The sequence below is a fragment of the Sciurus carolinensis genome, chromosome 7 (genome assembly GCF_902686445.1).
Source record: "Sciurus carolinensis chromosome 7, mSciCar1.2, whole genome shotgun sequence".
NCBI classification, from domain to species: Eukaryota; Metazoa; Chordata; class Mammalia; order Rodentia; family Sciuridae; genus Sciurus; species Sciurus carolinensis.
Genome location: NC_062219.1, coordinates 20548765 through 20692943, shown reverse-complemented (window position 1 = coordinate 20692943; position 144179 = coordinate 20548765).

Genomic DNA, 144179 nt, shown 5'->3' with positions numbered 1-144179 from the left:
GAAAGTACACAGGCCTCTGCACACAGGTCTCATTCATACCTAGTCTGACATGGAGACTCGTGGTACTACAAGTAGATGAATGCCAAGTCTGCATTCTGTTCTGAAACAATGCCATTGGGTGACACCAATCTTGTCACCTCATTGAGGAAACCTGACCTTACAAGCCAACTTTGCGTATCTCCTCAGAGCTCACAGATGGCCTATGCATCCCTCATTCACCCCATCTTATTGATGTCAGCTCTTTATTCATTTGTCCTCCTCTTGTTGACTTGGACTTTTGAGGATGAGACTGGCTCTTACTTAGAGCTGTTTGCATACAGCCCAGCATAGGGGCTGACGGGAAACCTAGAATAAATATGTGGTGAACGTGGTGGTTGATTAAGTTGATGTGATTATGTTGTTCAGACTGCAGCTTTATTGGTGCATGAGAAGCAGATCGCAAGTGAGAAGACGTCACAAACCATCTCTGATGTGGCTGCCATAGCTCTTCAAATGTACTTAAGTTCTACAAGGACCAAAAGAGATTAAGCAACCACTGAGGGGGTCAACTGAGGGCAGCTTGAGGAGCCTGAATTGAAAAGTTGTTTTTGTTCCTTTTTGAGCAACAACCTCCAAAGCCGGGTTTGAGTGCCTTGTTTTGGTGATATAATATTAATATCTATGTTTTAAATGTTGCCAGTTCTTTATTCATGGTGTTGATTTGATGGCTTCTTTGTTGTTTGCTTTTAAAGGCCACAGGATGGAGCCAAATCATGATACCTTTATTTGCTCTGGAGGTATTAAAGAATCCAATTTTGATTTCATCAAAGTAAATAAAAATAAAATATATGCACTTATATGAAACGTCAAGTAAAACTAATAGCAATCTATTTCTCTTTGAATGTGAGCTGGACCTAAACCATCAATTAGCAGAAAGCTTGTCAAAATGCACAAGACAGAGGTTGCTAGGTGCTTCATCATAATTTTATTTGCTCAGAGCATTTGAATAAATGAGGTGAAATATTGCCTTAGGCCTCTGAATCTTTGATAGATAATTTCTGGACCTCCTGCTGAAATACTGTTGGCTAATTTCCTGTAGTAAATTTTCCCAGTGATTGTCACAGCCTGTAGTAATAAATGACTTTTCCTCCCATATGTTACTGTGCCTGAGTGTAGAAGGAAGCCACACAGACTGTGTGTTTGTCTGTGAGAATACTGCTGTGTATGCATTTTATTTTTTATGAAGAGAAATAGCTTGCTCTGGAGATTTTGCTGCAAATTCCATTCCTCCTCCCAAATAACAGGCAGTCAATAAATATTCATTGTGTTGTATTCCATTTTGCGCTAGCTTTTGGCATTCCTTCCATCTGCAGGATTGGGGGAACAGAGCAGAAGAGGTGATGAAGATAGAAAGAAAAGTCTAATATGGTACCACACCAATGTCATTACAATCAGAGCTCTGAATTGGCATTTGGAGGTACAATGTGCAAATCAACTTTACTGCTACATTTCCTTGGTTTTCTAGAAGGGCAGGGGTTCCAAAAGGTACAGCATCATCCCGCAGTGTCCCAGCAGTGACCCAGGTACACTGCTCTTGTTGCCTCCCCTCCAGCCCCAGGCATGTGCAGCTGCCGAGAACAGGAGCCAAGTTTTCCATATATCTTTTATACTGTCTAGTCACATAAGTCCAAGGCCAGCCAACTCTCAGCTCCCACAGCCCAAGTGTAGTTTTATAGATCAAGCATAAATACAGCAAAGCAGATGCAACATTCCAAATGTATCTTAGCACTGCAAGGATGCAGTGCTGTGGGGAGGGAGACTGCACTGCTGCTTTAGTCCAAGGGTGGGGAAAATTTGGGCACACGTATTAAGTTCCACATCACTTGAATTGCAAAACAGACACAAAAAGTGATTTTAGAAAAATTCTATCTTCCACTGCCTTTCATTATCTTGTTGGTGAGAGTACATGGGAGAAAACCTTCCTTTAGAGTGGAGTGAAAATTTCATGGAGTAAAGGCTTAGGATGTGATCAGTCTATAGGAAGAATGGTTTGTCTTTGTCCCCAACAGACCAGATCCATCAAATGGTTGAATTAAAACCCAAGGAGTTCCCTCCTTACTGTACTTTTCAATGCTTTCCCTTGGTTCTGAATACCTGAATATCTCACTACGTCAGAGAAATGTCTGTTCTCCTTTGGAATCCACTTATCTGTATTTATCTTTCCTAATGTTGCACTTCTTGCTTAGAAAAAGAGCATCTAAAGACATGTGAGTAGGGATTGAAGATGGGATTGAAAATCTCTGAAGTGCATGACTTCATTAAAAAATTGTATTCTACTTTATTGATTACATCAATTCAAGGTTCCTAGTTCAACTTACCCAAGCTGGATGTGAGTGGAGGTCTTTCAGTTCATTGGAAGGAAAGGCATTCTATAAATATTGTGACAATAAATCCAAGTTCTACTTAAAAATAAATCAACCTGATAATTAAGCTTAACATTTTTCCCAGACTGAGAATTCTCTATCACTCACATTCTGATAATTGGAACAAATATTAGTTTCAAAGATGAGTCTGGGACTTCACCCCAACAAAGGGAAAGATTATATTTTATACCATTCTATGTAGATATCTCCCTTGACAGTAAAGTAGAAGTTCATCTTGCTGGACTACCTGGTTTCTTTGTTCATCACTTCAAGTGGAAAATAACTTAAATACAGCTACCTTTGTGGAAAAAGTCACTTTTGGAAAATGTGTACCTCAAGAAAACTTAATGAGAAATAAGAAAATAAATGTAATATTCGTGTATGTCAAAGTTTAAGACATAAAAATAATGAATAAAAATGATTGAAATTATTTGAAAAATATCTCAGCACTGTGTTCAATTTATATGGTTCATATTTTTATACAGTTTATATACGGAAATCCCTAGTGGACTTCAGTAATTACTATTATGATTAACTTTCAATGAATTTTAGTAATTATTATGACTAACTTTCAATAAAAGTTCAATTTTGGTGCTATATATATGTACATACACATATGTGTATATATATTTCATAAATTTAGTGTGACATTTTTGCTTAATCTTTTAATAAATTAATTGTTTTGTTTGGCACATAGATCAAATGAATCTGTTGTTTTGGCATTATCAGTGTGGTGATGTGTTTATGTGTCACCTTAACCGCATTCAGGAACACCTAGAGAGGTAGAGCAGCGTTCTGGGTGTGTCTGTGAGGATGCTTCCAGAGGAGACCTGTATGTGAGTCTGAGGGGCTTAGTGGAGAAGACATGCCCTTGATTGGGTAGGCCCCATCCAACCAGCTGTGGCCTGGGTACACCAGAAACACAGGGAGGATGACTCGGTCTCTCCCTCCTGGAGCTGGGAGGGACTCTTCTTCTGCCCTGGACATCAGAATTCCAGACTCTCTGACCTTTGAACTTGAGGATTCATACCTGCAGCCCCCTATTCTGGTTCTCAGGCCTCATGCCTCAGACTGAGAGTCATGCCCATGATTTCCCTGACTCTGGGGTTTTTGAGCATGGACTGAGCTATGCTGTCAGTATTCTAGGGTAACTTTATACAGCTCTCCATGGTACTTTTCTGCCTCCACAATTATATGAGCCAATTCCCATAATAAATTCCCTCTCATCTGTCTGCTATCTCCCTGAAGAACCCTGACTAATAATCGACAAAGTCTCAAAAATTCACTATACTTGCCTCAAGGCAGGAAAGCACAGTGCATTTTTAAAGTCACAGGAGAATAATGATTAGGAGCAGGATGCCTTCAAACAGGACCACAGTCAAATTCTTGCCAAAGCCACCACGAATCACCCTAGTGACCTCTCTCTCGAATGGAGAATGAAACTCCTCCTCGAGGAGACACTGTGTTCCAGGATAATTCATTAGCATTCTTGATACCACAAGATGCACTCTCTTTGACACCCTGCCATTTCTATCTGAATGAATCAAGAAGTTCCCAAAGACTTCCAATTTTAGTTGACTTATAAGAGAGGGATACATACTGGCTATTATATCCCCAGTTTTGGACAGGAGAGATAGATGGGAATGAAAAATTTATGTTTCAGAAGCCATTGGCTTCAAGCATACATTGTATATTCATAAGCATTTCTCCCTTAACCAGCAGATTACAATTTAGGTCATATCTCCTATACTGACCTTTATCACTTGAGAGGCTCTGACTCATCCAGTTTGTGGAGGAGAGATACAATTTTTAGGTGCCAAATTTTGTTGCAGTTAATTTGTTAATATGTATGGCTTCAATCCACAAGATGAGTTATGTGAGCAACCCAGCAATTTCCAGTAGGACATTTATGAGAGGGTGAGATCTGAAACAGCAAAAGATAGTATGGAGAAGAGAATCACAGAAAGAAAAAAATTAGGATACTTTAAGTGATTCTAAAGTAATATGATGGTTATTTTGCATAACAAAAATTAAAAATACACAAACACATCTATTTTATTCAGATACTAATAAATATTTCTTACCCTCTTAGGTCACTTTACAATGACACAAGAAATTTCTAGATACCCAATATACATGATTTTATACTATTATTTAAATTAAGATACTAAAAAGAAAATGTTTATTTCTATACAATATATCAATATATACTTTTTTTTTTTTTTTTTTTTTGTACCAGGAATTGAACTCAGGGGCACAACCACTGAGCCATGTTCCCAGCCCTTTTTAATATTTTATTTAGAGACAGGGTTGTGCTGAGTTGCTTAGTGCCTTGCTAAATTACTGAGGCTGGCTTTGCACTTGGTATCCTCCTACCTCAGCCTCATTAGGCACTGGAATTACAGGCACTGTTCCAGTCTATATTCTTTAACTTGGTCATCCAGGAGAATTGCTTGTTCCATATGAAAAAATTCTGTGCATCACTAGCTATTGCAGTATTGCCCTGAAAGGCTGAAATAATAACAGTGTAATAAAACATGCATTCAATACAAATAATAATTACATATACATTTATAATAAAGCTATTAGAAATCTTCTGATAACACAGATTTTGCAATGCTATGAGTTAAATCATGTGTCTCTTGTGATGAATAGTGTATGTTTTAAAATACAACATCAAAAATGTATAAAATGAGTGTAATCCTTGTTCTGTGACATTGTTTTTTTAATATTTGTTTAGTGGTCAATGGACCTTTATTTTTTTATGTATTTATATGTGGTGCTGAGAATTGAACCCAGTGCCCCTCCCACATGCTAGGCAAGCGCTCTGCCACTGAGCCACAACCCCAGCCCTGTGGCATTGTTTTGTAGTAGCATTTATATGTCTGTGGCTGTGTAATTTCATCTTTGGTCAAGTTTAATAAAAGTGAACTTATTGATTAAAAAAATTTAAAAAAAAAAACCTGTTTTGTCAATGAAAACAGAAAACTAGAGTTCTGTCATTGACTTTTAAATCAAAAGAGACTAAGTCTCATTTCAAGGTTACGTGACATTATTTATTAAAAAGTAAGAAATAAGCCAGATACCAGCTTTGTGGTATACAGACACAATACCAAAGACTAACAGGAACTTGTCATGAAATTTCCTTTCTAGAAACAAAAATGATTATTTAAAGGGGGAAAATTACACACTTTTTCCCTCATAACCAGTATCTGAAATGTGCTTCAATTTATCATTAAATGAATAATGAAAATTCACTTCTTCTACTTTGCATAAAAATAAACTGTATACAACATTTTTCTTCAAAGTGATGTATATTTAAAATTGCATGAGGAAAATATTTGTGGCCCCCATCCCGATATTCCTATTTTGTTGTCCTCTGGAAAGGTAATACTATAGTTATCAACATAGCAAAAATTGTCATGATTTTGTAATCCACATTTAATTTTCTGGCTCTCTGTACACTATAGTACTGGGAACAGCAGATCCTTACAGGGTACAGGAAAGATCTATTTTCATCAGATGTACTACACACACACACACACACACCATATATATATATATATATATATATATATATATATATATATATACAGTATATTATATACACACTAGATATACTATCTATACAACATATACTATAAATATTATATCTCTTCCTCTGCCTGGATCTGATTAATAAATGTGACACTTATGTAAATCCAATCACAAATATTTTCAGCCTAATTTTACTGATATATTTGGAAAGATGTTCACCAGATAGAAAAGACATATCAGATCCACAGTATTTTGATGGCGCTGAGCCTGACCACGTGAAGGGAGGAGGAGGTAATATCAGCAGATGAAAGCTATTTCCGGTACTTGTGGTCAGGTCTGGCTATCCTCCTGGACTGTTTCTGGTGGGAAATTCAGCGCAATTCTGTCCTCTCTAGCCAGTTAATTCTTCTGCATCTGCTGGCTGAATATTTACATTTCACTGAACTTCCATGAGAAATGGGTTTAGAACAGTATTTCACACCTGAAATACTTTTACACTTAGAATCATTGAATTTTAGATGGGGAACCAAAGAGAACATTTACTCCAACCCATTATTTGACAGATGAAAGCAATCAAACTCAAAAGGTTAAGTGGTGTCCCTGAATCCATGGGTTTTGTTTGCTTTGCTTTGCTTTCTTGGTGACAGACAGACACTCTCAATGTTTTGAGTTCTTTCATTTCTACTTCAGGATAATTCTTTTTTAAAAATAGCTTACTGCTCTAGACTTTCTATGTAGACTTTTTTTTTTTTAAGTTTTAGCTTTGGAGAGTTTATTTTATTAATATAAATTATCCATTGAAAGATATAATGCAGATAAATGTGAAGGGCTTCAAATAGATTAATGGAATTGACATTTCAGAGATTAAGTATTAGAAATCAATTATGTGTAATCAAAAAAAAAAAAAAAAACCTGGTAATGTTTCCGTATGGTTGTAATTGAAAAGAAAGTAGGAAAGTTCTCTCCTTATTCCTGTGCCTAACAACTTATCCAGCACATAGTAGATACTTGATATATCTGTTGAGTAATCAAAGGAAACACTTTGGTGGTGAATAGTTAGAAGGAATTAAAAGCATGTTCTTACTGAAGGCTTAAAACCATTCTCTGACAAAGAACTATGATGATAGATTCCTGGAAGTTCATATACCTCAGGGACACATCATCAAAGAACAAATTCAGAATGAAGCAAAGCTGGCAAATGGGTGAAAGAAAGATTTTATATTTAGAATATCCAGGGAACTTTAAGTATAATTGCAACCCAGAGAATCTAAGAAAAGAAGCAGAAGTTCCACAGTAGGAGGAAATGGAGTTAAAGCAGACAAAGAACAGAAAGGACTGGAAACTCTAAGATGTGATGTTGGTGGCATTTGCCAGGACTGCAACGAAATCTGAAAAAGACAGCTGACAACTATGAGTTACAGGAATAATGCACTCTTGGGAAAAAGTGAAGATCAGTAAGAGTGAGTAAACCCTTGCACTCTAGGGCACAATTCTGCTGTGCTCAATTTCTGCTTCACCTTTATTTTTAAGGGGTTAATTAAGCAAAATAGTTTCTCCTTTCAATTACTTTCACAGAAAAGTATATTTTTCTGGCAAATGGAACTGGACCCAAAGCTACCTGAAAAGTAATGAGGTTCACAGTGAAGAGAACAATCACTTTTGAAGAAGTCTTAAGATAGGAATGAGATTAAGCATCCATGTGGCATGCAAGCAAGGTAAACTTTTTAAAATGTCGAAGTTACAGCCATATCATCCAGGTATATTAGAGCAAGAAGAGGTGGTAATAATGACAAATATAAGCAGTTTCTCATTCCTTGAACATGGAGAATGATAAAGGAAGCAATGGGGCATGTGGGGCCCTTACTCAGCCTCCTGGCTACTTGGAGGATAAACATGTTCCCAGTGCTCCTACTGGTTGCTTGACCTAGAGTTAAAAGGAAAAATGAACCAGAGTTAAGTGGAAGCATTTGTAGTTGCCAGGGAGCCGGAAAGAAGATTTTGGAGGTTTGGGCGTCTGTGCCTTGGGAAGTTCACCTCTGAGCCTCTGGCCGGAGCATGCAGTACCCCTCTTGGTCAATGAGTCTCTTATGCAGCCAACGGTATAAGGGCTTTCTCATTTAGCACTTGCTATTAGGATAACTCTTAGAAATTAGAGAAAACTTACATTTCATCTCGATTTATCTTCCTAGGACAGATTATTGTTGATATAAAAAATTTTCTGAAACCCCCAGGGAAATGTTCTGAGACTGTCTGAAGTCCATGAAACAAAAGCTTTACTCCGTGTTTAGGTATGGAGTGTAAAGCCTAAGCTCAATGTTTGAGATTGCCATGAAATGTAACCTCAGAAAGCTGTGAAATGCTCCAGAAGTCTTTGAGACCCGGCATGAGATAAAATGCTAAAAATATATTGGAACTAAATTAAAAGGAAGGTCAGGACATAGCCATGTCTGAATGGGAGATATAAAGCACAGTGAATACAAATTGATAATGCTGAGGTGAGAGATCATTTATTGCACTTCCATTTTTCTTTTAGGGAACAAGCAATAAAATTGAAATGAATGAGCCAATTTTAGACCTAATTTTCATATAGCATCATTTCTCCTGAAGGTTCACCAAAGATAGAAGCCAAAGAGAAAAATAAAGAGAAAACCAATTTACTTCATCTCTAAGTCATTTCATCGAGCGGGGAGGGCTCAATATCTTGTTAGTGGGACACTATTTTAAAATACAAATTCTGAACTACAAAAGGATTTTTATTCCTATACACATATGTTCTTAACCAGTATTAATACAGAACCCTTTATTCATAAACACACATGAATACCCACACATACCTGTATATACTCAAACACCCAAATAGAAACTTGATCTTCTGTAATCTATTTATAGCCTATAATCTATTTGTACCCGTAATCTATTTATAGCCTATCTTCATTTAGTTATTTAAAATATGATCTTGGTTTGGCACTTGATAGCTTTTTTTCTTCTTATGCTTGTATATATATATATATATTTTTTAATAGACAAACATGTCTGCGCTCATTATCTCCTAGTGGATAAAAAGTTGTTGCTTTGAGAAAGTTTATAAAGAGACTCTATGCGATTCTCTTTTTAGAAGGTGCAGACTATCAAGAACCATGAAAGGTCTGACATTTTACCCTTCTTGCCAGCTACAAAGGCAGCAGCCTGCCAGGTTCATGGATGCCAACAGAAGACATGAGACTCGGGAATCAGAGACAAAGGACTTTATTACTCACAGCACAGCAAGCCTTATAGGCTTTGTGTTCCTATTGGTTCCTTTTGTCCCCTGTTCCCAAGAGAACTGATGCAGAGCAGCCTAGGCTGCTTTATAGAGTAACTTTGTGATCCTGATGAACCTGGGCAGAGGAAACAAAAGTTTTTAGCAAACTTGTTCAACCTTTGCCCCAGAGAGACTTTTTATTATCTCGGACAGCAGGAAAAGTCTGTCCTTCTCTGCAGAAGGAGACACCCTCTCTATCTTCCAAAACTGTTTGCTTTATAAACATCCTTGAAAAGACAGTCCAGAACAAAAGACTCAGTGCCTTTCAGCACAAATCCGAGAGAACTGTTGAGAATGTCTCCCAGTAGAGACTTGTTTTGGTAACTCTGAGCACATAAGCTCCTGGGTGTTCAGTTTATTAACAGCTCAAGAGATAAATACTGAGTCTGCCTGTCAGTTTTCACAAAGCTGTCTTGTCAGACAATGAGCTCTATTTTTTCTTTTCTTTTTTTTTTTTCCCCAGTGAGTTCTAGTTTAGAGGCATCAGTCTCTTGCTTCTGTGTTCTGTCTTTAACAGTCTCCATTGTTTCTAACACATGTGCCCTTATCAGCACCATTTCCTTCTTTCTTTCTGTTTTCTTAGGTTGCAAGTCTGTGGTGTTTGGCTGAACGTTCTAGCTCTAGCTTCTCTTCATTGCCACACCTGCATCAACTTCTCCTTCACCTGTGTTTCCGATGAGATCTGAGTAGATGGGGCATCAGCACCATCTGCCTACTCCATCCTTGGGTTTTACACATTATGTACTGTTCAGTCTTTTTCTTTCAAGATTTCTGACTATACATTCCTTAATCACATGTTATTTAGTCACTGACAAACACTAAAACATGGAAAATCAATGTTCCAAGTACCTGTGAAAAACAGGTTTAAGTCCAGCCTCCTAAATTTGAGAAAGAAGAGATTTTTTTTTCTTTTATGCCATAGTGAGGAAATACTTTCTGTAAGGAAATGAAAAAGATAACAAACATACCCCAACTTTTGTACTGAAAGAAGTTTCAGCCCCTTCAAAATAAACTCCTTGAAGTCATAGACTTATCTCAGTTTTCTGCATTTGTTCAGAATGTCTTTGGAGTTATCTTTAAAATCTAATAGACATGGTTTGGATTTCTACTACAATATCCACACATTATCCTTTAGTTTTGGAAATAACTAAAGTTATTTAGAACCCAATAAAAAGTAGATAAAGAAGTAGGATAAGAAAAAATATGTGAATATGCACAATGAAACAGATATCCTTATGTGGTTGATAAATGGGCCTTGAACACAATTTTGATAAAGGAATTTGAAGTGTTCCAGATATTCATAGCTTTGGGGGAAAAGTAGCTCAAATCCCTATAAGTACTGCGAGCTCTTTCATGAAAAGTGTGAATGATAAAAGTTCATAAAAGTGTACTCTTTTCTGTGTTGTTTCCTTAACAGAATGATTTTTAAGTCAAAGAAAATATATCAAAGTAGAGGAAATTTGTCTGTGGACATCATCTGCACAGGCCAGAGCTCATGAAATCACTTAAAGAATTGCCTGTATTGACAACAATACGACTATTAATTTCCCCTACTTTTATATAATTCCCATCTTTCTTTGCTTTATCTTGTTTTTTAAAGATACTGTGTTTGCTCAGAAATAATGGACATCTGTGAATCAGTCTTCACAATTCACATGAAAATGAGAAAAATTTAGGAAAGTTACTTAATCAGTAAGCCTAAGTTTACTCATCTCTAACAATGGAAATATTAATACCTGGTTTACAGTATGGTTTTTAGATTAATGAGATGATATGCTTCAAGGTAAATTGTGGAATTGAAAAAGAATCAGTGCTTAACAATTCTCTTTCTTTTCCCTATCCTGTTCACAATTGTATTTTACATATCTTTTTAGTTTTTCCCCTAGAATAGAGGTTTCAATCTCTAGATTTGTGGTGACTGAACTGTCAGGTTCAAATTTATTCTCAAAATGCTTACCTACTTGCCAAGTGCTGAAGTGCACACCTGCAATCCCAGCTGCTCAGGAGGCTGAGACAGGAGGATCCTGAATTCAAAGCCAGCCTCAGCAATGGGGAAGTGATAAGCAACTCAGTGAGACGCTGTCTCTAAATAAAACACAAAATAGGACTGGGGATGTGGCTCAGTGGTTGAGTGCCCCTGAGCTCAATCCCCGGTGCCCACCCACCAAAATGCATGTCTACTCAAGATAAACAGGCAAGGTAAAAAAGGGGCTCATTCTTGCTAACACCTTTCCAGGGTGAAGTGCAGACAGATGGATGTAACTTGACGGGTACTGAACCCACTCCAAACTACTTAACTGGACTTTAATCCTGTAATGTTAGCCACAGAAACTGTTTGAAATGGTTTCACCCAATATGAAACCCTTTCAGTGAGAGAAGCATCAGGTAAAAGGTAAGGCTCTCTTCAACGGGGTAAAAGGAGGTCCTTAAGGAGGGGCCTCTCATGGAAGAATAAAAAGTAAGTCCTCAGGCTGTGGTTGTGACTCAGTGGTAAAGCACTTGCCTAGCATATATGAGGCACTGGGTTTGATCCTCAGCACCACATAAAAAGAAATGAATAAAATAAAGGTGTAAAAATACAATAACATTTTTAAAAATTAAGCTGTCTTTCTCCACATGTACATTCTTGCTTCTCCACTTAGGTGGCAACTGGGGATTTCGTGTCTGAGAGGAGTGGGGCTTTCAACTCAGTAGAATGTTGGGGATTGAAGGATGTGGAAGATGGAAAGGAGTGAAGCCCTGCGATAAGAATTCTGAAGTTTTGCAGAATTTTTATCAGTCTATCGAAAATACATGAGGCTCTTGTGAAGTCTGACTAGCATTGCATCAAGTGTCCTGTTGACTGGGGCTTTTTTGGAATACTACCTCCCGGGAATCTAGGAGACACTGCTGGAAGGCTGAATCCAACAGAGGAAAGAAAGCAGCATCCTAACAATTGAAAACCCTGGATGTGTTCTTTCCTTAGTGATTATCCATTTCTACTCTTGAACTTTCTATTTTCAGCTACAGGTGGGAATGGGGAGTTTCACTGCGGGTTTAAAGATTTAGTTCTTCATCGACTCGTCGCTGTGGAGAAGGAAAAGATACTTGGGGTGCCATTTTTGACCTTGTCACTGTTGTTCTATTCATGCTCTGTTCTTTCATTCTGAGACTGGTCAGCTGTGGAGCTTCCACCTGACTGGAGCAATTCTGAAGGTCTAAGTGGAATGAGAAAAACTGGGATAGGGAAAGGAAAAGGCAAGCTGGGGGATCCAGGAGGTGACCTGCATCGAGTCGCCTAGGATCCTTGGAAATTGCCTTTGAAAGTTTCAAGACTGAGAATCTGTGTCCATCACAATTATAAATAACATTTTCTGCTGGCAGAAGTGAGTACACATCCAAGAAAGGGATCCTACTACTTTCTTACTGATAAGGCTCCTGCTGAACTGTCAAAACAAGAGCCTGTAACTGAAGTTGAGCTAAAAAACAAAAGTTCAGGTGGATGCTATAGGGACTTTCCTTTTAAAAAGATTTAAGGAACACACAAAATGAAGAAATTAGTAGGAGAATCTGGAGGAAAGAGGGAGGCTCTAGTTGTTGTTATCATACTGTGATGGGCTGACAGGTCTGGCTCCATGAGAATGGTATAGGCCAGACTCTAAGGGAAATGACTAAACAGACTCCATTTTGCTCTGAGACTCCATGTTATGTAGGAAATAAGCTTCTCCCATGGGAACACCCCACCTCTGTACCCATCATCAGTTACTTAGCATGACATGTTTAATAACATACAATGGCAACTCCTATGTAGTAAAAATTGCTCTCCTTTGACCTCTATTGTTCTTAACCAATGTACCATGTAAATGGTAATATTGAGGATGTTAGCAACCATTCTTTAGTTTGTACCTAGGTAAGGATCAATTTGACCCACTTCCCCCTGTGTTGATGATCTCATGATGTTAGTTTGTAATTTTGAATCATAGCAACAGACACTTATGATTGATGTGATTTTTGGTATAAGAACCCCTACAACCCTGTGGTCGGGGCTGTTCTCCCAATAACCATTTTTTGGGGCATTGTGTGAGACAGTCAGCTGGTCAGCTTAATAAAGACTCTCACATTTGGACTTCTCAGTGGTGATCAGTCTGTTCTTAAGTTGTGCCCCATAACAATACATATTTGTAATTATAAATACAGTCACACACAGCATGACCACACGTCACATATGCAAACTGCAGATACCAGTAGTCCCTTAAGATTACAACAAAGCTGAAAAATTCCTAACAGCTAGGGACATGGTGGCTGCTGTGAAGTGGTACAAACATTACTCACATTTGTGGTGAGGCTGCCAGTCATAGATAAGCGGAGTGCATGTGATCATGTACAGCACATGATATTTAATAATGATAATAAATGACCACACTACTAGCTTATGCATTTACTATAATTTTCATTGTTACTTTAGAATGTACTCCTTTTATTTAAAAAAAAAGTTTACTGTAAAATTGTCTGCCACGTTATCAGCAGCAGCTTGGGGCATGATTGCATCAGGAGGCTACATGGAGTGTCTGACCTATCCCTTCCAGGTTTGTGTAAGTGAGCTCCATGATGTGCATGGAATGATGCAATCACTTAGCAACCCACTTCTCACAATGCAGCCCTATTATTAAGCAACACATTAACTGTAAATGTGACTTTCAAGACAAACTGTGTTGATTATTTTGCCTGTTATGGTTGGACTGTAATGAGGTGATCAAGTTGGTAATGAACATGCCCTTCTATCTCAGAATAGTAGAAATGAGAATCAGAGGTAGAGGTGAATGCGTAGTCTACAATTCTTGAGACCCATTATTTTCTGTCTGAGACTTCCAGGTGCTCTGCTAATTTAGCCTCACGGCAGACCTATGGTGGTGTGTTACCTGGTTACCTGGGGGCTGCTGCTTTATACCCTCTGTCTGCTCCTCGTGTTTGCGGTGAGTCTCATCTGCATGGGAGAGCTGTGAGGAATTTTTAATGCTTTATTCCCATCGCCACCGAGGGCTGTAAATCATCTTTTCAGTCCTTGGCTTCCCTGGCTTTCTGGCCTGCTTGGCTGCGGTATGAAGGAAAGAGGCATATAGGGAAGAAGGATATAATTGGTTTGCAGGTGGTTTCTGAAACTCAGAACATCTTTGGGGCTTTCTTCTACCTTTACAATTTTAAATGTAGCATTTTAGATGACTAGGATACCAGTGAGCAACTCTTGATGTATGTTACTAAATAATGTGGAAAATCAATATCCAGTTTCAGGGGAGTGCTTTATTTGTAAGATTTTCTTACTGGCTGCTCACAGTTCCTTCTTAGGGTTTTTATTTTCCATAAAACTCAGGAAAACCAATAACACTTTGTTGCCTTTTAAAAATTATATCAATGTAACTTCAATGGCTTGTCAGAGCTTTTCTTAACCAATGGTTAACATTTTAACCAACAAAAGTGTCTGAGATAGGTCTTGAATTTGGAGACTCAGTTTCATTCTATCCAATGCAACCACAGTTCGTTGGCATTCACCATGTGTTATGTACGCATCCACCTAGGTGCACGACTAGAACCTGAGAGACAGGCCACCCTCTCGTCCCCAAATCTAACACTTCAGCAAGGTCATTCTAAATCTATGTCTGTACCAGTCAGGATTATTCAGCTGATACCTATACCCTGTTCATTTTCCATATACCTGAAAGAAGAGAGAGAGAGGAAGAGATGTAGTTTAAAGAATTGACTCACATGATGGTGGGTCCTGTCAAGTTCAAAATCCACAGGGGAGATCAGGAGGCTGGAATTCCAGGCAGGATTTCTGTGTTACAGTCTTGAGGCAGAGTCCCTTCTTCTCTGGGAAGCCCCATATATTTCCTCTGTAAACCTTTAACTGACTGCCTGGGGCACACCTATATCATTCAGGGTAATATGCTTTATTTAAGCCAGTGTGTTATTGATGTTAATTACATTTACAAATACTGTCACAGTAAAATCCAGATAAATATCTATTCAAACGACTGGGCACCGTAGTCTAGCCAAGTTGTCATAACATTAACCATCACAATATGCAACTACCTCAGGTCTCTCCACTCCTCTTTATCTTTACTGTTACTGGAAGTATTTAAGCAACCAGTTTCTCTCACCTGGACAAATGCAGAAGTCTTCTGACTACTCTGCTTCCATCAGGATACTCCAATTTATGCTGTAGTAACAAGCAATCCCTAAATGTCAGTGACTTACATTGGTAGGAGTGTGGTGTTTGCACAAGTTACAAGTTGACTGTGGCTCTGTTTCATGTTTCTTTATTTAAGGACCTAGGTTGGACGAGCAGGTCATCTTTGGGATGTATTTCTCTTAACAAAGGAAAAAAATACAGGCATGACTGCCTGATGATATTTTGCACTTCCACACTGGAGTGGCGGAAGATGTTCTGCTCATGCTTATTCATCAGGGAGAGTCACAGACCAAGGTCGATGTCAATTCACAGGCTGTTCATCCTTTTACATGAAGGCCAAGGAATATTAAGAACAATAGTGTACTTACCACAACCTCCCTCTGCCTACTACTCTTTGCCATGAAATCAGAGATAATCTTAAAATAAAATGGAATTGTATTCATCCTCTGCTTTAAAAAACCTTCAAGTATTCAATTCCGTTTTAGTCATTTGTTCTCCAGAGAAACAGAGTCAAAGAGACACACACACACTCACTTACATACACATACACACATTCACACACACACACACACACATACAAGATTTGTTGTAAGGTATTGACTCTCATGATTATGGAGTCTGGCAAGTCTCAAGATCATCAGAGTGAATCACAAAACTGGAGACACAGGTGAGTCCATGCTTTAGTTTCAATCTGAGTTGAAGATGTAAGAACCAGAGAGGTGAGAGTACAGTTCTGGTCTGAAGTCCTGCAGGATTGGGACCCAGAGAAAGCCATGCTTCAGTTCAAGTCTGAAGTCAGGGATCAAGTCTATGTCCGAATTCCAATGCAGGCAGGAAAGAAGAATCCTGTTCTACTTTAGGAAAGAGCCAGTCCTTTTATTCTATTCAGGACTCCAACTATTGAATGAGGCCCACCTACGTTGGAGACAGCAATTTACTAAACTCAGTCTGCTAATTTTATGTCAATCTCATTCAAAGATACTCAGAATGTTTTCCAAAAACCTGGGCGCCTTGTGTCCCATCAAGTTGACAAACAGAATCAACCATCCCAAATGCACAGATCCGTGACATATTTGAAATAAAAAGTAAACTCCTCCTCACGACCCACACATACCCATCTGCCCTGATCCTTTCCACCCTCTCAGCATCATCTCATGCTGCTCACTTGCGCTTTAATCACAGTGTTATCCACCTGTTCCTGAGACTCTTGGCTGCCATGATGCTTTATTAGCTGGTCTCCTAGGCTGAAATCACTCTCTCCCAACATTTTATATGGTATGAAAGAATCTTTTCCATTTTTCTGGTCTCAGCTTAAATGTTTCCTCCTTGGTGATGCGGTAGTCTTCTGACTACTCTGCTTCTGTCAGTATACTCCAATTTATGCTGTAGTAACAAGCAATCCCTAAATGTCAGTGACTTACATTGGTAGGAGTGTGGTGTTTGCACAAGTTACAAGTTGACTGTGGCTCTATTTCATGTTTCTTTATTTAAGGACCTAGGCTGGACGAGCAGGTCATCTTTGGGATGACCTATTTACAATAGCAAGACTTCTAACATATTATCTTTATCAAAGCACCTTATTTTCAAATAAATATTCTTAAATATATAAATTTACTTTTTATTGTCTACTATGGTTTGGATAAGTGTCCCCCATGTGTTAAAGGCTTGACCCTTAGCACAGGACACTACTAGAAAGGTGGGGGAAACTTTAAAAGATGGGGCCTATTTGGGACTCTACTGGTCATATGGCGACACACCCTTGAAGGAGATATAGGGACCTTGGCTCTTCTTCTCCCCACCACCTCCGCTTCCTGACCTCTGTGACATAAGCAGCTTGCTCTCTCACTTGCCTCCTGCCTTGATGTGCTGCTTCCCCACAGGACCCAAAACAAGGGGCCAACTGATCATATAACAAAACCTCTGAAATCAGGAGCTAAAATAAACCTTCCCTCTTTTTAAGTCAATATCTCAGATATCTTGTTACAGTAATGGAAAGCAGACTTTTGAGGTCAAAGTTTCAGAATCCAGGAGAACTGGAAAGCAAAATAGTGTAGACACTTAGAAGGAAGAGGGTTAGTGTTCAAAATATGAAAATAGAGACTTGAGAATGGGAAATAAAGACCAGAACTTAGAACATCATCTCTGTCTCTACTGGATTTATGTACCAAGAGATTTATAATTATATTTGCTTCCCTCGTTGTTATTTATCTCAACCCAAAATGCTTATGGTAAATTATAGGTACTCCATAAATATATACTAAATAAATGAATATTTGAATGGACCAAGGGAACACAGAAATGAGTAAGGTAAATTCATTGGTAAGGTAAATATCATGGTCTTAAATGAAATGTTTTCCAAATAGAAAATACATGAGTACCTCTAAAGTTCTCTGTAAAATCACCTTTAAAAAGGTGAGATCAATTTGACTATTCTTGAGATTTATTTGACTGCCCTTCATTGGTAGTTCAAGTCCAAAGAGCTTGGATGACTCTCCTGAAATAATCCACAGGTTTCTTGAATTCTTCCTAAGTACATGCAATTCGTAGAAAAGATGGAGCTCATTTTTGTAAAGGAACTTAAATTCTGGATTTCGTAATTTAATGGTTTGGTTTGCTTTGGGCTGCATTGGGTTAGAAATGTCATAAATCTCTTGGACTCCTCTGAGTTCTAAACATCCAACAAGTCAGTGTTATATGCAGAGATGAATCTCCAAGTCACCTTTCTCTGACATAACAATGACAGTATCTCATTTACAAAGTGCCCAGCACAGGTTTTAGCCCACAGACAATCTCAATAAACCGTATTGGTTTTTAGGCTGTCCGTGCTCAGGTGGGAAGTCTTGGTAGGTGCTATGGTTCAGATGTTGTTGGTGTCTCCCAAGGGTTCACTGAATTTGAAGTCTTGGTCTGCAGGGTAGTGCTGTTGGGAAGAGGGGCAAGCTCTCTGAGGCACGGCCTTGTGGAAGGTCTTTAGGTCACTGAAGGTGTGAGGTTGTTCTTGTACAACTCTTTGAGTTCTTGTCAGAGGAGTGTTATTAACAGAGCACTCCTGGTCTCTCACATCCTCCTCCTCCCTGCTCCTCTCCAAGATGTGTATGCTTGGTCCCATATACGTCCCTATCATGATTGATACCTTCCACCATGCTTACTGGAGACCAAACAAATGGAGGTCACTTGTTTTTGAACTCTGACTGAATCCCTCAAACTGTGAGCTAAATAAACCTTTTCTGTGTATAAGTTAGCTATTTCAGGTATTACATTATAGTAAGGTAAAGCTGACTAAGAATGGAAAGCCGATTAGTAAATCAGCTGGAGATGAGGAAGTATTCGTTAGATCTTGGCTGGAAAGCCTGAGATGCTGCAGTAAAGAACAAGCAGAATTCTAATCAGCCTGGCTATGTTTTTGAGGTCAAAGCTTCATAATCCAGGAGAACTGGAAAACGGGATAGTGTAGACACTTAGAAGGAAGAGGGTTAGTGTTCAAAATATGAAAATAGAGACTTGAGAATGGGAAATAAAACCAGAACTTAGAGAACTGAGGTTCAAGGGCATAGAAGAACACACAAGTCTGATTTTATAGTGACTCACTTATGCATGGCTTCTTCAATCTTATCTGGTAAGAATTGACTGGCCCAGGCTAGAGGGATTTTTTGACGGGAATTAGGCTACAGGTCATGGACACAGGAAGTAATCATGGTCACAGGGGAGATTTTAGGCTGTATGAGACTCTGTTAGTTGAAATTGAAGGTTATCTTGTGGGTGATAATGCCTTAACTGTGTAACAGTTACATAATGCACTATCATTTAAATAGTAATAGACACACGTAAGATGTAGTATATATTTAAAGACGTTTAAACAATGTGAAAACTAAAGCTAAGAATAGTTTCCTTCTTTCTTTCTTTTCTTTTTCTTTTTCTTTCTTTTTTTTTTTTGTGGTGGTCCTGGGAATTGAAACCAGGAATTCAAACATGCTAGGCACAGCTTTCTACTACTGACCTGTGCCCAGTCCTTTATGGACTTTTATTTTGAGACAGAGTCTCTATTATTAGGTTGGCCAGGCTGATCTTGAACTTGCAATCCCTCTGCCTCAGCCTCCCAAGTTGCTGGGATTGCAGGAGTGTATCACCTGGCCTGTATATATTCATAATAAAATTCACCCACAGAGCTGTGGTGGGGGCATTAATAGGACTTTTGATGTAACCCCAGTATTTATCTTTTAGAGTAGGGACCTAAAATCAGAAAACATTAAAATATATAACATACACTTATCAACTCCATCATTTTCAAAGATCTGTGTCTATTTGGTTGGGAATGACCAGTCATGATTCTGGACTGGACATCAATAACAACAACCACAAAATCTTTTCCTAAATAAAATTAATTCAGATTTCTTTTCCCCTTATCTTGTGAGTCTGAACTGTGGTGGCAGTTCACTCTTCATCCTTATCTCCACTTGGGAATCCATTCTGTTTTCTCTTTGGTGATAGATTTTGTAATTATCTTCACACAACATAAAGTTATTTATGTTCAGGTGGAGTAATTGCCAACCAAGTACAACTGGAGAAACTGCATGGTCCTATTCTCCTGCCATCCCACAGCTGTCAACTCAAACACCAGGACACCAAAGTGAAACACTTCTGAGACCTTTATGCAAGTACAGGTGCCACTTGGGAAAGAAATGTATTGTCATCATGAGTCATTGACACAGTCTCAGATCAGTTCCCTGGGATCAGGAAATCATGGTGTGATGGCTTTTTCTCTATAGTCTTAACTTCCTTACTGAAAATAAGTATTTACATCTTTAAGAGAGGGTATAAGTGAGAAAGTTGCTGTCAGAACAAAGTCTGTTCTACACACTTTAGATTGTGGTTCTCAACTTTGATGCAGTTTAAAATAATCTGGGAAGATTTTTAAATCCTAGCATCAAGTCTCAACCTCAACAATACGTCTGATCCCTGGAGGTGGGAACAAGATCCAGTGCTTTCTATGAAACTTCAACAGCCACAGTGGAAGACCAAAGTTCTAGAAGTTTTCCAGAATAAGCAAAATAATAATATGAGACACTTAATTTTTTCCCTCATAATAGGATTAAAAGATTGAGTTAATTATTTGAAATATGAGACTGGGAACACTCAGTGGTACAGCATTTGCATAGCAAGTACAAGGCTCTGTAAAAACATTTATATATATATTATATATAATTGTATATATATAATTAAAAAATATATATATGTATATATAATTTAAATGAAAAGAATCTTTGATCCAGGGTATATAGGTAAGTTTATAATGTCTTTCTTTACCCATGCTTCAATATAGTGTTTCTTTTGCTCTTTAATGGGGGTGCTGTACTGGGGATTGAATTGAAAGGCACTCTAACACTTGGCCCCATCCTCAGTCCTTTAAAAATTGTTTTGAGATAGGGTCTCACTAAGTAGACTGACCTCAAATTGGACCTCCTCCTGCCTCAGCCTCCCCATTACCTATTACAGACATTTACCCATGAGCCTGGTTATAATGCTATTTTTAAGTGAAGTTTGTAACTGTTAGAAGAGAGAGAAGACCAAAGGAGAATAAAAATGAAATGTAGTGGTATGGATAAGGAATGGAAAAGTTTTAGCAATCAGCTCTTGTACTGAAAAATTTCCTCCATCATATGTTTTTGGCACCTGTGTCTAGTATGAGATAACTGTTTTTATGTGGGTTTGTCTCTGTGTCCTCTATTCTGTACCATTGGTCTACCTGCCTGTTTTGGTGTCTATACCATGCCATCTTTGTTACATTGCTCTGTACTATAGTTTAAGGTCTGGTATTGTGATATATTCCTGCTTCACTCTGCCTGCTAAGGATTGCTTTGACAATTCTGGATCTCTTATTCTTCCAGATGAATTTCATGATTGCTTGCTCTATTTCTATGAGGTACGTCATTGGAGATTTTAATTGGAATTGCATTGAATTTGTAAGCACTTTTAGGAGAATGGCCATTTTGACAATAGTAATTCTTCTAGAGCACTTTCTCTCTTGCTCTTCGATGTACCTACTGAGCTTGTAGTCTCTGGACCCAGGTGAAAGCACCTCCACCCCTGGAGATACTTAGAATTCCTTCTCCACCCCATGAATCTGCCCTCACCTGTAGGTTCTGGCTGCTTTCATTTCTCTGCCTCGTATGCAGCCATTGTCAAAAGGTCAATGATGCTATGCCAGCATTTCCCTCTGCTCCATAAGAGACCTGGAGAATTCCTAGCCCCAGCACAGTGCAGTTGCAAATCTTCTCAACACAAGGACACTCTTCTGGCACCTAGACCCAAGCTCTTTGTAATGAAAGAATGAATTTAGAATTGTCATAATAATGAGAAAAGCAATTTTAGGTTGTAACCTGTTCATGACCCAAGCAAGTAAGGGGCCAAGTTGGGATTTAGTATTAAACTCTCCTGATTCCCAAGGTTTTTCCATTGTCCTTTCCCTACACATGCTTGGTCAATGCTCAATAGATATATGTTGAATGTTTACCTATGGTTAGTTATAGAAATAACAGTGTTCTAAATGACACTGTCTATAGAAAATAGTATTGTATAAAATTAAGTAGCAAATGATTTTTCCTCAAATATTTGAAAAAACCATTTATTGTTCAGCCAAATTATAACTGCAACAATTTTTGGACATTAACTTAGATCACTTGTGATGATTTTGTCTATTCATTGTCCTTCCTAAACACAGAGCACTTACTAGCTCTTACAGAGTGAATACTCTCACCAATTGATAAACCAGAATTACATCCCAGCCACCTGGTAATAAAGTCCTGCTTATCTTGAGACCGGCTCAGCTGAATAAAATACAGCCTGTCCTAAAGCCACAGAGCTGGTTCTGAATTTTTTTTTAACCATCCAGGCAATGTACCATGTTATTCACTGACGATTTGAATGATAGCATTTTTTATCTCTGTCTACTCCTGTTTGACCAGAATAGTTGGCCAGTGACAGAATTATTTTTATCCTTTTCTCAGTAAAGCATCTCAGAAAGGTATCTGAGTAAAGATTTGCAGATGGGGAAAGCCTCTCATTTGTCTTTAAGTTTCTTTACTCTGCCCACAGATAGGCCTAGCTTCATATCTAATGTCCTAGAGTCTCAGGTTGCTAAGAGGTCTCATCCTGGTTGGAAACATGCCCACATCAGATAATATTTGGATCCAGAAGCTGGAAATGAAGGGGTCGAAAAGAAACGTGGTTCATTCAGTAATCTTTTGCCATGATAGAAGCTTTATTTCACAGTCCCAGATAATAAACATGAAAAAAAATATATATTCCCACAGAGGAGAACTGTACATGACTTAACTCTATTAATGTCCTGGTAAAGCTGTTCTTTCTCATCTTTCCCTATCAGAAGGATGCAGCTGGGAAAAAACTCGACACATGTCTCAGCAAAGATTACAAAAAAATGTTTTCTAAATATATTTAATAAACATAATGAACATATAAAACATACATATTTTTCCAGATATAGTGATGTATTTCTGCAAACTTGTTAGGATTATTATGGTTCTAGGTAGAAAAACACAATTGGAAACAACTGGAGCAAAAATAGAAATGATGCTGGATAGATATCCCACAGTGTAAATGAACACCAAAGTGTGTAAGGGAAGCAGAGGACATCCAATTTACTGACCTTTGGAAATGGGCCACAAAATGGAACCCTCATGGAAAACTTGGGGAACCTGACTTTGCCCATTTTGTGCCACTATAACAGAATACCAGGCACTGGTAAACTTACAATGAGCAGATTTATTTGGCTCATAGGTCCAGAGGTCCCAGGGTGCAGAGACATGTTTAAATAGCCCTAAGATGGCAGCTGGTGTTGAACCAAGAGGTGGCACATAATTAGTGTTAACATGGCGTGATCTACCTTTTGCCTAATTAGTTAATGTCTCCTCTGCGCTAGTGGTCAACAGATGTTCCTCATTCTTTCTTGATTGGTACCCTGGCGCATGCTCCAACCGTGCTACTTAATCCTAAACTGATTGGCTGCCTTAGTGTATATAAGACATTCTCTTCACCTGGGAGGAGATCGCAGATTGCAGGTCACAAAACGAGGGACTAAGCACGCACCTCTAGGTTGCAGGTCGCAAGTTGCAGGCCGCAGGCCACACGCGCATCCCACACCTCCAAGAAGTGACCCACCTTTAAGAAGCAGTAGATCTTTGATAAACGTAGCCTCTCTGAAAGAGAAGCACCTCTAAAATTAAGCAAAGCCTCTCTTCCTCTCAAAGTCTCTCTTCCTCTAAGCAAAGCCTCTCTTCCTCTATAAACTAGCGAATAAGCAAGTAAGCAAGGAAGTAGCCCAGATAAAGATAACAGAAGTAGTTCATTCCCAGTCCACCTCTGATAAATTCCCGCAGGATTGTTTCTGCAGGCGGCAACACCAGGGCAAGTCCAAAATCAAGGGTCTGCATCTGGCAAGGGCCTTGTCGCTGTGTCATAACAAGGTGAAGGCACCACATGGCAGGAGAAGACATGTGCCTGCATGGAGAGAAAGGGACTTGTCTTACCCTTTAATCAGATTTCCACTCCAGCATTAATTCATTCATGTGGACAGAGTCCTAATGACCTAATCACCTTTCAATGGTCCACTCCCTCAACATTGTTACATTGTGGATTAAGTCACCTGACTCCTGATGGATTTGGGGGGACACATTCAAATCATAATTTTTTTTTCTATGTCTTTTGTTTTGGCTTTTCCTAGTGATTATACATGCTTTTTTCTTCTCTCCTACTGTCCCAAAGTCCATGTAATAGAGTGTAACTTTCGAAAAGTGTCTCCACTTTTCATGGCATAACTGTAGAACCCGGGGCAGTCCAAGTTCCCCAATGCCAAAGCAGGGATCATTTGGCTCAATCTGTCAGGTGCCCCTCCTAGGAAACATGTATGATACAGCCTGAATCATGCTACCAAATAAATGCTCTAGTTTAAGATCTGTGGGTTGAGATGGCTGGGGGAAATTATCAGAACATTTGAGATATTTTCCTTGGAAAGGTCGGAATGGGAAGTTTGAAACAAACTCAAATTATTTCCTTCTTGAACCGTGAACATTGTGTGTGTGTGTGTGTTACTGTGAATTGAACCCAGGGCCTAGTGTATGCTAGGCAAACACACGACCACTGAGCCATACCTACAGCTCAGTATTACCTATTTTGACACGTTATTCAAGATTAAAAGGAATTAGTGTGCATGTATGTGAGCATGAGAAATCAGTCCTACTTTTTTCTCATCCCCTGAGTCATTGAGTAAAGATCCAATTTCTGTTCTTTACATGGGTAATACCAGATTTTGTTTCCTTTAGTTGGTACTGAGCTGACCACCAGAAGTTATTAACCTCTAATAAAGTACACAGCACAGAACTGAGCTATGTCCAATAGCCAGACTAGGTCTTGAATTCATTTTTAACTTTATGACTCTAGATGAGTTTAGATGACACTAGGGCCTTAGTTTTTCACTCATCATATAAGAAGGCAGGTGCAGGTAAAAATTTTGGCTCTTGAAAGTATAATCATTTTATGCACATATAAAATCAAGAGGCTGATAGGTTAAGAAATAATAACATACCATTGTTTCAGCTTCATAAATATGCGTATCTGCACATAAGTCTTCAAGTTTTCATAGACTCATGAATAAATCCTGGGACATGAATTTGGCACTTATTTCTTAATTAGTGTTTATGTGCCTGTCCATCTGTTGTCAGATCACTGGATGATAGCAAAGCATCCAGGCAGCTATTCTTTTAGACCTATTTCTACTCCCAAATCTGTTTTCACAGAACATTAGATCCCTTTTCAAGGGTTGTATGTGATGATGGAGTGCATTTAGGGACAAGTAACTTACAAGAAGTAAATTCTTTCCCTGTTCTTCCTTTACTTTCTCTTTCATTTGCGTGCACACACACACACACACACACACACACACACACACACTTGCTCCCCCTGCATGTGCTCCTCCCACAGACACAATTAGAAGGACCTCCTCTCTGGTTACTGCTCATAATCAAAGCAAATGGCTATGTGGCAGGTTAGAACAGTTATTAGGTTTAGTTGTGTCTACAAAACTCACATAGCTATGAGACAACCCTGAATTGATTTCGACAATCTGGGAGCTATATTTTTAAAAAGAAGATTAACAAGATAGACTTTGACCAGTAATGGACAACTGTGAGTTAAGGGGTCTGAAAATTGTATTTTTGAGAAATAATGGAATAAACCAGAAAAGCCTTAGGCCCTTGTCACTCAGTATAGCTCAATGATAAAACCTCCTCATGACTTTAAAAATTACAAGCCACTGGTTACATTCTTTCTGTACAAATACACTGTAAAAATCAGTTTCATTAAAATGGTAGGTAGTTATTTAAGCTCAAAATATATTCATGTATGTGTGTGTGTGCGTGCATGTATGTCTTATATACAATTAATATATATTATTTACATATAATTATTTCTGTATTATATATAATTATTTACATATAATTATATATAATTTATACATATTATTTATATATTTATATATCATAAATATTTTATATATTTATTTATACATTAACATTAATATATTATTATATGTATTTATATTATATTTATATTATATTTATATATTATATATAGCATTATTATTTTTATACATGAATTATATATATATAATTTTTATACAATTTAACAAGCAAATGTGTCGGATGGTAGATGTGCATGAAGATGGTATGCTCAGTTTAGGATATAAAGCATTTGCAAGGTTGTCAGATGGTCATGATAACAAGCAGTTGATATATTCTAGTCTCAATCTGAGTTAGAAAGCAGGTTAAATGTGAATAAATGCTGATGTAATTGCATAGAAATTAAAATTAATTTTAATATTAGTTGCCACAGTGAGAAGAAAAGGGCCCAGGAATGGAGTCATGGCATCGCTTACATTTCAAGCGGAGCTAAATCTCCATGTCCTGCCCCTTTGCTCTGCTAGCTGAGCCTGCTAGTTGGTGGCTCCAGTCACTTTCAGCTGAGGGCTTGAGTAGATATAGTATCCTTCTTGAACAGGAGGCTTCAGCACACACATGAACCTGCTTCTGTGTGTGTGTGTGTGTGTGTGTTTGTGTGTGTGTGTGTGTGTATACACAGCAGGGGAGCAATATTGCTCTGAGAGAAAAACTGTTAAAATTAGTTGGGAAAGGACAAGTGACAGTCTGAACCAGGAAAGCAGAGAGCTGTCATTGACACCCTGGGTGAAGAACATTTCAAAAGCAGAGAGCGATCAGTAATATCAGATGGTGCAGAGGGAAGATAACAATATAAAAAGCAATTGACTTGGATCATTAGCTTATTGAAGTCATTCTAAGGAACAAGATACAGTCGGGTGTGAAGCGGAGACTTGATTTTCAAAGGGCTGGAAAACAAACTGGAGAGTGGAGGCTGTTACGGAGTGAAGTCTTGGAGCCTGGACTATTTATTTTTAGAAGCTCCCTATTAAAGAGAAGAGATGAGACAGTAGTTCAATGCCAAGGCAGGATCAAAGGAGGGATTTGTTTTAGGATAGAAAATATACAAACATGTTTGTAACCAGAAGGGAAGAAACCAGAGAGAAGTGATGGATTGAGGGTGAAGGGACAGGGATGATTGATGGGGAGAAGTTCCAGAGGACGTAAGGATGAAAGGCACCGAGATAACAAGTGCAATAATTATTTTACATAAAGACAAAGTAATGCTTTCTCTGAGATAGTACCAACAAAGGAAACTATGGGTATTGATCCACAAAATATCTGAGATGAAGAGGAGGATAATTAAAGCGGCCAATCCAAAGAATCTCAAGGAAATGTGCCATGTGTTTGGTGCAGTGTGTGACCTTCAGAAGGAGAAAATCACCAGACCAGAAACTCAGCCCAGGGGGTGTTTGATGTAAATCATATCCACACCATATCAGTAGAGAGCAGCCAAGGTTTTGTTACTCAGTGAACCCAACGACCAGGTCAAGTCTGAGCCTCGTAAGGACTACCAGGCCACCAAGGAAACCACCTTTCCTCACACGTACCCGCGGTTCACGGCCTAACATTTCTCCATCCTTGGCTACTCTCCATGACGTTCTATGAGCAGATCAGACCAAGGACTTCGAAGGTAACTGCCACTTTTCTTTAAAAGGCAGCAATGTTTCAAACACTTTTTCAAGGCTGTCTGGAGAAAATAACTGGGGATGCCAAGCAAAAATAAAATACGAGCTGAGTTTGAAATTAATTTATACTTCAATGATGAAGTTAAGGAAGGCAGTGCTATTTCACACTGTTTGGTAAAAGTGGGTTAAATATGAATAAGTTTGAAGTTTCTGTTTGTATCAGAAGCTGGAAAAGAATGTGGAACAAAATTATGAGAAATTCATGCTAATAAATGAATCAATACTTAGATTTGATTCTTAATTTTTATCTTCTTATTTTCTGTAATATCCCTTTACCAAGAGAGTCTAAATTTCATCCTTGACTTAAATTAGGTCCCCGGCAACAAACAGCACACATCCTTTTTTTTTTTTTTTTGGTACCAGGAATTGAACTCAGGGGTGCCTTACCACTGAGTCAGCTCCCCTAGCTTTTTTTATTTTGTATTTCGAGACAGGGTCTCATTAAGTTACTTAGGCCCTCACTAAATTACTGAGGCTGGTCTCGAACTTTTGATACTCCTGCCTTAGCCTCCCAAGTTGCTGGGATTACAGGTGTGTATCACCACGCCTGGCTGCAACATACCTCTTATCCCCTAGCATCATGTTTACCTGTCTGTGCTTTAGTATTTTGGATTGAGATACTATAGAGAGATTCGTGAAGCATTCTCTTTGTACCTCTTGTTCTAGGAATATTGTTGAAGGTATTGCTCACCATAGCAGGCAGTGTATCCTTTGTACAAGTCTAAGAGAGTAATTTTTCCTTGGCCTCCAGGCCAAAGCTGAATTTCTTCTGAGCTACTGGAACATTTTGATTCTATGGGCTTTGGGAATATTGTAATTGGTTATGATGCCTTTTCTGCTTTGATTGTGTATCAAATGAAAATGCTTTTAGCCACAATCATTTACAATAACTTGAGTGGGGTTTTCTTTTTCTTTTTTCATGGCAAGATGTCTGAAGGTAAGCAACGGATGGGGTTTGTTCAACATCTTATTTGTTCACCAAAGTCTCTGCGTTTCAGAAACAGGATGCTGCAGTCAGTTATCAAATTTTAGTGAGGAATAGAATTGCCTGAGTTGGTGATACACAACAGAGGCTCAGGCTTCTCCAAGTAGAACACGGTCTTTCTTTGGCCTCATACATGTTTAGCATGATGACTGTACTATGGACCAAAGAACTTCTGCTGTACACCCTGCAAGGCACAAAGGCACAGCAAGGTAAAAGTCTTTCCCTTCATCAGGCAGTATCTTCTAACTAGTTAGTAAGAAAGAAAAATCATCTCAGAGTCCCCTTATCTGATTTCCTCTTACTTCCAGCTTAAGCAAGACTGGTAAAGGACCTAACTTTTCAGAGATCAAGAACTCTGCAGCCAAAACCAAAATTTGATGTTAAGGAATAACTGAGTCACAGAATTGGAAAGATCCATGGTTTAGGTTCCAAATTGTCTCTAGTTATTGTATAGGCTCTTATTTATATGTTTTTTAGTTCATAATCTTATTTTGAATTGATTTTGCTTTCTTATGTTTGTCTGAATTTTCTATTAAAAGGTTAGTAGTCAGTCTACTTTTAATTATTTCAAAATACATGATTGTAGGATGACTGACTAAATGCATGCACTCTGTTCCTTGATGGACACTTGCTTCCTCCTTGGCAAAATAATTCACAGCAGGTGGTATTGCACTATCCAAGTTGTCTCAGGCCACAAAGAGAAGATCATGTGCCCGCTCCATTTCCCACTTGTCTATTTCTGTGTTATAAAGTAGTCTGCTTGACTCAGAATTAAAGCAAAGCTGAAACTTCACCTGAATTATATATAGTTTGGGATTTACCTCTCCTGGCAATTCTCTTTTAGCATCAATATGAATCTGGCTACTTACTTTAGTCATCTGTGACCAAAGTATCTGACAAGAAAAATTTTAGAGGAAAAGTTTGTTTTCGAGCTCATGGTTTCAGAGATCTCAGTCCAAACATGGCTGGCTCAAGGCCTAAGGTGTGGCAGAACATCATGACAGAAGAGTGTGGTAGAAGAACTTGGCCACCAGGAAGCAGAGAGTGTTCCTTTCACCACTGTCAAAATATATACCCCCAAGGCACACCCCTAGCGACCCACCTCCCAGCCACACCCTACCTGTGGTCAGTTACCACCCAGTTAATCCATCCAAGTGGATTAATGCACTAATTAGGTTAATGCTCTCATAACCCAGTCATTCACTTCTAAACATTCTTGCATTGCATCTTGCAATAACATTTTGTAACTCTAGCTCATTAGATCATAACCCTCATTTTGCATCAGAATTGTTTGAAAATTACTGATGCTCTGGCCCATATCCATTGGAGATTGGCCCAGACACTCACATTTTTATTTAAAAGCTCCCCATGCCTACACAGTGTAGGTTGAGGTATTTCTGGTCTGGCTGATAGACTCTCAGATGTAACTCTGTCTTATGTGCTCTTTGGCTTGGTTCATCTGATTCCATTTTGTTTTAGTCAGCTATTTTGCTGCAGTGATGGAAAAGATCTGACCAGAACAATTGTAGAGCAGGAAAAGTTTATTTGCAGGCTGCTGGTTTCAGAGGTCTCAGTCCATAGACAGCAAGCTCCATTCCTCAGGGCTTGAGGTGAGGCTGAACATCATGGTGGAAGAGCGTGGCAGAGAGAAACAGTTCATATTGCGATCAAGAAGCAAAGAGAGAGTGTCTCCACTCTCCAGATACAAAATATATGCCCCAATTCCCACCTCCTCCAGCCACACCCTACCACTTTAGTTACCACTCAGTTGATCCCTATCAGGGATTAATCCACTGATTGCATTAAGACTCTTACAACCCAATCATTTCTCCTCTGAACCTTCTTGCATTGGCTTACATGTGAACTTTTAGGGGACACCTCACATCCAAACCATAACATATTCCTACTTACAATTTCTGCTTGCAGGTCTTATTCCCCAAATCTGTGTCTTCTGATTCCAGATATTAACCTGATTTTTATTGGTAAAACTTCTTTGAGTCTTGCATTGGTTATCTTAACCATAGACTGTGCAGCCTACTGGATCCTACTCTAGCATTTTAGTGGCAAGAGCTGAGCTCATTTTTCTTTTTCTCAGTAGCATGCCAACTTATCCTACTGATGACCAAGAAGTGTGGGGAAATCCTGGGGCTTACAAAGTATGCACAAATAGACAATTATTGATCCTGCATAGAATTACGTTAACATTCATTCCATCCTATTTTACTTACAGGTCAACTCAGTTCTCCTTTGGTTGCAGTCACTATTTAGTTAAAGACCTTACTCAAGCTGTCCTTGGAGCTACTCCAAGTTGGTTGCTTTATCCTCCTAGTTCTTAAACCCAGAAAACCTCCTTCTGCTTTCCCCCATAGATCTCCAATAGATCATCTCCTTCACCCTGGAGTCTTTGCTTATTTAATATTTACCTCCTAGATTAGTATTTTTCTTGAACTTCAGGCCTTTTTTCTCATTATCTTTCTTTATATTCTCAGCTGTCTAGTTATAAAGTCTATAACAAGTTACCTGCAAACACCAAATAAGGTTCCAATATAAGTAATAAGTCAGTGGTTAAATATGCAGGCTTTGAAGTTGAGCAGCCGGAATTCAGATTCTAAATCTGTTGCTTTCAAGTTTCTTTCTCCACTTATAAAATTGGGTAATAATCAGACCTAATCTGTAAGATCATCAGTAGAAGGAAACAAGTAAGCAAATAAATCTGATACTAAGTGCTTGAAAACTTTTCAGTGTTTATAGTAGATTCTGAGATGGAATTTGGATGAAGCATATTCATTGATTGGTGATCAACCTTCATGAAGGAAGTGAGGAAGAAGCTTAACTGAGAATCTGGCTATGCTGGGTCTTTGAGTGAATATTTTCTGTCAGAGTTGCTCTGTGTTGGGTACAAATGGGGGACCTTAGAACCTCACCTGTCAATCCAGAGGCAGCAGCCCCAGGGATGCTTGTGGTGTTGGGTGGGGAAACTCTGTAGAGGAAAGCAACTTTGAAGAACCTGATGCTACGGGCCCTTTTGGGTGACTCTCCTGTGCTCTGCAACAGGGTCTTTCTTGAAGGAGCGAGTGGATCCTCTCTTTTTCTACCATAGTATTTCCAGGGTAGTCTGGTTTGCAGGAGAAAAGTGCCCATGTGCGAGTGTACTGAGCGTTGGCGAGGTGGTTGTCTCTCACACTGCCTATGGTAGAAATAATATGCTCAATAAGATCCTCTATTGCCTTAGTCTGTTCAGACTGCTCTAACAAAACGCTGTAACTGGGTGGCTTATAAACCACAGAAATTTATTTTTCATTGAAATTCCATGCTTAAGATCATTGCAAATTTGGTGACTTTTGAATGTCTACTTCCTGATTCACAGCTGGTGACTTCTTGCTGTGTCTTCACATGGTGGGAAGAGCAAGGCAGCCCTCTGGGGCCTAGTTTATAAGGACATTAATCCCATTCACGAGGGCTCCACCCTCATGACCTAGTCACCTTCCAAAGCCCCAACCTCCTATTATTATCACCTGGGAAGTTAAGAATTTCAATTTGTGAATTTTGAGGGGAACACAAATGATTCAACCACATCACCTTATCAACAATCAAAATAAGGGATTTAGGAAGTCTGAAGATAATCATAATTTGAAGTTATTAAGTTCCAAGTCTACAATCTAGATTTCTGTTATCACAAATAAGAAGAAATAAATAAAAGAAGAAAACAAAAGATGATAAGGGGTAATTTTAAATGCATATTAATCCGAGAATCTTTTGCTGAGGCCTTTCCTAGAGATCCTGCTAACACAGCCTAACAGCAAACAATAGCAGTTGTTCACAGAGTTCCCAGGGCTGCACTTTGCAAAATAACTCAGGCTATCACTTCATAATTTATGAAAGGCCTAATTTGAATAGCCTGAAAGAAATTTTAGAATAAGCTAAATTCTAAATCAGTGTTTAGAATTTACTAAAACACTGATTCGTAGCTTATTTTCTGGGATAACAAAAAAACTCAAACTTGAATCACATAAAATGGCTTTCCCAGTCCAAATAAATGTTTAATTTCTCAGAACCTGTGTGTTTTATCTTCATCCTTTGCTGTAAACCCAGCAGGAACTGGATTAAATCCTAAAAAATAAAGATAAACCAAAATGATTTTTCAGTAGGTTTGGGTAAATGTTTTCTGAATCCCTTTGGCCTGGAAAGTCATAAACACCGAAAAACCAGACCTCTGTGGAGCCTGATGCATGGGGGACAGAAGACCGTGGGACTGGGACAGTTTACACAAGAACCACAGTCCCTGGTTTTGGTAGCTCCTTGGTACATTCTTAAGTCATGTTAGTCTTGCAGGAAATATAACTTTGAAGAAAGTCTGGCTGTAATTATCTGAAAGACGGACTCTACTTAAAGGTAGTGACGTTTATTAGTAGAAAGGACAAGTTTTAGAGGAGCAGCTAACTGGGTTTGAATCCTGCCACTGAAAAGGTAGCTTTGGAATTTTATGCAAATGATTTTGTTTCTTTATGCCTCAGTGTTTTCCATCTAGAAAATGGAATAACGATTCCTGACTCTGGAGCTTTGATGTTTATTGTCACCTCATCACACTAAATCTTTAACAGTAAGTGGCACCAACATTATACTTATTATTCTCTCCCTTTTCTTTCACCCTTTCAATGTTCAAGAGAAGAATTCATTACATTCTTGAAAGAATTTCACATTTTGTTCCTTATGGGGTTTAGGTACTTTTACTTTTCTTTCTCCTGCTAGGTTGTATCTTTGTCATCCCCGCAGTCCCTTCTTGTCACCAGCAGTACTGGGAGAGCCATAGCACACGGGGTAGGAGTGAGGATTCTGTGCTGTCCTAGTTGTCAATGATGACAACACTGTCAAGCCTTACCTTGTGACTAGAGTGTGCAAAATTACACTTCCTGAGCATTGGTGGGATAGCTTTGCTTTCTGTACAATTGATGAGGTGTGTTTTAAGTCCCCAAAGACTATCATGTGATTGAGGAGCCTCAGCTTGCCTTGGGAGAGGGTAACTCCACCTTAGATGGAAGCAGAAGGAATTCTCTATGGGCCCCAGAGATCTACACTAAGGACAATCTAAATCTTTTCTGTACTGATGAAGCATTTTCTAGCTTAAATTTGAGTTGGATCCAACATTAACTTTCCACCTCTCCTAACTTTCTATCTGTATTTTTACAAGTTTTCTCCAAGTTCCCTACCCATAGTTACTATTCCTGCTTTGTGTGCTTTTGGGTTAAAGCAGGATAAGTATATAAATTACTGTGGAATAAAGACTTCTGACTCTTGGCAGAGGGAACAAGGCATGCAAATGTGTTGGTATGAGCATGAGTGGTGAGGACTGTCCCATGGTCCCATCATTTCAGTCATTACAGCCTGGTGACCCTCACCACTGAATAGACTAGTACCACTCTGTGCTTCTCCTCACCCTCTTTGCTTCTTTGCTAATCCTTTCCCAATTCAGAATATTTTAAGATGATATATTCTAGGATCAAACTGCTGAGATTTAAATTCTGGTTTTACTGCTTTTATCTCTAATATAGAGGCAATTAGAATACCTATCTCAAGAGTTAAGATGTGAATCAGGTGCGATATTGTCAGTAACATACTTAGAATAGGGCCTGGCATAATGAATGTTGACTGTTAATGTTTCATGGTATAATTACATGCAAACTCCTAACCTCAGAATAGGTATACTAACCAGGATCCACTGACATTTGGTTACTTTTGAGTCACCAGTTTATAGAACAATTATCTTCTAGTTGAGGTGAGCTTTATCCAAAGAAAGAGATGGCAAAGATTAAACTCATTCCTGATGGTATTGTGAATCATGCACAAATGGAATCTCTTCCATAAAGTTACAGAGCATGGATAAACACCAGCCTAGAGATAACCACCTTACCAGCCCTGTTGCTTTGAACCTGAAGCAGAATCCTCCCTATCAGTAGATCTTAATGCAATAATACCTCAAGGGATCAAACCCTCAATGGAAAGTGTTACAGAAAATCAGCAAAATGTAAAAGAATTTATTTTCCAGGGACTCAATTTGAACAATTTCTGAGGTCATTATTGACTGCTGCTCTAGCAAATAAACATACAGGTGTTCTAGAAAAATACTTGCAAGGTGACCTCATTTGGCATAAAGATTTCTAAGAGATAAAGACTTTGGAGAGAATCAGTGTATAGTTATAAACTAAGAGAAAGAAAAACCACTGATCATTCTGATGCATTAACTAGACACTTTAACCAATTAGCCAATCCTTCAACATCAGTCTGTATTGAAGTAGAAAGATTGTAAGAGGATAGTGAGTCCAAATAGCTATGAATGCAAAATACACATTTTGCCACAATTGCCAAGACATTTAGGAGTCAAGGAGTGATCAAATAAATTCAGAACAACATGGGACATTTGATGGTGTTTAAAGATTGCTGCTATTGCAGTTTTCAGGCATTCCATTTTAGCATAAAGACCTTACTGTCCTTTATCTGTCAGAGCAATATCTGAAACTCCATCACTGTCTTTATTATTAATCAGAATCTGCTTAATCTTCCTTATTCAAACTTAACATAATTAGAATATGCTCCTACCCTTTAATTCAAAACATTCTCTGTCCATCTCTCAAATATCTGCAAAGGGACATATAAAAATACAAACTAAAATGTAATCTTCCTGATTCACAGAAGACGTGATGAACACTAATGTTGAAGGTGCAACATTTAGCCATGTGCAGCACAAATCCTTGAGAAATGTGGTGATGATTTCTGGACAAGAGAAAGAGGATACCATGCTAATGAGGTCTGAAAATACTGTGGAATTAAAGTGATATACCATGGAGATTACAGGCATCAGCATTTTCTCCCAAAAAAGTGTGATGGATCTACAGTGATCTCACATCCTGGTATTTTGATAATGGCATTTGGGAGAAAGTTTCTATATGTCACTCTTCATGAATAAACAAGTGGTCTTGAAACACATTATTCTATGAATTATGGAAATAAAATTCAGTGCATCTTAGTGGAATAAGCTTGAACAGTACAGCGTGAAATGCTCTATAAACATAAACACAAGGCCTGAAGGCAGGAATATTTTCTCCCTCATTTACTTTTGCTTTTCTGTATAACAATTTGTCTCCGACTTTATATCACACCATATATTTTACTCTGTCTCATATTTTGGGCACTGTAACCTGTGTAACTCCTAAAATGACATCACAGAGCTGCTAAGAATACTGCAAGAAGTCATGGTGATGATTTCTCTCAGGTGTTTGAGGAAAAGGAATATGGCAAAGACTAAATGGATATGATAGGCACTAAATAGCAGTCTTGCTTTTAAGAAAAAATATCATGAATAATTGATCAACTACATGACTGAATATTTTTTGGTGTGCACTGTGAAGGTGAGCGCCTGGGCCACGCATTTGTCTTGCAGAATTGGGGCTCACAATCCCAGCATTTGATCACTAGCCTTTCTAAGAGCTATTTTAAAACAGATGTGGCAACTCTTTTTCTCACAGAATAACCAAGAAATATTGAAAAGATTTTGCAACCTGAATTTATGGACACTTGATCCAAGGAGGGGAAATTCTTCCATTAAAAAGGTGTACCATAAAGAAGTCCTGCAGTACTCCTAAGACTACCAGCTACATGACAGATTTGAATACTGTGAAATAATGTCCTCTGTGCTCTGCAGGTTTTTGGTGTCCTCTTTCAGTAAACTGTTTCTGGTCCCTCCAGAGGTCTGTTTGTTCAAGAAGTGACAATCACTGTAAGGACTGTAAAGTATACTCTAAAGGCAATAGTGGCATTGCTGGAACATCTGAGACCTACATTTTCAAGTTTGAATAAATGTTCTTCAGTTCCATTGCTCTCTGCTATGAGTTAAATTGTATGGCATACAAAGAGCTGTTGAAGTCCTACCCCAATTACCAGTGACTGTGACCATATTTAGAAATAGTCTTGGCACATAAATTTAAGGTCATTAGGATGGATCCTACTCTGATAATGATTGGTGTCCTCATAAGATGAAAAGAGACACAGACACAGTCACAGAAGGACAAATACAGGTGACAAGGGAGGCAGAATTTAGACTGACACTTTATAGGTCAAGGATAACCAAAGATTGCCAGCAACAGAAACGAGGAGAAAGACATGGAGCAGATTCTTCCCTACAACCTTCAAAAAGAATGGCCCTACTCAGACTTCCAGAACTATGAGAAAATAAATTTTTGTTGCTTAAAGTCATCTAATTTGTATTATTTTATTGCAGCAACTATAGAAAACTAATACACGAATTAGTTTAAAATTCCAGAGTGAGGGGTAGTCAGCTAGAGACCACACTAAGTCAAAGTAATAATGCATAATGCAGAGATGTAGCCAGGGTGCAAATGTTCCCACAGATTGGTTATCCAAATGGTATATGGCAGTCATCACCAGGTATGTGTGAGATAGTGGCTCATCAGGTTTGTCTTAGTTTGTCAGGCAGTGATGGGCTCCTCTTTCTAGATATAATAATTAATAGATCCCTTTTCGCTTTCAAAATATCTCAGTTTAAACTCTAAATTATGGCCACTGTGCCCACATGTGTACTGTTAAGCATTTCTCAGAGGAATAAAATTTCACCATTGACACTCAGTATTTTTGATTAAAAAATAATTTACGATTTCACAGTCGAAATCTAACATTGCAGTGAATCAAAGGTTTAAGATGCCAGGCCCTGGGTCACTTTAGTTTTCATTCATTTTGGGACTCACCTACTTACACCTCTCTTACCTGAGTCCTTGACAACTAACATTTCAGATTGTTTAAGCCAATTGGAATAAACATACTCATCATACCTGGTTGGAGCATAGCAACTGAATTCATGTAGGACATGAGTCTTCTGAATCACACGGTTCTTCAGCTATTGTAACGTGACCAAGATTAGCAGTGTGGACTCTGGAAAAAGAGTCATAGATGTGGACTCAATTCCTTTCTTTGTCATAAGTCCTTTCTGACCTTGAATAACTGTGTCCCTGCTCTCTCTTTTCCCATCTGAAAAATGAGGAGTATAATAATCAGTTTTTAATTTTTAAAATGTTGACTAATTAAAGCATGCTGGTGAAATGCCCGGAACAATTTGAGAACACTGTGTGTAATCTTGATCATGCACCTAAACAGAATCTAACTAGTCAATGTCAGAAGGCAAGATAATTCCCCTTTCTTGTCAGTTCAGTCCTTGTTATATTACCATGGTCCTAGTGAACTGTAGAGCATATGAAAATGACTTTACGCTGTATCTACAAATCTTTGTTCACTCTTGCCCCATTTACATGCTGATGTGTTTAACCTGAGACGAGCATCACTTTCTTCTAGTGATGGATTTTAGCCTATACTCTAGCTTCTGAAGACATGATAGAATTTTCCATTTCTCAGTTATGACTATACAACACCTTTAGATGGCAGGGCATGTCGTTGACTGCTACAGGCAGATTGGAAGTTGTTGGTATGATGTTTCCCAGGGTATTTGAAAGTATAGGTGTAGGCAAGGTGCTCTAGAGTAATTGTTGATATCAATACTCTGCACTGTTGCCTGCTGTGTTTCTACAGTGTCCTATGATAGCAATACCATTGCAATGACAACATTGCATGATAATTTTCTGCTTATATATTTGTTTCTTCTACTAGATGGTGAGTTCCTGAAGTTTGAGACATACTTGCTCATATTTTTATCTCCAGTACTTTCCCAAATATTGGATGGTAAGTGTCACTCAATGGACATTTGTTGAATAAATGAGTAGTAATCTTATAAACAACAATTGGCTTGTTATTTAGTCAGTGAACTGGTGTGACCTTGTAATGTGTCAACTTGGGAAGGCTGAACTGTGTTTATAAGATTTCTTTTGTCTGAACTTTTTTGTTAGGATGAGTCTTGAGGGACATATCTGCATAAGATTTAGAGGACAGAGGCCACACTCTTGGTTAATCCTTGAATGTTGAAGCAAGATCATCAGATGCAAACTCACAAGCATTGTTGCTTATCTGCTGGCTCACCTCCTCATGTGGGGCAGCAGGCAGACCTATAACTGTTTCATCTGTCCCAGGATCCTCTTTGAGTTTTCTATCTTGCATGTTGAGTTTGGGTTTAGCGCCATTAGAAAGGGTGTCCCAGGGCTGGGGATATAGCTCAGTTGGTAGAGTGCTTGTCTCATATGCATGAGGTCCTGAGTTCAATCCCCAGTAGCATAAAAAAAAAAAAAAAAAAAAAAGAAAGAGTGTCCGAAGGCATAACCCTATCTTCAAGTTCAAAAACATCAAGAACTGATGGCAGATCTATCCTGTCTTTGTGGATTCCAACTTTCGTGTGTGTTCTAGCTGGTCTCTTACTCTGTGCTCATCTTGCCTCCTGACAGCCTGCCCTGTGGACTTCAGGTCCTAGCACCAGATGCACAAAACAGCTTTCCAATTTTACCGAAAATGCCCAACCGGCATGACTGGGTCAGTCAAATCTTTGTAACAAGTCCCTTTACACACATACACATGCTTCCAGACATAGATCTAAGTATTTGTGTACTTATACTTCTTACTGTTCTACCTATCTGATTGAACCATAATTGAAGCATCTTGTCTGTGAGATCTTGAAGACAAGTTGCCTATATATGTATCTCTGTGTATGTAGCTATGCATGTGTGTGTATGTGTGTGTACATGACATACAAAGTCACTGTTGTTTCAGGTACTACTTGCTATTGGAACAAACATCCTTAAAACAAACCTCTCATCAATTTGACACAATAACATTTTTTTCTGCTCTATAGATTTTAGTGTGTGCATCCCTGAATGTTAAGGAAAGGAAACTTTCTTTTTGTACTTATTTAGAAACTCAGACTGAGGCAATTCTGCCATCTTCAAGAGATGTGGCTTCTGAGATCTTTCTGGGCAAGAACATTAGTCTAGCAGATGGGAGAAGAGAGAAGATGGAGGATGCCCACCTACTTCCTAACCACCTCAGGTTAGAAGTAACACTTACTGTTCTGCTTATAATCCACTGGTGAGAACTAGTCCCATTACATCACTTAGAAGCATGTGGCAGTGCTGGAAAATGGCATCGTTGCTGGGACAGTCCTTTCCCAGCTAGAACTGCATCATGGAAGGGGAGCCCAAGGGTTGGGGCAACAGCTGCTATCACTCCCACACAGAATCTTATGTAAAACAATGTTGATTGAATCAGAAAAACTCGATAATCCTGGTTGTTAAATTTTAGCCTGGTTTCCAGCTTGCTTGGAGGAGAAAAAAAGAGAGAGAGAGAGAGTCAGACTGTAGGGAGACAGAGAGAAACTTTCCAACTTCAGGATGGCATGTTCTATTGTCTCCCGAGGCAAGTGGAAGCAGGCAGAGCTTGCAGACACTTTAGGAGATCTGGCCCTTGGAGATCAAGCTAAAATTGAAAAATCCACTGGAAAACACAATGTTAATTTCCAACAGCATTAATACTGTGCAGTTGCATCTGAACATGTCTTGAAGTCAACTCCAGGATGCTCTGGCTCTACCACAGTTTGAACACTTTTTTGGAGCTGACCAGCTGCAAGTAAACATCACTGCTCAGGAATTAATGACCAGGTACCAGGTTTTAGCGCATATTTCTGAACACGTTGCTTGACTGGGCTTACAGTCCTTCTATCTCCCTAGGTTTGGCATCACTATGCAGAAGTTGAAGTTAACTTCTACTTAAATCTAATTCTGCATTCTTTAAATATGCTTTATATTAAGTATTTTCAGTTTCTTACATAAATTAGTGATCATAAATCTGCGATATAGAAAGAAAACAGCATCTAATTAGAACTCACATGTGTTTATATTTTTCATCCATTTACTCATTTGTATATAAAATTGTTTTTCACTCCATTTTTTTCTGTTTTGATTTTCCTATTTTGGCATTTTTCCCTTATGTTTTTTCATGAGCTAAATTTTTGTGATCTAATACAAATCAAAAAGGCAAGACTTACTAAGGACTGTATAATTCAACAATGGTATACTTGCTGAAAATCTCTTTCTGTTAAGGCAAGATACAATTTTGATGTAAACCCCTATACTTAAAATAAAAAACCTACTATCCTAGTAAAGGTAATGTTATTTGCTATTCATATGGAAAATACTTAAGAGTTCCATGTGTCTGTAAATGCAGTATAAGAAGGAACAATGAGATGGCTTTCAAAACAACCCTTATAAATTCAGATTTTACTAAGAAAAGGATAGAATTCCAATTATTGAAAATGAAACATATTGTTATTTGAACTGGTCACCATCTAAAGTTTCAGATTTATAAATGAATACATTGGCTTGTCTGTTTTAGGTAGTATAGTTTGTTACAGATTAATCCTTTCAAAGATAACAATTAAAAGATAGATAGAACACACCTCAACACACATGCACACACACACACACACACACACACACACACACACACAAAAAAAAAAAAAACCAACTTCTCTTTGAACATACTGGAGTACTCTCTAGACAGCCATGATGTGAGGGATCAAGACCCCAGACAATTCCCATGCTCAACCTACAGGTGTTAGGGAAGGTCACCTACTTATCCTATACCTCCAGGACAGTGGATAGTAATGAAACAGAACCAAACTTAACCTAATGCCCAGAAAAGGTAGGGAAGTTCTCCATAACCCATGGACTTAGTACCGCAGCTGTTGGTGCTAAAAGTCCCGATACCACTTGTGTTTGTTCTTTGGGAACTGGAGAAGCTGTCATCTGGTGCCTGCTGCTCTACAAGAAGTAGCTTATAATACTCCAATATGTATTCTTCCTTTGGTGCAGAGGGTCTATTCGTCTCTGTGGAAGAGTCACACATAGGGCACCTCTGTGCAGTCATCTTGCTCTCCATTCTAATTTCTTAATTAATCTTAACACTTCCACTGTTTGAGTTTGATTCCAAACTTAGAATCTCCACGTTTGTCACACTGTTGGAAACTCAGCTCAGTTTCCCAAAGTCTTAGCCAAACCTTTCTGCTCTGTCTTGTAGCCTGTGAGTTCTTCACTGTTTATGAATTGGACAGTACTTCCAGGGGGAAAAGTTCACCTCAATATGTATTTCATTTACTAAGATCTCCATTACTTAAGTCTCAACTGCTTTAGTAGCCCTGCTTTGTACTTAGGTGTGACTTTTGAAAATTTACGTCAAGATCACAGTTCTTTATCTTACACAGATTTTCAGCATCTTAGAGTTTTGTTAAAATGACTCAAGGGGAAACTTTTTTTTACAAAATTCCAGGCTTATAGTCCAGAGTACTCTCAAGGCAGCCATGGTTTTGGAAACTGAGCTGTGTTCTCAACAGTGTCACAAAGCTGAAGATTCTAAATTTGGAATCAAAGCCGAACACTTCCAGTTAGGTATAGGGTTAAGGAAGAAAGGACCAAATAGAGGTGCTTTATGTGTGATGCTGTCAGAGACAAATTGACTCTGCCCCAAAGGAAAATTGTATTTTGAAGAGAGTGAGTGAGGAAGAACTGGAAATTAACAAAGAAGTGATGGGAACCGTGAGCAGCAAGGAGAATCAGAAAGAATCAACCTACAATCAACCTAGAGAAAAGAACAAAGAAATTTGTAGCTTCAACGCTGGTTCTCTAGCCAGGAGTGGGGAATCCAACACTGGCAGCGAAAGGGTTGGTAAGAGCCAGCAACCCAGATCATAATAGCAGATCTCCACTGCAAGAGACCTCTATGGTTCTTACGAGCTTTAACTCCAGTTTGGGTAGGTGATTGGTCTAATAATGACTATTCTGTTCTGAAGAGAGAATTCACTTTGGTCTCCCTCAATTCCCAGAGCTCAAATAATCAAAGCCACTGCAAAATTCCATCTTGGCTTAGAGGCTGGCAGATGCTTTCAGAAGTTTTGGGCCAGTGTGTAACTTTCTGGGTGGAAGACAGTTCCTTTAGCATCCTGCAGCTTCAGGATCAGCAGCTACCATCGCCATACCATAGCCTAAATCCAAATTCCATGTATGCTTGCCCCACAGGAACTAGGGAAGTCTCATTTCCAGCACACAACAGTATCAACCATTGAAGAGTCCTGGCTTCAGCTGTGTCTGTCCATTCAGAGATGGGAAAAGTCTCAGCCACTTACTGCAGCTCCAGGAACATTGCTACTGGTGGTCCCAACCTCTGCCACCATTATGCTCACCCATCAGGAATTAGAGAAGGTCTTCTTCCCAGCCCACAACCTTGAGACTACAGCTACTGGTGGAAACCCCTAACTTCACCTGTACCTACTCATCAGGAACTGGGAAAGGTCATCGCCATTTTCCATAGCTCCAATAATGGGCTACCAATAGCCCCAACTCTTGCTCACACCTGTGATCAGTTGGTGAGAACTAGGGAAGTGTCTCCTTCCCAGCACATGACCTTGAAATTTCAGTTGCAGGTACAAAAAGGCCTTGGGGTCACCCAAGCTTGTTCTGCGGATCAAGGAGAGATTCCTTCTTGTTCTGAAGCTCCAGGACTATGGCTACCAAAGCCCCAATCTTCTTCCTCATCCTCATCCTCAACAGAGCTTGACCCCTGTGGGGCATTTTCATCCATGTTCTGAAGCTCCAGGACCACAGATGAACCACAAGCCTCAGTATCACCAATACTCAACCTGTAAGGAAAGTCACCCACATATCCCACACTTCCAGGACCATGAATATCAGTGAAATAGGCCCAAACATTACATGCACAATCCCAAAACTAGTCCTCCTCCATAGCCCACAAACTTCAGGCCACAGCTATTGGTGCTAAAAGCCCTGGTACCACTTGTATTTTTTCCCTGGGACCTGGAGAAGGTATATCTCATTCCCATAGCTCCACGAAAGTAACTAAAATTCTACAAGATGCACTACCAACTGAAATCACCCCACAGTGCGTGTTCCAAAACCTTGAACCCATGTTTATCAGTGCCAAAGACCCCAAGATCATCTGTGCTCATCCCATGGAGTCTGGAGAAGGCTCCATAGCCTCTTGTGGCTCCAGAACTATGGTTGCTTGTACCCAGGCCCAGGCATATGAGAATCCCTGGGTAAGGTCTCCTTTACATCCTATGGCTCAGGGACCATGGATGCTGGTCCTACAATCTTGGTGTCATCTGTCCTTGCCATGAAGAAATAGGATACTCTTCCACATCCTGCCCCATTGAAATTGTGTCAGCACCTGATACAATTCCCAGTGTCCTTAAGATTCAACTCTGTGGAACCTGAAGACAGAAACCTATGTCCACTACAAATTCACAAAATTACCTTTATAAATTGCTGTAACCTACACTATTGAGGCACGTAAAGACACTGTTGATATCAATCAAAGATTAAGAAATCACACAATGACTGTGCTTTTGAGATTCCCTACAACTAAGCACAAAGTACCTATCAAATTGGTATCCTATATCTCATCTAAATGAAAAAATATCTTTCTACAAAAGCTACTTCATAAAATTGGAATAGGTGAATATTATACCAGATGTGCAGACAAAATGGAGAAATTTGCCAAAGAGTTAGAATTCATAAAAAAGAACAAATCAGAAATCTTGGAGCCAAAAACTTTAGCCTGAAATAAATAAATACAATAGAGAGATTCTACAAACAGAAGAAAGGAGGACAAGGCTTTTCAACTAACCTGGTCAAATAAACAAATAAACAAACCAGCCAGAAAAAGGAAGAAAATTTAAAAAGCATGAAGAAAGTCTACAAGACTTATGGGATACTGTTCAGTGAACAAATATTTACTTTTTTGGAATTCCAGAATGTGAAGAAAAGGTGAAAGGTGTTTTGATATGTATTTCATGCAGTAATAGCCCCAAACTACCCAAATCTTCAAAGATATATGGGTATCCAGATATAAGAGGTTTAAAGGATTCCAAGTAGAATCAACCAAAATAGACCTTCACCAAGGCATATTTTATTCAAAATTTTAAACATACAAGATAAAGAGAGAATTCTAAAAGCAGAAAGAGAAAACATCAGGTCACATATAAGGGAATGCCTGTTAGACTTAGCATATTTCTCAGCAGAAACCTTATAGGCCAGAGGAGATCAGAATGATATACTCAAAATACTGAAAAAAAAAAAAAAAAAGAAAAAGAAAAAATACCTGTCAACCTAGAATACCTACCCAACAAAAGTAAAAAGACAAATGGCATCCCATCAAGCTAAATCTTCTTCATAGCAAAGGAAATAATCAAAAAGATTAAGAGAAAATATATAGAATGGGGCAATATATTTGCCAACTATTCATCTGACAAGGAGTTGATATGCAGAATCTATGTATAAGGAACTCAAAAAGCTGAACACCAAACAAATGATTCAATTAAAAATGGGCTAAAGAACTAAATAGATACTACTCAAAAGAATGGCCAACAAACACTTGAAAAAATATTAATTCTCACTAATCATCAGGGAAATGCTAGTAAAATCAGTCATGTATAACTAAAAAAAACCAAAAATTTAAAAAATTTTTAGAAATCAGAATGAGATATCATCTCACTTGGGTTAGAATGGCTACAATAAAAAAGTCAAAAATTATAAAAACTGGTCACAATTCAGAGAAAGAGGAGCTCTATATATTGTGGTTGGGAATGTAAATTAGTACAGCTAATATAGAATGTAGTATGGATATTCCTAAAAAACATAAAAATAGATCTATCATATAATCCTTAAGCAAGGAGCTAAACCATTATACTAAAAGGATACCTATATTCCCATGTTTATTGCAGCACTATTCACAGTAGCTAAAATATGGAATCAACCAAGATGCCCTTCAGTGGATGAAACAAAATGTGTATAAACAATGGGATATTCATTATTCTGTCCTAAAAAAGAATGAAACCCTACCATTTGTAGCAACATGGATGGAAATGGAGGTCATTATGCTAAAAGAAATAAGCCAACCAGACACAAAAAGATACCATGTTTTCACTCATTAATGGAAACCATTAATGTTGTAAAAGAATAGAATGGAATAGTTGTGACCAAAGACTGGGAAGGATAGCAGGGAGAGAGGATGGAAAGTTCTAAAACACAGAGTGGAGAAAGTACTTCTAGCTCTTCTTTAGTATAATAGTGTGGCTATTGGTTAAAATGATCTATGATAAATTTCAACATGACTAGGAAAAAGAATACAAAATTCCAAATACATAAATGATTAATGTTTGAAGAGATGAAAGTACTTACTACCATGATTTGATTCTTATGCATTTTATACATGTATTGAAGTACCACAGAATGCCAATAAATATACACATATATTTTTTCCAATAAAAATAAATTAAAATATATTTTAAAAAGAATAAATTAACTAGTGTACATGAAACATGGAAATCTACCTTCAATCTAGGTATATTCCAATATAATTAAGATGACATGTGCTATTCTGAATGTCTGAAGGAAAACAAAAATAAATTATATCTGAGAAAAGATATTAACTTAAACTTAAAATTATCTCTACAACTTTTCATACACACTTATTAGTCTACCATGCAGACTATGAGGCAGAAACAATTAACTGCAATTGAAAGGGGCAATCTCGGTTGATTCCATATTTTATGATAATAAAGATAGATCCACAGACCTTCTAGATACTGGTGTTAATAGAATAGATTTGAATGCAGCTGTGATTAATATGTCAAAGAAAGGATATGGGAAAGTAAACAACTTTAAAATAGAATTTTATGAGGTAAAAATATTAAGTGAAAAAAACATAAGCAAAAATGTACTATAAATTAAACATAATATATGGTTTAACTATAGATTAGATGCACAGAAGAGAAGATCAGTGAACTAGAAAACAAATCAATAAAATGCAATAGAACTGATTGGAGAGAACAAAAAACAAAACCATGTAAAGAAATCAAGAATCAAATGTCACACAGAGATACAGGTGAATGATTCTAGAAAAACACTTGACATGCTATTGTCTGTGAATAGCCACCAATAGTATAATTCCTATCGAGGTCAGAGGCCTGAAAAATGGGGGCAGTAGTTCAAATCTAGGAGTCCAGAGTCTTTGAAACCAGAAACTTTGATGTCCGAGGACAGAAGATGGATGTTCCAGGAGAAAGAGAACATTTGCCTGTCCTCCACCTGTATGCTCTCTTTGGACCCTCGATAGACTGGATGTCGTTCACTCACATTGATGAGATCAGATCTCAAGCCCACTGATTCAAATGCTCAATTCCTCTGGAAACATCCTCACAAACACAACCAGAAACAAAATTTTAACAACTGTTTTAGTCAGCATTTTCACCACTATGACCCAGATCTGACAAGAATAATTTTAGAAAAGGAAAAAGTTTATTCAACACTCATAATTTCAGAGGTCTCTGTTCGTAGATGGCTGCCTTCATTTGTCAGGGCCCGAATGAGACAGAACATCAGGTCAGAAGGGCATGACAGAGGAAAAGCAGCTTAGGACATGACAGTTAGAAAGCAGAGAGCTCCACTTCTCAGGATAAAATATAAACCCCTAAGTCACACCCTTAGCAACCTATCTCCTCCAATCATACCCTTCCTGCCTACTGTTACTACCCAGTTAATCCATTCAAGTGGATTCATGCACTGATTAGGTTAAGGCTCTCATAACCCAATGAAGTTAGCCATTACACACAGGCACAGGGTGCACTTGATTCCCCCAACAAGGTGTAACAACACATGTGAAATGTTAACCAGAGAAAATCTGAAAAACTCAATGCCCAGGGTTTTTATTGGAGGCTGGTTGCATAACATCTCTGCCTGTCACATTCGAAAATTGCAAACTCTAGAAGGAAAGAAGGTATTCAGTATAAATCTCATTCTTTTCACAGGTTAGGCATGAAGAGTCATGTATATGGATTTGGGAAATGAAAGGAACCTTCATCAAATCCAACTTTCCAAATGCCATTGAAGGACCATCCTCCTAAGTATGGTTTTCAAAGAATAGCAGTCAGGCTTGATGTCTTAACACTTCTGTGTATACCGTGGGTCAAAGAAGAAATTACAATGAAAATTAGAAAATGTTTAATTAAAAGGTAATTAAAATATGATATACCAATACTTGTGAAACCTAATCTGTGCTTAGAAAATTTAATCTCTGAATGCATATGTTAAAAAAGGAAACACTGAAAATCAAAGTTTTAAGTATCCACATAAAGAGATTAAAATAATAACAGAACATTAAATTCAAAATAATGAATTTTTTAAAACCTGTGACAGAGAAAATCAACAAAGCCAAGCATTTCTTCTCTGAAATGTTTAATGAAAGTGAAAAACTCCTGGTAAGGTGTTCAAGATAAGAAAGAAAAGAAAGAAAGAAAATACGAATCATAAGCACCAGGGATGAAAAAGGACACATTACAGATATTTTATATATTAAATTAATAATACAATAGATTATAACCAATTTTTTTGCTAATAAATTTGAAAATTTAAACAAAATGGAAAAATTTCTTGAGAAAAATACAGAATAAAATCTTAATAGATAAATAAAATAAATATGTGATTAAAAACCACTTAGGAAGGTTTTCAGGTGGCTTTCACAATGAATCTTACAAAATTTTCAGGAGAAATAACACTAAATATACATAAACTTTTCTAGAGAATAAAAAAAGAACTATTTCTCAACTCTATTTATGAGTACAGCATAACTTGATAGCAAAACTTATAAAGACATTACAAGAAAAAATGTAAATGCAAAAATCCTAAACAAAATATTAGCAAATCAAATTCAGGAATATGTAAAAAGGATAATATATCATAAAAATTGGGTGTATTCCCAGAATGCAAGTTTGGCTTAACATTCAAAAACCAGTTGACATAATTTAGCACACTTATGAAATTAAGGAGGGAACCATATGATCAGCTCATTACATGTGAAATGTATATTTGATAAAATTTCAACAACCTTTCAGTATGCATTGTTATATAACCAATGTATTCTCAGTTTGGAGGATATTAAAATTGCATACATAGAAAGGTGCTATTGTAAAGTGGGGAGGTTATAGGAAGTGTTGTCTTGTGAAATTGTCTATAACATACAACACTAGCCACAGCAACAAATGATTGGTCAAGTGACAGAACACTGGTCTTGTCCTCTCATCAGACAAGCAGTCTGATATTTGTCCTCTCAGCCTATTCTTTGTGGAAGGAATTTCCTCCAGAAAACTACAACTATCCCACATTTGTGTTTCTCCAGATAGGAGTGAAGCAACAAGTCCACCCACTGGTGCATGGTAGTTGATCTGAGTAGTTTAGTTAAGTCTTTAAGTAGAAAGTAAATCTTGAGGGAAGTGACCATGCTATGGTTTAGATATGAGGTGTTCTTGCAAAGCTCAAGTGTGAGAAAAGGCAAGAAAGTTTAGAGATGAAATGATTGGGTTCTGAGAGTCTTAACCTAATCAGTGGATTGATCCACTTGAATGGATTACTTGGACTGCAACAGTAGGCAGTTAGGGCATGGCAGGAGAAGGTGGGTCTCAGGCGTGCCTTTGGCATTTATATTTTGTCCCTGATGAGTAGAGCTCTTTGCTTCCTGGAAGCCATGTTCCGAGCTGCCTTTCTGCCCTCCACACCCTTCCACCATGATATTCTGCCTCACCTTGGACCCAGAGAAATGAAATCAGTCATCAGTGGACTGAGACATCTGAAACTGTGAGCCAAAATAATTTCTCTCATCTAATTGTTCTTGTCAGGTCTTTGGTCACAGTAATGAAAAAGCTGACTCAAACAGACCACGAAACAGGTATATGTTTACTATGAATGTTTATGTCTTTCCAAAATTCATGTGGAAGCCTTAATCCCTAACATGCAGGTGATAGGAGGTTGGGCCTTGGGAGGTCATTAGTTCATGATGGTGGAGCCTGCCTAAAAGGGATTAGTGCCTTTATAAGAAGAGAGAGAGATAGTTCTCTACCTGCATGAGATCACAGTAAGAAGAAGGTTGTCTGCAAACCAGAAAAAGAACTCTCATTAGAATGCAACCATGCTGGTAGTTCTAGCCTCCAGAGCTGGAAGAAAAAAGTTCCTGTTCCTTCAACTCCCCAGTCTATGGTATTCTGTTATAGCAGTAAGAATGGACTGAGATGGCATCAAAGCAGAGCAAAAAGAGGTTCAGGAAAGAGCTTAGGCCTTTTTTTGAGAATATCAGACTCAGTTGGGGCTTCAGAATGAGGTCCCTGGACAGAAGGAGAGGAAAGTATTTTATTTGGGAAAGAAAACAATGGATAAACATTGAAGGAAAAATATGGAAAGAAAATAAGACTTAAGAGTCTATACTTGAAAGAGACCTCAGAAAACATCTTCACTGACTGTGGAGAAATCAAAGGCCTTAGGATTGAATTGGTTTTATGGTCATGGTTGCAGAAATAAAACAAGAGACTTTGATTTATAGCAGAATGCTTTCCCTACCCACATTAAAACAAAATCATTACAGCTTTCTATAGTCACTGATTTGACAGCTGTCCATCTAGCCTGCAGATATAGATGACAATATAATTCCTACTTGAAAAAGAAAATGAAGTAATTGAAAGAGTGCTTAAGTGTTTCTGGTTACTTTTATTAACAGACGTAAAAGACAAAACAAAAATACAACAACTTGCGGAGACAGTTAAAAGAAATGGCAGTTGAGTGAACATACTACATGTCTTTCTCTTTCCTCTTAGAACCCATGCCTCTTAATGAGAAGTGTTTTGACTGATTTGCCTGTATTTCTATGTCTCTGTGTTGGATGCATATAACAGTTCTGTAATAAGTGCTTATTAAATAAATAAAGGAAGACTGATTGCTTTAAACAACCTAGTAATCTCTTACACTAGTCAGGGTTCTTCAGAGTAATGAAGAACAGGATGTGTGTGCATATATAAATATCTGCAGAGGGGGTTGGGAAACATTATTTTAAGGAATTGACTTACACAGTTTTGGAGACTTTGTAAATTCAAAACCTGCAGAATAGTTTTGCAGGCTGAAGACCCAGGAAGAGCTGCAGCTTAAGTCCAAAGGCTGTTTGCTGGAAGAATTCCTTCTTGCTCAGGGATGTCAGTCATCTTCTATTCAAGTCCTTCAACTGATTGGATGAATACCACCCATATTATGAATGTTAGTCTGCTTTAATCAAAATCCACTGATTTAAACGTTAATCTTATCCAAAAACACTTCCATGGAAACATTCAGAATAAGATATGACCACATATCTGGGCCCTGGAACCTAACTAAGTGGACACATAAAATTAACCATCATATCTGTTATCATCCCTGTCAGACTTCTCTGTTTCTATTCCCATTCAATAATATGTTACAAATTCAGTCCAAATAATATATTTGACATCATGTCTTTTTCCTCCAAGACTATTTATAGTCATAAACACCCATGTGATCCTGCATTGTAAGGACTGTCACCCTTTGGGGGTCTTTGGGAAATTACACTGGGAAGACATGAAATTAAAGTATTTGTTACATTCGCAGGTCCTAGAGAGAGTAGCAAGGCAGGCCATGCAGGAAGCTGCATAGCAGATGTTCCCAAGGAGCAAGTTCAATCGAACAAACTCAACTGAGAAAGAAGATAATTGTGGACAAGTGCCTTTATTGGGGTCATGTCATTGTACCACGTGCAAAATATGTGCAGGGATTTCACTGTTGTGCGTGAGTGTCACAGGTCACAATCAGAGAGGGGAAGAAAATAATCTCATGATGGAGACCTGCCTTTATTTTTATTTGTTCTTTTTAGTTATACATGACAGAAGAATAGATTTTTTTTTTTTTTTTTGGATGCTGGGGTTTGAACCCAGGGCCTTGTGTTTACAAGGCAAGCACTCTACCGACTGAGCTATCTCCCCAGCCCTCTAGAATAGATTTTGACATGTTCATACAAACATGAAGTGTGTCTTCTGCTAGTTAGGATCCCGGGTTCGTGGATATAACTAGTGTACAGATTCACAGCCTTTTTGCAGTGTTGTATCTGATCATCAGGTTGGGGTGCTCAAAACTTGTTTGTGGGGATGTTGAGGCATCAGGAAAGTGTGAAGTTTAAGAAGTTTACAATAAAGTTTAAGAAGTTTATAATAAAGTTCTCCTTCTACATTTCTGAGCCTCTTTTATGATTGGTTTGGCCTCATAATTGGGTTCTGAACAATGCAAAATGAGAAAAGTTATTTCAGTACTTAAAAAGAGTGCCCAGTTCCTGAACCCTGTAGTCCACACCCTGCTGAGTTTGGAAATCACGTGTTCTGCATGGCATAACCTCCTGGCTTTGAACAATTAAAAAAAAAAAAAAAAACCCTTTATCATATTAAGTCTCTAATACAGTTTTAAAACACTGCATTTTCAGAATTTGTCTATTGGCTACTTTTTTAAGAATTTATGTCTCTCTCTCTTCTAAAATACTATAATGTTTTCTGAAAATGTAATCTCTTGTGCTATCTTTAAAATTATATTAAGTAATTGGTTCTTCTAAACCACATTTTCTTGGTGTTTTCTTATAGAGGGGCACCGGTGCTGGTGCCATATAAGAGGCCACTTATACATTCTCAGTAAGGTTACCTGATGCAATTAGAAATATCTCTTCTTTACCAGAATATACGGTAAAATCTCATCCCTAGACTTTTACTACTACTAAATAGTAGATGATTAGAATTATTTATTGATTAATGTTGTAAAGTGGAATAGGAATTTCTGCTCATGTTAAATGTTTTTGGATATCTAAAGTAATTATCAAGTGAACACTTACCATAGGTACTAAAAGATGATTGGACAGTGACAGAGAGGTGATGAAAGTCTACAGCCCTGCTTTTTCTCTAAAGGAACCTAACAGCTTGTCAGTTCAATAAGACATGCTCAATTGAAACAGCTGACCTGCAATCCTTGTTCACTTTTTATCCTGGAGCGCACCTTGCCTGAGTATCAGGTACATTTGCTCTGCTTTTTATTCAATGTCAGTGTGTTTTACACCTTAGTTTACGTTTCAGTAATGATCTAGGCAGTAAATTAGGAGGGTGACTTGAAAGTTAAGGAATTCATGAGTAAGGGCAGGAAGAGACCTACAGAAGATTATGTCTACCATGTATGTATGATACAGATACTAATTGAGGGATAGTTTTCATTTTCTTTATTTAATTACCACCAAGTAATTAAAAACAATATTTAGCGAAAGAATATCAAAAGCAAGTTTAGAGTAATTGGTAAAGAAGCTATGAGGAATTTTACCTTCATATTCTGTAAAAGATTTCTGGTTTCTCAAAATCATACATGTAAGAGTATTAGTTAATAATATTGTGAGACAAATTGCAAGCAGTATATTGAAAAGAGCTTGGAGTTGAGAAAGAAAAATGATTTCACTGCAGAGCTGGAGTGTCTAATAAAATAATCAAAATTGCAGAAACATATAATAACTGATAAAATATTAAACAGATTGTAAAAAGTCACATCAAGTTCAAAGAATTAATAGTAAGTCTTGAGGTTGACTTTTGAACAGATATTATGGAAATCAGTAGTCAATGGAATAACATCTCAAAATGCTGAAAGAAAAACTTCTGACCCAAGTGGTTACCAAAATTCAAGAAGATAGGAAAAATGAGTTCCATGATCTACAGCACAGCAGAGTGACTATAATTGGTAGCAATTTATATTTTATAATGAACTAGGAGCTAGGAATTTGAAATTGTCTCACACAAGGAAATAATAATTTAAGGATATGGAAGTAATAATTCCTTGATCTGATCAGTAGACTTGGTATACAAGTACTGAATTATCAGGTTGTACTGCATACATGCATACAATTATTATGAGTCAATTAAAAAATTCCAACCTAAGGTTGTGTAATAGATGAAAATCTCCTTTAAAAATAAAGGTAAATAAAGACTTCTAAGTAAACAAAAGTTGAGACATTTACTGCTAGATCTGTACTGTAAGAAATATCAACAGAATCTTTTCAAGTTGATGGAGAAGGGATCCCAGATGGATACACAAAACTACAGGAGGAATGAAGAATAGAAGAAGTGCTAAAATGCGGGCTACTTAAAAATACTATTTAAAACACAACATTGCATGAGCAAAGTATACAATATCTATATTACAAAATTGGGAGTGGAATAAATGGAGTTAAAGTGTTAAAACTATCCATATTGTTTGAAGTTGTTAAAGTATTAATATAAGGTAATTATGGTAAGTTAAGGAAACATTTTTGTCTCTAGAGCAACCACTCACAAAAAAAATTTAAGAATTATATCTTAAGGATAAAAAAGAATAAAAAGTAGAGTAATAGAAAAAAATATGCCCAAAGAAAGCAAGTAAAAGGAACAAAGGAACATAAAACAGGGGAGACAAATAGAAAAAGCATAGCATGGAGGGTCCAAAAATATTAGTAATTAAATTACACATAAATGAGTTAATACCCCAAATCTGGGATTATACAGAGAACCATCAGAGGTCTTGGAAGACCAACTTTTTGCAATCATGTAAGGATGTACCTGTTCAGTCCTACCAGTTTATAGCAGCTGAACTTCATCCTATCTGAGTACACATCATGCGGATTAGGAAAGTCGTGACCACTGAGGTTACCGTCCAGTTTCCCAGGGACCCTTCTCAAATCTTATCCCATTCTTTCCTCCCTGATTAGAAATGACAATTCTTTTTTTTTTTTTATTGTAAACAAACGGGATACCTGTTGTTTCTCTGTTTGTACATGTCGTAAAGGCATACCATTTGTGTAATCATAAATTTACATAGGGTAATGTTGTTTGATTCATTCTGTTATTTTTTCCCTTCACCCCACCCCTCCCACCCCTCTTTTCCCTCTATACAGTCCTTCCTTCCTCCATTAGAAATGACAATTCTTAATTTTGTGTATATCACTTCCTTGCTTTACTCTGTATACTTACCAGATAGGTGTCTGTGCTTAAATAATAGAGTATTTAGTTGTTACTGGTTTAAAACTATACAAAGGGAATCATATTGTATATATTTATATTCATATTTTCTTTTTATTAAGTATTGTGTTCTCAACATTTACCCATGTTTTTGCATACAACTGAACTGCATTCATTTTTCCTGATACATGCTAATTCATCATATTATTATGCCATACTGTGGAATAGATATTTGTACATGTCCAAAGTGTGTCTCTTGGGCAATAGAATGGTTGAGTTGCATTCAAAGCACAATGCCATCTTAGCCAGATAATGCTAAATTGTTTTCTGAAGTGATTGTACATTAACAGAAAGGTATAAGTTGTACTAACTGCTCAGATGCTTGACAATACCTGAATTTTGCAAATCTGGTAGGGAAAAAAATGGACTGTGGTTAATTTTTATGCATTTCACTGCTTACTAATGAGATTGAGCATCTTTCATATGTTTATTTCTATACCATAGAGACTTCTTAATGAAATGCCTCTTCAAGTCTTTTGTCAATATTTTCATGTCATTTTCTTTCTTATTGATTTATAGGAGTTCTTGAATTTATTTTTTGAATACTATGTAAATTCTATCTTTTAAATTGAATTGTGTTTTCTGGTTTTGCTCATGTGTTGAAATACAATAAATCTTTTAAAAATTTATTCGGTCTTCAGCAAACTTTCCAAATTCTGATTATTTCTAGTATGTGTAGAGGCTTTGATTTTCTATAGTCTTATGATGTTGTTTGTGAATAATGAGACTTCTTTTTTTTTCTTTCATTATCCTTACAACTTTGGTTTTTCACATTTTATTGTACTTATAGGACCTTCAGCATAATAAATAGTAGTGAGGGACAACACTTTTGTCTTATTCCATATCTTGAAAAGGATACTTCTCCATGTTTCAAAAATGTATAATTTTATTATCATGTAATTTTTGACCTTCAGAATGTTTTTTAAAAATCTCCTTTTAGTGTATTGGGAATATACAGTGAATTTTGTTGATAAAATTCTGTATCTTTTTACAATATCATGCTTTTTTCTCTTTTACACTTTAAACTTTGCTTATTATATTAGTCAAATTTATAATCTTATGCTATCATCATCATTATGGGGTAAATCCAACATTTTAAAAACACTTGATGCTATTTGAAGTGTTCCCCAAAGGTTTTTGAGTTAAAGTCTTGGTCACAGCCTGTGGCACTATTGGGAGGTGGTGGAGTCTTTAGCAGGCAGGGATTAATGGAAGAGAATTTAGTCTTTGGGGTTGTTTTAGTCACCTTTCAGTCCTTGTGACAAAATACCTTAGATAATCAATTTATAAGGAGAAAAGACTTATTTTGGCTTATGGTTTCAGAGGTTTCAGTCTGTGGTCACTTGACCCCATCATTTTGGACCTGTGGCAAAGCAAAACATCTTGGTGAGGAGCAAGTGGTGGAATAAAGCTATTCACCTCATGGCAGCCAGGGAGGAAATAGAGGAAATGGTTAGGATTCCAATATCCACTTTAAGAGCATGCCTCCAGTGACTTATCTTACTTCTACTAGACCCCCACCCCGTAAAAGTTCCACTACCTCCCAATAGCACCAGAGGATGGCAACCAAACCTTTAGCATGTATATCTAGGGGATATTTAAGATCCAAACTATAACAGAGATATTGTTACCTGGTTCCTTCATCTCTCTATCTTTGCTTCCTGGCTGTCATGAGGTGAACAGTTTTGCTCCAACACATGTTCCCAATCATGATGTATCACCTCATTATAGGCCCAAAACAAAGTCAATTCACTATGGACTGAAACCACTCCCAAACCATGAGTCAAAATATATCTTTTCTCCTTGGAAGTTTTTTTTTTTCCAGGTATGTTGTTATAGCAATGAAAAATTGACCAACACAAATAACTTATCTTAGTTTATTTAGATTGCTATATAACGGCGTACCATAAGCTGAATAGTATATGAACAACAGAAATCTATTTCTTACAGTTCTTGAATCTGAAAAGTCCAACATCAAGGAACCAGCAGATGTGGTATTTGGTGCCTTCTCACTGTGTTCCCACATTGAAGAGGGAAAGAGAGGTATCTTTATTAGGATAATTATCCCATTTGTGACCTAATCACTTCTTGAGAGTCCTACCTTCTAATATAGCACCTTGAGGATTAGGATATTAACATAAGAATTTGGTGGGACATAAATATACATACATGGTCATTCTGCTCCAGTTCCCTACAAAAAAATTATGTCATTTTTGTATGCACGTTATTTGTATTCCATCCTGATAGTCTCAGAAATTCTTAATTTATTTCAGCATCAACTTTAGAATCTAAGTCCAGAGTCTCACCTATCTTCTAAATTAAATATGGGTGAGACTCAAAGTACATTTCATCCTGGGGAAAATTGCTTTCCAACTGTAAATCTGTGAAATCAAATTATGTGCCCTCAAAACCTGATGTTGAGATAGGCATAGGATAGGCATTACCATTCTAAAAGGGAGAAGTAGGAAAGAAGAAAGGGGTAAGAGGCCCCAAGTATGTCTGAAATTAGTAGAGAAAACAGCATTAAATCTTAAGATTCAAGAATAACACTTTTGGGTTCAGTGTTCCACCTTCCAGTTCCACTAGAACAGAGGTTCCACCTTTAAGACATACTGGGCTGGAGGTCCTGCATTCTGGATAAACCGGAGCAGTGATCCTGCCCTCATGACTGAGCAGTTCTACTTCCATAGTGGCTCTGTGCCTGGGGTCCAAGTCGCACCAGTGCCTTTATTAGTCTGAGTTCTCAGGGGTGGTTCTATCCTTAAATTCTAGATGGGTGAAGCCATGATCCCTGTGCCTTATATACTCTTTGAGCTGACAGATATGGATGGCACTTCAAGGATGCTACCAAAGCTGATCACCTGTTATGGTTTAGATGTGAGTTGCCCCCACAAAAGCTCATGTGTAAGGCAATGCGAGAAGGCTTAGAGGTGAAATGATTGGGTTATGAGAGCCTTAATCCAATCAGTGAATTAATTCCCTGATAGGGATTAACTGGGTAGTAACTGTAGGCAGTTACCTACCTACAGTGGTGAAAAAGCTGACCGAAACACCACCTGTCCCCTCTGGCGGGATAGTCACAACGATTCATGCCACATCTGAGCCTATTGGAATCACAACTGTGGCAGCAATGATCATGTGAAAGAACACGGGAATTAGAACCTTGAAACTATTGTGCCCCCAGGTTCTTGCTCTCTAGACCTGTGATGGGAAGGACACACCTGGTGGTCTCCAAAATGCCTTTGGTGTCATTCTGATTTTCTTGAAGAACAATACCTGGCTTGCATTAAGATGGCTTACCCAGAAGAATTTTACCAAAGAGTCCTTTGGTCACACCCTTGTTCTCTCCCCATCAGGTGTTCTCATTTTATCCAATGTTGGCTGAGAACTTTCCAAAATTTTAATTTCTGCTTCCAACTTGATTAAAAATTCCATCTCAAAGTACTTTTTCTCTTCTTGCATTTTATTACACTCAAAATAATCTAGGCACCACCTTGGGTTTTTGCTTAGAAATTTCCCTCAGTCAAATGTCAATTTCATTGCTCACAGTTTCTACCTTTCATGAAACACTAAGGCATGAACACAATTCAGCCAAAATCGTTGCCACTATATAATTAGAATGACATTCCCTTCAGTTCCTATAACATGTTTCTCATTTCCATCTGAGACCTCATCAGAATGGATTTTATTGTCAATATTTTCCCTAATATTCTGTTCACAACCACTTAGGCATTCTCTAAAATGGTTGAGGTTTTCTCTACAACACCATTTTCTTTTGAAACTGCATTAGAAGCACCATTAACAGTCTGAGTTCTACTCCATTTTTGTGTTGCTATAATAAATACCTGAGCCTGGGTCCCTGAAAAATATAAATTTTATTGAGCTCGCATCTCTGGAGATTTAAGAGTATGATACCACCATATGCTCACCTCTGGTGAGGGTGTCATAGTGGATGGCATCACACAGCAGAAGTTTGTGCAAGAATGAGAGGTCATGTGGTGAAGAGAGTCTGGCATGCTCTTTTCTAACATTCTACTCTCATAGGACCTAATTGGCTTCTGAGAGCCCCAACCCACTATGTAAGACCAGCATTAATCCTACCATAAGGGTGGTTGTGACCAAATCACCTTCTAATAGCCCACCTACTAAAGGTCTCACCACCTTTCAATACTTTTATATTTCAAAATTGTCACATGATCTTTGGTGGGGACAAAACAGATTCAAACCATAGTAGTTCATTTATGGCAATTAGGCATTTTCTAGCATGTGCCTGTAAATGTTTTCAGCTTCTATTTACTACCCAATTCTAAAGCCTTCACATTCTTTGGTATATTTTATGTCAGTACCCCACTTCTGGTACCAACTTTATGTTTCACTCCAGTTTGACTGCTATAACAACATGCCATAAACAGGGCAGCTTACGAACAAACAAATTTATTTCTTACAGTTCTAGAAGCTTCAAAGTACAAGATTAAGGCACCAGTCAATTCAATGCCTTCTGAGGACTCTCTCTTTTTGGTTATAAAATGTCACCTTCTCTTGTGTCTTCACATGGTAGAAGGGGTAAAGGAATTATAGTTTAATACTTTGTTTCCTCCAAAAATTATGCAGAAATTTAAGTTCCATGTTAAATTATTGATAAGTGACTCTTTTAAAGGTGATTAGGCCCTTTGGAGTTTATCCCCACAAATGGGTTTGTTGCTTTAGTAAAGGACTTTTGTGCATAGGTTCCCTCTCTTTCTCCCCCACCTTCTGCTATGGATGATACACCAAGAAGGTCCTTTCCAAATGCCAATCCCCTGATATTGGACTTGTAAGCTTTTAGGAGTGTGAGCCAATACATTTCTGTTATATCAACAAAAAGGGACTAAGACCAAAAATTGGTACTGAGAAGTACAGTTGATGCTACAACAAATACAACTGAAAATGTGGAAATGACTTTGGAACTGGTTTGTGAATAGAGGCTAAAAGAATTCAAAATCACAGACTAGAAAAAAAGCTAGATTGCCATAAGTGGAGCATTAAGGTGATTCTTATGAAGGTTCAAATGAAGAGAAGAATTATAGGGAGAATCTGAAACTTCTTAGCATTTAAGTAATCATGAGTTAAAAAAAAATTGGTAGAAAAGTAGACAGTAAAAGCCATTCTGGTGAGGTTTCAGATGGAAAAGTGAACTGGATTTGAAACTGGAGGGAAGGCCAACTTTGTTATAAGGTGACAAAGAACTTGGCTGAACTGTGCCCATGTCCTGGAATTTTATGGAAGACAGAACTCAAGAGTAATGAGCTAGGATTTTGGCAGAAGAAATATCCAAGAAGCAAAGCGTTCAAAGTGCTGCATGGCTTCTTTTAACTGTGTATAATAAAATGCAAGAAGAGAGAAATTATTTAAACACAGAATATATAATTAAAAGGAAAACAGAACATAAAGACTTGGAATATTCTCAGCCTGACCATGTAAAATGTGAGAAAAAAAAAAAAAAAAACTTGTTTGGGAGAGAATACCAATGGTACTGCCAAGACACTGTTTGATCAGGAGGTTTGTGTCGATAGAACAAAGCCCAGTGTTATTGATCAAGACATGGTGAGATTGGCCCCAGTGGCAATTCAGAGATCCATGAGGCTGCCCCTCCTCTCATAGGTCCAGAGCAGGGAATAAGCCCCATAGGACCTTGCTGCTCTGTACCACCTCAAGTGTCTGCTCCCCAAACTCTGACACAGTGCTCAGCAGCCCAACCATGACTCAAGTAGGCCTAGGTGCTCCATAGGCCCCACTCAAGGAGGGACAGCTGTGCATCTTGGCAGCATCCGTGTGGAAGTGACTGTGCAGAGGAGCAGCATGCATGAGCTGTAAGGCCATAGGAAACTTCACCTAGGTTTGAAAAGATGTCAAGGAAATCTTGGGGCTCCTGGCAGAAATCTGTTGCAGTGATGACACCACCACAGAGATTATCTACTATGGCTGAGTCTGGCAAGGTTTGAGAATGGGGTTACCTCCAAGAACCCAGAAGGCCACCAGAATGCTGTAACAGCCCAGGAGAACTGTAGACATGAGACTCCAACCCATGAGAGCTGTTGCATAGGCTGAGCATAGCAAAGTCACTGAAATAGGGTTGCCTAAGGTGTGGGGACACCACAATGTGGCCAGAGGAAGGGCATGGACTCAAGGAAGATTATTCTAGAACCTCAAGTTTTGATCTTGTTTAACCTGCAAGGTTTTTATATCTCTCTCAGTTCTTTTTTATTGGTGTACAAATTCCATTTGTGAGAGCTTCACCCTCAAGCCCAATCACCTCTCAAAGCCCTCACCTTGTAATAACACCATCACTTTGGAGATTAGAATTTTGAAGTATGTATTTAGGAGGGTACAAATATTCAGATCATAATTTGACTTGACTCATTCTGTTTCCATCTTTAACATTATTTAATGTGTATGGTCAGAATTTGAACAGAAGGTAACTAAAACCCAATGATATTTTTTATTCCATAAGATATTTGCAAAGGATAAAGATTCAATAAACCTGTTGATGTTTAAGTATGATATAGGCATTTATGTTCTAACTGGTTATCCCTTTATATGTGCTTCTCTTGGCTAAGTAAGTCCCTAACTTGACCTCTTTCCCTAAATATATTTTTCTTAGCTATTTCCTTCTTCATATATTTCCCCTTTATCTTACTTACTTGGGAATCAATCTAACAAAAGAGGTGAAAGGCCTCTACAATGAGAACTACAGAACACTAAAGAAAGAAATTAAAGAAAACCTTAGAAGACGGAAAGATCTCCCATGTTCTTGGATAGGCAGAATTAATATTGTCAAAATGGTCATATTACCTAAAGTGCTATACAGATTCAATGCAATTCCAATTAAAATCCCAATGACGTATCTCACAGAAATAGAGCAAGCAATCATGAAATTCATCTGGAAGAATAAGAAACTCAGAATAGCTAAAGCAATCCTTAGCAGGAAGAGTGAAGCAGGGGGTATCGCAATACCAGAACTTCAACTATACTACAAAGCAATAGTAACAAAAACAGCATGGTATTGGCACCAAAATAGACAGGTAGATCAATGGTACAGAATAGAGAATTCCATGTGAATTCTCAGTCTTGGGACTGAACTTTTATCTTTAAACTTTTTTAGTTCAGAAATACCATACTGTGAATGACCACAACTGCGAAGTAAGGAAAGCCCTGTCAAAGCAAGAGTTGGCTAGTGCTTCATCTAGTCAAAGAGGTACATTTACTACTTAATTACAAATTAGAGATAATATTTTGAGTTACTGTAATATAACCGTAAGACATGGACACAAACCCAAATAAATACAGTTTTCTCATACTACACAAAGGTGCCAAAAACATGCAATGGAGAAAAGATAGCATCTTCAACAAACGGTGTTGGGAAAACTGAAAATCCATATGCAACAGAATGAAACTAAACCCCTATCTCTCACCCTGCACAAAATTCACCTCAAACTGGATCAAGGACCTTGGAATCAGACCAGAGACCCTGCATCTTACAGAAGAAAAAATAGGTCCATATCTTACTCATAATAATTTTAGTTAAACTTTTTGTAGTTATCTACATATCACCCATATCCTCTGCTAGACTGTATCATGTGAGTAGAAACCCTTTAATGCCCTATTTTTGCCACATTTCCAGTCCCTAGCACAGTGCTTTGAGTATGATGCACTTTGGATAAATGTTTATTGAATGACCCATGATCGAACATGCCCAGGATATCCTCACTAATAGCATGAAATGTTTCATCCAATCAATATTAATCACATTATCCATTATCTATCTCTCTATTTATCTATCATCTATCATCTATTTGAAAATACACACACTCTGAAAGGATACCTCTTATCCATAACTTTAGGCATGCATACTGATACAATCACTTTGAAAATCTGTCAATATCTACACAAGTTGAACATACACATGCCTTATGAGATAGCAATTACACACTATAAACGTGTACAGATATTCAAAAGACATACTACCACCTTCACAGTCATCCTATCCATAAGAGCTCAAAATGAAAATCACCCAAATGCCCTCAAAAGCAGTGAATAAGTAAATAAATTCACATAATTGAATATTACACAGTCATGAGAATAAACAAAATACAACAGTGAAGCTATGTGGACCAACGTCATAAGCATGACACAGAGTGAAAGAAGCTAGCAAAAACTGTACATGATGAATAATCCCAATGATGTAAAATATAAAATTAAGAAAACCTAGTCTCTACTCTTAGTAGTTAGGAAAGTATGCAGTTCTTGGGGGGTGCTCTAGTGCTAGAAGGAGCATGAGCAGTTTCTGGGTGCAGGAATATGGCGATACTTGCACTGGTTGGAGTAACAGGGGTTTGTTGGGTTTGTAGAAATTCAGCCAGGTATGCAGTATGATATATGTAGTTTTCTCTATGTGTATCATACTTTAACAAAATGTTTCTTGTTTTTAAATGAGAGAAGCATCATGGTCTAGGAAGAAGACATTGACTTTAGTCCAAATTTTCCCACTGAAGAAATATATCATTCTGTTCAATTAATTTGTCCTTTCTATGTCTTATTTATTTGTAAAATGGGGGAATAGTAACAACTACTGTGTTTTATATCTCTATCTTATATATCTCTGTCTCTGTATATGTGTATATACTTATATGTGTGTGTGTGTGTGTGTGTGTGTGTGTGTGTGTGTGTGTGTGTGTGTGTAATGTGACTGTTTGTTCCCTGGGCTTTCCTTTGCAGAGTTCAATTATAACCAGCATGTAAGGGATTAGCGTGGAGGGGTACAAAGGCTATCTTGAGGTGTTAGGATGAGTCTAAAGTCATTGGAATCAACAGGAATCTGGAATTTTGTATGTATCTAGAAGAGAATGTGTTCAGAAGGCAAGTTTGTCAGCTATGAGGGGGAGCTCTGGACAGTGACAGAACTACATGAAGCAGTGTGGGGGGGTTCATCGTGGACATGGGGGACAGCAGGCGCCACATACCTTGTGACCAAGGAGGTGAAGGTGAGACTTGATAGTTACACTTCTGAATGTTAAACTATTAGATTGAAACTATGTATCAAGATTACAGAATCTTGTGACACTCATTGACGAGAGTGAGCATCTCCAAACTAAATACTTGTCTCCATACGTTTTTTTCTCAGATAATGACATTGAAGAGGTTCAGAATGTGCCACCCTAGCTTATTGATTTCTTTGAACTAAATGAAATGAAGAAATTGCCAACACAGAGAAAGTTCTTCATCTCCCCCTCAAGCTCCTAAAATAGAGTCTGAATCTCTCCTTTTGTCAGAACTTGACAATTACAAAGCAAGCTTCATTAGTGGGAAGGCATCTGTACCAAGAGGAGCTACTCTGAGATTCCCCAGACCTCCCGACAGATCTCATGTGCGTAACCAGGCAAACTTTATTCACCCTGCGTTTCTCCCCTCATCCTTCCAAGGTTTGTCTACACCTCCTGCCAAACACCTCAAGCCCCTTTACCTTTCCATAACCCACAGTGGTATATAAACTTCCATCATTTGGCTGCTTTTCTTGGAATTTCATATTTTTGCAGACTCTCATACAGAAAGAACTAAAATTGTCATTCTCCTGCTAATCTGTTTTATGTCAATTTAATTGGAAGACCAGCAAAGAATGTAGTAAGGTAAGGGAAGCAATATTTTCTTCCCCTGAGGAGACATGTAGATGAATAGACAGGACCAGCCCTGAGTCAAGAGGTAATAATCTGATAAGGGAAGCAGACATGGATCTTAACAATAGAATTAAATGCTTGAGGTAAGCACAGACTCCTGTGTGACTATTTATAAATGGTACCTAATCCATGTTTTTTAATATAAGGAAAGTCCTTAAGGGGTGATATTAAGAAACTGATGAAGTCCTAGTAACTGGGTTTCTGAACCTTCAGGACTAAGGTCTAGACTTTGACTCTGGTAAATTTACTACAGAAAAAGTCATTTTGTGAGATTTTGTTGACTGCGAGTCATATAAGTTATCTTGGTGGTGACACCATACGTGCTTGGTGGCAGTGTGGTATGGAGAGATGAGGCCAGAGTCAGAAAAAGAGAGTAAGTCAAAAGCCAGTGAACTCCTAGGTCTGTCTGATGGTGGCCTTCTGAATTGTCTTGATTGTGCTTGTGGAGTTAATGTGAGGATTAATTGAAGTTAACACATCAAGTTCCTTGTTACTAGATATTAGTTTACTTTTTAGTCACTATGATTAACTTCTTAAGGAGATTATGTCTTTGTTCATTAAAACTTTAATATTCAAAACAAGCTTGTTCCAATTGACTAAAAAATTCAACCAGCATTTCCTGAATGCTTGACTTCTTTAGCCAGGGGGACATAGAAATGAAAAAGTTTCTGCCTAAAAGGGCTGAGATTCAGGTACAAATGGAAGAGGGAAACAAACTTGTAATTTATTGTGGCCAAAGATAGCTTAGAGGGCTTCAGGAAGCTCTGCTGCAAAATTTCCATCAGCATCTCTAAATTACCCAAATGAGCATCCAATTTAAGTAGGTCACTGTATTTGCTAAGCAACTATAACCTAAAGGCAATTAACTTCATCCCAAATACCCACTTGTAGCAAATGTAGGGGCCAAAGACACTTCACTTTTCTCTCTGGAGGTTCAATATCTGAATCTGAGAAACAAACTGTCAGCAGACAGATTAACAGGAGAAAAGGCATATAAACTTATACATGTGCGGAACTCACAGGAGACGGTGACCCAGTAACCCAACGATATTTAAAAGCTTATCTCTTCCTAGGGAAGGGGGAAGTGGGAGATGTATGTAATTTTAGAGGAAAAGTAAATTATTTTTAGGGGTGATGAATGGTCCCTAAGAATAGACAATGACTTGGGGCAAAGTTCATCAAGGCTCTGGGTGTGATGCATGACTTGCGTTCTCTTTTTCTGTGAGATGGCTAGATCTTCCTCGGTTGGTAAAAGTTACAGTGAGGAAATAGAAGGCAAATGTGTTCCTTTGTGGGACCAAATCTTTAGGTAGATTGGCAACATTAGAGAAAGACCCTTTCCTATATCTGCTGCTTCCAGAGTGCTGTCAGACTGAAGTCCACAGCCCTCTATTTTGGTGTATCACTTTTTGTGTGTGTGTCCCAGCACAAATTATCTCTCTAAATGCCTTCCACCTGCCCATCACACAATATTAGGTGCAAGAATAAGTTTTCAACAAGGAAAGTCTTGTAGGACCAAGCAAGGATGTGCATAATAGGTAGGAAGAACAGATTGTGCTTCTCTGCCCAGAGACGAAGAGAAGTTTCTGTGAACACAGTATGGCAGGAGGGTTATCATCTAAAGAGACAGAGAAATCAGAATATTGAGGGTACTGCATACAAGCCCAAAAGGCTTGGACTTCATCTGTACACAGGAATAAAGCATGGGGAGTTTTAATTAAATAAAACCTGAGATAGAACATTTCCAGGACCATGGAGATTGTACTGGTAGGAAGGCATTGGAAGAAAGGGGACAAGTCAAGTCAAACAAGAGCCATGTTCATGTGGTTCTTAGGAGGTTCCTCGGTTCTGTAATTCATACTATCTTACATACCTCAAGGCATATCAAAGCCTATCATATGTTAAAACAAGATACAAACCATTCCACTGTGCCAAATTCTTTTCATACTGCCTATTGTAAGGCTATTTGTATCTTGGTAATAATAGTTAGTGGTGGTGCATCTTAAAGACGTTTGCAAAAGTCTTAAAAGTTTTCTTAATGCGGACAACTTGGCAAAAGCAAATTTGGAGGCCATCTCACTGGATTTGTTTTTTAATCAGTGTGGTTGTTTGGTGACAGGAAGTAGAGCTTGCACTGTTTTATGATGGATCATAAAAACAACCACTCATTTAATAAGTTAATGCAACAGGAGCCTGGGATGCTTCGGTGGTTACAAATGTGGCAGAATTCTTTCCAAATCAGCAACTCTGAGCTGGAGACAAACAGCCCCGTTTAAACAATGAAGAACTCTGATAAGGAATTAATGAGGTGGAGAATTGCTGTTGTTAAGCTGAAAGGATCTCATGACCACCCCCACAATCAAAATGATTTTGTTTTGATGGAAGGAAATGAGACATTCTTGCATATAAAAACCCTACCCAAATTTAACTAAGTATGCCCCACCTTTCTCTCTCTCTCTCTCTCTCTCTCTCTCTCACACACACACACACACACACACACACACACACACACACAGATCACAGAGTCAATTTCCAGAGAGTGAAGATATAGTGTGCTTTCTGGAATTATCGACCACAATGAAACCCACCTCCAGTCATTTCTTGTATTTAATGTTCATTTCTCAAGCTCAGGCCCTTGACAAAAAGCCATATTTCCTCCTTATGCTGTTTCCTTCTTTCAGAACCTTGAAGAATAATGTAAACAAATCCCACTGCTCTGTGCATTTGACTAAGCCTGGGCGTTAAACACTGTTTGCTGGCTGCTCTTAGTGGATGTGTGGATGTTGCAGTCTTTTTGTTTCCTAATTATCCTTAATCATAGTTCTTTCCCATTTTCTAAGAACTCAAAAGACAAAGTGAAGAGAGCAGTAGTTTAAACCTTGACTGTACATAAATCAAGTATAAGGGAAGGAAAAGAAATAACAAAGCTTCTCATACACAGGTGCATGAAAGCTTTGGGTTACTTATAACAGCTTTAAGAGGTCAGTAAAGAAAAAAAAAAACAGAATGGGCTTCCTTAGTAATTTATTACTGTTAAAATACTTAAGTGTTCAATTCTTTGTGGGCCGTCGTCCATCAACATCACCCCTTGCTTCCAACTTTGAACCATAAATGTATGCACAATAGAAAACTTATTGGAATAATGTATATACCATCATATCCCTCCCACCTCCAAATTTATCTTTTATTTCCAAACAACATAATTGCAGATTGTTCCCAAAGCATAAAATTTCCTGTCACCTGATTCAATACTCAATTTATTGTATTCAATATTGCTTTAATGCTCCCAACATTAAATATTCTTTCCTCAACAACATTTGACATGGGAATTTAAGTCCACTATTAAAGGATTTTAATAACTTAATTACCAGCTGCATGGAAATGGCCACATTTTAGAAAAGTGTTTTCACATATTGAGGTTGGGTGTTGCTTCTCAAATTATCATCACCATTCTCTTGTCTTCACTTTCCATTCACTATGATAAGCCTATGCTTCTAAAGATTTAATGTCATCACATACGCATACACACCAGTGCATGTGGTCATACAGGATCCACATGCACAGCACTGATTGTCATTCACACAAGCTACAATGTGGCCAGCTCCTGAAACTTTCATTAATATACAATAGTGGAAAACTGTTCCCAACCACATGCATGTTACCTGGTGGAAAACCAGTTATATGTGGGAAAGATGTCAGTTCTAGTTTGGTGAACAGAAGGGAAGTAGAAAGAAAGAATGAGAACCTACCATCCTGAGTAGCTCAGTATATTTATCTCAAGTTTAGGTTGTTATCAGAACGTATTTGAAACATTTTTTTCTCCCTTTTAAAAATCTTCTGTGGTCTAGTTTGGAAAACACTTTGTGAACCCAGTATGCAATATAATGGACTATAATAGTCTAGCTAAATTGAACTGCTGCTTATTAATTACGGAGTGAATCCTAATGGGATTTATTTGAAAATAAAGTACTTTGTTTTCAGGTTTCAAATATAAGGCTCATTATTCATGGTGTTGCAGAGAACAGAGTTTGTGGAAGGATTGTGGACTCTGAGCTAGAGCCCTTCAGGTGAAAATTACCTTAGGAGCATTTAGCACATTTCAGGGCCTGATCTTTATCTTGCAGGACTAGAAACTTGATTTTTGTACATTCTTCTGTTTTAGGGGTGAATTCATATTAGCAAATATATACCGAATGCTTATGTACAATGACAGCCCTGACAGAGTGTCAGGCAGACCAGCGCACTCACGTTGACACAGCCCCATAGGCCTGTTTGGCATGCATGGACTCAGAACAAGGAGGATTACTATGTGACTTTACGAAAACAGCACATCTCTAAAGTAAATGCTCCTCCAGATAGACTGGCCCCTGAGCCTGTTTGGGTATGCTTCTGTTGGGCAGTTGAATGCACTACCATTGCTATTTGAAATTTCATTTTTTTTTAATCCTCTAAGGATGCCTTTCTTCATACTGCCCAACACAATTGACCAAGTTTACACTTCCTCAGTTACACTCCTGACCTGATTTCCTAATGTACTGGATCAGCCATGGAAAAAGTTCCTGGAGACATCCTCAGAGGACCTTCCATACCCTTCTAAGATGATGCTTACAGAGTGGGTCACCCGTGTACTGTACAGTCCTATAACCTTGGCTACAGCTGAATAGGACAAGGATAAGTGTCCTGTAACTCAAAAGCAGAGGTTCCTACACTGGCCAGAGGCCTGCCAGGCAGCTTGACTCAGGATTCCTGTCCAAGAGGATGCTGTATACCAGCGACTTCACCAGCCTGCTTAGAGCCTCTCATGTGGTACATCTGAAAGAAGATAAGCAGAGGAGTTTGGCAGTTGGGTCAACAGAATCAAAAACTACTTAAAAAGAAGGCAGTGGAAGGAATCATGAGGACCAGGAAGTCATGGAGAGTAAAGTCTTAAATAAGAAGCAACCACAAGGTCAAGAGGAGAGGAGAACAAGTCAGTCATTGTAGGAGCAGGAGAAGCAGAGAAACAGAATTGCAGATGCGTGGCAATAGCAAAGCTCAGGGGACTGAGCAAGGGAGCCTGGTTTCAATGAGAGGCTGGAGGATCACACCTCAGACTAACACTCCTGCTGATTCCCTAGGTCTCTAAACCTTGGTTATGAAGTTCTAGAGAATGATTCCTCTCTCCTGCTTTCCTGAGATTCCTTACCATAACTGTGCACTATTGGAGGACACCTGAGTGGGTCTTTCCTTCTTGCCATGTTGAAAGAATCTAATTAATACCTCTGATTTGACAACCCACCCAGTCACATTTATTGAAGTGTGACAGTCACCTATGTACCATCTCTTCAAGTTTACTGCTACAGTCCATCAATACCATATGTGGATTTTACTTCTCAAGCTATCAGAGGCAAAATAATGTCCACAGTCCCAGGTGGCACCTCGCAGCTGCGGTGGTGTGCTAACTCATGCTGAGGCAGAAGCCATTTAAATTCCCTCTCAATGGCTCATTTTGCTGAGCTGAGCTGTCAACTCCAGAGTATTTCTGCCATCAACTTAATTAGCAGAACTTAGTTGCTCCCTTTAAAGTATAGTGGCAAGGCACTTTCCTATTACTAGAGGTCACACCTTTAAGAAGTGACCTGAACTTGCTGTATATAACCTTGCTCTAATCATTAGTCATTTGCAACCAAATTAAACAGAGACTGATACTAGCTGCAGTCAGTCTCCCAGCCAAGATGTTGTTTATCCCTGAGTTTGGGGCATATTTGTCTGATTATTCATGTGTGCAATTTTACAGCAACAATATCGTGTTTAAGTATTATCAAACTCTTAATCATATGATTGAATGAGATGGTACCTGCGACTCATCCTTTTCACCCAATGTAATGCCCAAAACCCTGAGTAGGAAGCAATTAGCAATGATGGAGAATGTGAGCGGACCATCTATCAGATGGATAAATTGAGCTGAGGAGTCCTGGCTTTTCATCACAATAGAAAACAGAAGCAAGCTAGATGATGACTGCTATGTCCTTACAGTGTCTGCCATCAGCACACATGCCCATTTTACCTCTGTTTCACGCTTACATGCCAACCATATGCTACCTCTGCCTGTGTACATGTTAGGCTTAGCAGGCTTTCAAGTTGAATTCGAGCTGAGGTACAAAGGCTGCCATGATGCTTTTCAAATAAAATGCTCCAAAAATCCAGGGAATGATAGGAATCATCCCAAGGAAGAAGGACTGAAAGATAAGAAGGATTTGGGCAGAACTGGGCAAAAAAATTACTTGACTGCCACAGCTCAGAACTGCAGAATTCCTTCCGAATTACCTTCCTGGTGCAGGGTCTAGAGTGTTCTTCATCTCTGGTTTTGGCATGTGGAGGAAGAATAGTTCCTCTTGGGGTGGTGAGTTCGAGCTTTCCCAGGCTCAGGACTCTCTCCAGGTGAGGGTTCTTTCTTCTCTCTAGCATGGGGGTTACTGGTGTTGATGGGGAGCCGGGTGTTGGGGATCCCAGATGAAGAACTGGGAATAGGTATTCATAAGCCCAGCCATTCACCCTGATTCACCAGGGTATATGGAAGACAGGAGAGTGCCTTTGAAATATCTTTCTAAACAGAACACAGTTCTGCGTAAATGGAATGAAAGACTTAAATTCATTAATTTATAAGTGGTTCAGTGAATTAATGATTCCACTGAGCAAGAAATATTTGGAAATTTAGAAATACAGAAAGATTTCCATAAGCTCTTTAAAGTCCATATATAATAAAAATTTGTTGTTACCTTTGTATTATAAGCAATATTCCCAAAAGGAAACAGTGTTTCGCTGAGAAGATTTGACTTCTGTGAGTGGGGGAAAATAGCTGAAAATAAAATAGCATTGAAAGACATCCAGAACACACCACTTTTTAGCTGCCTTTGTTCTTCATTCTTCCATATATAATAATAAAAGTCTAAGAAGGAATTTCTTTTTCATTGTATATTTCAGAGCAGTCTCTAGTCTGCAGGGAATTCTGCTTCAGCTTAGGTATCTGAATGGCAGGCATTTATTTTTGCAAAAAAATTTTTCTAGAGTTTTAAATTCAATTTCTAAGCTGCTTCTTCTCTTATTCCATGTCTCTCTGTCTAGGGAATCAGAGTCCTTGTTAGTGCTCATTTCCTGTCCCTATTACCACTGCAGGAACAAATGATAATGCCAGAAACCCAAGGACATCAACAAACTATCCAATAGATCTCAGCAGAAAGGGACAATGTCATTAAATCTTACTTGAACCCAAGGTTCCTTCTGTGTGTGTGTGTGTGTATGTGTGTGTGTGTGTGTGTGTGTTGTACTGAGGTTGTAACAAAGACAATCTGACACTTAAATGGCCTACATAAGAATTGTGTAGTATTGTATCTTACATGTACAGTCGTGCTATGTGATGATGTTTTGGCTAACAAGAAATTACATATGCAACGGTGGTCCCATATGAGTATGTCCACTCCTGGCAGCATAGCCATCTTCTTTTGTGTAAGTACAGTCTATGATGTTTGCACAAAGGAAGGCTGTCTGATGACACAATCCTCAAACACATTCCCATTGTTAAGGGATGCAAAACTGTAGATGATAAGCTAATCTTATCTATAAAAACATGGCTTATATGAATAGCTAAACTAAATACTTCTGAGGTAAACCAAAGGAAAGTATTCATGTCCACATCCAAACCCCATGGAAAGAACATTTCATGGAGCAGGAGGGTCCAGGAAAGACAGCAGGGGAGAAGAAAGTTCAGCATAATTATATATTATCCCTCACCCCTTAAAATCTCAGGCAATTATGTTGTTCTATATACAGTAATGTTAATGCAATAGAGTTTTTTTTTAGGGAGCAAGAAAGAAAGGGGAAGAAAAAGTAATTTTAGAAATATGTACTGCAGAAGTAATGAACTCATATGCTCAGACATCTTCATGGATTCAAAAACAAAAAGATATGAAAGTGAGCACTACATTATGAATGAACCATGATTTAGTTAACTAATCCTGCATTAATAAGCACTAAAATTGCTTCCAATCTTTTTCTATTGCAAAAATGTAAAAAAAATGAATATTCAAAAATGAATAATATTGTTCATATGAAAATTTCACACATATGGGATTATATCAGAATGATGGGATCCTGTATGATATTGCTGGGTGAGAGAGCATGTGCATTTAAAATTTTGCTAGATACTGCCAAGTCTCTCTATACAGAAGTCGTGTCAATTTTCTGAGAGATTTGTGAAAGGGTTTATTTCTCCATACCCTTTTCAGAAGGATGTATTAAGCTTTTAATAAGACCTTTTAATCTTTGCCAATCTAATATACAAAATTTGATATCATGATGATGTTGTAATTTGTTTTCTCTCATTCTAAGCAAGATTAAGTACCTTACTTGTATTGAAGAGCTCTTTTTTTTTTTAATGTGAACTGCCTTTTCATTAGTCACTGCCCATTTCTCTGTTGAACATTTTTATTTTTTAGAAAAAATTCTGATTACGATAGAATGCAAATATTTTTTCCAGGTTGATGTGTTCTTTTCACGTTGCTTGAGGTGGTTTTGTCATGTTGAATTAATTTTAGAATAGTCTAATTTATCATGCTTCTTTCCTATGTCTTGTGAGGTTTTCTGTCATTCTTAGAAAGGTTGCTTGAGCTCTAAGATTAAATATTTTCCCATATTTCTTTAAGCACTTTTATGGGTTCATTTTTTTTTTTTTTGGTTTGTTTGTTTCTATTACAATCTTGTAGCAATGTTTATTCAACAGTAAGGATCCAGCTGACCTTTTTTTTTTCTTTCTGTTTTGTTTTGTTTTGGGTGCTGGGGTTTAAACCCAGGATATTATACATATGAAGCATGTGTGTTACCATTGAGCTATATCCCTAACTCCAATCTATTTTCCTTAGCATTTATTTACCCAGTATCATTAATTAATAATCCACATTTTTCACTACTTTGAAATTTTAAGTTATTGATCCCAGATTAACAAGGTCAGATGAATGTGGTTAAAACTTTCAGGTGAAGACCTTCAAACCAAGCACCATCTCTCTGAAAATGTTATCCACAAATATTCCTTTCCTTAACATTTTTAGACATAAAAATGTATCTGGATTCAAATTCTTGTGCATTCATTTGTGAGTTGCACAACCCTTGGCAAGTAAACTGTTCTGAGAATACAGCTTTGGGTTTGTTTTGAGAATTTTATGAGAGAATAGGTAAAGTTTTGTAAAACCTAGTCATTTTTATTTAATTTGTTGTTTAACTCTCATGAAGTCCTACTTGAGGTCATTATCTGATAATGAATAGATGTGTTACCATTCTATTATGCTTATGAAACCCCAAAGAAGGGACCTAGATGTTTTAGAACCTTTTCCATGGAGATGTTGAAGCAGAATTAGCTTTGCTCCAGATTTTCCTTGGGGCATATTTACAAGATTCACATAGCTGAGTTTAGATATAGCTGAGTAGAAGCTATGTTTAGCACTCTTATTTAAGACACAAACTCAGGAATAGAGCCCCAGCTCCTATAGAAGTAAATAAAAAGGTGTTCGTGGTTGCTTATTTATTATCCCAAGATCATTTGAAAGTACAGAGTTGCAAAACTGGAAATCTTTGAACTGATAAGCTGGGTACAGTGGTGCACATCTCTAATCCCAGCTGCTTGAGAGGCTGAGGCAGGAGGATCTCAAGATCAAGGCCAGCCTGGGCAATTTAGCAAAAGCCTGTCTTAAAATAAAATAAAATAAAATAAAATAAAATAGGATTCAGGTCGTAACTCAGTGGTAGAATGCCCCTGGGTTCAATCCCCAGTATCACATACATACACAATCAAAACAGAAGAGAAAAACTGGTGAATTATCTTCTCTGTCCTATTTCTTAAATAGGACTAGATGGAAACTTAATTTTCCATTTCCTTTTCAAGTGGTCCTTCAACTCAAATTGACTCAAGTTCGTTTCCCATTCTCTCAAATACATCCAAATCAAAAGGCTTGCCAATATCCTTAGCATCAAATTCTAGAAAGCAACAATGATCAGAATTTCTTCTTTTGGTAATTACAATCTTTCATCCTGTTTTAGTTTTTCTCTCTCCTTTGTGTAAAGGAAAAATGACTGATCACAATCTATTGATTCATATTCTAGAAAGTAATTATTAGCTGTATCTTACTTAGCCTTTTTTTACATTATAAAAATAGTGGTTCATTTGTTGTTTCCCTTAAATATTTAAGATTATTCATCCAGAGCAGAATGAGGGGATTATAACCAATTATTATAATAAGACATGAGGGAGTTAATCACAGCAAAACAAAAATGAATAAGCATCAGTGATTGATGAGAGCACTTGGTAGAGAATTAACTATTCAGAATGTTTAATTACTCTCAGACACTGACTCTTGATAAGACATAGCACTTGTAGATAATACCAGTAAATGTTGCATGGTAATTATGTAATATAATTTGGTGTAGAATTTAGAGTTTGGGGATGTATACTAATGATGAAAGGCAAAATGTGTATCTTTTATTTTGATGCTTAATAACTATTTTCTATTGGGAAAAATTCAGTGTTAATGAAAAAATAACTTAAGTAGAATTATAAAATTGTGAAATTTTAATATTGGAATTAACTTAATAGATCATCCTGTTCCAAATGCTTGACTTTGTACATGAGGAAAAAAGCTCAGACTCACAGAGGAATTTGCCCAGGTCCCTCATGGGAGGGACGACTGGAGAGCACCTAGCTCTGACTCTGGGCCTAGCACTTATTTCATATCATATGCTTTTAAAGCAAATACATGCTTGAGTGAGGGTGGTGTGGAATATATTTTATAATAATTTTTTGTCTTTACTCCTTTAATTCCTTTACTTATGACAACAAGTTTTGATAGCACTTTCTGACATATGGTATAGATATGCAAAAATCATAAAACCCAGATATTTCCATTTTCAGATCCTGTGCTCAGGGTCTAAGTGAACATGGATACAAATTCAACCCTTCCATTGCCTTACGCATAATAGACAATCCATGCATTCCTCTTGATTGATGTCATAACATTGCTGACTGGCAAAAACAACTCAATTTTCCCATAATAAAGCAATCAGGGAAGTGACCCAGATGTGTTGAGTTTGGCATTCCTATAAAAAACCAGAAGCCCTGTTTAGAATATATACTTTGTAAATATAAGCCTTGTTCTAAAAGTGTGCTTGGGATCTTGATTCCCAAAACAAGTCTTTACATCACTCATGTCAAATGGGGATTAACTTTTGACACTGATTCCAGGCTATTTTTTTCCAGAAAGGAGCTTCTTTAGTCAAGAGCAGTGAATAGACAATAGATAGGGGGCAATTTAGCACACTGAAGCAATAGAGACAAACACAGGTGATTCTCCTTCCTGGGTTTCAGCAGAGCTTCATTTTTCTGCTTGTCTGAAGACTTCAGTCTTTGCAGCCCTGATATACGAGCTGAAAGTGTCAGAGAAAATCATGTATATATTTTTGAAATAGGGTAGGAATCATGTGGCAGATTGAGTGGCAGGTATTGATATTGATTAGTGACCTGTTCAGGGCAGTTCCCTTGTATGTACTCCTGTTTCTTCCCTGACAGATACCCAGGTTTTCCTTAGAGGGAGCTCAGGATTCTAACTACAAGGAGTGAACAGGGAAAGGTTACTATTGCTGTCTGGCATTATTGCCTCTCCCGTCTATAAGGACTGCAACAAATCCCCCAGAGACTTTGATAATTTGGTTATAGATAGGCCTGCTCTCTGTGGAGCTCCTAATGTGGAGGGCCTCATCTAAAATGTGTTCATCTCCATTTCTCCTTCAGCTGCAGGCTTGTGAATGAGGAGCGTGAGCATCAGGAACCGACTGGCTTTCTCATTCCTATCCTCACTGAAATGATATTTTGCTGGAGAAATGCTTCCTCTGAGTAACTATGAACGGAAAGTATGCTCTAATGTGAGACCACCGGAACTGCATGGCCTAAGGAAAGGTATAATTTATATTCCTTCACAGGGATTTGATTTGAGTCATGGTTAAAAGGGACCTGGCTCTAGGTCCTGCCTGCTTTGCCTGGGTGACTAAGTTGCCACTATGAGTCTTAGAAGGGACTCTGCACTAATGCTCTTGCATTCCACAGACAGACCATTGTGACTGAAGACACATAAGGTGTGTTTCTATCTCCAGCAAACAGGAAACTTAACCCTTCATCCTTATTCTTGTTTCCCTTGTACTTCACACACACAGGTACACATATGCATGAGCAGAGGTGTAAAATTTTACTGTTTGGGCATAACATATAAAAAACATTTTTAAATTTTAATATGGTTAATTTGTATTTTATAATTACAAATTCAAATTGTATTTTTATGAACATCACACATACATCTCTTCTAGAAAATTGGATCATATGAAATGAAAGAATGATTTATAAAGACACATGATTTAGGATTTATGATATATCCAAGTGAGCATTTTTGAGAATCCAGGCAGTTCCTTTTGAGAATTGTGTAAGAGAAAAATCTCATTGTTCTCTGTGTCCGTGCTTTACCTACTGTAATGGGGAGGAAATCAAGGTGTTCAGGTATGCAATATTTTGTGATTAAACATAAGAATTTTGTATAATCTATAGAAAAAAAATTCCCATTTATTGTCTCCTGACTCATTTACCTCACCTAAGTGCCCCTGGGTTACTTACTTTTCAAGGAGAGAATGGGACTAAATAAAAGATTTTCTTCTGGCAACAGAAAGAGGGCTCAAACATTCATCTTTGAGAATTAATGTTATATTGGTAAAAATATTTTCGTGAAGTCTAGGCTATGATGAGTTATTTTAGTCAGTTCTTTCGTTGTTGTGATTAAAACGACACCACCAGAACAATTGTAGAGGAGGAACAGTTTATTTGAGGGCTCATGGTTTCAGAGGTCTCAATCCACATACAGCTGGCTTCATTCCTCAGATCTCCAGGTCAGGCAGAACAACATGGCGGAAGGATGTGGCAGAGGGAGGCAGCTCACGTGATGATCAGGAATAGAGAGAGAGAGGCTCCACTTGCCAGGTGCAAATATATACTTCAAAGTCACACCCCCAACACCCCACCTCCTCCAGCCATACATCACCAGCTTCCAGTTCCCACTCAGTTAATTTCATCAGGGATTAATTCACTGATTAGTTTAAGGCTCTCACAAACCAATCATTTCTTCTCTGACCTTTCTTGCATTGTCTCTCACATGAGCTTTAGGAGGACACCTGACATCCAAGCCACAACATGAGTGCAGTGGCTAGAAGAACATTGCCATCATGGGTGAGCAGGAAGGTCCATCTGCCTTCCACCAGTCTGTGTGGCTCAGATAGAGGATTCAAAGTCAGAAATTGCCCCAAATGATGTTTCTAAGGAAGGGGTAAAATCAAATCTCTCTTACTTCAGGACATATCTGAATGGTCAGATATATGCAAATAACCTCATAAACAAGATGTTGTGTGATAAATGGAAAGAGTAAAGAATGACTGGACAGTCCAGTTTCCAGTAAGTCTGCCAGCCTATGGGATGGACTTATGCACAATCAAGCAGGCAGATGACCTTCCCTGTATGTTGCCAGACACCTAAGTTCAGAACCCAATAAGTCTGTACCTATAGAAAGCATAGAAGGGCCCCATTTGTTTACAATGAATCAAAATAAATAAATTTTTTTAAAAAAAGTTTCCACTGGTGAAAGTATTTTTGGCCAATGTGCACAGTCCTGCAAATACTGCATGATCATGTACAAACATAGACTCAGCCCGTATATCGTATGTGGCATATATCACCCAAAATCTGTGAATTTGAGTTTTAGAAACTAAACAGTTATTCTTCTTATTACGTCCCTTTCTTCAAATGAGAAATGAAACTCATATGGAAAAGATCTCTCTCCTTAAGCAAAGTAAGGAGACTAGGCTGGGTAGGAACCAGAGAGCTTTCCTTCCTTCCTGGAGCCAGTCACTCACTCCCAAGGGCCCCTCCCCTCTTCCAGCTTCTATCCTGACTCCTGAAAAACTGATAGATGCAGGTCATATTCAGTTTTCAATTTTCTGCCTTCGATTTCATTGTCTTTATTCGTGTGACAAGGTACGTAATTATTGCCAAAATTATTATATCATAACTCAGTGTCTTCGAACAAGTGGTGTTTGGTGCTGCTTTGTATAACTTCTTATTTCTCTGATATTCTGCTTGTAAGGCTACTACTTACTTTAGTCAACTTTTTCACTGCTGTGACTAAAAGAAGTGACAAGAACAATAAGAGGAGAAAAAGTTTACTTGGAGACTCCCGGTTTCAGAGGTCTCAGTCAATAGATGGCCGGCTCCATTCCTTGGGGTACCATGTGGCTCACGTGATGATTAGAAAGCAGAGAGAGAATCCACTCACCAGATATAAAATATATACCTCAAAGTCACGTCCCCCCACCTCTTCCAGCTATACCCTGTCAGCCTTCAGTTACTACTTAGTTAATCCTTATCAGTGGACTAATGCACTGCTAGGGTTAAGGCTCTCATAACCCAATCATTTCACCTCTAATCCTTCTTTCATCGTCTTACACATAAGCTTTTGGGAAACACCTCACCTCCAAACCATAACACCACTCTAATTTAATATAGTAGTTTGGATAGTTGGGAGCTAACTTTTCTCTCCCTTTTCAATGGGCAAGCAGATGAAGAGCCTGGATTCTGGAGACCAGCAGTGTCATGGTCAAGGATATGGGCTCCATAGTCAGCTTGCATTCAAGCGCTCCACCTCTTTGGTTTCTAACCTCAAGACTCTGCTTCTTCTCTGTGGATCTTTTGTACTTTTCTGAATTTTGTAATATAACCTATTTTGTTATTCATAAAAACATTTTTAAAAGCACATAAATCAGGTCTACAGAATGCACGAGAATAGGAGAAACCTGGAGGAGCTGTCTGGATGAGATCATGGTAACCGGGTTTGAGATGAGGACATCTGCACTTGAGAGTGAAGCAGAGAGGGTGGCTCTGAAAGTACAGCCCAGGCTCCAAGGAGTGAATGAGGGCCGGAGACAGTCTGACCATGCTCAGGCAGCTGGTTGACCACTGTTTCAGAAAGGCCATCTCCCATTGGATGTTGCTCTCCCAGACCGTTCAGGTCTCACTCTTCCTCTCCCCTCTCATTTCCTCTTCTTCACCTTTTTCATCTTCATACTTTCCTCCTGAATTTCAAATGAGAGCTTCTCCCAGTCTTCCTTATATTTACTTTCTCCATCTCCCTACAGACGTTCTAATGTGTGGATTTGATTTCTGGTACATTTTAAACTTTTTTCTGCCAAAATATCTGTCTTCCTTTACAGTGGAGCCCATCCCTCTGTCAGTTCTACCAGGAATGTGGTAGATGCATGAAGGCTGGTGACATCTCTCTTCCCTGCATTGATACCCCCACACTCACAGCTATTTTCACCAAGTGTTGTAGTCTCTTTCCCCAATTCTTGAGTCTGGGCTGCCCTTGTGATTTTCCTTTGACCAATAAAATATGGCAGAAGTGACATCATAGGAATTCCAAAACTTCTCACTCTCTTGAAATGCTGCTCTGAGTGCACCACACCAAGAAGTCCAGACCAGTCATATAGAGAAGAACCCTGAGGCCCTGCCCGCATTCTATACTATTTGCAAAGACATGAGAAGGACCATAGTCAAGCTGCCATGTGACCACCATGGCATAAACAACCCTGGCAAGGCAAGTTGATGAACCACAGAAACATGAACAAGTCAACAGCAGTTATTTTAAGCAACTAAGATTTGGGTGGTGTGGAATACAATTTCAGGAATAGAAAATTGAACCAAAGGATTATGGTTAAGTGTGGTGTTAGAACATTCCCACTTGTATGTCTTTGGGTATAGCTGTGAATTCACCAATGGGCAGGTGGCAGTCACAATAAAGGAGGAAATAGCAGCTGAATGGGTAGAAACCCTGTGCCCACCCCTCCCCAAGCACTTCCTTCCCAGAAATAGCAGCATAATTGGCAACTGCAGTTTTCCTGTAGAAGATGTAACTTTTTTTCATTTAATGGGAAAATATATCTAACAGAGCTCATATTGTCCTTCCTATCTTGAATTGGTAGGTAATACCAAGGTAACTGTGTATGCTGCTCTGCAATTCTAGGTCCTTTCCTGTGAAAATTTGGCTATTATACACATTGACAAGGTTTTCTTTTCTGCAAAGTCTGGCTATGCTGTCCTGAATTAGAAGTGAGAGAGCTGATCTGTTAAAAATGGTAGAAGGAGAAGCACATGCGATGGTCAGAAGGCAAAGAAAAGAATGAGCTTGGGTCATGGCAAATGACCCCTCAGACAAGATCTGAACATGGCTCCTCGCAGTGCTGTGTGGGTTATTATAGTACAGGACACAGAGATTTAAACATTCACAGAGGTAAACTAGCAATGTTAAGAAAGTGCAACCCTTGGAGTGAACAAGAGAAGTGGTGGAACCAGGTGGACAGTAAGAAAGCACAGTGTGTCCAAAGGGAACACAGAACCTCTAATTTTTCAAAGGATGCTAAAAACGGTAGATCAATACAAATAATCATTAAATATTAAATGCTACCTGATAATTTTAGAGGAATATAAAATCCTGGGAGAACCTCACAAATAAGACCTGAAGGACACTACTTTGTGGCCTCCAAGGAATATAGTCAGCAATAATATTCTCTAGATTGACCGTGTAGACACCATGTTTAACAGCTGGTCTGCCAACCAGAGTCATAGTGCTGAACTCTTCTTGACCACGAAGGTATTAATCTTTATTTGACGAGTTCTGGAAGTTCTGGAAAGTTTGGGGACAAGGGCTGGGTAGCTGGGGCTATGGATATATTCAAAGAAGTCCCAGGAGAACTTAGAATTTTCTAACCCTTATGTAATTATTTTAATATCTTAACATATGGTAGGGAGAGAGGCAGTTCACACCATCCAATATTTTTTTCAGTATTTTATTTTTCTTCTTATTATTGACAGCAAAAAGATTGATGTAAAAATTTTCCATTGACTATTATAACCATTCTTGCTGCTGTTCTCAAACAGTTCTCTAGTGTCCAGAAATTGTCTCCACAGCAACTACTTAGGTTTGTATAAATCTCAGTTTGCAATGAGGTGGGGAGGAAGCCAGAGTAAAGGCAAAATCTCTACAAGCCAAGATTTTCTTTTAAACATGAAGAAGCTTCTAATAAAAGCACAGATCCTTTGCTTCCCAATTTATAGCCATTTCCAGAGTGTCTGAGTACTGGTTTATAACCTAGACAAATGAAACGTACAGCTCGATCAATCAAATATTTATTGAACATCCACAGTTCATCCAACACTGTGCCAGGTTCTGTCCGAGATACAAAAGAAAAACAAAGCTGTGAAAGACCCTCACAATTTCAAGGGGAAATAAACTGAGTACTGAAGAAATAGCTGAGTCAGAATGCAAAGAAAGAGTGGGTTGATCTGAGTGGAGGTATATGTTAAGGAATGATGGTGGGTGAGCTGAGGAAGGTATAAAAATTAGAATTGTGAGCCGACACGGTTTCTCTTCTGCATCCGTGGTACCCCGGGTTTGACCTGACCCAATCACCTTTGTTCCATAAGACCCAGCCAGGGCTGTTCCTGTCAGGCCTCATGTGCTAGTTAGAGCCCCATGTTTCCCAAATCATTCTCCCTCATCCCAATAAATGTACTGCTGAGTACATGACCTTAGCCTGAACAATCTCCCTCCTGGCTCACCCGCCCCAACCTTCCCACACTTGTCTGTGCTCTTTGCAGAGAACAGTAGGTCAAAGGCAACTGCCTCTCATAAACCTGTCTCTTTTCTGGACATGACCTTCATCATCCAGCTACAACTGAATTTAGCTGACCCCTAAGGACATTGCTTCCCTTGAAGTGTTGTCAAGTAAGGTTTCCCCCACCCTCCTTCACCCCTAGACCCCATCTACCAGGACCAGCAAATGGGATTTGTGACCATATATCTCTTTACTTTTTTTTTTAACAATTCATCTTGTTTATTAGACCAAAACGCAGGACTTTTGAAAATCAGACTGCCATACATTGCTCCTCCTTGTTGCTATCTGTAGAAATATATTTGTGAATACATTGAAACTGGACCTCTGTGTGCATCTCCATTGCTGTTTCAGTTCTTAGTCTGAGAAATTTAAAATTCCAGGTAGAGAATTTTCCTAGTACACAGACCAGGTAGTTTTGTGAATTCTTCAACAGCAATGAATTTTTTTCCCATGTCATGACCATGCACTCCACACAGGCAGTTAACATAGGTTGTGTTACCATCCTCAGTTTTGCATTTCCGAAACTGTGTCAGGCACCGAGCTCTCTTCTTCCTTCTCTTTTCCTTCCTTTTTCTAGTATTACTGCTCCAACAAACTTTCAAACACACTGAGACACGCAGTCGTCAACTCTATCAAATGCCCTCCCCTTTAAACCTTCCTTAACTCTCCTTGCTCATAAAAATTTCTACAATAATATTATTTCTGTAAGAGATGAGTAAAAACTAATTATAGAAGATCCATGTGTCCATTATCTGACTTAAAACATGAGATTCCTCCATGATGTCATTCCTACCTCCACTCCCTCTGAGGTAAGCACAACACTGAATGGGATTTTGTTTGCTTGCGGTACCAGAGATTGAACCCAGCGATGCTCTACCACGTATGCCCTTTTTATACCCCAGCTGGCCTTGAGCTTGTGATCCTCCTATTTCAACCTTCCGAGGAGCTGGGATTATAGTCATGTACCACCTGCTCAAATTCTGAATTTTTTTTCACCTTTAAATTCTTTTAAAAATAATTTTTCCTGCATATATTTCTACTTTTAATTTATACTATGCATCCCTAAAGATATGTAGACTTGTCTAGCATGCTTTTAGATTTTCTAAGAATTGTGTTATACTCTTCCTAGTTCATAAATTTCCTTCATTGCCCTAAATTACACTTATGAAATTGACTTGTATTGATACACAGACTCCAGTTCCACCATTTTCATTTGTGTACAATATCCCATAAAATAAATATGCCACTATTCATTCATCTGTTCTTATATTAATGGACATTAGGTTATTTGGTGTTATTGTGAAAGGTTTTCTTTTTCTATAACAAACAATGCCCATCTATAGGTTCTCTTCTTTAATTGGTTATTGTGACATGCTAATCGTCTAATGTTTACTCTGAAACTCTCAGCTAAAGTCAGTTTTGATATATTAACTTATAGTTTAGTCAGCTCTTTTGCTACTGTGACTATCAGACCCAAGCAAACAATTGTAGAGGAGAAAAGGTTTATTTAAGGGCTCCTAGTTTCAGAGGTCTGAGTCCACACAGAAGGCCGTCTCCATTCCTTAGGGTTCCAGGTGAGGCTGAACTTCATGGTGGAAGTGTGGCAGAGGGAAACAGCTCACATGTTGATCAGAAAGCAGAGAAACTCCATTCACTAGATACAAATATATACCCAAAGCCACACCCTAATTCCCACCTCCTCCAGCCACACCCTATCACTTCAGTTACCTCTTAGTTAATCCTCATCACAAGATTAATTTATTGATTGGATTAAGACTCTCACAACACAATCATTTCTCCTCTGAACCTTCTTGCATTGTCTTACATATGAACTTCTGGGGAACACCTCACATCCAAACCATAACATTCTGCCCCTGGCCCCCAAAAGCTCACACTCATCTGACAATGCAAAGTAGATTTAGTACATTTCTATGAGTTTCCATAGTCTTAACTGCTCTGAGATTGCTCAAAGTTAAGTCCAAAGTCTTCTTTGAGGTTCAAGGCAATCTTGAATTCTGAGAACCTGTAAAATTAAAAGCAATTTACAAGTATCCAATGTATAATGGTACAAAGCAAACATTTCCATTCATAAAATTAGGGACATAGAAAGAAGGGATAGGAACAAAGCAAGGCCATAATCCAGCTGGGCAAACAAGTTCTGTAGCTTCATGTCTGGCATCTGTTTATTTATTAAAACAACAACAACAACAACAACAAAGAGACATCTTTAGATTATTGAGAATATCTTCTGCCATAAATAGGATTTCCCTCTCCTCTGTCGATTTTGCTCAGGATTGTATGTCACACACTCACCAACTCCTCTTCATAAAAAGAAATGGTCCTGTCTTAATTGAACTCTCATCTGCATTTGATGCATTTGGTGACTTACCTCTTAGAATATTTTTTCTACTTTGGATTTGGAGGTGGCACACCTTTCTTTCTCTTTTTCCTACTGGATGTTCCATGTCTGTCTTTTCTTGCAGGAACTTCCCATCATACTGTCACCAAGGACGGGTTCTCCAGCTTCCTCCCTCCCAGCCTCATCTATCACATCTGTGCCATTGCTTTACACATTATGTCTATATTGACTTCTCCCAAATTATTATACGGAGTCCCTGTCCTCTTCCTTCAAGTTCAGATGACATATTCAGCTCAGTATCTCCCCTTGGATGTTGTAGTAGGCTGAAAAATGTGCCTTCTTGTAAAAAAGATATCCAGGTCAGAATCCATGAAACTTGTGCATGCCGCCTTATTTAGAAAAAAGAGTTTTTGCAGATATGACTATGTGGAGATGGGTAAGTTACCCTGGATTCTCCAGGTGGACCACAGGTACAATAACACATTTCCTTATAAGAGAAAGGTAGAAAAATTATCCCTGGATAAGAAGAGAAGACACACGGAGGAGGATGGTAATGTGTCTATGGAGCCACACAATGCCAGCAGCCACTGGAAGCTGGAAGTGTTAAGAAATGTGTTCTGTCCACAGTTTGCAAAAAAAGTGTGGCTCCGTTGACAGCTGGGATTCAGCTCAGTGAAACTGGTTTTGGATTTCTGGTCTCTCAGACCATGAAAGAATACATTTCTGTCATTTTAAGCTACCAACCTTAATATAATTTGTTACTGCAGCCGCAGTCAACAAATGCAGATGTCTAATTGGCATCTTAAATTAAGGCCGCAAAGCAGGACTTTTGATTTACTCCTCTCACCTTGCCAGTTGCCATTTCTATTTCCAAAAATAAACTAGAAGCCATTCTTAATATTTCTGTTTTCCTCCCTCTACTTATTCAATTAAAGAGCACATTCAGTTGTTAACCCCAAAACTTTATCTAAATGCTTCCTCATATGCTTCCCACTGCTTCCAGTTGGAGACATTATCTCTCGTCTCAAGTACTTCTAGTCTCCTTAAGATCATCATACTTCTATATTTGCCATCAACAGTCCTCTCCACATAGACACCAGAGTGAGCTCTCAAAAATGTAAATCAAATTAATGTCCCCCTTACTCAAGCACCTCAATGATTTCCTTTGCCAGAGGCTTAAAATCAAATCCTCGTAAGAACTCACATGACCTGCTTCCCATCACCTCCGTGCTTCCCCTTCCTTCATTATGGTCTGTTCTTTCTCTACCATAAACTTTTCTAGTCTCAACCTTTGCATTTATTCTCCCTTCTCTGAACACTCTGCCCCAATATTTATCATGTTAGCATCTTTTCATTATTCAGATCAATATCACCTCTTCAGAAAAGCTATAACTCTCTTTCTTTCCTTATATCTATTTCTGCTGTTAGCTTGTTCATCTTCCCGTCTTTCCATCTGTCTGTCTATCCATTTATCATCTACCTGTTTGTCATATCGGTATCTGGAGACTGCTGTTCCATAAAACTTTCCATGATAATAGAAGCAATCTTGCCCTAACTCTGCAGTTATACTATTTGAAATATGTAGTATGACTGATAAGCTGAACTTTTACAGATTTCCTTTTAATCAATTTAAATTTAAGTAGCACTTTAATAAGCATTTTCTGTCTGGCAGATTTTGAGATAAGCAATAGCTTAAATTGTTACCTATTTATACTATAACCTATGAAGGGTTATTATTATCTCCACTTATAGATGAGGAAATTAAAGCTTAGAGAGGTTCAGTAATTTGGAACTTGAATAAAGTCTATTTAAAACTTAAGTTTTTACTCATCACTCTGCAATATTGCCTTTCTCTCTCCAGGGAAAATCTTGAAATTCCGGGAGTTTAGCTTAGAGAATTTTTTCCCCTCTTTCCATCAGTGTTAATATTCTGTAACTCCTTAACTTTGATCATAGAGTTTTATACAAGTTCAACAAACTATAACCTGTGGGCAAAGTCCATTTTGATTTTGTTTCTTATTTGTGTAAAGTTTTATTGGGACACAGTTACGCTCACCTGTTTCCATGTTCTCTATGGCTACTTTCTTATGGCCACAGTGGTTAAATTGAGCAGTTGTGATAAAGACCTTCTGGGTCAGACAACCTGAATCATTGCCCTCTGGCCCTTTACAGGAAAAGTTTGTAACCACTGACAGAAGTTTATAATAGTCAATTCTCTATGTGTAAGTTTTTGGTGAGTAATGAAACCCAAATCATAATACTGCAATTTAAGGAAAACATTTTAAGATTAATAATCTTATAACAATTTTCAGTAAATTGATTATTTGCAATTAATTTTCCTATGTACATTTTTATAATTTTAAAAACAGTACATATTATTCTCAAATAATCTTAAAAGCAACATATATGACAGTGCCCACTCATATAGTTTTGATGGGAATTTCTAGGAGTTAACAAAACACACACATGCAACGCATGCTTGCTTTACAGGTTTCTAAGAAATATATCTATTTTTTAAATTCATTGTTACTCTACCATGCAGAGGTAACTACTATTTCAGACTGGTGTATTTCCTTTTAGACTTTTTATTTTTACATTGAGATCATTTGGTGCGTGTGTTTACATATGTTTGTGTGTTTCTATTTCTGTGCAACCATTTTGAAGGCATTCTCTGGATGAAAGGGGTGACTTCTTGAACAAGAATTTAATCTCTATATTCAAGAGATTCTGCAAACCACAGCCACTTCACCTGATCCACAGCAACTTGCTATAGAATCATCATTGCTTTATCTCCTTCTGAAGATTCCATCAAAAAATATATGAGAGGACTCTAGGTATTAGCATCAGGGTATCCAAGAGTTCAAGTGAAAATAGATCCTGTGCTGCTTCTCTTCTTCTTTTGATCCTGAAATCATGGTGACCACACAATGGTATTTATTGATGCTTGTTTGAATGTAAGCATGTAAAATAAAATGTTGTCTTTTATATTTGGCAATGATTCTTGTGAGAGGAAGCTCTTCATTAAGAAACGCTCTCACAAAGCTTCTATCAGAGAAGTGAGGGTCTGCTGTTTAATTCAGAGAAGTTGGAGTCTGATGGTGAAAATTAAGGTTGTGGGGTGGGTTTAAACCCTTCATTTGCTAACTACTGACCGTGTGACCTCAGGCTGATTAACCAATTTGTACCTCAGTGGTGCCTTGATTTTTTCATCTCTAAAATGCACTAATTATTAGTCTAAATTCCAAAAATGACAGTGAAGATTCAATGAGTTGAAACTTTTAAAGTTGCTTTGAAGAGTACAGAACAGGTAGTAAATATTATCTCCCTCAGCTCTTCATTACTCAAATGAGATGTGGTTTCAGAGGAAAAGAACAAATTAATTTTACTTTTGATCCCAGCTTAAGTTGAAATGGAGTCACTTTTTGAAGAAGAAAGTATTCATCCATCTACAGTTATGCTGGGTCAGCATGGTACATGGAATGCATTCATTTTGAAGTAAGCATTCAAATTTCAATATTATGCAATTGGAAAAAGTCATCCATATTATGTTTAGTATTTTCTTAAGGACTTTATTTGAATTGGCTGTCCTTTTTAATCCCTAGAGAACTTTCAGAAAAACATGTCCTTTTAGCAAACCATGCACCACTCTCTCCTTCCTCCTATGGCTAATTTTCATTTTAATTGTGTCCTGTAGGACAGGGCCAGAGAGACTGCATGGCCCAGAGCCACCCTTCTGCCTTGCTGACAGTGTGAGAAATGAGAGCTTACACCAGCTCTTCAATCTTTCTGAGTATCAGTTTTCTCAGCTCTGAAATGAGCATACTAAAAATCATTTTCTGTAGCTTAAAGGAGTATTCGGAAGATCACTTGAGATAATGTGAAAGCTAAGTACAGGCTTATGCTATATACATATATATATATATGTATTATATAATATGCATGTTACCTATATAATATTATTAAAATTTCCATCTTTCTACCTCCCCTAGATTTATAATTCTAGAAGGTCCATGGATTTATCAATATAGTCTCATGGATCTGTAATGGTAAGTGGACAGCAGATTGCTTATTGCCCTTGTCGATAGTGGTACAGTTGTCCGTGAAACCACTCTTCCAGTCCACTGGTGCCAAACTGACATTTGGATAGGCAATGAGACACAACAGAGCAGCAAGAATGCAGCTCCCAGGTGTAAACAGCAGAAAAGCATTTATGGAGAAAAATGATGTTTTTTCTAGGAATTCAAGAGACAACATCTGCAAAGATAAACAAATGTGCTTTCCCCACTTGGCTTAAACTTTATTGTGATAAACCCAAACTGAATCCTCCTAAATATTTAAATACCTCTATGGTGGAAGGGTGTGAGAGAGAGTGCACAGAACAAATTATTTTCCAGAAAAATGGCCTCCTTATTCCTGTCCTCTGTGCCTGTGCCCAGGCAACAGGATCTGCCAGCAAAGTAAACTAGGTTGATTCAATCAATATAGCTGGTGGATGCCATGGGCTTAAGAGACTGAAATGTGATTCTCTTGCCCAGGCTATAATTTCTCCTTATCAAATTATAGCTTTTTGTGAATTTTGCAAGCTGTTATTAGAATTTTGTGTCCCTCTTAAAGATTCAAGTGTCCTATTCACCTTCATTCAGTCCATGACTATAGATGTATTGCAAGCACATCTGGTATAGGCAGAGACAGGTACCCACACCACAAAGCACCCCTGCCCATATGAACCTATACCATGGGGCTATGCAATTCATATTCTGCTTATTCCCCGAAGTGTTTTGAGTAGTATCTATAAGTAAAGCTAAAGAGACGTGGGAGGAGAAGATGAAAGGAAGCAAGAAAAGAGAGAAAGAGAATTTAAAATAAAAATAAGAGATCATAGGAGAAAAACACATAAGTAGATTTTACTGCCCCCTACAATGAGCTTATCGCTCTTCTTTGGAAAACTGATTTGACTTGATTTAGCTCAGCTACTAAACCAAAAAGAGTCTATTTATGTAAAATAGTCACATAGTTTTATGAACTCTCCCCCACCAGCGACACGCATATTTTTCTGACAAAGTTTCTTTGAAGTTAAACTTAGATGGGTCATTGTAATCCTTGTTTTGTTACAGAAACATTGTTCAGATTGGCAAATGGGGTTTCACATTTTTAAAAGTGGCAAAGGTATTCAGGTGCTGAGGCCATACCTAGAATCCTAGAACCTCTGAGGCCTGAGACAGGAGGATCACAAATTTGAGGCCAGCCTCAGCAACTTAGTGAGATCCTGCCTCAAAATAAAACATAAAAAGGTTTGAGTATGTAACTCAGAGGTAAAGTGCCCCTGGATTCAATCCCCAGTAACACACACAAAGTGTTTGTATAAATCTAATCCAGTCAAGGTGTTCTTATTTGTTTGTTTGTTTGGACTTTGAATAACTATGCTTCAGCTACTTTTTAGGGTTATATTCTTTCACACTGAGACAAACTTGACAGGTTTATTGATAGATTCTTTTAAGAAATCAGATTCACTTGCCAAATATATAATTTCCTCTTCTAATGTAATCAAAGCATGCAATAAGTTTAAGAACATGAATGGGTTTTTTTTTGTTTTTTGTTTTTTTTGTGATACTGGGGATCGAACTCAGGGCCTTGCGTTTGCGAGGCAAGCACTCTACCAGCTGAGCTATCTCCCCAGCCCCGAATGGGTGTTTTTGAAATCATAGGCTATATATGGATTGATGAATGCTGCAAAAAAATCAAATATATATAAAACAATCTAATAGGCAGCTTAGAATTTGAAGGCAATAAAACTCTCCCATTTGAAAAAGATAGTTCCAAATAAAATTTATGCCTGCTTAGAGGATGTCAATGCAATAGAGTTAATCAAGTAAATAATTTGACAAGTGATGAAACTCACCCATTAGGATAAATGCTAAATTATTTAGGTTGCAAAAAATCTTTTCATTGGGAACTTTTATGATGTTAAAAATTGATCAAGCAACTATACCAACTATACTTAAGGTCTCAGCTGATGAAATCCATAGAATTCATAATCCATAGATTTTGTAGTTGATAATGGGAGGTTATATTTTATGTGGGTACCCTAGGTGACAGAAATTTGCCCAGGGATTGACACAGATCATCTATTCTCAGTTGTTATGGAAAACGTAGCTTCCTGACGCCATTTCCAGGAGCTTGTGATATAGAGATGTGAGTTTTCACCACTCTGCTTATAAGGACAGTCAAATATAGTCCTTTGTTTCCAAAATATTTACTGAGTTCTCATTATATGTCAGGCACTATGCTAGGAGCTAAAGATGAAAGAGTCTCTCTTCTCAAGGGAATATAAATTTAAACAATTTTGTGCAGAATATTCAGCACACACAACATCAGCAGGGCCTGGGGCAGGAGGACAAATGGAAATCCATGTGCTGTTGTCTGAATATTTAAATGTTTTAAGTCAAGCTCACAATCTGTTAAGTAAAATATGTCTATTCTCCTAGCTTAACAAAAGTACTTTCATAGCACCCTGGAAGAGTATCATAATTGTAGAATTCTTGGAATCCCACACTGGAACATGAGGGTGAGGAAAACACACATCCTAGCACTCAGCCCCTGAATGGAGGTCCCTTCTCTTTCCACCTTCATCCCACATCAGCAGGTACCACATATGCATGCCCAGTTCTGTGCTCATGCCTGCACACAGCCTCCCTGCCTTTAGTTCATAGGCATAAAGGTGATCATCGCTGGCTGTTCCATTTAGGAGAATAAACCCTGGAAGAGGCTCACCGAGCTCTGGAAACATTCTCTGGGCAGAAAATTCTGGAATCCCAAGTCACCAACATGATCCATAAGGAAGTAAGCTCAGGCTTCAGGTGGCATGTTACGTTCTGCTCTAGAGGTAAGGCATAAACAGAAGAGGACCAGAGTAGGGGAGAAGGTCCCTTTTAAACATGACGGTAATGTGGAGGTGAGAATCAGAGAACTCCGAACCTAGGTCGTAGGTGGCAACTACTATCTGTAAATGAGGCTACCCATCCCAGCAATCCCTTTCACATACTGTGTGGGCTACCTACCTGTGGCTCCATCCACAGCCACCTCCACGATGATCTTCCCCAAAAGATAGAATAATAACTGGAACTTTCTGGAACATACAAAAAGACCCCCTCTCATCACCTACTTCTCAGACCCTCTCTTACCTCCTGTGCAAATGCTGGACTTCCACTCTTCTCAACCCAGCATCAATTCCCTAACAAGAACAGAGCTGGCTTTCAAAAGCCAAGAGAGTTACAACTTCAATTCCCCCAGAACTAACATTTCTTCCCTTCCTTTATTTAGTCTCCTTCCTTTATGTATAAGTGTTCCCAATATTGAATATTTATTTACATAAATATTCCCAATACTAATGGACTTGTGTTTCATATTTACCAACATAACATTACTATTTGATGAGAGAATATCTCTTAGATATCCTGGAAACCAAAGTTTAAGAGCCCCTTTTTAATCAATGTTTATCTCCCAAAGTCAAATATGCCTGTTTCCCCACTCCTCTGTATGCTTTTTAATTTTCCTTTGATACCATAACTTAGGTAAACCAAGTTGTATAACAACATTCCCTGAGTTTTTGATGATCACTGACCACAATTTTTACTTTAACACTTTTTGTGAGAATATTAAATAGTATATAAAAGTGGAAACGCAGTACCTCTCAAATAATTTGCACCATTGAAGGACTCCCAACACTATTTTTTAATATTAGTTTTACTTTTCAGTAAGGAATAACAGGAAGTTCTAGTCAGATAGAAAATTAAGGTCAATAAACCACAGACTTTGCAGCTTAAGCAGTAAATAATCTTTTAAACTCGTTTCATAATTGGTGTTAATTTGGGAATGATTCTACTTTCACATTAGGCTTAGGCTGCTTAATTCTATTCGGCATCTAGCTTTTGTTCTCAGGGTGCTCCGTAAATCAGTCCTTTAGGATCATGAATTAGCAAGCTTCCAAAATAAAGTGACAGGTTAATTAAATTATGCAAGGAAAATGGTTTTCAATTCTATACCCCAACAGAGAGAAGAGGGATATTGAAAATTTATGATTACATCAAGTCTACTAGGTGTTCTTCTCTGCATTTTCTATCATTGCCTAATAATAACTCTAAGTCCAATGACAGAGCAATCACTCTAAACTTTTAAGGATATGAATATCATCAAATTTGACCTGGTTAAGTCATATAAGCTCCATCAATAAAAATTTTACTAGCAAAAAATTCCGAATGAAAATACTAAGGTCAAGGAACATTTTCACAAGGATGCCATTAAGGATGCCATTTTCTTAATTTGCACCATACAACGTATATTATGGGCAATCTTGTCAGGTGAGGAACTATGTACTCACACCTACTTGAGATGTATTCTTTGTGAACAAAGTATATTTAGAAATAGTGATTTCTTACTATTTTCTTCTATCATTTTGATTGTTAAGAATATATTCTCTTGAGAAGAACAAGAGCCGTCAAATCATGACAACGAATGTAACAATCATTACTCTTATATATTTTAGCAGGTATCTGATTCATAAGAGTATTATTTGAAGACCAAAGAAAAATCCAGAATGTAATTGTTAAAATATAGTAGTACAAATAACTATATGTCTATAGTAGTAGACAAATAACCAATGATCCATGAGTCCCAAGTCCTAAGGAAATCATTGTCATGCCCAATGAGAATCCCTGTGCCTCACGTAGATTTAATGTACTTTGTCTTTTCCTGTCTTTCTCTTTTTATTTTACATCAGCAAGCAATTTATACTTATGAGATAATTACATGATGTCAGTAATAATAAACATCATGAGGTAGAGCAACCTTTTCTTATACATGGCCACAAGGTTTCCTTGCCATGGTACACTCCCATAAGAACCTATCTTTCTTGGTCCCTCCTCACCTTAAGCACACACATGCTGTCCCAACCCCTTTTGTTATAGGAAAAAAACTTCATCTTCAAGCCACAGTTTCAGACTCTGAAAGGACAGTGAACAGAAAATGTTTTAAAGAAAAGCATTAATAAATGTAGGATAAACAGCCTCATGGATAAGCAGACAATTTCCTTTCGAAGGAAATAATGGCTTCCCAGGAACTGATTTAGGACACTGAGCAAGAGCCAGCAGCCAGGAGACTCATTGGGCACCAGGCTCATGTCTGTTTTATCATGATGCATCCATCACACAACTGCACACTCAACCGAAGCTTGTGGTGTGGAGGAATTGCTGTGAGTGGCACCTACAGCAACGTGGGAAGCCTATTTTGAGGGACTCCTCCCAGCTGTGCTCTCCTCAGTTAGGGACGCAGGAGCATTCCTAAATAGGCAGGCATCCAAGCACTTTACAAAGGAGAAGTGTGCGACCCAGGGCAACAGAAATGATGCAGAGCTGGGATCTGATTCCACTCATGATTTCTGAGCCATCAGTGGTCTGTGGATCTATGGGAATCATTGCACTAATTCTTTGGGTACCTGAAAAGCATATTTGCTGTTCCTTCTTCTCATATCCCTTTTTGATCTTGTGCCCAGAAGTAGGCTTTTGTGGTGTTTCCAATCCTGTTTGCTAAGTTCTAAGAATGAAAAATACTTGAAATTCTAAGTTGAGGAAAAAGTTCACTTCACAAAATATTAATCACTTCTTCCCTTTCTTATTGAGTAATTTGTTCATTGTGATTTGAAGTAGATCATTATTCAGACATCTATTTTTTTCTTTAAAAAGATATTCTATTACAGATACTTTATTACACACCAGTTTAAACTCCAGAAAGCGTCTAACCTATTCAATCACTCAAGCAGTGATCTCATTTTTTGGTATTTATTTCCATTTAAAGTGAAATCCCCTACTAATTAAGACAGGTGAAGATTTTTAGTGTCTTAATATCATTGCAACAGTTTACAGGCATATTGCTAATTAGCATGTTAGATGCTTCTAGGCTTTTCCTCAGGGTAATTGAATGAATTATACCAAAATTTTAGAACAAATTCTCACCTGTAGGTGGATCTAGTATTCCTTTGTAACTTTCTGTGAACTTGAAGAACCCTAAATAGTGTTTATCTTTCAGCATAGAAAATCTCTTGTATAAGCATAAATGACTTTGAGGAAAAAGTAGTAATTAAATAATGGAATTATTTCATATAAATGGGAAGGAATTCTTGTTCTATGGATTATGTACTATTCATTATTTAAACTTAGAAAAGATTAGCCCAATTCTGGCACCTAGTAGATTCACAAGTGAAATCAAAGAGAATATTTAAACTTTTCTATATTCATACCATGATAATGGCTACAATTTCAAAAGATCTGATAGTTCTAAGTGTTGACAAGAATGTGGGGCAACTGGACCATATATACACTGTTGATGGAAGTATAAACTGATATAACATGAAAAATGGCAGAATTTACTAAAGCTGTATGATGAACCATCAAGTCTACTCTCAGGCATGCAATAGATACCTGTGCATATATGCAGTAAAATTCACAATAGAGTGAATATGACTGACTCATAAGTGTGTGCATGGGTGTGGCACAGTGGATCCCAGAATTGGGTGTATCCACAGGACACTAAAAAGAAAAAAAAAAAAGCAAACTGTAAATGGATTGAAGAGGGATCTATGCAGTGGAGTGAAGGGAGGGGAGTGGGGGGCAGGGTGAAGTACTGGGGACTGCATTGGAGTGGGTCATGTTCCACGCTTTTGTGATAATGTCAGGGTATATCCTAGTACTACATATAACTAAAAAGAGCTTTTTTATTTTCAAATAATAGTGTCAGGAAAAAGGTGTAAGTACAGCTGTGGAAGAAAAAGAGGTAAAGTGTAGTGAATGTTTGTCATATTTCTTGCTCAGACTCCAATGTTCTGTCCTGTTTCAGGAACTCCCTTAGTGTAGATCTTAGCAGCATGGAAGGTTCATCTCTCGCTATGGAAGCTGAAGCAGTCAGATCTGCTCTCTCCTGGCCTCTGAGACCTGACAAGGGAATGGTCTCTTGGCTCAGACCATTGGGTTCACCTGCCTGGGACTTTGAACCTGAGATTGATTGATTATCTGATGTGAAGTAGTTGAGGGGTGAATGTCTCTGTCAGGCTTAGTTCAGGCATGGCATTCCCAGAAGGTGTGGGAGCTAAGAGAAGTGGGGACATGGTGAAATTCTGCCAGACATTTGCTTCTACATAGTCATAAATCACAAGTACCATCTTGTTCCCTGCTCAATTTCTAAGACGTTCTTCCTTTTTTGTAACTACAACAAGTGCTAGCATATCAATGCTCACTCAGTAATTCCCTATTTTGATCAAGCTAACCTAAGTCCAACTATGAAGTTCAGTGGTCTAGAATGATTTCAGCATGGAGCTAACCAGTTATTCTCTCTGTTACAGAGATTAATTCCTGCTTTATGGCATTAAAGCCATACACATACACATTATATATTATATATGTATATAATGTCAAAGGGATACTTCTGAATGAGTTTATAGACCTTTATTAAACGCCTTCTGTTTTGTTGTATCCTGTTTCTCCTCTTAAATTTTAAGCTCCTTGAATATCAAAACCATCAAGGAAGGATAGTAGAGTGAATCAGACATTATTACCACATGTGCATATATGATTACATAACTGAATAATACTATATCAAGTACAACCAGAAAAATGAGAAGATATTCTACATTCATGTATGATGTGTCAAAATGCATTCTATTGTGATATGTGACTAAGTAGAACAAATAAAAAAAGTTCTTAAAAAAATCATTTTTGTCTTTCTTTTCTACAATCAACTAACAAGACGTTTGAATATGCATTATTTCAGAAGCAAAAGGGGCATCTTCTTGCCTTTGCAGTATAAGCATAAATTTCATTTTTCCTCACATCTGCAGCCTGTCCAATCCCAGCCAACTGTTTTTTCAGTGCCCTGGTTTATTTTAGTATAGCCCTTATCACTCTAGCAAATGGCATTGTTTAGATACGTTGATCTATGTGTCTCTATCCCCTCTTTAAGCTCAACAAGAGCAGCAATCTTCACTCTACATCAGCCTAGACAAAAATGCTTAATCATTTCAACAAAAATCCTACTGCTTAAGTCAGCTTTTTTTTATTGCCGTGACTAAAAGACCTGACCAGAACAACTGTAGCAGAGGAAAAGTTTATTTTTAGGGCTCACGATTTCAGAGTTCTCGGTCCATAGATGGTTGGCTCCATTCCTTAGGACTCAAGGTGAGGCAGAACATCAGGGCAGAAGAATGTGGCAGAGGGAAGCAGCTGGCATGATGATCAGGAAGCAAGAGAGACTCCATTAGCCAGATAGAAAATACATACCCCAAAACCGTGATCATAATGCCCACCTTGTCCAACCACACCCTACCCACCTTCAGTTACCAGTTAATCCTCTCAGGGGATTAATTCACTGATTGTGTTAAGACTGTCATGTCCCAATCATTTCTCCTCTGAACCTTCTTGCATTTTCTCACACATGAGCTTTTGGGGAACACCTCACATCCAAACCATAGCACCTACCCATTTTAATTGGGCTAAAATGACTAAATAGTGAGAATATAGGAAATGGTCACAACCATCAGCCACATCACCAGGTTAAAAAACCTCTTCGTCTTGCTCTTCCCTTTCCCTCCACTTTCCAATTTTCCAGTTTTCAAAGGAGCATAACAAAGTCCTTCCTCTGTGTAACATACAACATTTAGAAATCATCATTTGAATGTTTTGTATCTTCAGGATCCCATTGTATACTTTTAATTCCTTTCAATGTGTTTCTTTCAAAAGTCCTCTTCCCAGAAGGAATTGAATACAATTTTACCTAGTTTGATACATCATCAACCAAAGTCTGTCTTCATCTGATTAATTTTGTCACAAATTAAAAAATTAATGAAGTTCAAGTGGGTGTGTGTGTGTGTGTGTACGCTTGCATATACCTGTGGGTGAACTTTGAGAGAAAGGTATTTCTTACTGCTCAGCCTCCCTCATGTAGACCTTGCACTGAGGACTTGAGTCTAATACTGGCTACATCACTAACCAGCAAACAAATGTCCAGGTTCCTTGACTTTCACTTCCTTGTTTATAAAACTAATGAAGTACATCAACTACTCATGGGTTCAACTTGGCAACTACATAGTTGGAAGGTGACAGATGGGCTTTGTCTTTATTTAATTAAAGGTGACTCACAGTGTAAATTTTTATTGGGTTTAGTTCTTTGCAAACAAAATAACTCATTGTGGGATGTAGGTTTAACTTCTTGTGTTCAAATACGCTACCTTGGGTGGCAAGCTGATTGTAGTCAACAAATCTGACAGAAACGATAACAGGAGGATTAGCAAGAGTTTGAGAAAAATATCACAAATCCAGAAAGACGGGGCTTCAACTGGGCTGATAAGCTGTCATCTCACGGAGCACATGAGTGCTGTCTTCCTTTAGGCAAAGAAAATCCGTGCCTGTGAGCTTGGTGTTAATTTAGCAACCAGAGAGAGGGAAAATGAAGAAGAATCTGTACTGAGTAGACTTTTCAAGTCTTGCCAGAATAGAACAATGCTCAGAACTGCAAAAACAGAGAAGATTTTTCAAGAACTCTTTCAGAAGGACAGACAATCTAACATTACCCTGAGCAAGTCGGGCTTCCAGACCCAGCTTCCTATCTCATTATGTATCCCCACTTCTTTCACTGTTCATTTCAGTCACACACAAAACTCTTCACTTTGGACTTGATTTGCTTCTGCCATTTCTGGTAAGTTCCACTCTAACCCCTCAAGACATCCATTCCCATCCTCCACCACCACACCCACTTATGTACCCAGAAAAACACAGACAGAGAAACAAAAAACCTGTAGACTAAGCAATGCACACCCAAGGAGAAACAGGAATGTTGTGAAAAGCATACAGAGTCACAACCTGCACTTGTGTCTCATGGTGAATGTCCAAGCTCAGCCTCCCAGTGAATGTCCCACGTTCTCCCTGGTTCAGCTGGAAGTTATCTCTTCCTAATTAAGTTTATTGTCAACCTTATCCTGACTTACTTTAATTTTAAAATAATTTTTGTGATGTGCATGGCTCTTCTAACTATGCCAACATGCTGGTGGCTGATCGTCTCCTTACAGAAGTGAAATGGGAGTGAGCAGAAGAATGTCCTCATCTGGCTGTGGATCCAGCATCACTCCTCAGAGGTATGAATGTGCCTCTGTGTGACAGAAAGAACAAATTAAGTACAATCAAAAGATCTATGCATTTTTATAATCAGGAAATGAGACAGAAATGGGCACATTCAAGGACTTAGGTTCTAAGGAGGAAAGAGCAGAGTTACCTCAAATCTAATCTAGTTTCAAAATGCAACTTCTCTAGAGGTATGGCTCTTTGGGGTTCTTTATCATTTTGAAGGATGCTGACCAGTCTTGCCATAAAGAGGCAATACATAGGGAAACCCCAGGCATGACCACATAACGGGAAGAACAGACGAGCAACCTTGTACAGCACCATCCAGAGGGTACTATTGATCGGGAGCTGATGCTCAATATGACTGAAAAGTAGATGCAGATTTGGAGGAGCCAAGACACAAATGTGAGACCTCATCAACTAAGGCACCTCCATGAGTTGATACAGCACAACAAAGTAAAACTAAAGAAGGTTTAAAGTTCATATTTAATGATCCAGGCTCTAGACAATAATCATGCCTACAATGTACCACAACTATTTTAGGCCACATGCTGCTGTTTTGAGAAATCTTCCCCTTTTATTTCCATCTAAATTGTCCTTGATGTCTACTTTATCAGCATTTCACCTGCACAGAAATATGAGCAGTCATAAGTAGGATCTTTAATTCTATTTTCTCAAAGAACCTTCCTTCATTCTTTTCTGCTAGCAGTTGATACCGGGAACCACAAGGAATCAGAGGTTCCTCTGTCATCACAGGCTCACAAGTCAGTCTACTACAGTTTCAGGATGCAGGCAGAAACATGAAACTCCTGGGTCAGGAACAAAGGACTTCATCATTCACGGCACAACAAGCAGCAGAAGGATGAGCATGTTTGCGGTTCCCCTTGCCCTCAAGTCCTATGTGTGCAGCCTGGAAGGCTCAGATGATGCCTGCATACTCAGAGGGTTGTCTTATGGGAAAGTCATCCAGAGCTTAGGGAACTCAATTTTTTTTTTATAATGAGCAGTCTCCAAGAGGCATTATCTTTATTATACTGAACAGTGAGCACCTCAGCCCCTTACTCCAGAAGGAGACATCTCTGTCTTTCATGTCTACGCACTACATAGACATCCTTGAAAAGTTCAGCCAGACTAAAAGACACTCCTGTCTCTACCTGAAAGATATTAGAAACACAGAAGAACCCATGGAGAATTATCTCTCAAAAGATCACCTGGCTCTGCTTCTCCCTACCTTCATTATGCCCCTGCCCCATTACTTTTTCCACAGTAAGTTCCTGGGGCACCCCAAGCCCAGGCCTGATCACCTTGCACCATTACCTGCTTGCTTACCTATGTGCCTGTCCAATTTTCCTATAGGCTCCTAACGGGGTAAAATTAATTATCATCTTCTTTGAGATTCTATTATTCATCTTAGCATCACTAGTTCAGAAATATTCTTGACCCTCAGGGGAGCTGAATAAATGATTATTGAAGTGAGGAATGAGTCAACATCTAGATAGTTCCTTGGAGACACCATTGTATACCATATATCTTTCTATCAAAAACTATAGCTCTCAAAAGAGTTTCATAAAATGCCTTATTAACAAGTTATGTTTCAGATATGAGGTGTCCCCAAAAACTCATGTGGGAGACAATGACAAGATTTTCAGTGTGAAATGATTAGATTATGAGATTTGTAACCTATTTGGTAAATTAATCTATTGAATTAACTGGGCAGATAGGGTGTGGCTGGACAAAATAGGTGACTGGGATGTGACTTTGGGGGTTATATTTTGTCCCTGGTGAGAGGAGCTCTTTCTCTGCTTCCTGGTTGCCATGTCCTGAGCTGATTTCATCTGTCACACCTTTATGCTGTGATATTCTGCCTCGCCTTGGGCTCAGAGCTATGGAGTCAATCAACCATGAACTGACTCTGAAACTGCCTGTCAAAATAATCTCCCCAACCCCCAGGTTGTTTTTGTCAGGTATTTGGGACACAGTGTTGAAAAACTGCCTAAAATATATCATAATAAAATTAAGTAATCAGTAATAAAAATTTCCCTACAGGCTAACAAAGTCCTACTCTTTAGACCATGAATCTCAAACTGAACTGAAATAAAATAAGCTTCTAAAATCACAATTGCATTGCACAGCAACACCAGTTTGCAAAACAAAATATGGTAAATTGGGTATTTTTTTCATCATTTTAATCAAGCATCTTTCCTGTATGTTTTTATACTTTTTTACCAGAGATAATTTTCCAGAGTGTCTCAGGTTTTTTTTTTTTTTTTTTCTTTTCTCACATTTTTCACATAAAACTCATGGGAATAGTCTTTATCTTTGCAATAAAATATGTTCACACCAATTTGTCTTGAAACACATAGTCTTTTATTTTCTCACTTCACATAGAGAAATGACTATATGAATTATTTTACTTGCCTTTTAACTCTGCTGTAAGAAAAACAGCAGTGTGTGACAGTTGCCAGCAAAGGCTCTTGGCCTCTGTGTTTGGGATTTCACACGGAGGGGTGGGGACTGCAATAAGCCCATACCCTCTGCCAGGCAGATGCTTCTCACTGTAGCCTATGGCTATAAGGCTGACAGGTGAGCCCAGTGCTATGGAATCTCCTGACACTATCAAGAGTATCTAAAATCTGGATTTCCATGTGGAAACTCCTAATTTTTTTTTTTTTTTGAGCATTTATTTAAGGAAAAATCAAATATGTTGTACAGGCCTCTGAGACAAATCCTATCCCGGACTTGCCCTAGTTTCATCCTTGGTTTTTTACCTCTGAAACTATCTGGAACAGAGACAAAAACAAGGTATCTGATAGAAATTGAAGGTGGAACTGTGTATATTTAAAAACAAGATGACACATCTCCACTGCGTGTGAATGGTATTGAAAAACATTTTATGATGCGTAGGATGTACAACGAAGAACATTCGACAATTAGACCCAGATCCTGCCCTCAAGGATCTTTCTGTCTATGAGCAATGTATCATAAAAAAGCCATGGGTCCACTTGAATGTCATTTATTGAGTTTTTTGAAGACATGAGTCATTTATGTGCCTTTTCTAAAGGTTGCTTAAGACTTTCCAAGCATTTCAGAGAAAATTTTATAGCAAAGACTTGACCTAGTTTCACTCTACACCAAATAGGTCCCTGCACAAGGGCACCCTGCATAATGCATGTGTACCGGGGTCAAAATACCCCCAGAAGCACAAAACCCTTGCACTAGGGAAAGATTCCCTAGAAGTTAGAGGAAACCAAAGTTAGGGGAAAGCTCGCTCTGCATTAGGGTTGAAGGAGTTCTCTGCAGACTACAGGAGGGACACTTCATGCTGTTTCCTGGAACCGCTTTCCAGCTCCACCACCAAGGACACACAAAGATCCTCAACATGTCTGTGTGTAGTCTGGTGTTTAAGAAATGCACCTTCAAAATCTACAAATCTGCTTCAAACTCTGACTTTTTTTTGCCCTAAGCTGAGTAGCTCTGGTCAAGTGGCTCCACCTCTCTAGACTTCAATGTCCTTAAAATGGAAGTAATAATAATCATGTGTGCCACATGGGATTTTGTAAGGGTACAGAAATGACCAAGACTCCTGGAGTAGGTTCCGAGGCCCATGAGGAGTGGGGACAGGTGGGCAGAATGTGGACTGCAGTGAGGTGGCCGCAGTCTGGAGAAGCAGGTGGAAGGAAGCTGGAGGGGAAGCTGGAGACCAGCGTCTACTGCGGCACCTGATGGGGAAGCCAGGAGGAGGGAAGCAGGCAAAGGACTCTGGTGGAATGGTGGCTCCTGTAGCCGGCCGGAGTCATTCCCTGGACTCCGGTGGTAAAGAGGACACGAGTACATTTGCATTTTCATTTGTTCATAAAATTGGGAGACATCCCCTAGAAATATCAAGAAAAATTTTAGCCTAAAAATATTTATAAATCTCAATTCTGATATTCTGATATGCATCCTTAATTTCTTGGAGACAGGACAAGATAATGATAGCTTTTACTCTACTTAGGCTTCTCAGGGGTGGTTATGGTCTAAGAGTCTTCAGAAAGAAAACTCCTGGATTGAAGTAAAGAGTCTTAGTTTCTCGCCCTGGCTTGACAACTAATTCCTTTGATTATGACAATTGATCACTCATTGCTTCATGTTTGTCATGTGGAAACTGGGAATTAATTTCATCCCCTCCATGAAAATGATGCAAAGGTTAAGGCGATCACAAAGCATTTAACATCTGGAATAAAATGTGCAGTAGAAATTCTAAATTGCACATATTCATAGTGCATGATTGATTTTATAGAGGATAAAAGGATAAGCTTCTTTTTTCTAAACAATGGTTGTCTGCATTGCTCTCAAAAAGAAAACAATAACTTGCTGTCATCTCGATAATGTTCGAGAAAATTGGAAAAGAATTAGAGTGAATCTTTTTCTAAAACTCCTCATTCCTGTGGATATTGGACAGTTCAGAAACAAAGATCTCATTACATTAATGTTAATGGTGGGAAATGAACCATTTCACTTAGATTTTCAAAAGCTATTAATAGATCGTTCAATTTTTTAAGTCTCTCAAAACCATGTTTCAGTGCATCCCTATGGTAACTGTAGTTCTTGGTCCAAAAGATTAAAAGCAGCAGCATCAAGGTTACTCATGAATGATATTAATAATTCACTATGAGTATATATATATGTATGTGTGCATATAAATAAATAAATATATTTATATATATACATATATATGTGTGTGTATATATATATATATATTTTTTTTTTTTTCCTTTCAGGAAAAGAGCATGAAATCTAGAATATAAAATCTTAAACAGAGTAAACCTTTTACACTGTTTCTAGCATTAAGGGGCAAAGCAGGAAGAATCAGAATCTGAACCCCAGATAAGGATCAAAGGGAGAATATACTTTTAATATCTATAGACTCTGAATTTATTATTAATGTAGTTACATAGCTTTTATTGTTAATTATCAGATGTTCTGATCATTTTTAAACCATGTTACACTATCCCATTATTTTAACAAATATAGTTATTTAGACATGGACTTTATGGACTGAATGTTTGTAATTCATTCCCTCTACAATTACCTAAAAACTGAATCACATTATATTTATGTGATTGTAAGAAAACACCTGAGGTAATCAACTTAAGGAGGAAAAGGTCCTTTGGGCTCACAGTTTGGAGGTTCCTGTCCATGACTGACTGGCCTCATTGCTTCCAGGTCTGTGGTGAGGCCACACGTCACGCAGGCGTGTGTGGCTGAGGAAGCTGCTCACCTCGTGGTAACCTGGAGGCAAAAAGAGAGAGAGTAGAAGCCAGGGTCCCAGCATCCCTTTCAAGGTCATGCTCCCATACGGCCAAAGGCTTCCAGCAGAGCCCTACCTCCCAAAGTCTCCCAATGCACATGGCCAGTGACCACGCCTTTAATACAGGGGCTTTTGGGGGACACTTGTCCAAAACAGCCAGATATAATAAACTTCGTGTTGCCCTTTGGCTTCTCAAAGAGAGAGAGAGAAACAGAGAGAGAGAAAAACAGAGAGAACGAGAGAGAGAAGTTACTGGAGATTCCTTCTCTTGCTTTCTCTGAAAAATAAATATATGTATGTGGTTGAATTGAGAGCAGGAAACATGAACATAAGAGAAATTAGGAAAGTCTGGGTTGTTCTGAGGCACATGTATCACTGTGATTCAGAACTCTAAGGTACCCTAAGTAGGATGAATTAAAAGAAATTTGTGCTAAGATAATAATCACATTAAAACTGTAGAACAGTAAAGAGAAGAATATAGCAGCTCAATTCACAATAGCTAGATCGTAGAACCAACCTAGATGCCCTTCAGCAGATGAATGGATAAAGAAACTGTGGTATATGTACACAATGGAATATTATTTAGCCATAAAGAAGAATAAAATTATAGCATTTGCAGGTAAATGGATGAAACTGGAAACATCATGCCAAGTGAAATAAGCCAATCCCAAAAAAACAAAAAGACTGAATGTTTTCCCTGATAAGTGGATGATGATACATAATGGGGGTGGCGGGGTGGGGGGTCAAAGAAGAATAGAGGAACTTTGGATTGTGTAGAGGGAAATGAGAAGGGGGAGGGGAAAGGGTATGGAAGATGGTGGAATGAGGTAGACATTATCACTCTAAGTACATGTGTGATTACACCAGTAGTGTGACTACATCGTGTACAACCAGAGTAATGAAAAGTTGTACCTGTTTGTGTACAATGAATCAAAATGCAGTCTGTAAAAGTAAATATTTTTTTTTAAAAGAAGAAGAATTTAAAAAGCAATCAGGGTCAAAACTGAATAATCTATGAAGGAAATGATAACAAATTTCTTGGCATAAATGAAGGGAGTAGAAGATGATGGAATCATCTTATCTCTTTGATCAGGCTGCTGCTGTCGTGAAGGGCAGTCTGCTGTCTCAAGACATAGATTCTATCACACTGACTAAACCTTATTAGATTTCCCAGTAAGACTCATACACTAGCATTGGGCAAGAAAGTCAGATCACTAAGGGTAAATTCTGACTTTTCCTGAGAAATATCTTCTGTGGGATGTCAACTGAAATTTATACCTCCTCTGTGTAGGTAACTCAAAAAATTGTTGGTGACTTCTCTTGGAATTTCTCCTAAGTACCACCTACCTCAGTCTACAGGTAGCCAGAGTCAATGATGGAGACTCTCCCTTTATATCAGCACTCCCAAATGTCCTTAAAGTATCCTGACAGTCTTCCCAGGGCCTCTAATGGTTACCTAAACCATACTGTCTCTAATTGAAATGCCTGAATGTCTTTAATATTTTTTACTCAAACCATGATTGAAACAGTCACCTTTTTAAAAAAGGGATTTTAAAATTGTATCAAAATGTCAAAATGCCAGGAGTGGTGGCATAAGTCTTTGACCTGAGCTGCTCCAGAGGCTGAGGCAGGAGGATCCCTTGAGCGCAAGAGTTAAAGACCAGCCCCACAGCAAAGCAAAACCCTATCCAAGAACAAAAAGAAACATGTCTGTCAATTCGTATCAAAATGAAAACTCAGCAGGGTGAGTTCAATAACATATTCAATAACATATTTAATAACATATTTAATCAGTCCTATCTGACTGATACTGAAATTTAAACTCATAAAATTGAAATATATATATATATATATATATATATATATATTCTCATTAGGTTACCTTGAAAAATTTAACTATGTATTAGACAGCAAAAGGCATCTTGCTAAATATAAAAAGAACTAACAGATATTACTCTCAGTTCACCATGGCTTAAAATTAGCATTTAATAACAAAACTAAGAAATAAAAATACAGATGCACATAAGACAAAGTGATTCCAAAGAATAGAAAATAGAAAAGGAAAGACAGTTACAGAAGAATATTAATAGCAGAGCCAAGAAGGAGCAAATGACATAAAGACACATAATGATATTAATATTTCAGTTCAAAATGAGGACCTAACGATTTTGAATATATAGGTGCTAGGTAACATAACAGCAAGATACATAAATCAAAATTTCAGGAAATATAAAGAGAAATAATTAGGAGTGAATTAGTTGCAGCAGACTTTAATTTGGTCTCTTAGTACATGATTAATCAAGTGGAAAAATAATAAGCATAAAAGGTTCAATAACATATTTAATCAGTCCTATCTGACTGATACTGAAATTTAAACTCATAAAATTGAAATATATATATATATACATATATATATTCTCATTAGGTTACCTTGAAAAATTTAACTATGTATTAGACAGCAAAAGGCATCTTACTAAATATAAAAAGAACTAACAGATATTACTCTCAGTTCACCATGGCTTAAAATTAGCATTTAATAACAAAACTAAGAAATAAAAATACTGTTCATTTGAAAGTGAGGGTAAAATAAAAAATAACTTTTCAGCAAATCTTATATCAGAAAGGAAGTACCAATCAAAAGTAAGGAATCGTGTACCCTATGTTAACACTTATGGAAATGCTCAGGAGAAAACTAATAATTTTAAATACTTGCCTGAATAAAAAATAAAAATGGAATAAAGCAAAACAGGCATTTAAATACAAAGTATATGTAAACTGTTTAAAAAGAAATCAGGAAAATAATGATAAAAGCAGAAACTAATTAGAAAAAAAAATTATAAATAAATTAAAAATTGAATCTGAAAGAACTGATAATCCACCGATTAACCTACTTAATATAAGAGGAGGGATAGAGAAAGCACAAACAAAATAAGAAAGTACAGGAAAAGAAGAATCACGGAAACTGAGGATATTGAAACTAATAAAGACTTCTTTGCACAATTTTATGTAAATCTTTTTTGAGAACCAGAATATAGAGTTTTTTTTGTAAATATACTCTACTAATATAAGAAAAAGAGGTATAAACTAAACAGATCAATTTACAGAGAATTAATAGAAATTAGGAAAATTAAGATTACTTGATGGAAAAAGAACCTACCACAAATGATTTTACAGAAAAATTTTAATAAATGTATAGAGTTGATTTTCTTTTTCCCTTTTTCTTTCTTCCTTCCTTCCTTTCTTTCTTTCTTTCTTTTTTAAATTTTGGTGCTGAGGATTGGACAGAGGGCCTCCAACTAATACATACCTCCAGTTCTCTGTGTTTTTATTTGTTCTAAACACATAACAGAGAAGATAACTTTTAAATGCTTTTGATAATACAATTACAATGTTAATTCAGAACCTGAAATGTCTACAATTAAAATAAAAATATATGATATAAAAATTCTAAATAAAATATTTGTAAAAATCTAGCAGGAAATTAAGAGAATATGTATCTTAGGTTGATTGTTGTAAGGCAAGGATAATCCAATATCAATAATCTATTACTATGAATTTACCATATTAATGGGTCTCAGGAAAACCTCTTGTGATTACTTCTATAGACACTGAGACACTGAGATGTAATTTGAAAAATTTCTTCAATTCTTGAGGAAGAAAGTCAATTAAAGAATAAATGAATGTTTTTCTTTACATAATAAAATCTCTCTCTCTCACACCAAGTTATCATAATGCTAAATTTGAAAACATAAAGCCCACTGGAGTCAGAAAAATAAGCAGGTTACTTTCACCAGCATTATTTAGCATTCAATTGATGCTACTGGCCAATGCAATCAAACCAAAGAAATTAACTACAGATACTGGAGGCAGGCAGTAAACATCATTTTATCATGCATGGATGTTATTGCTTTAGTAAAAAAGTCATAAGAAAATCCCCTGGGAAAATTTCTGCAAATAGTAAGAAAATTCAGCGCAGAATAATATGTTTAAAATCAATAGTTTTCATATAACAAGCAAAACCAATATAAAAAAAACTGTAGGAAAAATATTCTATTTAGAATAGCAATCAGAAAGATAAATTCCCAGAAATACACTTCACAAGAAATATGCAATTCCTAATGTGAGTCAAACTCATCCACACTCCTGAAAGATGTCTTCAACAAAAGGAAAAGCTGTGTCCTATGTAGCATAACTCAGCATCATAACTATGTCCTTTCTCCCAAAATTATAAATGTAGTAAATCTTAAAATATGCAAATGGATGGATGGGGTGTTGGTTGCAGGAATAGGTAAGTTGAATCTAAATTTTATGTGAAAAATGTTTACACATATATATCAGAAAAATCATGGAACTCTAAACTGATTATTGAAAGGATAGTAGAACTACCTTATGCTAGAATATATAATAATGCCTCATTAATTAAACAATGTGGTCTCTCTGTAAGAAACAGACAGACTAATGTTATAGAATATAAAGGTCAGAAATAAACCTAAAAACATAAGAATTTATGTTTAGTATGTGATAAAACTGATTATTTCTTTTTATTTTGTTTTCCTTTTTTCCCATTTTTTGTTGATACATTTTAGTTGTACATAATCATGAGATTCATTGTTACATATTTATACATGTACATAATATAATGATCTAGTTTGGCCAATCATTCCCTAGTATTTCCCCTTTGCCTCCCCTCCTCACTCCCTCTAGTTTCTTTCTTTCTACTTAAAACTGATATTTCAAAATAGTGTGCAGATTACGGATGACTGACAAATTAAGTTGAAATAACTGTATGGCCACTTAAAAATTATGTAATTACAGAATTACATACCATCCACTGAAAAGCAATTCAAATAGAACAAAGATTTATGTATAAAAAGAAAAATGAAATGACAAGGTACTAAGGAAAACCAGAATTCCTTTATAAACTTAAATGGGTTATGATGAAAAATCTATAAACTACAAGATTAATATAGTTTTAAAAAATTATAAAAGTGATAAAAATAGCTACATGGCAAAAGAGAGAGAGAGAGAGAGAGAAAGAGAGAGAGAGAGAGAGAGAGAGAGAGAGAGAGAGAACATGTATGCAGAGTAAAAATAAATGACCAAATGGAAAAAAATTTTGTAACTCACAGACAAAGGACTCATCTAACACATAAGCTCCTTGTAATGGACAATTAAAAGACCCACACTGCAACAGAAAAAATAGGCAAAGATAAGAAAAGTTAAAAGGAAAATTTGATGATATTAAAATACTCTTCAGGTTGATCATAACAAGAGAAATGGAATTTCAAACCAAAGTTTTACCTATCATGTTGATAAATTTCTAAAAGTTTGATTTTGAGTCCATGTCAACATTTTCATAGATTGTTTTAGTTTCAGTGGGTTCTATCTTTTAGAGGGCAATTTGGGGTCATATGTTTTAAAATTGCAAATACTTTCACAGTTTGAGCCAGAATTTGTACTTCTGGGAATCTCTCCCAAGCCAAGAACTTTGTGTGTGGTTTGAAAGCTTTTGTGTAAAAAATACAGAAATTTAAGAACTTGTATTTATGAAAGTTTTGCCTAAAATAGTTCTTTTAGGATATGTGAAAAATAATAATTATGCAATTATTGGTACATTCATTTTATAAGAAACATACTTAAGAATTAAGAACAAGGAAAGTCAGGATTTACAAAGAAATTTACACACACACACACACACATATAAATTCATACGTGTGTGTGTACATGCATATACATATATACACACATATATAAACACAAGGAAATTATTAACATATAAATATGTATAAATATAAACAAGGAAATTATTGACATATGTGTCAGTCAATAATTTCCTTGTTTATATTTGTACGTATTTATATATGTATTTATAAATCTATATTTGAATATATATATGGGGTGTGTGTGTGTTCATAAGGCAATTACTAACCATAACCAAAGAGTTTGGATAGCAAACAAAGTAGATAGTAAGACAGAAAAATGTCATCAGGCTGCCATTAGGGATGGAGAGAATCACCTCATCAATGTAAAAGTTTCAACTCATCAAAATCATATAAATGTTCTAAACTTATACACAATGAACTATCTTTAAAATATGTAATGAGAGATCTGAATAAATTTACCAACATTTAATGGGAGATATCAACATAACCCCTCAATTATTAGTAGATAAAATTATAAAAATATGGCTTAAATGATATATTTAACGTTGAATTGTGCAGTTTCAGCAACTAATTGAGAATATTCGGCTGTCTTCCTAATAAAAAATAAAATACATTTTCTTTCTTTCTTTTTTTCTCTTTCAATACTGGCGAATGAACCCAAGCTGAACTACATCCCCAGCCCTTTTTATTTTTTGTTTTGAGAGAGGATCTTGCCAAGATGCTGAGGCTGGCCTCAAACTTGCCATCCTCCTGCCTCAGTCTCCAGAGTCACTGGGATTACAGATATTTACCATCTTGCCCAGCTCAAGGAAAACTCCTAAAATTAATGAATGAAAGATCTATTATTCCACTAAGTAGTTTCTCAGAAATTTTAAAGAGATTTCTTATAGAATATACTTACTATAATTCAATTAAATTAGAAATTAAAGCAAAAATAAATAAATTTCTACGTGTATGCAAATTTAAAACAATTTTAAATACTAAAGGACATTGAAAACTTAAAATGGAAAGTTCTTACAATTGACTAGTCTTGTTTGTTAATTTTTTTCAAATTATATTAACTTTTTTTGTTTGTTTTTTGTTTTTTTGCATTGCAGGGATTGAACCCAGGGACGTGCTAAGCAAGTGTTCTACCACTGAGCTAGAAGCCCAGCCTTGTCATTTAATTTCTAATACAATGATTATTTTTTTTCAAGTAATTAGGAACACCAGGATTTCCACATCTATGAAAAATATACTTCATTATAATTGTAAATATTCTTTTTTCCACCTTTTTATTGGTGCATTATACTTCTATATAATGATGGTATTTGTTGCTACATATTCATACATGCACACAATTTAACAATATAATTTGGCCAATATCACTTCCTAGAACTTTCCCCCAAAAACTTAAATATTCTAAAATAAAATTATAGATTAATGCTCTAGGCAACTTAGGAAATCAGGAACATCTAAATAAGTTGGTTTCAGTAATAGTGAAGTTTATTTTACAAAGTAACCAAGTAGTGAAATTCAAGTTTGTAGAATCTTAGTACTACATGGGGATTTTAGAGATCAAATTTAACTCTGTTTTACAGATAAGGAAAATTAAAGCTGAGAGGAGGTGTCTTATCCAATCTTCCACAGCAATTTGATGTCAAAGCTAGAATTCTAACCAAGATCTCCTGATAACTGCCTGTCTTAGACTCAGGAAGATAGACACAGGCTCAGGACCTGTCTCTGTAACTCAGCTAGCATAGCAGAGCTGTGGTTTTCACATTTTAAAAAAAAGTGTGGTAGAAGGGAGAGGCCAATTATACTTACCTCCCAGGTTACAGGTTACACAATTTGTAACATTACATAAGTGTTACATGTGGGTAAAGAATGCTTGTTGTTTACAAGATAATAACCTTTCCATGAAACAACACAGTCTCTGAGAAACTTGCTTCCATAATTCAAACATTAAAAAAAAATGCTGTGCTCATCTATTTTTTAAAGGGATTCATGTATTAGTTATAATTTTTATAAATGCTTCTTTTCAGATATGCTAGCAAATGCACAGGGTATATTGGAAGGTGCACTAAACAAATATTCTAGGACAGTGATTTATAGAGTATTAGACATGATTATCTCTGATCATCATTCGACATTAAGAATTTCTTTTCTCCATTTCCAATATTTTACTTGCATCAACACCGTTATGTAGAAGTCAGCCAAGAGCACTGGGCACAGGTGACAGGCAGGGGTTTTAAGAAGGTCCAACTTTGCCAGTATCCTAGTTTCTCAGTTTGTTTCCGAAACCCAAGGGATTTAGTTAGGGTAACTCTTCCAGAGAAGAGCCAGCCCTGTAAGGCTCCCTCAGGGTTGCAGCTGAAGGATAACTTCCGTCTTATTCTGAGAAATAAAAAGCCCCAACTGTCAGGCAAGAGCTCACACAATTCTTAGATCAATTCCATGAAAATATCTCCTCACCTAGTGCACTGCCTCTGGACTTTGAGTTTGCATGCAGATTGCTCATGGGATTTCTTAAAAAATGCAGAGACCTTGGGTCTACCCTGAGTAACTGACCTCATATACCAGGTGGATGATGCAGACCTCCATATTTTAAAAGTTCAAATTAGACTCAAATAGGTACCAAAGATTAAAAGCAAAGCTGTAGGTTTTCCTCTTTCTAAACCACAGCTCTGATGACGTCATTTTTCTGCTCAAAAAACCTGCAATGTCTCCCTGCAGTTAGGTACTAACTACCTACCTTGTCATTTGTCTTCTACAATATCCTCTAAAAGTCTGTTGCCCTGGCCCATAACCCGCTTAAAATCTTGTTATACAAGCCCAAGGCTACAAACTGAACGTGCTGTATTGTACCCAAATGCCTGCTGTGGATATGCTGCACAGCATCACCTGGAAGTTGTTAAAATGACAGATTCCAGCCACCACTACCTTTCTTAATTCAGTAGAGAAATCTACCTTCTAATTAAACAACTCAGGTGAGTCTGAATAAGATACTCCTCTACTCCTAACACTTCTACTGATCTCTCTGCTCCTCCCGTGGCGTACCCTGCCCACCCATCAGACTCATGGCGGCTCATCAGGCTGGGATCAGATTCACATCTTCCCTCCAGTGTCCACTATCCCTCCTTCTCATAAGCCCCTTTTACACAAGACCCCCATAGTTGGCATTTTTTGTCTTCTTTTTCATGTCTTTGTGCTCTCTCTACTAATGAATACCTGAGGAGGGGATCTGTGTTTTCTCCTTTTTGTGTTCTTCATAGTGTCTTCTTTAAAGGAAGGCATCAGTAAACATTGTTGGAATTGAAATCGGTACAAAATGGAATGAATCTGGGCCTGGGAGCATGTGACAGGATTGCACAGGTGGGTGGGATAGGGCTACCGGGGTGTCAGACTCTCAGAGTGGAAGAGAGCAGGGAATTGGCAGGGCTAGGATTTCCTCTCAAAACTTTAGATTGGTCTTCCAGGAAACCAGGAAATGTATGCAGGATATAATGGAAGAGAAAATAACATTATGTATGAGGTCTGCATGAAAAAAGGAAAGGAATGGACCAAATCTCAACAGTGATTATCTATGGAACTGTGGCTGGTTTTTAAAATTTTTTTTTAGCTAAGATAGACACACACACACACACACACACACACACACACACACACACATGCACTTTCAGAGTTTCCATTAATGGGTGACGTTTTATTTTTAAAATGATACAAAATGAGTTTTTTTTAAATTAATCATTAATATGCAAAGTTACTGTTTTCATTAAAAAGAAAGACTTATGTCAGCACATGTCAGTTCAATCAGCAAATGTTTACTGGTAATTTCAGCTGGCAGAATCTTTGGGAGACCTGAGAATACCAACACAGAAAACATGTGGTCCCTGTTCTCTGGGAACAAACAGGCTGGTGGGAACGGACACATGAGCAGGGCAGTTCATAACATATGATGAATATAGTAACAGAAAAATGCACTAGGTGATAGGGAGCACCCTGTCCCCTCTGCTGGAGGCTTCCCAGATGCAGAAGGAACTCAAGGGTAGGAAGAGCAAATAGAGTTTCATTGGCTGTAGGGAGGGAAATTAGTTTTCTCTACCCATCCAAGGTTCATGGGTGAGGTGCTCACAACAAAAGACAGATTAACAAGAGAAATGCATACAAAATGATTTAATAGATGTTTTTCATGACATGGGAACCTTCAGAAGGAGAGGAAAACCCAAAGAAAATGGGCATCTTAAACCTGAGTGTTTTTATGCTAGACTTGATACAATGTGGATAATCAAGGAGACAGGTGATAGGGTGAAGAGTATGATCTAACGGCAACCAACGAGTCAATTTGGCAAGGACTATTTATACAGATTCTTCTCTGTGTTCCCTCATCTTCAGAGGTAAAGATGCTCCTTTCTTGTGGGAATAGAGAGGGTAGCTCACTCATGAGTGTTTTACTATCTCCTTCAGGAAGAAGGTCAAAGAGATCTTATGCTTTTGCCATTTTTTTCAGATTCTCACAGCTTTAAAAAAATGTACTGGTGAAGTATGTCCTGAAGCCCATCACAGTCCTCTAAGTAAAAGAGTAGGAATTCCTGGTAAAGGGAACAGCATAACTGCCTCCCAGGTGATTCTAGTAAGTTCTGTTTGGAAACTACTATTTTAGGTTCTCTGTTATTCTCACCCTTTCCCATCATTAGAAGTTCCTGCAGAATACCTTAAATCACAGATGTCCAGGCAGACTCCATTGACGAGGGTCCCAGTTCATTGATCTGACAGTGCCAAGTGACATTTATATTCAATCATGGCTAAGGACTTGGATACAGTTCAAATTTGCCCCCTTAAAGTTTCATGTTTTTGGAGGCTTAGTCCCCATTGTGGCTGTGGGAGAGGTAAACGAGGTTGAGAGGGAGGTCCTAGGTCATTCAGGGAAATGCCCTTGGAAGGAAATGCTGCTCTCCTGGAGTGAGTTATCACCAGAGCGAATTCTTATGAAAGTGAGCTGGACCTCTGAATTGCCCTCTGACTTCCTGTTTGGGTGATGCCATCTTTTCTTTCCCATGCATTTCCATCACTGCCATTTGTCATAAGGTCAAGCAGCCAAGCGTAAGCACTCACCAGAGCCTGCAGAATTCTATTTGGACTTTCATCCTCCAAAAACTATGATCTAAATAAACCTCTTGTCTGTATAAAGTAGCCTGCCTCTGGTATTTTGCTTTTGTAGTAGTACATGACTACTTCCAAGTCTATACTTCATTTTTATACCAAGTAAGATCGAATGGAAGAAATAGTCCATTGGAGAAGAAAGAAATGAATAGGAAAAAGGAAGAGGAGGATAAAAGTGTACAAAAGAAACTGATGGATAGTAGGCAGGATAGTATGGTGGTTAGGAATGCCAGTTATGGAATCATACCCACAGGGTTTGAACTCTGATATTTATGATCCATTTATCAAGTTACTTAACCTTCCTGAGCCTCAATTTCCTCATCTGTAAATGAAGTTGGTAATATGTTTGGGGTGTTTGAATGCAGGCAAAATTCTTAGCATTATGCATGTTATATGTAAGCTGTCAATATTAAGAAAACATTTTAAGCAGGAGGAGGTATTAAGTGTTGCCAAAAGATTAATTGGGACGAGGTCTAAAGTTTTCTAAAGAAACTAGCAATTTGAACGTCACAGTAATCTCAGTGAAAGCAACACAAAAATGAAAAAAATGCAGAAATTATTTGGAGCTCTATTTCTACATTCATTTAGAGCTCCAAAATTCCACAGGCTTGGACTACATAACTTGATTGCCTGGTAGAGAGCCCTCGCATAAATTTGATTTAATATTGGTCCTCGTTTTATTAAGAACTAATAAATGAAAGGACTATATGAAGAACAATTAACACTGTGCCCTCCATTTTCAGAAAGTACTTGTCTTAAAAATGGTTATGTGCGTAAGACCTGTGCATTTTGTGAAAAGACGCTGTCAAGAACATCATTCGCAGGTTGTCTGATGACCCCGTAGACTGTTTCTCCTTCGAGTTCGAAGCTGGATTTCCCTCCCCGTGGAAAAGCCCATCACACCCTGGGCAGGGTGCAGAGAGGCAGGTACCGCACTTCGTCTCCTCTCTTCCCCCAGGAACCACGCCTGCTCCAGGTTTTGCCTCTTCTCTGGAGAGGATCCTGGGTTAGATTCCATTTTTCCTTTCTTCATTTCTTTAGACCTGATGTGTGCATTTTTTTTTTCAGGCTTCTTAGACCACTGAAGCAGAACTCAGGCCTCCATTTCAATCTGTTCTCTGCCCTAGTCTGGGCAGCTGAGACCCCCAGTGCCCTCTGGCCATCCCCACCTGCCATGATGGTCAAGCCAAGACTTGTGCCTAGAAGGTGCCATTTCCTTAGGCATCAAATTGACAACAGCCCAGATAACCAACAATAAGGGAAGGACTATAAACAGAATAAAATAAAAGCAGAGAAAAAGACTCTAGTTTTGACACTTTTTAAACAGCAAGTATCTTGATACCTACAAAATATGTTTTTGGAGCCACATTGTATGAGAAAAGACTCAATTGAATTGTGATTAATAATATGTAGAATGAATAAAGTTAATATACATTAATAAGATAGGGAGGTAATTTAGAAAGATATAAAAGTTAGAATTTTATATTTGCCAGAACTTCTTACTCTGCAAAAAATGTCTTACGTGAAAAGAATACGGGAATCTCTGTGACTTGATATGTTAAATCAGCCCTCCTGAGATGGTCTTACTAATGAAAGCAATTTGTCCATCAACTGTTTCACCAAAAGATCAATTACTTTTTAGGATCTGCAGTGAATAAGCACTGGTGAGGTCTCTTAAATCAGATTCACACTTCTAAATAAGTGGCATTTTTTACTTCTGCTATTTGTTAATCAGACCCATAAAAATCAAACCTCAGCTGGTTGAAAGTAAATTTTGATTTGAGGATTTAAGCAAGGCTCTGTAACTCAATGAAACACAGGGTCAACTGCCTTATAAAGTTAAGCTTTGGCCTTGGAAAATAACTGTAAAGGAGTTGCTAAACCACTCCGCATTTGTTCTGCATGCATTTAGTAAACAAAGAGGCAAATAAATGGATCTTAATGGTCATTTTCCATTCAGCTAAAAATAAACACATTGGCTTGTCTTGAAAAGTCAGCTGTACATTCAGATGGACATTTTCTTGAAAGCGAATGGCATTTGCTTCACATTTATCAAGAGTGGCTGAAGAGTCAATCTTGACACTTTTCATCTCACTGGTGGGATGACCATGGACATGACCCCCCGGCCTACACTCATTCCCAAAAGTGCTCACTCTCTCTTCTGAGCCCACTAGAGACCTTTACCCAGTGACCCAATTTGAGTCCACAGCCTGTACGCTTTGAACTGGAGGAGTACTTGGGGGTCACTTGGTTTTTTATTCCTGCCTTTTTCTGGACAGTGTGCTTAATTTTCTTCCTTATCTTTCCTACTATTTATTCACTAGTTAGGTCCACCTCATTCACTGCCTGCAACAGCTCCTGGTATCCAAAGTTAAGATCCTCTATTGAGTTATTTGGGGAATTTGATATATACTTGAGTATATATTTGATATATAATTGAGTGAGCAAAGAGACCCTTTCCACACACACGCACACACACACACACTAAAGCAATCAGTAAAAATATTCTGACCTAACAAATTCTCGTCATTCAGCTTCTTTTCCAATACTTCCTGAGCCACACTCCCACTTACCCTTGGTTTCTTCCCAGTTCTCGGTACCAATTTCTGTCTTATTCAGTCTTTTCGTTGCTGTGACAATAAGACCTGACAAGAACAATCAGAAGAGGAAACATTTATTTTGGAGCTCATAGTTTCAGAAGTCTGAGTTCATAGATGGCCAACTCCATTCCTGGGGGCCTGAGATAAGGCAGAACATCATGGCAGAAGTGTACGGTGGAGGAAAGGTCTATCGAATGTCTATCTTAAGTGGGGCTGTAGCTCAGGGTAGAGCCCTGGGCCTCTATACTGAGAACTGGGCCTGGGAACATCACACCAGGAAACAGAGACAGAGTCAAAGTTTAGTTCACACCAAATACATGTTCCAAAGACCCGCCCCCCCAGGAACCAACTCCTCCAGCCACACCCTACCTGCTTACAGTTACCACCAAGTTCATCCCTATCAGGGGCCTAAGGCATTGATTGGGTTAAACCTCTTATAACCCAATCATTTCATCTCTAAACCTTCTTGCATTGTCTCACGCATGAGTTTTTGGGGGACATCTAATATCTAAACCATAACATTCCACTTTGAGATCTTGCTCCATCTACTAGATGTTCTCTCTTCTCTCTTCAATATTTTCTTCTTTGTCACTTCCTTATTTTCTTTGTACTGTTTTATTTCTGAAAACAGTACCGACTACATGATCCAAATCATAACATCCTCTTTAATTTCTCCTTCTAATGGCTCTTCTCCTCCACTTAGTTGCAAGATAATTTGATTTTTCTTACTCTGTGGAATAGAAATTACCTCTTTCCATTCAAACCTTGGAAGTCCTAGAAGCATCTCAAATTCAGGTTTCTCAAAGTGAATATATTTTCCTCTCAAATTAAAAACTCTTGAGTTTTATTTCAGTTTATAGCTTTGCCATAATCATATATGATTTTAACAGAAAGCCCTTAGGAATCAGATTTGACTTTTCCATTACCTGATCAGGTACCAGCTGATTATAAACTATAAATCTAAAACACCACTCATATTTTTGCTTTATTTTCCATCCCAACCTCATACTTGTTAAAAACTTTAGACAAATTAAATTTAGCAGAGTTTAATTGAGCAAAGAATGATTTGCCAATCGGGCAGCTCTCAGAACAGAAGAGGTTCAGAGCTCTGCTCCACACGAGGGCAGGCTGCATTTACCTGGAGCGAGGTACAGAGACAGCTTCACTGGCTAGATCTCTGCATTGGCCTGGTCTGAATGTGGTCTGATCAGTTACATCCTGTGATCGAAGCTTGGCTGCTAGGATAGGCTGAGACCCAGAGATTTGTTGTTACAGAAAGTCTACTCTTCAAGTAGACTTCGGGTTTTTTTTACATACTAAACTAGTTGCCAGTTTGTTACATAGGGACTTAAAGTAGGGGCATCCTCAGGCCAAATTTAGTTTAATTTAGCATACTTATCATCACTGTGTTAGTACAACACTCGATGATCCTGGAGAGACCACTGACCCAGTGGACACACACTGGCCTTAGCAATGACTGCCCAGGAGTGGACACTACTCTTTTCCCATTCTGCTTCAGCCCTGTGAGGAGGCCCAGACCTTTCTTTCACTCCTGACTGTACAGTTGAGATAAGACAGTGACTTTGGTGAGGCTTAGTGAGAGATCTGAATAATGGAAGCACCCACTGCATGCTGGGAACAGCTCCGAGCTGCTCCAGGTACCCTGGGCACAGCTGAGCTGTGAAAACACAGTAGCATCTAGATCGCTGGCTACTGCAACACAATGTCTAAGTCTATCCCGCAGTTTGAATTATTTTGATGATCAATTAGGCAACACTATTAACTGGTTGGGGGGGAAAACCCACAAAGGCGAATACTATGTAAAGTCAGATAATTCTGATTTACTTAGGCATGAAATTGAGTGTCCTATCTATACATTTACAGAACAATATTGCAAATGACAGAGTGCTATGTTAGCCCTCAGAAAGTTGGAATTGCAAGTTTTCAGATTTTGCTTTTTGGCACGGCTGAAACAACTTCAGACATTTTCAAGGGGGAGAAAGTGCATTGACATCATTATCACATCAACTGAAAGGCATTCCATCAAAGGAAAGCCTCTAAGCAATTCTCCTGAACTGACTTTCTAGCGGAGTAATGGGCTGCATTACACTTCATTGATCTTGTACCCTTCAGCCTAAGAGAAGCACCCAAAAATCCAGCTCTGTGGATATTCCCTCTGTGGGCCTTGAGCCCAGTTTACAAGGGGATAAGAATGACTCGAGAGAGTTGTAGCATTGGGACAACTCAGGAAATTGAACGAATTTCTCCTGGAGTTGCTAGCTGCTATCATTGCTAGAAGGTTTCAAACGTTACTTAATGAAAGCTACTGTAAAATGTGACCAAGATGAAGACCCGAGGCAGCGTTTTTTTCAGTTTAGTTTTGTTTTTTGGTTTGAAGCCTCAGAAGCTTTTCTTTTAATGGAGAGCTAGTGCAAACAGATGAGGTCAGATGTCTGCTGTAGGGGTTGTGCAGTAGAGCAGACCGTTGGAGCCATTTCTAAAGAGAAAAATAACAAGATCGGGAAATGCCTAAGGGCAACTACTTCTTGTCAAGTCTTATTGTCACTGTAGGAAGGAGTCACATTTTTAGAATTTTTTTTTTCTATAATTGAAACCCTTGTCTTTCAACCGAAGACAAGAAATTTCAAGCGACGACAATTATAACTGTCAGTGGAAGCGCCCTTTTACCTCTGAATAATGTGTTCCAACTTTTATCAAGTACATCTTTTACACATTTTGACTTGAGTACTGGGAACTGGGAAACTGGTAATTTCTTTTTACTTTTATTGAAATTTATTCAACTTTAAGATCTGAGAAATTTTAATATAGCTCTTTAGAAAGCATTTGCCACACTGTAGCCCATCCCCAACATATTCTTTTCTCTTCTTAAAATTTTTCATTTTATTTGTGTTTTGTATACTCATTGTAGACAACAATAGAGTATGAAACTGAGAAACAAGAAAAACGTCACCCATGGAAATATTAACCTATTATCTTAGATAATATATCAGTATATACTATTTTTTTGATTCAGAATTATTTGAAATAAGATTCAATTATTTTTATTATTTTCAGTGATTGTACCCAAATGGGTTACAAATTTCATTTCTCTGGTGGTATAGGAAGTAGAGTGGCACCATTTGTGTAATCATACACGTGCATAGGATAATGATGTTTGTCTCATTCTATTATCTTTCCTTCTCCTCGCCCCCTCCCTAGCCCTCATTTCCTCTATACAATCCAAGTTCCTCTATTCTTCCCTTACCCTCTCCACCCTGCTGTTATGTATCATCATCCACTGATCAGAGAAATCATTCAGACTTTGGTTTTTTGGGATTGACTTATCTCACTTAGCATGATATTTTCTAACTCCATCCATTTACCTGCAAATGCCATAATTTTATTCTTCTTTATGGCTGAATAATATTCCATTGTGCATATATACCACAAGTTCTTTATCCATTCATCTACTGAAGGGCATCTAGGTTGCTTCCATAATCTAGCTATTGTGTGTTGGGCTGCTGTAAACATTGATGTGACTGTGTCACTGTAGTATGCTTATTTTAAGTTATTTGGGTAAAGGCCAAGGAGTGGAATAGCTGGGTCAAATGGCGATTCCATTCCAAGTTTTCCAAGGAATTTCCATACTGTTTTCCAGAGAGGCTGCACCAATTTGCAACCCCACGAGCAATGTATGAGTGAGCCTTTTTCCCTACATTCTTGTCAACACCTATTGTTGCTTGTATTCTTGATAATATTCTAATTGGGGTGAGATAAAATCTTAGAATAGTTTTGATTTGCATTTCTCTTATTACTAGAGATATTGAACATTTTTTTCATTTATCTGTTGATTGTAGATCTTCTTCTGTGAGGTGTCTGCTCATTTTCTTAGACCATTTATTGATTGGGTTATTTGTATTCTTGGTGTAAAGTTTTTTGAATTCTTTACAAATTCTGCAGGTTAGTGCTGTATCTGAAGTATGAGTGGTAAATATTTTTTTCTCTCAATATGCAGGCTTTCTCTTCACATTGTTGGTTGTTTCCTTTGTTGAGAAAAAGATTTTTTTTATTGTAAACAAATGGGATACATGTTGTTTCTCTGTTTGCACATGGAGTAAAGTCATACCATTTGTGTAATCATAAATTTACATAGGGTAATGTTGTTTGATTCATTCTGCCATTTTTCCCTTCCCCCTACACCTCCCACCCCTCTTTTCCCTCTATACAGTCCTTCCTTCCTCCATTCTTGCCCCGCTCCCTAACCCTAACCCTAAAACTAACCCCTCCCACTCCCCATTATGTGTCATCATCCGCTTATCAGAGAGATCACTGGTCCTTTGGTTTTTTGAGATTGACATATCTCACTTAGCATGATATTCTCCAATTTCATCCATGTGCCTGCAAATGCCATGATTTTATCATTCTTTATGACTGAGTAATATTCCATTGTATATATATACCACAGTTTCTTTATCCATTCATCAATTGAAGGACATCTAGGTTGGTTCCACAGTCTGGCTATTGTGAATTGAGCAGTTATGAACATTGATGTGGCTGCATCTCTGTAGTATGCTGATTTTAAGTCCTTTGGGTATAGGCCAAGGAGTGGGATAGCTGTGTCAAATGGTGGTTCCATTCCAAGTTTTCTAAGGAATCTCCACACTGCTTTCCAGAGAGGCTACACTAATTTGCAGCCCCACCAGCAATGTATGAATGTACCTTCTTCCCCACATCCTCCCCAACACGTACTGTTGCTAGTATTCTTGATAATTGCCATTCTAATTGGGGTGAGATGGAATCTTAGGGTGGTTTTGATTTGCATTTCTCTTATTACTAGAGATATGGAACATTTTTTCATATGCTTGTTGATTGGTTGTAGATCTTCTTCTGTGAAGTGTCTGTTCATTTTCTTAGCCCATTTGTCAATTGGGTTATTTGTATTCTTGGTGTAGAGTTTTTTGAGTTCTTTATAGATTCTGGAGATTAGTGCTCTATCTGAAGTATGATTGGGAAAGATTTTCTCCCACTCTGTAGGCTCTTTCTTTGCATTGCTGATAGTTTCCTTTGCTGAGAGAAAGCTTTTTAGTTTGAATCTATCCCAGTTGTTGATTCTTGCTTTCATTTCTTGTGCTATGGGAGTCCTGTTGAGGAAGTCTGGTCCTAAGCCGACATGCTGAAGATCTGGACCTACTTTTTCTTCTATAAGAAGAAATAATCTATAATCTATAATCTATAATCTGCAGGGTCTCTGGTATGATTCTGAGGTCCTTAATCCATTTTGAGTTGAGTTTTGTACAGGGTGACAGATAGGGGGTTTAATTTCATTTTGTTGCGTATGGATTTCCACTTTTCCCAGCACCATTTGTTGAAGAGACTATATTTTCTCCATTGTATGTTTTTGGCACCTTTGTCTAGTACAAGAAAACTGTATTTATGCGGGTTTGTCTCTGTGTCTTCTATTCTGTTCCATTGGTCTACTTGTGTGTTTTGGTGTCAATACCATGCTGTTTTTGTTACTGTTGCTCTGTAGTATAGTTTAAGGTCTGGTATTGTGATACCTCCTTCATCACACTTCCTGCCCAGCATTGCTTTGGCTATTCTGGGTCTTTTGTTCTTCCAGATGAATTTCATGATTGCTTTCTCTATTTCTATGAGCTATGTCCTTGAGATTTTAATTGGAATTGCATTGAATTTGTATAGTGCTTTTGGTAGTATGACCATTTTGACAATATTAATTCTGCCTATCCAAGAAGGTTTTCTTTAATTTATTTCTTTAGTGTTCTGTAGTTTTCATTGTAGAGGTCTTTCACCTCTTTCATTAGATTGATTCCCAAGTATTTTAATTTTTTTGAGATTATTGTGAATGGGGTAGTTTTCCTAATTTCTCTTTCAGAGGATTCATCACTTATGAACAGAAATGCATTAGATTTTTCAGTGTTGACTTTATATACTGCTACTTTGCTGAATTTATGAGTTCTAGAAGTTTTCCTGTGGAAATTTTGGATCATCTAAATATAGAATCATGTCATCAGAAAATAGTGATAGTTATGAGTTCTTCTTTTCCTATTTGGATCCCTTTAATTTCTTTGGTCTAATTGCTCTGGTTAGAGATTCAAGGATGATATTGAATAGAAGTGGTGAAAGATGGCATCCCTGTCTTGTTCCAGTTTTTCAAGGGAATGCTTTCAGTTTTTCTCCATTTAGGATGATGTTGGCTGTGGAGCATAGATAGCTTTTACAATGTTGAGGTATATTCCTATTATCCGTATTTTTTTCTAGTGTTTTGAACATGAAAGTGTGCTGTATTTTATCAAATGCTTTTTCTGCATCTTTTGAAATTATCATGTTATTCTTAACTTTAAGCCTGTTGCTGTGATGAATTACAATTATTGATTTCTAGATGTTGAACCAGCCTTGCATCCTTGGGATAAAACCCACTTGATCATGGTGCACTATCTTTTTAATATGTGTTTGTATGCTAAAAAAATTTCAAAAATTTCATTAAGAATTTTTACATCTATGTTCTTTGGGGATATTGGTCTGAAGTTTTCTTTCCTTTTTGTGTTTTTGTCTGGTTTTGGTATCAGAGTGATACTAGCTTCATAGAATGAATTTGGAAGGGTTCCCTCCTTTTCTATTTCATGGAATACTTTGAGGAATATTGGTTTTAGTTCTTTGAAGGTTTCATAGAACTCAGCTGAGAATACATCTGGTCCCTGACTTTTCTTGGTTGGTAGGTTTTGATGGCTTCTTCTATTTCATTGCTTGAGATTTATCTGTTTAAATTGTATGTGTCCTACTGATTCATTTCAGGTGGATCATATGTCTCTAGAAACCTGTTGATATCTTCGAGATTTTCTATTTTGTTGGAGTATAGATTTTCAAAATAGCTTCTAATTATGTTTTGTATTTCAATAGTGTCTGTCATGGTATTTCCTTTTTCATCACATATTTTAGTAATTCGAGTTTTCACCTCTTCATTAATGTGGCTAAGGATTTATCTATTTTGTTTATTTTTGTTTTGTCAATTTTTTGAATTATTTCTTTCAATTCAATTTCATTGATTTCAGCTCTGATTTTAACGATTACCTGTCTTCAACTACTTTTGGTATTGATCTGTTCTTTTTCTAGGGCTTTGAGGTGTAATGTTAGGTCAGTTAGTTGTTGACCCTTTATTCTTTTATTGAATGTTCTCCATGCAATGAATTGTCCTTTTGGTACTGCTTTCATAACATCCCAGAGACTTTGATAAGTTGTATTGATGTTCCCTCCAAGAATTTTTTTTATCTCCTCCCTAATGTCTTCTGCTATCTATGCATCATTAAATAGCACTATTTAGTCTGCAAGTGTTGGAGTAGTTTCTGTTTTTTTATTTTATCATTGATTTCTAATTTTATCCATTATGATCTGATAGAATACAAGGCAGTATCTATTTTTTCGTATCAGCTAAGAGTAGCTTTGTCACATAACACATGGTCTATCTTAGAGAAGGATTCATGTGCTGCTGAGAAGAAAGTGTATTTGCTCATTGATGGATGGAATATTCTATATACGTCTGTTAAGTCTAAAAATTGATTGTGTTATTGAGTACTATAATTTCTTTGTTCAGTTTTTGTTTGGAAAATCTATCCAGATCCAAGATGGCGGACTAGAGGGTGACTGCATCTCCAGTCGCTCCAGAACACAGGATTCAAGAAGGGGAGACATTGAGAGACTCGGACTAAAATAGAGCCACAGGTGAGTCTCCCCCACCGGGTGAAGCTTGGCCTGGGTGGCAGGCCCGGATGGAGGTGGCTTATCAGAGCAGAGCAGGGCAGCTAGAGTCTTCCCCAGGTAGCCATGCGCACTCTGGCGGTGGGCTCCTCCCACACGGCCAGCTTCTCCAGCTTCTCAGAGCAGGACCCCCAGTGAGAGCCTTTCTGAACAGAACCAGCTACAAGTCCCGGAGCCAGTGCGGCGAGCTTCGGCCCGCAAGCAGCTTCAGGGACCAGGACAGGGCAGCCAGGGACTTCCCCAAGCAGCCCGGCCCCCTCCGGCGGGAAGCACTTTTCAAGGCTAGCTTCTCGGAGCAGACCGCCCAGTGAGAGCCTTTCTACACAGAGCCAGCCACAAGTCCCCGAGCCAATGGAGAGCTCCGACCCACAAGCAGCCTCTGGGATCAGGGCAGGGCAGCCAGAGACTTCTCCAGGCAGCCCTGCCCCCTCCGGCCACAGGCTCTATCCATGGGGTGATCCAAGATGGCGGACTAGAGGGTGACTGCATCTCCTGTCACTCCAGAACCCAGGATTCAAGAAAGGGAGGCATTGAGACTCAGACTAAAATAGAGCCATGGGAGAGTCTCCCCCACCGGGTGGAGCTCAGCCTGGGTGGCAGGTATGGATAGGGGCAGCTTATCAGAGTAGGGCAGGGCAGCTAGAGTCTTCCCCAGGTAGCCTTGCACACTCTGGTGGTGGGCTCCTCCCACACGGCCAGCTTCTTGGAGCAGGCCCCCCAGTGAGAGCCTTTCCGCACAGAGCCAGCTCCAAGCCCTGGAACCAATAACAGGCTAGGGGCAGCTTTCTTCAGAAGCACTGCATTATCAAGCTCCTCCAAGACTTCAGGCTACTGAAGGCTGGGAGGTGATACACTGGAAATCTACCGGGACACTATAAGCCAATAGAGGAAATCTGCAATATCTCAGAGTCCCACTGACATCTGACCAATATGAGAAAACAAGGGAAGAAAATGTCCCAAACAAACCTAGATACTATATCAATAAAACCCAATGACAGCACAGCAGAAGAAATGTCAGAAAGGGAGTTCAGAATGTACATAATTAAAACACTCAGGGCAGCAAACGAGGAGATGAAAGAGCAAATGCAGGCACTGAAGGAGGAGATGAAAGAGCAAATGCAGGCATTAAATGATCGCACCAATCAACAGTTAAAAGACCAAATACGGGAAGCAAGAGATCATTTCAATAAAGAGTTAGAGATATTGAAAAAAAAACAAACAGAAATCTTTGAAATGAAGGAAACAATAAACCAAGTTAAAATCTCCATAGAAAGCATAACCAATAAGATAGAACACCTGGAAGACAGAACCTCAGACATTGAAGAAAAAATATTTAACCTTGAAAACAAAGTTGACCAAACAGAGAAGATGGTAAGAAATCATGAACAGAATCTACAAGAATTATGCGATATCATGAAAAGGCCAAATTTAAGAATTATTGGGATTGAGGAAGGCTTAGAGAAACAAACCAAACTAAAGAACAATCTACTCAATGAAATAATATCAGAAAATTTCCCAAATCTGAAGAATGAAATGGAAAACCAAGTACAAGAGGCTTACAGGTCTCCAAATATACAAAATTACAACAGATCCACATCAAGGCACATTATTATGAAAATACCTAATACACAAAATAAAGACAGAATTTTAAAGAACATGAGAGAAAAGAATCAAATTACATTCAGGGGGAAACCAATAAGAATATAAGCAGATTTTTCAATCCATACCATAAAAGCTGGAACAACATTTACCAAGCCCTGAAAGAAAACGGACGCCAACCAAGAATCTTATACCCAGCAAAACTTACCTTCAAATTTGATGATGAAATAAGATCCTTCCATGATAAACAAAAGCTAAAGGAATATACAAAAAGAAAGTCAGCATTAAAGAACATTCTCAGCAAAATATTCCATGAGGAAGAGATGAAAAACAACGACGCAAATCAGCAACGGGAGGAACTAGCCTAAAGGAATAGCCAAATAAAGGAGAAACCAAATCATGTCAAAAAACAAAAATGAGTCAAATGACTGGGAACACAAATCATATCACAATAATAACCCTGAATGTTAATGGCCTGAACTCATCAATCAAAAGACAGACTGGCAGATTGGAATAAAAAGAAAAATCCAACAATATACTGCCTGCAAGAGACTCATCTCATAGAAAGAGATACCCACAGATTAAAGGTGAAAGGATGGGAAAAAACATACCATGCACATGGACACAACAAAAAAGCTGGAGTATCCATTCTCATTTCAGATAATGTGGAATTCAAACCAAAACTAGTCAAAAGGGATAAAGAAGGACATTACATACTACTTAAGGGAAGCATAAATCAGCAAGACATAACAATCATAAATATCTATGCCCTGAACCTTGGCTCATCCATTTTCTGTCAAACAAATCCTTCTCAATTCCAGAAATCAAATAGACCACAACACAATAATACTAGGTGATTTTAACACACCTCTCTCACCACTGGATACATCCTCCAAACACAAATTGAATAAAGAAACCATAGATCTCAATAACACAATCAACAATTTAGACTTAACGGACATATATAGAATATACCATCCAACAAAGAACAAATACACTTTCTTCTCAGCAGCACATGAATCCTTCTCTAAAATAGACCATATTTTATGCCACAAAGCTACTCTTAGCAAATACAAGAAGATAGAGATACTACCTTGTATTCTATCAGATCATAATGGATTGAAATTAGAAGTAAATGCCAGAATAAAAAACAGAAACTTCTCCAATACCTGGAGATTAAATAATACACTATTATATGATGAATGGATAACAGAAGGGAAATAAAAAAATTCTTAGAAGTAAACAAGAACAAAGACACATCATATCAAAATCTCTGGGACACTATGAAAGCAGTACTTAGAGGAAGATTTATTTCATGGGGCGCATTTAACAAAAGAAGTAGAAATCAACAAATATACGACTTAACCCTACAGCTCAAAGCCCTAGAAAAAGAAGAGCAGACCAACACCAAAAGTAGTAGAAGACAGGAAATAGTTAAAATCAGAGCCGAAATCAACGAAATTGAAATAAAAGAAACAATCAGAAAAATTAACAAAATAAATAGTTGGTTCTTTGAAAAAATAAACAAAATTGATAAACCCTTAGCCACACTAACAAAGAGAAAGAGGGAGAAAACTCAAATTACTAAGATTCGAAATGAACAAGGAAATATCACAACAGACACGAGTGAAATACAAAACATAATTAGAAGCTATTTTGAAAATCTATACTCCAACAAAACAGAAAACCTTGAAGACATCAACAAGTTTCTAGAGACATATGAATTACCTAAACTGAACGAGGAGGACATATACAACTTAAATAAACCAATTTCAAGCAATGAAATAGAAGAGGTCATCAAAAGCCTACCAACAAAGAAAAGTCCAGGACCAGATGGGTTCTCAGCCGAGTTCTACAAAACCTTTAAAAATGACTTCATTCCAATACTCCTCAAAGTATTCCATGAAATAGAAGAGGAGGGAACTCTCCCAAACTCGTTCTATGAAGCCAATATCACCCTGATACCTAAACCGAGAAATTTCAGACCAATATCCTTAATGAACATTGACGCAAAAATTCTCAACAAAATTTTAGCAAATCGCATACAAAAATATATTAAAAAGATAGTGCACCACAATCAAGTGGGTTTTATCCCAGGGATGCAAGGTTGGTTCAACATCTGGAAATCAATAAATTTCATTCAACATATCAACAGTCTTAAAGTTAAGAATCACATGATTATTTCAATAGATGCAGAAAAAACATTCGATAAAATACAGTATCCCTTCATGCTCAAAACACTAGAAAAAATTGGGTTACTGGGAACATTTCTTAACATTGTAAAGGCCATCTACGCTAAGCCCATGGCCAATATCATTCTAAATGGTGAAAAACTGAAAGCATTCCCCCTAAAAACTGTAACAAGGCAGGGATGCCCTCTTTCACCACTTCTATTCAATATCGTCCTTGAGACTCTAGCCAGAGCAATTAGACAAACCAAAGAAATTAAAGGGATACAAATTGGAAAAGAAGAACTCAAAATACCTTTTTGCTGATGACATGATTATATATTTAGAGGAACCTGGAAATTCCACCAGAAACCTTTTAGAACTCATAAGTGAATTCAGTAAAGTAGCAGGTTACAAGATCAATGCTCATAAATCCCAATGCATATTTATTCATAATTGATAGATCTTCAGAAAGAGAAATTAGGAAAACTACCCCATTCACAATAGCATCAAAAAAAATAAAATACTTGGGAATCAATCTCACAAAAGAGGTGAAAGACCTCTACAATGAGAACTACAGAACACTAAAGAAAGAAATTAAAGAAAACCTTAGATAATGGAAAGATCTCCCATGTTCTTGGATAGGAAGAATTAATATTGTCAAAATGGCCATACTACCTAAAGTGCTATACAGATTCAATGCAATTCCAATTAAAATCCCAAAGATGTACCTTACAGAAATAGAGCAAGCAATTATGAAATTCATCTGGAAGAATAAAAAACCCAGAATAACTAAAGCAATCCTCAGTAGAAAGAGCGAAGCAGGGGGTATCGCAATACCAGATCTTCAACTCTATTACAAAGCAATAGTAACAAAAACGGCATGGTATTGGTACCAAAATAGACAGGTAGATCAATGGTACAGAATAGAGGACATGGACACAAACCCAAATAAATACAATTTTCTCATACTAGGCAAAGGTGTCAAAAATATGCAATGGAGAAAAGGTAGCCTCTTCAACAAATGGTGCTGGGAAAACTGGAAAACCATATGCAACAGAATGAAATTAAACCCCTATCTCTCACCCTAAACAAAACTCAACTCAAAATGGATCAAGGACCTCTGAATCAGACCAGAGACCCTGCATCTTATAGAAGAAAAAGTAGGTCCAAATCTTCAACTTGTTGGCTTAGGATCAGACTTCCTTAACAGGACTCCCATAGGACAAGAAATAAAAGCAAGAATCAACAACTGGGATAGATTCAAACTAAAAAGCTTTCTCTCAGCAAAGGAAACTATCAGTAATGTGAAGAGAGAGCCTACAGAGTGGAAGAATATCTTTGCCACTCATACTTCAGATAGATCGCTAATTTCCAGAATCTATAAAGAACTCAAAAAACTCTACACGAAGAATACAAATAATCCAATCAACAAATGGTCTAAGGAAATGAACAGACACTTTACAGAAGAAGATGTACAAGCAATCAACAGATATATGGAAAAATGTTCAACATCTCTATTAATAAGAGAAATGCAAATCAAAACTACCCTAAGATTTCATCTCACCCCAATTAGAATGGCGATTATCAAGAACACAAGCAACAATAGGTGTTGGCGAGGATGTGGGGAAAAAGGTACACTCATACATTGCTGGTGGGGTTGCAAATTAGTGTAGCCACTCTGGAAAGTAGTATGGAGATTCCTCAGAAAGCTTGGAATGGAACCACCATTTGACCCAGCTATCCCACTCCTTGACCTATACCCAAAGGACTTAAAATCAGCATACTACAGAGATGCAGCCACATCAATGTTCATTGCTGCTCAATTCACCATAGGCAGATTGTGGAACTAACCTAGATGCCCTTCAGTTGATGAATGGATAAAGAAACTGTGGTATATATATATAATGGAATATTACTCCGCCATGAAGAATGATAAAATTATGGCATTTGAAGGCAAATGGACGAAATTGGAGAATATCATGCTAAGTGAGATAAGCCAATCTAAAAAAACTAAAGGACGAATGATCTCGCTGATAAGCGGATGATGACACATAATGGGGGGTGGGAGGGGTTAGCATTAGGGTTAGAGTTAGGTTTAGGGTTAGGGATAAGGAGGGTGGTAAGAATGGAGGAAGGGAGGACTGTATAGAGGGAAAAGAGGGGTGGGAGTGGTGGGGGGAAGGGAAAAAAATAACAGAATGAATCAAAGAACATTGCCCTATGTAAATTTATGATTACAGAAATGGTACGCCTTGACTCCATGTACAAATAGAGAAACAACATGTATCCCATTTGTTTATAATAATAAAAATAAATAAAGAAAGAAAGAACTGAAAAAAAAAGGAAGAAAAGAAAATCTATCCAGTGGTGAGAGAGGTGTGTTAAAATCATTAGTATTATTGTGTTGTGGTCTATTTGGTTCCTGGAATTGAGAAGGGTTTGTTTGACATATATAGATGCTCCATTATTTGGGGTATAAATATTTATGATAGTTATGTCTTGCTGATTTATGCATCCATTGAGCAGTATGAAATGTCCTACTTTATTCCTTTGAGTAACTTTCACTCAAAGTCCACTTTATCTGATGTGAGGATGGAAACCCCCGCTTTTTTCCTGGGTTCATGTGCATGATATGTTTTTCCTTATCCCTCACCTTTAGTCTGTGGATGTCTTTTTCTATGAGATGAGTCTCTTGAAGGCAACATATTGTTGGGTCCTTTTTTTAAATTCAACCTTCCAGTGTATGTCTTTTGGTTGATAAGTTTAGGTCATTAACATTCAGTGTTATTATTGAGGTATGATTTGTATTCCCGGTCATTTTAACTTATTTTTGGTTTTTAACTTGACTTGGTTTCTCCTTTGACTGGCTTTTCCTTTAGGGTAGTTCCTCCCTTTGATGATTTACATTGTTGTTTTTCATTTCTTCCTCAGGGACTATTTTGCTGAGAATGTTCTGTAGTGCAGGTTTTCATTTGTAAATTATTTTAACTTTTGTTTATCATGGAAGGATTTTATTTCATTGTCAAATCTGAAGGTAAGGTTTGCTGGGTATAAGATTCTTGGTTGGCATCCATTTGCTTTCAGAGTTTGAAATATGTTGTTCCAGGTCCTTCTAGCTTTTAGGGTCAGGGTTGAGAAATATAATGATAACTGTATTGGTTTTGCTGTATATGTAATTTGATGCTTTTCTCTCACAGTCTTCAAAATCCTTTCTTTATTTCGTATGTCAGGAATTTTTATTATAATGTGCCTTGATGTGAATCTGTTGTAATTTTGTGCATTTGGTGTTCTGTAAGCCTCTTGTATTTGATTTCCATTTCATTCTTCAGGTTTGCGAAATTTTCTGGTATTATTTCATTGGCTAGATTGTTCATTCCTTTGGTTTGTATCTCTGTGCCTTCCTCAATCCTGATAAATCTTAAGGTTGTTCTTTTTATGAGATCCCATAGTTCTTGGAGTTTCTGTTCATGATTTCTTACCATCTTCTCAGTCTGGTCAACTTCACTTTCAAGATTAAATATTTTGAAATGATCTTTTGCTTCCCCCAGTTGTTCTTTTAACTGTTTATTGAAGTGATCATTCACTGCCTGCATTTGCTCTCTTATCTCATCCTTTGCTTCTTGGATCATTTTAATTATGTACATTCTGAACTCCTTTTCTGACATTTCTTCTGCCATGCTGTCATTGGATTCAATTAATATAGCATCTAGGTTTGTTTGGGACACTTTCTTCCCTTGTTTTTTCATGTTGTTCATGTATCTTTCCCTCTAGCAGTGGGGATCCGAGGTGTTCCGGTTTCCCCCCATAGGCTTATAGTGTCCTGGGAGGTTTCCAATACCTCACCTTAAAGTTGGAGATCAATATTAGCAGCACACAATACAAACAATATGCAGTCTTAACCCAAATTGCCCCTCTTAAGGTAATGACAGTATTGTCTTGATAAACAGAGCTATGAGTTCAATTATTATCTACAGCATAAGCAATAGGTTTGCAATAAGGTCCATATTTCTGATGGTGGACAAAGATGATGGAGAGGGGTCTAGGATGTAACTTTAAGGAGATAGGAAGTGAGTTTACAGAGGTACTAGATTACAGGATGTGTGAAAGAGGGGTTAAAAGAAGTTGGTTGTTAGCATGAGAAAAGGGAGAAAGAGAATCCAAGGAAATAGATAAGAGGAAAATAGAGAATAAAAAATAGAAAAGTAGGAATAATATTAATAATACTACTAATAAAAAAAATTCACTACAAACGCCTGAAGTCTGCCAGCATATCAACTACTTTTTGAGTGCAGATTGCTCACTGACTGGCCCCTAGCATCTGCCTTTTACCTGCCTCTTACCTGCCCATTGCCTGCCTTTCATCTACCCATCACCCACCACCCAAGGTCCAGTTGCCAATAATCCTCCAATAGCCAGCAGACCGACTGCAGACTGCCAGTGGGTCACCAGCTGCCTGCTGTTGCCTGGAAGTCCACTATCATAGAACCGGCAAATTTGGTTACACATGGCTTCTGCCATTTTGAGACAACAGCCAGGACCTGTAGGAACCCCATCCAGACTGACCACACTCTGCCTCCAGGACCCCTGGACCAGCTGACTGCACCCCATACCCAGGACCCTGAGACTGACTGACCGGCCTGCAGGACCCCTCAACCAGACTGACCACACCCCACCTCCAGGAACCCCTGCTGACCACACTTACACCCTGAGCAGCAGTTCCCCATTTGCCAACACATTTGGAAGCCAGTGTGGCCATCTTGGATTATCCTGGAAGCAGAAACTCCCATCTTTAGGTGGTGCAAATCCCATCCTGATATGCCTTCTGGAGACTGGAAGCTCATTGTCCGGTACCTATCATGCATCAGGCTACTGAAGACTGGGAGGTTTGAATACTATATGACTGTTATAGTGTAGATATTTTTTTATTTTTTCTCCTTTTTGAAAAATTTTAAGTTTTTATTTCTATACATTTTGCTCTATTTTCCTTTTGTTTACCTGTTTCCTCAGAGTCTCTTTCTCCCTTTTCTCATTCTAACAATGAACTTCTTTTGATTACACTTTCACTCTTTCTACAATCTAGAACTTCTATATGCTCTTTTCCTATCCCAATAACAGTTCCATCCTATACCCTTCCCCATCCTCTTTGTCCTCCATTAGAAACTGCAGGACTTATTGCAAATCTATTTGTTATAATGTAGATAATAATTGAACTCATTCTGTTTATTATGACAATATTGTTAACATCTTCACAGGGATTGTTTGGTATAGGGCTACAAATTGTACTGGGTGCTGCTAATATTGATCTCTCCCTTAAAGAAATCTATAGGGTCACTATAAGCCTATGGGGGGAAATTGCAATACCCCAGATTTGCACTGCTAGAGGGAAAGATATGTGAACAACATGAAAAAACAAGGGAATAAAATGATCCAAACGAACCTAGATTCTATATTAATAGAACCCAGTGAGAACATGGTAGAATTCAGAATATACATAATTAAAATGCTTGGTGAAGCAAAGGATGAGATAAGAAAGCAAATGCAGGCAATGAATGATCACTCCAAAAAGCAATTAAAAGAGCAACAGCAGGAAGCAAAAGATCATTTCAACAAAACAAACAAACAAAAAAAAAAAAAACCCAGAAATCCTTGAAATGAAGGACATAATAAACCAAATTAAAAAAAAATCAATGGAAAGCATCACCAAGAGACTAGATCACTTGGAAGACAGAACCTCAGCCCATGAAGACAAAATATTTAATCTTGAAAATAAAGTTGACCAAACAGAGAAAATGATAAAAAAGCATGAAAGGAAACTCCATGAACTATGGGACATCATGAAAAGACCAAATCTAAGATTTATCAGGATTGAGGAAGGCACAGAGATACAAACCAAAGGAATGAACAACCTACTCAATGAAATAATATCAGAAAATTTCCCAAGCCTGAAGAATGAAATGGAAAATCAAATACAAGAGGCTTACGGAACACCAAATGCACAAAATCACAACAGATCCACACTAAGGCACATTATAGTGAAAATGTCTAACATACAAATAAAGATAGGATTTTGAAGGCCGTGAGAGAAAAGCATCAGATTACATAAAGGGGGAAACCAATACGAATATCAGCAGATTTCTCAGCCCAGACTCTAAAAGCTAGAAGGGCCTGGAACAACATATTTCAAGCTCTGAAAGAACATGGTTGCCAACCAAGAATCCTATAAACAGCAAAACTAACCTTCAGATTTGAAGATGAAATAAAATCCTTCCATGATAAACAAAAGTTAAAAGAATTTACAAATAGAAAAATTGCACTACAGAATATTCTCAGCAAAATATTCCATGAGGAGGAAATGAAAAACAACAATGTAGGTCAGCAAAGGGAGGAACTACCTTAAAGGAAAAACCAATCAAAGGAGAAATCAAGTCAAGTTAAAAACCAAAAATAAACCCAAATGCCTGCGAATACAAATCATATCTCAATAGTAACCCTGAATGTTAATGGCCTAAATTCATCAATCAAAAGACATAGACTGGCAGAATGGATTAAAAAGAAAGACCCAACAATATGCTGCCTCCAAGAGACTGATCTCATAGAAAAAGACATCCTCAGACAAAGATGAAAGGATGGGGAAAAAACCTACCAAGCACACGGACTCAGTAAAAACAGTAGGGGTTTCCATCATTATATCAGATAATGTGGACTTCAACCCAAAGTTAGTCAGAAGGAATAAAGAAGGATATTTCATACTGCTTAAGGGAACCATAAAACAGGAAGACATAATGATCGTAAATATTTATGCCCCAAACAACGGTGCATCCATGTACATCAAACAAATTCTTCTCAATTCCAGGAATCAAATATACCACAACACAATAATTCTGGGTGACTTTAACACACCACTTTCACCACTGGATAGATCTTCCAAACAAAAACTGGACAAAGAAACCATAGAACTCAATAACACAATCAATAATTTAGACTTAACAGACATATCTAGAACATTCCATCCATCAATGAGTGAATACACTTTCTTCTCAGCAGCACATGGATCATTCTCTAAAATAGACCATATGTTATGCCACAAAGCAGCCCTAAGAAAATGTAACAAAATAGAGATACTACCTTGTGTTCAATCAGATCATAATGGAATGAAATTAGAAATCAAAGACAAAATAAAAAAACAGAAATTACTCCAACACCTGGAGACTAAATAATATGCTAACACCTGGAGACAATACTATGCTATTGAATGAAGCATGGATAACAGAAAACATCAAGGAGGAGATAAAAAAAAATTCTTAGAGATAAATGACAATGATGATACAACATATTAAAGTTTCTGGGACACCATGAAAGTAGTACTAAGAAGAAAATTCATTGCATGGAGCACATTCGAGAAAAGAATAAAAAGCCAACAACTAAATGGACCTAACATTATATCTCAAAGCCCTAGAAGAAGAAAAACAGAACAACTCCAAAAGCAGTAGAAGACAGGAAATAATTAAAATCAGAGCTGAAATCAATGAAATTGAAACAAAAGAAACAATTCAAAAAACTGACAAAACAAAGAGTTGATTCTTGGAAAACGTAAACAAAATAGATAAACCCTTAGTCACACAAACAAAGAGAAGGAGAAAGAAAACTCAAATTACTAAATTTCATGATGAAAAAGGAAATATCATGACAGACACCACTGAAATACATAAGATAATTAGAAGCTACTTTGAAAATATATACTCCAACAAAATGGAAAATATCAAAGACACTGACAAATTTGTAGAGACATATGATCCTCCCAAACTGAACCAGGAGGACACACACAACTTAAACAGAACAACATCAAGCAATGAAATAAAAGAAGTCATCAAAAGCCTACCAACCAAGAAAAGCCCAGGACCAGATTGATTCTCAGCAGAGTTCTTTAAGACCTTCAAATAAGAACTCATTTCAATACTTCTAAGTATTCCAGGAAATAGAAAAGGAGGAAACCCTTCCAAATTCATTCTATGAAGCCAGTGTCACCCTCATACCCAAACCAGACAAAGACACATCAAGGAAAGAAAATTTTAGACTGATAGCTCTGATGAATATAGATGCAAAAATCCTTAAAAAAATCCTGGCAAACCACATACAAAACATATTAAGAAGATAGTGCACCATGATCAAGTGAGGTTCATACTGGAGATACAAGGCTGGTTCAACATCTGGAAATCAATAAATGTAATTCACCACATCAATAGACTTAAGGTTAAGGATCATATGATTATTTCAATTGACGCAGAGAAAGCGTTCGACAAAATAAAACACCCCTTCATGCTCAAAACACGAGAAAAAATAGGGATAGTAGGAACATACCTCAACATTGTAAAGGCTATTTATGCTAAGCCCATGGCCAACATCATTCTTAATGGAGAAAAACTAAAAGCATTCCCTTTAAAAACTGAAACAAGACAGGGATGCCCTTTTTCACCACTTCTATTCAACACCATCCTTGAAATGTTAGCCAGAGCAATTTGACAGACAAAAGAAATTAAAGGGATATGAATAGAAAAAGAAGAACTTAAACTGTCACTATTTGTTGATGACATGATTCTATATTTAGAGGATCCAAAAAACTCCACCAGAAAACTTCTAGACCTCATCAATGAATTCAGCAAAATAGCAGGATGGAAAATCAACATGCATAAATCTAAAGCATTTTTATTCATAAATGACGAAACATCTGAAAGGGAAATGAGGAAAACAACTCTGTTGACAAGAGCCTCAAAAAAATAAAATATTTGAGAATCTAACCAAAGAGGTGAAAGACTTCTACAATGACAACCACAGAACATTAAAGAAAGAAATTGAAGAAAACCTTAGAAGATGGAAAGATCTCCCATGTTCTTAGATAGGCAGAATTAATATTATCAAAATGGTCATACTTCCAAAGATGCTATACATATTTAACACAATTCCTATTAAAAACCCAAAGACATTTCTCACAGAAATAGAGAAAACAATCATGAAATTCATCTGGAAGAACAAAAGACCCAGAATAGCCAAAGCAATCCTGGGCAGGAAGTGTGATGCAGGAGGTATCACAATACCACACCTTAAACTCTACTATAGAGCAAGAGTAACAAAAATGGCATGGCATTGGCACCAAAATAGACAGGTAGAACAATAGTACAGGATAGAAGACACAGAGACATACCCACTTAAGTACAGTAATCTCATACTAGACAAAGGTGCCAAAAACTTACAATGGAGAAAAGTTAGCCTCTTCAACAAATGGTGCTGGGTAAACTGAAAATCCACATGCAGTAAAATGAAATTAATACCCTATCTCTCACCCTATACAAAACTCAACTCAAATGGATCAATTATCTAGGAATTAGACCTGAGACCCTTCACCAAATAGATGAAAAAGTAGGCCTGAATCTTTGGCTTAGGACCAGACTTCCTTAACAAGACCCCCATAGGGCAAGAAATAAAAGCAAGAATCAATAAATGGGATAGATTCAAACTAAAAAGTTTTCTCTCAGCAAGGAAAACAATCAATAATGTGAAAATAGAGCCTACAGAATGGGAGAAAATTTTTTCCATACACACTTCAGACAGAGCATTAATCTCTGAAGTTTATAAAGAACTTAAAAAATTTAAAAAGTTTTACACAAAAAATACAAAGAACCCAATCAATAAAAGGGCTAAGGAACTGGGCAGACACTTCACAGAAAAATATATATAGGTTATCAACAAATAGATGAAAAAGTGCTCATCATCCCTCGTAATTAGAGAAATGCAAATTAAAACCACCCTAAGATTTCATCTAATTCCAATTATAATGGCTATTATCAAGAACACAAGCAATAATAAGTGTTGGCGTGGATGTGGGGAAAGAAGCACACTCATACATTGCTGGTGGAGTGGCAAATTGGTACACCCACCCTGGAAAACAGTTTGGAGATTCCTCAAAAAACTTAGAATGGACCCGCCATTTAACCTAGCTATTCCACTCCTTGGTTTATACCCAAAGGACTTAAAAACAGCATGCTACAGTGTTGCAGTCACATCAATGTTCATAGCAGCTCAATTCACAATAGCTAGATTGTGGAACCAACTGAGATACCTTTCAATAGATGATTGGATAAAGAAACTGTGGTATATATACACAATGGAATATTACTCAGTCATAAAGAAGAATAAAATTATGGCATTTGCTGGTAAATGGATGAAGTTGGAAAATATCATGTTAAGTGAAATAGGCGAAGTGAAACCAAAGGTGGAATGCTTTCTCTCATAAGTGGATGACAATATACAGCGGGTGGGGGCTGATGAGGGGGAAGAAAAGAATGAAGGAACTTTGGATGGCATAAAGGAAAATGGGGTGGGAGATGGAGAGAGAGTAGAATGAAACAGTATTATCCTATTTATATATATATATATATATATGTATGATTACATGAATGGTATGAATCTACATTGTGTACAACCATAGAAATGAAAAGTTTCCCCAAAAAAAGAAAGTAAGCCTGTACATATTTATTTTTGATTAACTATTATAATAATTCACTGACTGTGGAGTATACACACCTTAGTTATAGTTTGATGAATTTTGAAAAATTAACTTCTATAATAAAACTATACTGTACTGTTCAAACCTCCTATTCTTCAGTAGCCTGATGCATGAGAGGTACTTGATAATGAGGATTCCCAGGATGGGAGCTGCCCCAACTAGAGAGGGTGGAGTCCAGGTCAGGAAAAATCCGTGATAGCAGGTAGAGACGACCCCACTTGTTGGTGGATGGGGAGCCACAGCATGGCTCTGAGACCCATGGGCAGTGACTGGGTGGTATATACTATTTTGCTATATAATATTTAGTATAAAAGCTTTTAATCCTTTTGTACAAATAGAAGCATGGCATTTTGCATTACATATTTTTAAATAGCACTATTTTATAGTTGGAGTCTTAAATGCACCCAATGGCCCATGTGTTCATCACCAACCTATGGCACTATTGGAAAGTGACAGAACTATTACCTACTAAGTGGAGACAGGTGGGCACCTTTACAGGTAAACCCCTCCATTAATGCACCTTCATAGCGTTTGTTCCTTTTGATTCTGCTGAAACTTTTTGGATGAACTTATGAAGAACCAGCAAGATCGCTGAGCTACTCTAACTCTTTAGGCTCCCAGAATAAACTTTACTCATTGCACTATGAGCAAGGCCCAGAGGCATCTGTGTCTGTTATCTTCATGAGCATGCCAGAAGCATTCCTATCTGATATCTTAATCCTTTGGACATGTGCCCTCTGACCTTGAGCTGAGCATACCCAGAAATGTGTCTGTCATCTTTCCCTCTTGAACTATGACCTTAAACTCTTACACTGAGCATGTCAGGAATGTGGCTGCTCCTGACTGCATTTCTCTAAGAGTAGACTTAGGCTCCCCTAATGAAATCTCCATGCTTCCATTTCTCAAGGAGATCCATGCTTTATAACTGCAGTGTTCTCCTTACTTGCTGCAGGTAGTAAAGTTTTCTCTTGTTCTGTCTTTTGGTCATGCTCATTGATTTCACATTCAACAACAAGAGAACATATTGCACACAAAATCTTTTGGGTATAGGATCTTGGGGAAGGAAGTTAGGTCACTGGAGAATGCCTTTGAAGGGGATATTGGGATCCAGCCACTTCGTATCTCTCTCTCTGCTGTTTGGCTGCCGTGAAGTAAGCAGGAATCCTTCACCCAAAGCTTTGAAGCCATTAACCCATGTAAATTTTAAAGTTGGTTTTTCTTTCAAGTTGATTTTCTCAGATAATTAGTCATGGTGACAGAAAGTTAACCTAGAAACATGGTATTAAGAAATGGGGTCATTGTTTTTACTATGCCTGATGGTGTGGTTTAAAAGCATATGGAATTGGTTTGTGGAAGTGTTACAGAGCAATTCAGAGGTTTTTTTTTTTTTTTAATTTTTTTAAACCAAATTATTTTCTCCAGTTCCTTTGGATGATTTTTTAAAAAGGTATTTCTAACCCCATCCTGTCCCAAACTTTTTCCTAATCCCCCCTGCAATCTTTAACAATCTACCTCTCGCATATGTTATTCTAAATTATAAAGAGAGCCCTCTGTGATGACTCTCCTTTCCTCAACTCAAAAGGTAACACTTCTATCTGAAAAGAAAATGCCAACATTGGCCGCAGGAAGGTGAAGTTCCCTTTGATTGATGAGGAGACAGCAGAGACTTAGAGACAGAGGTCGTGGTGCTCTTGGAAGAAAATGACCCCCTCGGATTTCCTTCTTTCTTCCCACTGTACTCCCTTTTCCTCTTTTAAAGATTGTTCATGTCTCTGAACCTCCCAACCCCCAAAAGATAGAGACTTGAAAAAAAAGTGCTCTCCTCTATCTTCCTCAGGGCTGTCCGGCTTTGAATAAACCTGTTTTCCACCAACAGCCTGTGACTCCTGAACTTTGGTTGAATGAAAAGTAGTAGGTAGAGACTGAGTTCATGAGACCTTATATGGAAACAAAGACTTTATTTGTCATCATAATGGTGTCTAAGGAGGATTCCCTAGAGGCAGGTCCAAACTCTACTCGGGTCTTCCAGGCTCTTGACCCATAGCAGAAAAGAATTTAAGGGATGTCAAGTCTGAGTAGTAGAACAAGAGATTGGTTGTAAAGGGACAGTACACTTTGAGGTACGAGAGTGCAGGTAATCACAGAGAGAGGGTGAATAGCTCCATCTCAATCTGGGGTTCTAATGTTTATAGAGTAGATAAGGGGCTGGGCTACAGGTGGAGTCCGGCAGGACTTTGCAGTCTGTGCCAATTTTCCTTGCGCCTGCACATTGCTCTTTCATGTTCTAAAAATGCTGCTTCCCATATTGCATTTCACTAGCATCTTCAGTCTCCACCCAGAATTGTTTGTCCTACTATAATAATGAAACTGATTTCATTTCTTAATTACCAAAAAGTCTCTGGTGTGTAAGCTCCCCAAAGGAGTGATTCCTTCATATACCTTATGGTTATATTCCAGTTTTGTTGCTTTTTCATCCCACAGGCAAGCTGCAATCAGGGACACAGGTGCCAGGAGAAGGGCAGGATTTGCTCATGAGTTATTATTTCCTGTATTCCAGTAGTTTACAGGTATTTCTCTTTTAAGACTCAATGTCCTCTTTATAATCTTAAATTCTTATCCCATATTGGAAATTGAATTAGAGGATAACTATGTTATACTCTGGCAAAAACAAAAACAAAATGAAACACTTGTCTACATTTGGTTCATGCCCTGAAACTTCGTAGGAGGCTGAGCTTAAAGTTATATGACTGGTTTGTCTGGTGTAGGAAATCTCAAGGAAGCACAGTCTTCAGACTGTGGTATGGGAGTTTCTGGATGCTTTTAACCAGATTTGCAGTGACATATAACAACTCCTCTGAGTATAAATCTGAAAGAATTTCCAGACTCATGGTCCAGAGAATTTTAGGCAATAGCTCTTTGGACCACTATAGCCAATAAAACTGCTTCCTGCTAATTCCTTGGGTGTCCAGCCTCATCTATCCTATAACAATAAGCCAAAACAGTTCTTTGCTCTTTTTAAGCTAATTCTCTCAGGTCTTTTGTCACAGTAATGAAAAGTGACGAATGCAGACCAATTTATCTATTTGTCAATAATTATATCTATGTAAATATCTAAATTTATACCTACACAAATACATGTTTATATTTTTAATCTATAAAAATGTAAGCATTTTTCCAGTAATATATTATAACCATCTCTTTACATCAAAATGTAATATGATATTAGAACTCTTAATGATTATACAATATTCCAAGCTATGTTTATGTTAACATCACAAATAATTCAACCAATTCCCTATTGTTTAATATCTTAGATATTGGTTAATAATGGGCTATGCTGTAATAATAAATAAGTACTAGATTTCAGCAGCTTTAAACAACAAAGTTTATTTCTTGTCATGCTATGTGTGCTTGTCATGTACTGTTGGTTGGTTAGATGCTTGGAAACTGCACATTGACTGCACTCAGGGACGTATGCCGACAAAGCAACTTCAGCATGTTTTCTGTTTACCATGAGAGACAAGGCATCTCTGTACTTTAGTGCACGGGCAACCTGTATTCTGGTTCTCACACCCCAGTAGACAAAGTTGCCACATGACCTGAACCAGATGCAATAGGCAAAGAAGTACAATCCTACCATGTATTCAAAACTCACATGAAATTTTTATTAAATTGTTGAAAAATAAGTTAAAAATGAATAAGAAACAGGAATAAGAGTTGAACCATTTATGACTGATGTATTTTAAGGAAAACTCAAGTCAGAAAGTGCTCTGAGTCTGGTCCAAGGACACTTGGCTACTGAAGGACTGTGTTAAAATTCACATTTGTAATATGACCAGGGCTGAGAAGTAGATTCACTCACAATGCAGACTGGGGAAGAGAAACTAGATCAAGCTCTATGTTTCCCTCTTAAATTATTTTACCCACACACTTAAATTTTCTCATTGCTCCAATTCTTCTAGAAACATTATCACCAGAGAAAATTACTTAATTCATAAATCATAACCTGAGCTTTGTTTCATGAGTATTAAATCAGCCTTCAACCTCTGGGTGCATAATTTCCAACTTTTTGATTACACTTAATTACAGCAATAAAAATACTCTTCCTTTAGGGTTTTAAATTTAGCATATTTTTCTTCCTCCTGAAAAATTGTATTTTCAGGAGCGAAATAACAAAAAAACCAATAACATTTATTGAAATCTTCAAATAGAGTTATCTTATCGTGAAAGACATTTAGTTAAACAGATAAACTTGTAATTTCAGGTATTGATCCATATTTTAATATTTGCATATTACATTTTTATATATATTCATATATATGCACAAACACACAGAGGCTCATTTACTTACTGTGGGATTACATTTGAATGATTGTAAGTTGAAAAGGTCTTTAAATAAAAACTACATTTCATACACCTAACCTACCAAACATCATAATTTAGTCTAGCCTACCTACATTAAGTATGTTCAAAATACTTCTATTAGCCAGCCTGCAGTTGGGCAGAATATCTAACACAAAGCTTATTTTATAAAAAGGTGTTGAATTTTTCATGTAATTTATTGAATTCTGTGTTGAAATGGAAAACAGAATGGTTATATGGTTAAACGTTCCCACAATCATAAAGTTGAAAAATCCCAAATCAACTCATCATAAACTGAGGACCATTTGTATATATTCTGAGCTTTCCAATGCCTTCTGCATTGGGTTGAAGATTTTACTTCTTCTCATCAATTGACATTTTTTCTTGTTCTATGAAATGTTTTTAGTTTTTTTTTTACTTTCTTGTTTTCAAATTTTCCCATGTGAAATTTCAGGTTTTTTATTCATTTCTTGTTTTATTATTGCCTCTTTAGCTCTGTGCTGAATAATTTTACTA